General features: G+C 39.1%; 13 protein-coding genes across 14 annotated transcripts; 5 read left to right on the forward strand and 8 right to left on the reverse strand.

Moving 5' to 3' along the window:
* Positions 1-10663: 10663 nt before the first annotated feature.
* LOC128718187 (LIM/homeobox protein Lhx6-like) lies at positions 10664-22785 on the forward strand. The gene is given in 4 exon segments (XM_053811858.1): positions 10664-10730; positions 10733-11111; positions 11186-11327; positions 22387-22785. Coding segments are annotated over 4 exon segments (987 nt in total).
* Positions 22786-25888: 3103 nt separating this feature from the next.
* On the reverse strand, positions 25889-27105 carry LOC128719377 (calumenin-B). The gene is made up of 3 exons (XM_053813001.1): positions 26876-27105; positions 26199-26720; positions 25889-26114 (listed from the first exon to the last, which is right to left on the reverse strand). Exons 1-3 carry the CDS (start codon positions 27103-27105, stop codon positions 25889-25891), a joined length of 978 nt encoding a protein of 325 aa, XP_053668976.1.
* A 2844-nt stretch (positions 27106-29949) lies between these two features.
* LOC128707805 (telomere-associated protein RIF1) lies at positions 29950-36628 on the forward strand. The gene is made up of 4 exons (XM_053802763.1): positions 29950-30782; positions 30853-31210; positions 31288-31466; positions 32038-36628. The coding sequence occupies exons 1-4, from the start codon at positions 29950-29952 to the stop codon at positions 36626-36628; spliced, it is 5961 nt and encodes a 1986-aa protein (XP_053658738.1).
* Positions 36629-40220: 3592 nt separating this feature from the next.
* On the reverse strand, positions 40221-62844 carry LOC128719221 (patched domain-containing protein 3). Of its 2 annotated transcripts, XM_053812844.1 has the most exons (9): positions 62714-62844; positions 61619-61764; positions 59209-59426; positions 58774-59135; positions 58537-58700; positions 54066-54404; positions 41994-42520; positions 40514-41909; positions 40221-40450 (listed from the first exon to the last, which is right to left on the reverse strand). In XM_053812844.1, the coding sequence occupies exons 1-9, from the start codon at positions 62842-62844 to the stop codon at positions 40221-40223; spliced, it is 3513 nt and encodes a 1170-aa protein (XP_053668819.1). The 2 variants fall into 2 exon arrangements, with proteins under 2 accessions (XP_053668819.1, XP_053668818.1); XM_053812843.1 differs by having other exon boundaries at positions 40221-41909.
* Positions 62845-84045: 21201 nt separating this feature from the next.
* LOC128719568 (calpain-C) lies at positions 84046-86776 on the reverse strand. The gene is made up of 8 exons (XM_053813194.1): positions 86313-86776; positions 85946-86213; positions 85381-85864; positions 84936-85302; positions 84629-84740; positions 84365-84555; positions 84166-84298; positions 84046-84072 (listed from the first exon to the last, which is right to left on the reverse strand). Exons 1-8 carry the CDS (start codon positions 86774-86776, stop codon positions 84046-84048), a joined length of 2046 nt encoding a protein of 681 aa, XP_053669169.1.
* Positions 86777-103674: 16898 nt separating this feature from the next.
* On the forward strand, positions 103675-104479 carry LOC128707520 (N-terminal Xaa-Pro-Lys N-methyltransferase 1-A). Its single transcript, XM_053802476.1, has one exon. It carries the CDS (start codon positions 103675-103677, stop codon positions 104476-104478), a length of 804 nt encoding a protein of 267 aa, XP_053658451.1. The 3' UTR covers position 104479.
* A 1929-nt stretch (positions 104480-106408) lies between these two features.
* On the reverse strand, positions 106409-109606 carry LOC128709651 (kinesin-like protein Klp68D). Its single transcript, XM_053804656.1, has 4 exons — positions 109571-109606; positions 108775-108965; positions 107000-108704; positions 106409-106936 (listed from the first exon to the last, which is right to left on the reverse strand). Exons 1-4 carry the CDS (start codon positions 109604-109606, stop codon positions 106409-106411), a joined length of 2460 nt encoding a protein of 819 aa, XP_053660631.1.
* Positions 109607-111621: 2015 nt separating this feature from the next.
* Positions 111622-115072, forward strand: LOC128709652 (senecionine N-oxygenase-like). Its single transcript, XM_053804657.1, has 3 exons — positions 111622-111636; positions 113746-114304; positions 114369-115072. Exons 1-3 carry the CDS (start codon positions 111622-111624, stop codon positions 115070-115072), a joined length of 1278 nt encoding a protein of 425 aa, XP_053660632.1.
* An 827-nt stretch (positions 115073-115899) lies between these two features.
* Positions 115900-117230, reverse strand: LOC128719607 (senecionine N-oxygenase-like). Its single transcript, XM_053813233.1, has 2 exons — positions 116681-117230; positions 115900-116603 (listed from the first exon to the last, which is right to left on the reverse strand). The coding sequence occupies exons 1-2, from the start codon at positions 117228-117230 to the stop codon at positions 115900-115902; spliced, it is 1254 nt and encodes a 417-aa protein (XP_053669208.1).
* A 3243-nt stretch (positions 117231-120473) lies between these two features.
* Positions 120474-122143, forward strand: LOC128718188 (senecionine N-oxygenase-like). The gene is made up of 4 exons (XM_053811859.1): positions 120474-120523; positions 120715-120730; positions 120791-121183; positions 121241-122143. The coding sequence occupies exons 1-4, from the start codon at positions 120474-120476 to the stop codon at positions 122141-122143; spliced, it is 1362 nt and encodes a 453-aa protein (XP_053667834.1).
* A 1437-nt stretch (positions 122144-123580) lies between these two features.
* Positions 123581-125423, reverse strand: LOC128718189 (senecionine N-oxygenase-like). The gene is made up of 2 exons (XM_053811860.1): positions 125358-125423; positions 123581-124903 (listed from the first exon to the last, which is right to left on the reverse strand). Exons 1-2 carry the CDS (start codon positions 125421-125423, stop codon positions 123581-123583), a joined length of 1389 nt encoding a protein of 462 aa, XP_053667835.1.
* A 2240-nt stretch (positions 125424-127663) lies between these two features.
* Positions 127664-129250, reverse strand: LOC128718191 (uncharacterized). Its single transcript, XM_053811861.1, has one exon. It carries the CDS (start codon positions 129248-129250, stop codon positions 127664-127666), a length of 1587 nt encoding a protein of 528 aa, XP_053667836.1.
* A 470-nt stretch (positions 129251-129720) lies between these two features.
* On the reverse strand, positions 129721-130846 carry LOC128707580 (alpha/beta hydrolase domain-containing protein 17B-like). The gene is made up of 3 exons (XM_053802537.1): positions 130569-130846; positions 130020-130394; positions 129721-129937 (listed from the first exon to the last, which is right to left on the reverse strand). Exons 1-3 carry the CDS (start codon positions 130844-130846, stop codon positions 129721-129723), a joined length of 870 nt encoding a protein of 289 aa, XP_053658512.1.
* Positions 130847-144179: the final 13333 nt, after the last annotated feature.

Raw genomic sequence — 144179 nt, forward strand, 5'->3', positions numbered from 1 at the left:
ACAGCAGAACAAAACCAAACGATCAGGCAAAGTGCTTCCTAATGATGTCTGAAGCAAGAAGAATGGATGTCTGTAATTTTAGTGAATGAATGCAATTAAAAGCTTTTCTACTTTTGCTGTCAACTTGCGAGCCCCTTCCTAGCACGAAACGTACCATGGTACAGTCACTGCGTATTTATGAACTTGAGTTTATTTCGACTTCATGTTCTGCACCACATTGTACTGTTTATGTTGCACATGTGGAGAAAAGTTGTAACGAAATGGACAATGTTGCGTTGTGCTGTGTTTAAATCGTAATCATGCTAAAATAAATAAATTTTGTTTTATGATGGTAACGAATAATTTTCATACACAATTTTTTTCACAATAATTCTATCGATTGCAAGTTCCTGAGATCATTACACAAAATGAGTCAATTGTAAGATTGTCAGAAACCATAGTTCCACGATGTGCAGTAAAAGGAAATCCTTTAAATCGTTCCGTTTTCATGCGGTGCAGTGAGGATAACTTTTATCCCGACAATACTGCAGAGTGCTTCCGTTTGCATAGCCAGCTTCTGCTGAGAGATATATGCACGTCCCTCTTCCTTTCAGTGGCTGTTTTACAGTATTGAAATGGGCATTAAATGACATTCGCTGTACGTTCGTTCAGAGCCGGACCCTCTTAACTAAGCCAGCATTCTTATCATTGACCCCAGATCGCATTTGAGGAAACATTCTATTTAGATACAGGTCCTCATGTTCGGTCCACATTGTACACGCTAGAGAACCGACCGGCAAGCTGGATCTGGTTTTCGACATTCAGGCGCAGAAGGGAACAAGTCATCGTCGCCATCACCATCTCTTCGTCAGCATTATTATATAATAACGTAAGGCTTACCTTCAAATTTCAAGACAGTTTTCCCATATAATGGAATTTCAATTTGATATTGTAATTATACGGTTCATTTGCGACGATAAAAATAGCCACACAAAATATACTCTCAGCTTTTGATTGGTTTATACCACTACCCCCGTTTCTCGCCCTTCTGCCAACATCCCATCTAGAGCTGCTGCTGGTTTGTGCTCCCTATAGTGCTCCCTATCTCCGAGCATCCGTACGCTCTTCGTATCCAACAGTTAGGATTTTTCTTTCCATGTTTAACACAGACAATGGTGAATGAACCTCGGCAGAAACAAGCTGTAAGAAAGTCTATTAAGTTTGTACCCATTTATCAAGCACCAGAGATCACATTGGAATAAATTGAAAACTATGGCACGTGGCGTTAGGATCTGCGGAAAGAATTCGACAGGGACGATGGGTGTCGTATCCTTTTACCTTAACGTAAGTGGTATGCGCTGCGTTTGTTTTTTTTTTTTATTAATTTGTTTACCAGTGGAAGCAACAAATACAATATTTTGAAGCTAGTTCACTGCACCATCAAGCAAAATTGTAAGTTTTATTGTGTATGTTGAATTAGTCAAACACATGATAATTCGTATACATTATTTAAATTCATACACGATACATGCTATATTTAACAAAATATTCACATTTTGTTAGACTGTTCAGCATGTGTCAAAACAGGCAAAAAGGTTGTTCTGCTCGTCCACAGTGGATAAGCAACCTAATAGTGCAACTAAATTCCATTCTTTAATCATCTTAAATGTCTCCCTTTCACAGAGCTTTTTGGTGGTTTCTGCTTTAGTGGGGTTACCATAATAAATAGTCATGTCTTATCAGTACCTCAAATCCCAACCAGTCGAGCTTCCTTACGTTCCGCCCATTTCATGTAGGTACGTTAGTTTATTTACAAAAGCTGGCGAAGGACTTACTGTATCCGTTTGCCAAGACACAGTTCTGTTCCTTTTGTGGTTTTTTTCTGCATCTTTCATATCGTAAACTTCACGAGCGATGTGTGAGCCTAACCGGATGTGATTCATTGTTGTATCAAATTAGGAATCCATTAGTTTAATGGGTAATATGTATGCGCCGCTACTTCATCATAAAGTAACTTATTTTACAAATCTAACTAGATAGATTTATGTTATTGTGTTGGGAGTTCTAGGAAGCCGAAAATTGAGGCCCAATAATAGTTTGCAAATATGTGTTCTATTACAACTTCTGTATTGTGTTCAAAAATACATCTTCTATGCTACACAATCTTTGCCTTATGGTTGCACATTTACTTATGCAGTCAAGCTGCCATCGGCTAAATAGGAGTTTTAGTAAAGATTATTTATTTTAAGAGCACATAGAATGCTTAAAACCAAAAACATTTTTGCTCTTTCTTTTCGGACGCTTTCGCACCGTGAGTCCAATGTAGCAACAGTTTTGATCCGTGTTCCCCTCCGTGCGGGATTCGCCAACAAGTTGGCTGAAAAAGAAGTAGCGAAAACTGTCGGTTTTATGTTTCAACTTCCAAACAGCCCCCATCTCTCCATCGGCCATGCATCTTTCGAATAATTCTAGCGCAGGTTTCACGCTGGACCACAGACTAAAGCACTCCCTTCGTTTCTACTATTCGAACACTGTGCGCCATCTAACGCTATGTTTGTGGGTGTGTGTGTGCGTAATTTCAGACCTGGTCAAACAGAAGGAGAACGCAGTTGCGATGGAGTTGGAGTACCGTAATCAAGAAAATTTTCTTAATTAATTTCTTACATACTCCTTTCTTCCGCCTGCCGCTCATTGCCACACACTTTGCGGTCCCTTCGTGTGGACTGCCGGAAAAATCTCGTCCTTTCTCTGGCACCTCACACGAACATAGAGTTTCGTTCATACGCACCCACACCGTATACTCGTTGCCGGCAAGCCCCAGAAATCTAACTTAATTTATGTGCATACTTTGTTTTGGCGTCCTGACAGTTTTTCCTTCCCCTTGCCATGCCAGCTTCAATCAATCTCTCTTGTTCTGATTCTCTCTCTTTCTTTCTTTCTCTCTCTCTCTCTCTCTCTCTCTTATTCTTCCTCCCTTTTTCTTCCGTCTCACTCTCTCTCTCTCTTCCTCTCTTTCTCCCTCTCTCTCTTTCTCTATCTCTCTCTCTCTCTCTCTCTCTTAGACTGTCGTTCGCAATGTTTTCCATTGGGCACATTGTGTGTTCGTCCTTCCGATGTTTGGTCCTTGTTTGACCGAAGAATAACGAAACGTCTTGCACGCATTCCGCTTTATCCAGGATGGTACCCAAAATGGCAAATCTATTGGGGCCAGACCAAACGTGACACGTTCGTGCTATCTAGAAGTGAGAAAAAGCAATTTCACTTCACAAAATTTAGTCAACTCGAAGGTAAAGCAGTTTCGAAGGAGTTGAATACAGTTTGAAGTGTGCTGTCACTCATTCGTCTTCTCGTTTGAAGAAACATAAGGTGTCTAGATAAACCTACTCTGCCTCATTGATTTTCTGCTCGTCTCAAATTAATTTTGAAAATATGTTTAACTGAAAACAATTTTAGGAATGCCTACATGTTAAAAAGTATGTCGGAAGATTAACTAAAAATGGAAATAATTGTATAATTAAATTGCAATTTAGCAATACTAACTCTGCGTGAAATTTCTGCAGTCTTAACCTAAATAACTTAAATAAATCGGATGGCCTAATATTGTATTGCTCGTCGGCCTTCAGACGACAGGACCGGTTCAAAATCCCACCCGCACCAATCTTCCGTACGCAGGACTGACTATTCAACGACGGATGAATAAAGAAAAAAAAATTACAGAAAGCCAGAAAAGGCAGGGCTTGACTTCGTGAGCTTATCGTTTCACAAAAAAAAAAAAATATTTACGAACGACACTGTAACGAACAAACCAATTGTTATGACTTTTGTTTCTTTGCTAATATACCATTGCAACTGCTGGTATATCGAACAAAAACAGTCCGTTTGGTCATCTCGTGTCATGATTTCAATCGAAAACATACGCCATGGTATTACATACCCTAAATGTTTTAATAGGGATTGACTTCCTCCTGGGATGGCAATGTATTTGCAAATTAGCGCTATCATGTGTTAATGAGCATTATGCCCCAAGAGGGATATGAAAGGATTATCTTTAATTAGTGTGATTATCATTTTCCATTGATTACTTTTATTGATTCTTTGAAAGCTTGCGATACCAAAGCATATCATGGATGTGTGAATAGTAGCTTTAGTTCACGATTCAAATCATGCTACATGTGCAATGCAGTTGAATCTCTATCAATAAATTTCTCTACCTGTTTGTTCGTATTTTTTGTAAATATATTTTGTAAACGCTTTTGCGTGAAACGACTGTTACTGACTGTTTTATTTGTTTCCAAAATTAAGCGTATTTCAACAAATGGCCCAAGTGCATGATAATTAGAAGCTGTATAATGCTCATACGAATAACCGAATGGTTACTTACTAATGGTGCTAGTTAACTTTGAAAACTCTTCCCGAAGGGTCAAACTCATTAAAACAAAATACCCTTGGGGCAGCCCGCTGCTGCTGCTGCTGCTATTTGAAAAAAAAAACTGTACACAATTCTAACGAACCCAGCCATGAGTGGTGGATAGAGAGACAGTTGAAGAGTCACGCAAAAGACGCGCCCTGAGCTATCCTTTAACGAAGCATAAAAATAAGAGCTCCATTTTAAGCATCAACTTGCCACGAAGAAGTGCAGTGATTGCTTGGCAGTGCAGTGGAAAAAGAGTCCAAACTCTTTATGTCGACGATGAAGATTATGAAGCGGTCCTTTTTTAACCTTATCTATGTTTTCCAAGCATGAGGCTTGTTTGCAGTAGTGTGCACACGTGAGAGAACCTTTTTAAACAAATAATTTATTTGATAGCACTAATGTATCTTGCGGAAATGAACAGAAATACTCGATGAAATGATGTGATTTTTGTGTACTTATAGACTTACTTGACATGAATACAACTAAATTGTTGGTTACGTTCTTGGTTATGCTCTTTTTTAATGCTAATATGAATTATAAAAATAAATTTCTATGGTCGGTCATAGTCAGTGCAGTAAAGTAGAATAAATGTGTGCTTATTAGTGTGCCCAAAATTTTACCCTTTATCTAGACGAAAAAAACAAACAGGAAAGCTGTAAATATGTCCTTCACATACGGAAGTGGCTTGATCTTTCTCCTGGAGTGCCATGCCAACATCCTTGATCAATGGTATTTATCACTCACACACACACACTGTGTCGCAAATCTCACTTTGGCTAACGTTTTAATGTCATATTCTTTCCGCACAAAGAAAGAAAGATAGACGTAGTGCAACATATGTAGCATTTTCTATTCCAGTGAAATTGAGCATAGTGCAGCGTTTGCTCTGCAAATTGCAACACCACAAACGTTTGCGAACGTAGCACAATACTGCGGTGCAGCCGTTTGATTGGAAAGAGGTCCAGGGAAAGTTTCGCTGTTGTTGCACTTTTCATTTGATACGAGTTTTCGTACCCCGTTCACACACAAACACACCCAATAGCGGTCTACATATACATATACATATATATATTTTTTTTTTGAGACAAAGGAATTGTACCAAAACTTATAGGACACGGTTTTATTTTTGTTCCTCCTGTAAGCTGCATGTTCCAAACAGCCTGCATCATTAGTGAGCAACTTGCAGCAATTGTTGCTTTCACGATCAGCATTATTGTTTTTCGATTGACATTTATATCTTGATTTGTAATGAACACTTTCTTATATATATATTTATATTTCTTGTTGCTAAATGTCGAAAATTAGCTGCAAATTTAATGAATTTTGAATGCAAGGATTAATGAAGAACTCTGACAATGTGTCGAATCTTTACTATCTGGTTTTCTAAATATAACAATCAAATGTAAATACAATACATTCGATTGTTACCACGATTGTCGGTTGTACAAGTAGAGCGATCCGAGGCAATTTAGCAGGAAGTAAATCGCTACGTCATCATTTTTACAAACAATTTGTAGTCAATTAGCAAACTCTATGCACAGCTAATGCAAACACGCCGTGCCGAAACATTTTCACGAGTCTAGCGTTGGCTAACGTCAGCAACAATAATCCCCACTACGACCAAAGTTATCCCAATAATTGCTAACGTTAGCCTAATTAAAATTTATAGAACCGTACCTACCATTTCCACCAGCTTACAGACGATTATGGGGAAGAAAATGCCATCCGGCCAGCTGTGCACCGTTGCTGAAATTATTCCAGAAATATACATAAAGTATACGAAGAAACACAAAGCAAACATCGCTGCTCGAAGAAACTGGAAAGCCAAATTTTACAGCATTCCAACAAACATGAACGCCCCTCCGTATCGTAGCATTGGACATATTTGCAGTACGCATAGACTCGGAGGTCCTTTTGTACCGGTAACAGGAAAAAGATTGGCACAACTCCCACAGCTAATTAATTTCTTTGAGTAACAAATACCAACATATGTAACTGATAAAGAACGTACTTATCGTTCGTTTGACATTTATACATCACTTTTGCGGTATTACTCAACTGTCACTACAAGCCTTTAAATTTTCTTTGCTAAAGAGGGCTTTTGTTCTAATACAAAAATATCACTTGTAATGCCTGTTTATCCTTTAGGATCTTTCAAGTGAATCATCATTATGACTTATTTGACATATTCTACTTAAGCGTAAAATAAATCTTCATTTTGTGTGTATCTTTTTTTAAAGATCCTAATTAAAACGAACACAAAGTTGTGACTTTTGCAAACCGACAGCTTTCCAATCTGTTTTATAAAACTAAACCATGTACTAGCACCGTAGATGAAAAAGCGCGCCCAATGACACTACACAAAAGATAAAATGAAGAACCACCAAAGAGCAACGGGTGAAAAGCCTGAAAATGAATTCTGATCTAAATCCCAAGTCTACACGCATAAAAAAGGGCAAACTTTTGCAGCAACATATAAGATGCTAATTAATGAATACAAAACATCCTCTACCTAATTACATATTCATTGGCCAGGATGCAATTAATGCTAATTACTTTTCTCTTTAATCATTATAAAATCGCGACGTTTTGACATCGGTATGCACTTGACGGGATTTTAATTAAATAATTTCATCTGAAACGGAATCAACTGCATCTTCAGTTTTGGAAAGCAGAGTTTGACCTGCAAATGTAGCTGTGTTGCGGTAAAATGTTTGTTACACAAAACAAACGATACAACTAGTAATTACTTCATTTTAAAGAATGAGTTACATTGTATGAGAGGAGCTTAATGCACTGACAACAGGATGCATCAGTTTTTCAGATGATCGTTTGTGTGCAATTTTACTAATCGTCTAAGTTGGGGCAAACTTGAATTTTATTGCTAAAAACTTGATGTCTAGATATAGTAGACAAAACTAAATGAAGCATATGAAGTATATGGAGACCAGTGGCAAAGGCATTTTTTTATCAAAAGTTGAATGACACATTTAACAGAACGATTGAAAACATTGACATACACACGCATCCTAATGCAACAATGATGGCAAAACCAATAGCTAAAACATAGAGTTAACATACATATGGGAACGAATGCTTGTTTTAGGATGTTCAAATATCCGTTTTCTTGTTACTAATGCTATTTACTTTCTACGGATCGCACTATTGCACTTTGTCTGTGAATCCCACAGTATTATCCCGTATATATGAGTCATCTCAACCTCCATGGATCAAAATCCAGCTCTTCCAGCACATTCGCGGTCAAGTACGGCACAAATATTACGTCCCAGGACCTTAAATAAAACTTCATATAATATTAATTAAACAGAGAGATTGATGAGGCGATGAACGGCTACCACATATTTTAGCAACTTCAACTAGTTTTGTTTTCACCCGTCCTGTCAAAATCTAATTTCTTTTCCTGGGTTTAGTTGTAAATTTATATGAGATTAGACCACACTCTATCTAGACCAAATCAGTGGTATCGAAACTTTTCAGTTCGCGGGCCGCATTAGTTGAAACTACGGTAGCTGGGGACCAAGTACTGATTAACTTGCGGGCCGTTAATATTTGTTTTTTACATAATTTAGACCTTTCAATTTAATTAACAAAAACAATAATTATTATTTGAACGGTTAAAAAATATCACAACTTCGTTTAAAAAAACTAGTTTCATATGTAAGGAATTTTAGCAAGAACGTCGCGAGGAGCACTGTAGGTTCACGAGGGCTGCATGCGGCCCGTAGGCCGTAGCTTGGAGGCTCCCGGTCAAGATTAACAACCTTTCGTCTATTACATTATGGGTTATTACACCTGGCATACAGGGTTTACAGTCCGTTCATAAATTTCAATAGTATTTCTGTGAAAGGCTGTTTCTACATATAATTGATATAAACAACTGAAACAAGGATTATTTTAATAATCAGACTTGTATATCATTTCAAATGGATTGAAATTAAAATTAAATTTTTAAACTTTAATCGATTTTTCTCAATTTGCAGTTTACAAAACTGATCCCTTGTGTCATTCTTTATGTCAAAATGCTATGTCCTTTAAGAATCTGTACAGAATGATACAGCCCGTTACATGGATTATTTGGCAGATACAGGTTTAAAGCATAAGCTTTCTAACTTTTGTTGTGATCTACCTCATTATTATAAAAGTTTAAGCCCAATGTGGCACACATAACACAACTAAACTATTCAAAAACGTAAAAAAAAATGAAAACGAATAATATAAAATTTCGTTTGCCTCAAAATGTGTTACAAAAGATTAATTTACAATTATTTGCACTACCACTGAGACCGGCTGAGTCATCTGTATATGGAATCGAGTACACCATTTAGTGAAATAAACCAGGCGGTTTACGTATCGACGAAAACATAACTTTACAAAGTCTCATACGAGCTTAAGCTGAAGCTTATTTATTCGCGTTTTGTCAAATTTCGACTATGTAATTTTTGGAAAAGAATATTTTCGAGATTCGACCAAAATCATTGGATCATTTTTAATGTTGCATACAATGGACAACGAAAGTTTATTTTTCCACAATGTGACATCAAACTCGATATAATAACTGGACGGAAAAACATTCACTTAAATTGAAATGTTCAATGTGCCCAATCGTTGAAAAATCGATCCCAATAAGTCCAAAGTATTGACAATTTCATCGTTTTCACACTCATACTGTCGTCAACCTGTAAAAACATGCATTCGCAAAGAGCACCATGGTAATGAATCTAAAACATTCCTTCTTATCTCACAAAACCCATGTGTCAGAGAAGAAGTGGTTGAAACTAGCGAGAACACTTTTTAGTTCGTAACATTAATACGGAGTTGCGTGCATGTTGCGTTGTTATCTGTCGATGGCGATTGCAGTGGTCATTTGCTGCTGAATCTACTTGTTACACAAGATATGAGAGGATTATCATTAATTGTTATTTATTTCATTTCATCCATTCGCGAATGTGGCTAGCCAATATCAGATTTTGGCAATTATTATGAGCTTTCTGCATTCGTTTTCATACGTATCATCGAAAACCAGTTCTGTGTGTTATTTTGTGATTTTATGGACATTTCGAGCCCATCAAATAAGATTGCATCGTAAATCCAATACAAAAAAAAGTTTCCGAAGTTATTTCAGTCATGGTGCACGTGAATCCTGTACACCGTTGCAATTATGCGAAAGTTATATCAATTACAAATATGTTTAAATTTACTAAGCTGGCACATTTGCGACAAACGGCAAACAAACAAATATATTTTTAAGTGCCTGAATGTGTCGTCTGAAATGCGTGTATCATTCGTCCCTTCCTTTAATTCTAAAGGCTCTTTTGCTTTTCTCTCCGCAATTTACAATCATCTCATCCTTAAACACAGTCTGATCGGTATAAACAAGTGAAACGAAATAGATCCCTAGAACACATTGCAAAAGGAAACCAGAAAACGGATCAGGTCGTAATAAAAATTGCAATCATATTTCTGCTGATTGAAAAAGTTTATCTACATTTATGAATTTGTGCGCCGAGATGATTGGAAAGCGCCAAACGGAAAAAGGGTGCACACCGTGACCGAATCAAATTCAGGATGCTAGAAATTGATTTTCGGTCCGATACTGGAACCGGATGAACGGGAAAGGATATCGCAATTGTACTGTGATGGTCGTCTCAAAGTGAAATTCTGATTGTATTTGTTAAACGGAGGAGGATGGAAGAGATAAAGATTGTGTGACACACGCACTTAACCTCCATATCCTGCAACAACAGCCGGAACCGGATACGTACGTAACGTCCAGAAGATTGGAAGCTGGCTTGCAATTATTCGCTTGTAAGCATTTTGCTTGACTTGGGATTTCAACCAGTTAAAGTAATGCATGTTTAAATTGAACGGTCTGTAGGTGAACAGAGATTTGCTTACAGGTACAAATGTACAATGATGCTTGTTACAATTGTAGTTTGCCTTTTTTATAAGGGAAAACGGAAAGCGAAACTAAGAAAGTTATTAACTGCTATGTGAACTTACACTGTAACTATTTCAACTGTAATATTTATCACATGCTTCTTTCAATGTGTTACCTGAATACATAATGCACCATGAGATGTATTTCCATTTTTTTGCACCACCTTTGTACTAAACCTACGAAACATATTTATTTCCTGTAATCGTTAACTAATACTCGAAATTAAATTATTGACAAACAATTAAACTTACGTTAATAATGTATGCAACTTTAAATTATTACAGTGGAATCAATCAACGACCACACAATCAATGTACAACCGAATCGGACTCTTCTTTCCGGCAGCGTGTCAGCAACAACCATGGGACACACGACAGTTACACCTACCACACCGGCTACTACGATCCAATCATCGGTCTCTTCCACCCCAAACCTGGTTGCTGCGACCGGTTTAGCCAAGGACTGTGCCGGATGCGGGAAGCGTATAACCGAGCGCTTTCTATTGAAAGCACTAGATATCTTCTGGCACGAAGATTGCCTCAAGTGTGGCTGCTGTGATTGCCGCCTGGGAGAGGTCGGCTCTACGTTGTATACTAAAGCGAATCTAATTCTATGTAAGCGAGACTATCTTAGACTATTCGGCACGACTGGATACTGTGCCGCTTGCAACAAGGTGATACCGGCCTTCGAGATGGTAATGCGCGCCAAAAACAATGTCTATCATCTGGAGTGCTTCGCATGCCAACAGTGCAATCATAGGTAAAGATGATACGAACCATTTCTATTACATCGCCGGTTCCTGATTCTTGGTTTGATCAATTCTTTCTTTCTAGATTCTGTGTTGGCGATCGTTTCTATTTATGTGATAATAAAATCCTATGCGAATATGACTACGAAGAGCGGTTGGTGTTTGCCAGTATGGCCTGCAATCCTTCTAGCTTGGCGCATATTCGGAGGCAAGTTAGTAATTTACAGGTAAAATCAAATACCCCCTCAAATCAATTCCTAGTTTGTTTCAACCTTTCCTATGATTTTGGACACATTTTTATGCAATAGGGCTATATAATTTGCACTTTATGGTTAAGTTTTTCTTTTAAGGCCTCAATGGGACGAAAGAACCCCCCTGATCAATCCACCCAAGCGATTGATAATAAGCAGGATATTAAAAAAATAGATACATTTGAAAATTTGATAAATTTGTCGTCAGATTAACATAACCGACTAGACCAGTGGTATAGAACGGATCGCAAGTTGCATCGACTTTAATTGTGGCTCTTGTACAAATTGGTCCATCTCATACTAAGCTTGCGAAATTGTACCACTAATAGTAACTGCATTTGAACTATACTCAGTATTCATGAGAATAAATTGTGCATAGTGCTGACATATTCGTTGGGAATGATTAGAGGAAAGGAATTATTCCCATTCCCAAGAATTATTCTAATCCATTTGCATCTAATACGTACAGTTGTCCGACACGACACGACATTACGTTCAGTGTACCATTCAGTGTTCATACGTGATTTTCGCTAGCATGCATTGCTCTTGTAACGCGGGAGTTCGTGTAATGACTTTTTTTTTCAAGCAAATCGGCCAAGCCGCATTGCCATTTGTTTTTAATTGAACCCTTTCGAGTATGATGAGCAACATACTCTGAATTTTCAACAAATAATTATACTTTAAGTAGAAAATTTTCTTATTTTAGGTTTTCAAAACTAATTTCTTCGCGTTGAGTATTTTTATGATACAGACAGTCCCCGAGATACGCGGTTCCTCTTATACGCGGATTCGGAGATACGTATTTTGGAAATTTGACAGCTGAGTTGCTGAGCTGTAAAATTGGTCTTTAATAGCTTCCTTTGTCAAATAAAACAGTAAACAGTTTTTAGTTTATTTTAATGTATTCTATCAAAAAGTGGCTTGGTTTGCTGAATAAATTAAGTGTGGAGAACTATCTAACTTTGAAGTCAACTATCTAACTTTGAAGTATAAACGATTTTACTCCCTTTCCTCTACTTTAAATTCAAGATACACGTATTTTTCCCGGGTTATAGCGTTCCACTATAATAGGGTAATTCGGGGACTGCCTGTATTTGGCTATTTGCTCCGTCAAGTTTACCGAACACTGGACTAAACCATATGTGGCACTTGGCCACAACTTGCCGCAGGAGAAATTTGTGAAGTACACGACTATCTTTAGCATATTTGCTTTTTTTATTCAAGATATTATATTAGATATTAGATAGCATGCATTTGCATGCAGTCTATAACATCAAGTCAAGTTACCAGTATTGGCGTTTAAATCTGGCCTTACACACACAGTATACCAACAATATGCAAAAGAAGTTTTACTCCCATCCAAAAGCCTTTTGGGTCTACGTGAATAGCAAACGTAAACGATCCTCTATCTCCGCAAGAATGACTCTTAACGAATATGAAGGATCTACACCAATTGACGTCTGCCAGCTATTTGCCAAAAAGTTTTGTTCTGTGTTCTTAAATAATAACCATGACCTAAATAATATGAGTGATACACTTTCGTCTGTCCCGCTGAATGTGATCGATTTTTCGTTTAATAATCTCTGTATTACACCTGAGACAGTTATAGCAGCTATAAAAAAATTAAAGCCAATTTATAGTGTCGGTCCTGATGGAATCCCATCATCAGTGTTATTAAAATGTGCAAAAGAGTAATGCGTCCCTCTAATGCAGTTACTGCTAAAATCAATGTACCAACGTGAATTTCCGAACGCCTGGAAGTATTCATTTATGACACCGATCCAAAAAGGGTTCTAGAAGTGATGCAAACAATTACAGAGGAATAACATCTCTTTGCGCTGGTGCTAAAGTGTTTGAAGTCTTTGTTCATGATGCGTTACTGTCCTCGTGAAAAAATTATGTATCTGTGAATCAACATGGTTTTGTTCCGAAGCGTTCTGTGTCTACGAATCTTGTGCAATTTCTATCGGAGTGTATCGAAGCTATGAACTTAGGTGGTCAAATGGACACGGTGTACACACCGCAGCTTAAAGCAGCTTTCGACTGCATAAACCATTCGTTACTGATGGACAAACTCGCTCGTATAGGTATATCAGCCGAGGTTATTGGTTATTGGTTAGCATCATGTCTATCGCAGCGTAAATATCGTGTGAAAATAGATAGCACTACTGCGGAAAAATTCTATAGCTCATCGGGCGTCCCACAAGGCAGTAATCTGGGGCCTTTACTGTTCCTTTTCTTCGTAAATGACGTGCAATTTGCTATTCCTGACCAGCCGATCCTTTTATATGTCGACGACATAAAGATCTATAGAGTGATAAACAGTACGAGCGACAGCCAAAAATTGCAAAAAAATCTAAATTTATTCTCCAATTGGTGTGCGTCTAACAAATTAAAGTTATGTGTCCATAAATGTAGCATCGTGAGTTTTAACCGTAAGAAAAACCCAGTATTATATAATTACACTCTTAACAACCACGAACTGGCACGAAAAACTGAAATTCGGGACTTTGGAACTATCCTTGACTGTAAACTAACACTTACTGAACACTATAAAACTGTGATAGATAAGGCAAATCGAATGTTAGGTTTCGTAATCAGAAATGCAAAAGACTTCAGTGACCTTATGTGCCTAAAGGCAGTCTACACTTCGCTAGTTCGCTCAATATTAGAATTTAATTCTGTAACCTGGACGCCACATTTCGCAGTTTGGATTAATAGATTAGAGTCGGTACAGCGCAGGTTTACTAGGCTTGCACTTCGTAATGTTTCGTGGTTTTGTCCTACAAGTCAAGTAAGTTACCTTGACCGCTGCTCACTGTTAGGTTTACAGCCACTTTATCACAGACGACATATAGCTCAAGCAAAGTTTGTAGCAAAGCTCCTTGCCAATGAAATTGACGCCCCATACTTGTTAGAGAAATATATGCACCGGAACGAACGCTTAGATGTAGGGAATTATTAAAAATCCCATTCGCGAACCGAAAGTACACTTATAATGCCCCATTGTTCGCTTTGTGCAAAACTTGTAATGAGTTCTGCAACCAGTATGTCTTTCATATAAGCACAAATGCATTTAAAACTAACGGGTTGCTTACGTGGACGAATAGGATAGGATAGTATTTATTTAAGATTGTTAATGTAAACATAAAATGTAAAATGTAATATGTAATGTTTGTAATCAATGTTCAATTAGACATATGTCCATTGAACAATAATAATTATATGACACAAAAGATTAAAGAGCAAAACTAGCAAGACAGAATCAAACATGTTAATGTTGAATTATAAAATGGAATATTTATTTAAAAGGAATCAAGTAACTAAAACAAATTCATCAATGCCCATATTTTGAATCTGTGGTTAGAGTATGATTTCTTTTCGGATTTATACCGACATAAATGATGGTAAGAGAAAGTTCATGGAATATATTTATATAATATACATCTATTAAAGTGGGTACATATTGGTGAAATGTTAATTTATGTATTGCGTAGTGCGAAAAGTCGCTCTTTAAGCAAGAGCAACCCGACATAAACCTGCATAACAGTAATGAGAATATTAAAATTTACCATCATAAGGATTGTGATATAAATACGATTATCCCGAATTCGAATCATTATGGATCATGCACCTATATCACTGGAACGAAGTACAATATTGACGAGGCAAAAAATAGGAAATAATTGAAAAAAGAATAACATTATACAGAGTGCTTGTGTAATGGATGGAAGTAATTTACGCACGACATCGGCAATGCGCCGTAAAAGTTGGTTACGAGTTTAATATCACGCCTGTGACAATAAATGGAGCATTACAAATAACCGAAGGTATTGTTGGTTGCTCGATTTTTGTGTCATCAAGAAAATATAAGTGACATCTGGTAGTACGGTTATTGTGTCTGCTTCCAAAAGATTGTAAGCAGCAAGCTAAAATGTCTATAAAACGCGATTGAACGTTACCCCGTTGATATTCCATCAACACGTGGTTCCAAAATAAACTGGATTCTTTACTGCCTACTGCAGTTGTATGTTGCAGTGTGCTATCGAGTATCAACTATAACCTACTTACTGCGCATAGCCGGAACGTAAATTTTGATTTGTATTTTTCCTTTATCTTTCTTCCAGTCCGAAGATTTTTTTTTTCGGTTGTTAAGTATGGCGCTCAAAACGAGCATTTTGATTACCATTACTACACTCGTATTTTTCACGCAATGTTTCCGCAAAAACTCTTTTTAATCTCTCTCTCTTTAAAACTCGAATTTAAAATTTGACGGTGATACCAGAGGCTTATTCAAACAAGCTTTTCCTACCATTTTTTGCAGTTTGTGAATTGTTCACTGAACTCTACGTACTTGTTTTTGTGTATTTAAAATGTATCATGCATGAATGATGTGTATATGTCGTGAGCAAATTTGTTGAAATGAGTACAGGTGCCTCTGAAACTTGCGAAAATAGCGATCCAAACAGGATTCGTACAGTCAAAAAAGCACAAACACCATTATAACATTTTTTTACAAGAACCAAAACGGTTTAGTCAAGTTAAGCCTTAGTAAATAGCAATAATTTTCTTACCGCCGCACAACCAACCTTCGCTATCATCTTTCGCCGCAGCAAAGGTGCAGATGATCCGTTTGTAGTTTAAATATCATAATAACTTTCAAAGGTTTTTGAACATGCATACAATTTAATTCATTCCATACGTTTGTTATTAAGCACTGTATAGATTTAGTGCAGTAGCGGATGTTACGGGGGACGGAGAAGTCGGCCGCTTAGGACCTCGTCGTATGAGGGCCCCCCAAAATTTTGCTACAAAAGGGCCTCTGAAAGACTCGAAGGAGGACCCCCCGCTAAGGATTTAATAATTTTGAACGACCCCCCCCTCCCAATCCGTCAGAAGAAATAAGTACATAACCTTCGGCCAACCTGTTAAAATTTAGTTACCGGTTTCTAAAGCCCTAAAGCCTAAATTTCTACCCCTCATCAATGCTAGTAAGCTAGCGAGCATATCGTCCCTCTCGCTCAAACTTTCAAAAAATATTCACCCCAACAATCATTCCCCCCAGGGATTGCAAGAGGATTGATCCGCCACAGTTTTCATGTTCTCCCAACATATATTCCGAACATTCACAATTCATCGATAAGATAGTGATGCTTATTAACTTTCCACTCCCACCCATTGTAAGCAAGGTTTTTTATCCAATCGACTCATGTCTTGGTGGAAAGTGCAAGCAAACCTGAAGCTAGAACAAAACTATAAACATGTATTAGTTAAGAAGATAACATTTTATCAAAATTATACATTCCTTGCAGCGTGTTTTATTATCATGTTGTATCTAAGATGCTTTCCACTCAAAATGCCGTAATCATCGACGTGTCATTTCAATGATTCAATGATGAGTTTACACTTCACTTTCATCGAAACTGAACGTCGAATCAGTTTGGATGGTTTTTCAAATTTTTAGAGATTCGTGAGTGAAAAGTATTGGTGCACATTTTCGCAAGTTGGTATTCAATTCGGTTTTTAATACAATTAAAGGACCATAAAACACCGGAACGAATTTAAATATTTTTTTAAATTAAGGAAATTTCTGATCATTCCACATCTTGTTAAAGAATATTAATTGGATACTAATTTAATCGCAAGGCTTAAATATAGCCAATTTGGTTATGCTCTTTTTCACTTTAAGGTCAAATCATTCTAAAGTACGCGATTTTAAAAGTATACAATCGGATGTTATTTGAAAGGAGTGCATTTAGTTTAATTTGCCTGCCGTACGGTAAGTGGCGAAACATGCACAGTACATAATTTTGATTAAACCACGCTATGGTTCATACCCGACTACGGTGGAACGGCCGAACCTCGGGGAAAAACTATTGATGTCGACACGCGAAACGATCCGTGGTTTTCGGCTGAAGATACATCCTAAGCACCAAAGAGAAGACATAGGGGCAAAAAGAGCAGATGCTTCAAAGTATGAACTATTTTAAAATGTGTAACTGCATTGTTATCTATGATTGAGATCGTGTTATGGCTTTCAACACAAAGCGGTATCACAAACCACTGCAAAATATGACGCAGAACCTCACATGCCCTTAGGACAGTGTGTGTGTGTGTTTTTTTGTTGTTGTTTACTCTTCTCCGGCTCTTCGTAAATTCTCTGTCTTTCAGTCTCAAGCAATTTGACCCGGAGTAGTTTATGACTTGCTTTTTGGTCATGTAGCGGACCTCACCATCATAAACAAGACATTCCCAGCACGATGAGGTCAAATCAAACACCATGCTAGTTGTACGCGTTTTAATTTTGTTTGTTCAATTTATAAGCTTCTAATTAAAAACAAACAACCCAAGTTTTGGTTAATGGATCATTGGCAAATTGTGGCAAGTGTTATATGAGGGTGTCATATGAAGAGAACATTCTTATTTTTTAGTAATGCTGCAAATAAAATAATCTTTTCATGAATAAGAGTGAAGCATTTATGGGAGACAAATATTTACAAGGAAAGTTAAAATTTGTTTATTTATTAATTTAATGATCATCATATACCCAACCTAAGATATTTAGATATACCTGAAATTATAAGGTACATACTTAAATGTTGTCGTCAAGGCGGTTATATAAAGCTATCATGGTTTTTTGTAACGTGTCGTTAAAATTGCATGTTCCTGCAACAAATATACTCTGAGCGAACATGCGTTTATGGTCAAAGGATTCTAATAACATTTAAGAGAGATATACTCTCAGAAGCTCGAAAATAAGGTCATTATTGAGATTTTTAATTTTTAACACCAGGCGACACTTCACCCGCTTCAACCCCAAAACATCTTTCAGGATGGTGTTGACCGAGGCTTTGGAAATCCAAACGAAAACTTTCCGAAAGGTCTCGTATCGTCAACCGACGATTGTTGACCACCAAATCCTTGATTTGGACGACGTGGGCGTCGTCGGTCGAGGTGGATGGTCTCCCCGGACGGTCCTCGTCTTCGACCTTCTCACGCCCATTCTTGAAATCACTGTACCATTTGTACACATTTTTCTTCGACAAAGATTCTTCCGCAAAGACTTTTTGTAACATCTGCAATGTTTCCGCAGCGTTTATTTCATTGCGCAAACTAAATTTGATACATGCGCGCTGCTCCACAAACTTGGACATGGTCAATATGGGCAAAACATCTGGCGCAGCTCCGAATACAAATTGTCACTCCTAGCCGGGTTGATGTTGTCCCTTGAAACGTGGCAGATCTGTCAAAAACATATATATTGACAAACGAAAAATAAAACAAGGGGCTTCTTTTGGCGCGCGAAATTTGACATCCAATGTCAACTTACTTTTCGGAGACAGTAGTATTTGCCCTAAGGAATTTTGAAGTTTTTATCCATTTAATGGTAGTATTAACATCAATAAATGCTAGTGATGTCTTCCTTCCGAACAACAGCTAGAGGTAATTGATTCACTAAACTTTGATATTCACAACCCAAATTTGATAATGCTGATCTTATGTTTGTGTTATGATCACAGGTCACAAGAAAAAAAATTAGTTTTTAAATATTTTGCTAGAAGCTACTAGTCACTTTCAATGTTTAAGTCATCAGGATTTTATGTAGCTCAAGGTTAAACTGAGAAAAGAGGTATTAATTTGTGGGGTCAGTCGAACAGGTTTTTACGGAATTGTTATTTTCAAAAAATGATTATCTTTCGGGGCAAAAGAGTCAAGAGTGTCAGTTGGGGCAAGAGTGTCACCCCTGTTTTTTAAGAAAAGCTTTCAAAAATGTAAATACTGTTGTTGAGCCTACTGTGAAGCAGGATGATTATTTTCTTAGCACGTTATCATCAATCATTAAATCGCTTCAAAACTAATTATTATTGCATTTTTATTGCTTTTTAATACGTGAGAAAACAAATATAAAATGATAACAAAAGTGAGTTCGGTAAGTTTCAAACATGTTATAGAGAGGTAGGGAATGAATTGTTTAAGGTGGCACACTTGCCCCCGCTGCTTTTTCATTTGTTAAATGAGATCTACGTTGTAAAAATTCAAGATTTTTTTATTTCATAGAAATGTGAATCGCCATGGATCTTTGTTTTGAAGCTTTTTTATATTTGTAACATTTACATACACAATTTTAAAACCGATGAAATAGCTTAAGGAATTTTTGGCTTCGTATTTGTGGAAGTGACAGTAAGAGGCCACTACATAGACGTATTGTATGTACGATGAATTCACCATCCTGCAACAAATAGGTATCGCCAAGCTCGGGTGGGTTGGTTATATACATTTTTTACAATAAGACTCCTGAAGGGTAAACCGAGGTGATTAATCCAGTAGAAAAGAATTATGTACTGTAGAAGATTTATACATACTAAGAGATAAAAAAAGAAAAGAAAATAATTAACAATCGCAGCACTAATCACTAATTCTTAACGTCATACAAACAAACAAAAAATCATACATTGGAGTTGAGTAAAAACTTATTGAATTGCCCATTGTGGTGATTTTTTTTTTAAATAATGTAAACGAATCCAAAAACAATCATTCTGATAGGCCTACCGATCAATTATTGCTAGCACACCTTCTAGTAGCGGGTCAAACCCCTTTAAGGTCCTGAGCGGTATGATAGTTATGGCTCCTAATTCTTGAAAGGTTGAGCGTTGAGGACGGAGAGTCATGCTCAAATTTCAAAAATTGGTGCAATTTCTCTTGAGGCCCCCTTGTGGAACATTTCAATGTCCTTCTTAGCATGCGGAAAACGTTAAGGCGTCGCTTTTCGAGCACTTTACTAGCATGTTTTATACACTCTTTGCTACTAAACTTAACCATTTTTGTTCAACCCTGGGCGCCCTACTTCTAGGTCAAACTTAGGTACATTAGACCATGAATCGTGGTGGCGGTCCGAAGAGAATATTGGTAACGGCCCAGTTTTGTAGTTATCCCTTCTAAATTCAACAGGTTGTCTTCCAAACAATTGTAACATTTACAAAATAGTTTAGAGTTTTTTTAATGTTTCAAGTTGAAATGGAGTAGAAATAGCGGATTCTATGGGTAAAATAAGCGCTAAGCTGAAAATGCATGATTGTTTTTATTTATGTGTGTATTGTAGTTTTTTGCGCTATCGTAGGTTCTTCACTTCACCCATTCTCTTCTCGTGTCAAGAATATCCAGAAATGCCATCCTAAAGTTGTAATGATATCAATGAAAATCAGCAACAACAATGAACTATTTTGGAAGGTTAAAATATAGAAAATTAAATTGGTTTACACCTTATGGTATATAAGAGACTTGAAACGCAACCATATACATGACCGCATTAAATAAATAAACACGTCAATTTTAGTAAGCATAAAGCAAATAAACCATACGAAGAATGTTCGGATAGATTCCCACTATCAAACCGAGGTATAAGGGATGGTAGTTAAAAGGGTGTAAATGAAGGATGATAGGGCATGAGAAATGGGAAAATATTTTTAATGAATTTAATTAAAATTTTGTAATAGAGCAGGACCAGCAACAACTTTGCCGTTCTACCACTGATCCTTTGTCTCGCATTCCTATCCTCCTAAATAACGTTCTTTTTTCATGCAATGAATTGGAAGCCATAGCTAGGGATTGAACGAAAAAGTGGTTTGTGGCACATTTTTTGTTTTGTTTTCGAAAAACCATTGACATCCTCATCACTAGGGAAAGGTGTGGTAAAACGGTGTGGGTGTACGTGTCGTCGCAGAATCTCTGTTTTTAAATAGCATTTTTATCATTAATTAAAGAGAATAAACCAGTGTTATAGCAGCACAAGCTTCACAGTTAAACAAAATTAAACGAATACATGCATTACACCGAATGGATTGTTCGCCTAACGAATTACACTGCTGCTTGATTTGTGATATTAGTTAATTTGTGTTAGTTCATTATATTTATCCAACTGCACACCGGCAAACCAATTTTATCAAAAAAAATATTAATCTATTAACATAATGTAATAACATAATGTTGCCGATATTGTAGTACTACGTTGAACTCGCCGCTGTTTCGGGATTAACACTATCAATTTAACATATTTCAACATAAATCCTTAGCCAAGACAGAGTATAAATAATAAAAAATGAACATTAAATGGAAATAAGGAATACAATATTATATGCACAACACTCAACCAAATTATAAACTGATAAACAAAACGACCGTGATGAACATAAACCGAACAGCAGAACAGAAAGAAAGAAGCGTGTACATTAATTCAAAGCGTGTGCCAAAAAGTTGGACACGAAGTAGCTACACAGCATACGGTCTTCACTTTCAAAGGACAAAAGAAAATTAATTATAAAAAGGATAATAACTTTGCTTGTGCATCTTTAATCTTTTCCAGATAATTAAAAATTTATAATTAGAATACACATAAAAACAGATCGTAAGATAAAGGGGACACAATGGTATGCAAAGGCCTGCAGAGGAGAAACTAAATCGTCATAGTGCGACGTGCAATTGAAAAACACCTCAAGTTTCATTTTTCCCTAAATAGTAATCCAAACATAAATGAAGCCCGTGTCAGTATATAATAGAATTTATGTGCTGTTGTTTGTTGTTTACGGTATTCCGGTTGAGGTTATTGTTGTCCAATTAAACATAATTTTTTTAAATATATGCTTTAGGAATTTTATGAATTGCCTTTTTCTATTCTTCTGTTACCGTGTCCCATTTTGAAGCCGTTGTGTTTGAATTTATTTCTTCTTCCACTGTTGAAATATTCGACGCATTATTTTACCTTCCTCATTACGCGGTATGAACGATCTGCGATCTTAATTAAAACGAGTGGTACAAACCTTAACTCTTTTACAGTTTTCCCATGCTTTATTATTCACTTTCCTTCTGTGTAGTATAATCCTTTTCCTCTTCCATCTGCTAGCCAACGCGTTTAATGTATGTTGGTGGCTCTTTAAAAATCAACCAGTGCGAAGTAGTTTAATAATGTTTTCCATAATTAAATGTGTACCATTTCTGTTCTGTTCTCACTTTCTCAATGACAAATCGTGCAAATCTGTAGCCCGCTGGAGAAAATCACCCCGCGAGTGCCGGACGTTTGCCACCAGCCAGTACTAATCGATCTCCATACGTAGCAGAGAAGGTTGGATTGTCCCAGCAACAGCAGCAGCAGCACCACCATCACCAGCAGCAAACCTCTGCACCGGTAGCAACGACATCAGCGGCCACGACAGCTTCGACATCATGCGAAACACATCCATCATGCACCTCAGCTACATCGTCTCCGCAACAGCAGCAGCAGCAACATCAGTCCGGAAGTAGCAATCTACACCTGCAACATTCCAGTCAGCAACATCAGCAACACCATCATCCAAGCAACCCGGGTCCACATCGAGATGATGGTTCCAGCGGGTACGGCAGTCCCGATTCGGAAACCTTCGAAATGCCAAACAACCAATGACGGTTGATGTCGTGAATAACGAAAATGTGCTGATGAGTAGAATAGCATCATAAGCGAGATGATAACGGCAACGGTACGGTTATGGCTATTCTTTTTCTGCATTCGATTGTTTTATATAGGTGGCCAAATCAGTATACCTACCTATTCTTTAGTAAAATTAGACAAACCAAACCAGAGCTGAAGAAACGAATTTTTGTTAAGTTAAAAATCATCGTACGGTTCACATTCTTCATTTCGGTCATTTCATGTTCATAATTTCTATTTCAGCTGAAACGAATTGGTTCCTGGTTTTCTGAACTACTAGCTACAAATACACCATGTAGAATATAATAATAGCTACCTGCCTTACCGCCAAAGTCAAGATACTAAATCATACACACAGTTTAAACGCAAGAAAGAAGCGCGTTACGGCAGATTATACTAATCCGACAAAATGTATGGTCAATATCAAAAATTTACCATAGGCCATTCATTTTCAAAGGCGTAAATGGGTAAAAGGTTTTCTTCATCCGTATTAATCGCCCAGTAAACATTAATCTCGGTCTTCCACAGACTGTTCCGCAATTCTTCAGACACGTGTGTTGCTTTCATTTCTGTTCACTACCATAGTAACATTTCAAACCGGGGCATAACGAGATGAATGACATGCGGTGCTAAATTGGCGTTTAAAAAATATTTATTTAACTTATCAATCAGTAATTGTCTCTTCCGATACTCTAACCCTAAGGCTGACCATGTCACTGTCGTATCATAGTTACTGTTAACATAGTTACTATGCGGGATTGTTTTTACCATATTTTTTTGAACATTTTAGAATTGAAGAGTCGGAACTACACATCAGTACTTAAAAAAGTTTTGCTTTGTGTTAAGAAAGTGTAAACGAAATAACGGTATTAACTTCTCGAATCGATGCCCCACAGTAACGAAAAAGCTGTACCGACCATACAAAGGTAGTTACGCTGTATGGCTGTTGTTCGGTCAGAATGTTGCTTTCTGAATTGCCCTATGATTGTGCTTTTGTTTTCTGCACGTAAAACATATCTCAACTTCTGCATTTGTTTCGTGTATAAAAACTGTAAAAAAATGTTACATTATTGCCTAGGTACGGTAGTAGTCTCAGCTAGTGAACTGTGCTACTGGCGACAGCACAACGACAGTATGGATGTGTTTCGAGCAAAATATTTGCTTGCTATTTGTTCGAAAATGCAAAGGATTAGTAAATGAAACGACCAGGTCAAGTGTACAGTTTGTTCGCCTTCAACATAACTTATAGCACACAGCGAATGAAAACTAAACTATACTTAGAAGGTGGACAGAAAGCCAATGCTTAGTAAATAAATCCAGTGAGACTAAAAGTGGCACGAACGGTTCCAACATACCATACTAATTTGCGTATGCAAGATGTATACTTAACGATACATATTTCTGATCTTAGTCATTACCACACGGTGCAAAAATGTACTTAAGGACGCTAAGTATTATTAAAAGACAAATTCCGGACACAAACAGCTGCAGAAGAAGAGTATACATAGCTGATAGGTGTGGAAGATAATTTTTTGGAAATAAATCGGAAAAATGTACCACATAAGATATAGTGCTCGGATGTAAAAAAAAAACAATATACTTTGAACCTGAGACATAAACTTAACAATAATTCGCACACTTATAGCAAACGAAAGCCAATGTAAATACATCGTTTCGATTTCACTGATAAATACGAACTAAAAGTAACAATAAAATTGTCATCTATGAATGAAACTGTTTGTTTGACGTGAGTATTGTGAAATTTATGATTAGCAGGCACACATTTGCTTGCTCGTGGGAAATATTTTTATTATTTTATAACAAAACAAACCAGCATGAATAACTCCGTGCTGCTCAAGGAACTTTGGGAAAATTTCAACCGCAGTTGTTACATGAGCATATATGGTTTGAAGTTTGAGGTGTTTTCGATCTTCATGACGGTACCATATTTTCAAATCGGAATATTTGTAAACTAGCATACTGTGGGAAGATTTTTCTATAGTTTGTCTAGTTTGACTATGGTTTCGTAGGTTTGGGGTTTGGATTTCAGGGTTATCCAGATTTGTACTACGTGCATTATTGCTGTACGATCGGCCTAAAACAATAAATACAAGCAATTATTAAATACAATTTCTTTACCCATTTCAATGTAACACAGATGTAAGTAGATATGGTCGATCTGATTTATTTTATCTCTTCTACTATCTTAAGAAACCAAAAAGTACCAAGTCGCAGTCTCGATATGGCCAATATGCACAGACCACCGCGATAGCAGACATCGCCGTAAAGTGCAACAGAACTTAAAGATGGAAATCGAAGATAAAGTAATTCCTGCGTTGTTCCTGGAATTTGCAGCACTCGTTCAAACAGTGAAGAAGTTCCTAGAAAAGATGGACTTCGCTTTGTAAAAACCAGTCGCATCTGGCCAGCAAGAAATCGCCCAGGAAAAAATGCTAACATTTTTGCTTTAGGTGGTATTAGCTTAGGTTCCGGCCAGTTGACATGAGCCAATGCGTAATGCTTATTAAAGATAATGCGATTCAAGCGATCTTTATTCCATTCAATTATCTTTGAACGTTTTTTTTTTCATTGACGTTCAAAATTTGTAACTTTTTTCATGCGCACGTTAATAGATCGATAAATATTAATTCACAACATAGATTGTGTTTCGCTTTTAATAGAACATGGTTTATTGGTTTGTAGTTGACGGAATTCACGAAACTTGTAGTTTAACTATGGAAAATAGTTCATGTTTTAATGAATGTCCTGCCAACAAGATCGAGATTAATATCAACACATGATTGCGAAACATTACACTTATACGCAAGTATCATATTATTGCTTAAACTAAATGTTAGAGAGTTAGCACGAGAAATATTATAATAAAAACAGATCTTTATACTACCTAATATTATTTGTTCATTAGTTGTTCCTTTGCTACCCTCGTATGGCAAATGGGAGTATATTAAACTGTTCAGTCACTGCAGCATCGATGCACGTTTGCGGTTTGTGTACAAAAATATACCTCATCTAATAATAACTCCGTAGTTCAAACTAACTTGAGTACCATGAACCTGAATTAGAACTCATCATGCCGCGTTAAAGCCTCACCAAAATCTGTTGCCTGCGAACCGACAAACAAATCATACTTTTCGATAATCTCATCCTTGGTAAGTTTCTCGTCCGCGTCGGAATCTGCCTCATAGATTAGATGACGTGATTCCGCCTCTGCATGGTCGAAGTCAGCTGGAGTAATCCAATCCTTAACCTCCTGATTGTCCATAAATCCATCCTTGTTTTTGTCACTGTAGAATCATTATATCAATTAGAGATTAGAGAGTGGCTTACACACTTAAAATTCGACAGGTAACAACAAAAAAGAAACAAACCGGAAATTGGTAAACGTTTCCCGTTCGTGTTTCACCCAGTCCGGTTCTTCTTCGTCCGGTTCGCCTTGTCGGTACATATCGCCGATGTACTCTTCGACCGACACCTTTCCATCACTATCCTTATCAATGTCTTCGATTGTTTCCGTTACAACGACGTCGCGCATGTGGCTGCTTTCCTCAGGATGTAGAAAATCGGTAAACTCTTCCCGCGTCAACTCATCATCTCCGTCGCGATCCGCAATGCTCCAGCGGCGACGATCGCGCTTCATCATTGCCCGGTAAGAAAAGTGTTCATCGTTAGGATGGTCCGTTTCATGCGACGCAAGCTCGTCCAGGAATCCGTACACATTCTTCCGGTAGGTATCCCAGTGGACTTTCTCCGTATTGTTGGGATTGTGCGTCTTCCACTGCCGGTTGACATCATCGTCGATGTAGCGCCGCTGCGTGTACTGAATCCATGCCTTCAGCTCAGACAGATTAACGAACCCGTCGTTGTCGCCATCAATTTTATCTACGATGAGGCTGGAAAAATAGAAGAAAAAAAAACAGCGAAACACAATTTTAACCAATTAGCGACGCAACATTAGACGGCACACGATCGTGCACTGCAACTGATTGTTAGTCTGTGCCATATCTAAACGAGATGTACACGCTGCATGATCTGTTATACTACTTACCCTAAACGTCTTCTACTTTCGTCCGCTTCGAGTTGATCGAACGTCTTGGCGTCTTCGCCGAGAAATGCTTCATGATCGTACTGTTTGTTATGCTCATCGTTTTGATAATGTTGTGCGTGGCTTAGAGGATCATGATCCAACACCCGTTTTTCCTCCGGTTTAGGAATTGCGGACACGGCATAATTTATCAGCAGGCAGATACTCATTGCAGATACGAACATCATTTTCATACCTATTTGTCGTTCCGGTAGCTCTGTCTATCTGTTGTAACGTTGTAGTCACTATTCGTCTGCAGTGCGCTGTTGTTGCTTTAAACAAAAACTACATATTTTGTTAAAATTATGCGAATCCCGTTTCAATAATTTCATTTGAAATAGTTCAATCATTTTCTGTTTCGCAATTTGATTGCAAAAAAAAGTCCTAACAAAGAGAACAAACAACAAATTGTCTACCGCTGATCAGCTCTTAACGGACATCGTTATGGCTTCCGCTATTTGACTTCATTCTCTTTCCCGTAAAATGATGCTCACTCCTTGTAGTGCAACATTGGTCAGAAAACAGTACAGTCGCATTGTTATTGCAATAAACGACGACCATGGGATAGGAATGGAAACTAATTCTATTGTCACTAAACTATGTAGTAGACAACAGATTGTGTCATAGTTTGCCACGTCATAAGCTAAGAATCACAGCTGTCCAATCACAGTGAGAATCCGGATTAATTTTCGCTACAGCAGATGACTGCTAGATAATTAACACACTTACACCGAACACTGCGCGAATTCTTAACCGCAATAAGAGCTAAGTAAATGAATAACAATTTTACACGAAAAACTAATAGCGTGTTAATCCTTTAACTTGTCAACCTTACACCGACCTGTGGTGTGTGTTGTACGGATGCCAAACTAAAACTAAACTCTTTTGCTCTGCTTCAAATAAACATAAACCACGTTGCGTCGGCGGTCGACGGGAGACGATGTCTGCTTTAAACGATCGTTGGATGGCAGCAACAACGGATGGCAAGGGGAACGGTTAACTGCAACATGGGCAATCTGGAGGAAAGTTCTTGAACGTTTGGTACGGCGATGCATGTATGCTGTAGAACATGACTCTTTGCTTCATGAACGCCTCTGCTGATGTAAGGCAGTTGCTATTTGTGTTGTTATTACAGCATTCCGAGCGATAAGCGTATCTCGTTACACTGGATAGAACGCTTTGAGGAGAAAAAGTTCTATTTTCCCGCTCGGTAACGTATTTTTGTATTAACTCTAATTTTTAGCAAATTACCAAAAAGAACCATGCAGCAACATTAGTTTACAGCTATTATTTACACCGTAAAAAACAGTATGGCCAAAACCTATGTATGTAGCAAAATTAGATGAAAGAAAAAGTAGAGTGCAACATCAGCCATCCTACGAGACCTGGAAGAGCACTGGTTCCGATCCATTACGCTCACAGTGCCAGTCATCAACATGCCCACTGGGGTATACTGTTACATGCGGTGCCGGTTGATGGAAAAATCATGTGTAGTGAACGAACAACACAATGTTGGAATGCGATGGTAGATGTACAAACACGTCATATGCATAACACCCCAAAAACGGCTGATTCGAGATGGTGTCGGCGACGTAAAAATAACACACTTTGCTGCACGAACCATGCAGTAGAATGGTTCCTGCTTCAAAGCCGCCAAATCCTGTACATCACGTTTATCATGGTGCAATACTGGATGGTCTTATTTTGCCATTACCATTCCGACAAAATGAATCTTACAGATGAACAAATACATATTCTTTGGAATATACGTGCTTTCAACGGGATATATAAATACCAATTTTAAAACAGTATTCCGCTCACTTTCCGCCACTGTTTATCCGTAAAAGCTAATGCTGAAGGAATTATTTGTGGACAAAGCGATTTACTCACATATTCACCGGCACAGTCTTGTAAAATTAACTTCCCTTTACCGCTTCGAACATACAACTAATTTGTAAACACATTCAACGCGAAGAGGCGGTGTTCTCCTACTGCTTTGAAATGTCATATTACAAGCATCAAGATACATAGAGACCTAATTGCAGGTATATGGAGAGCAGGTGGTTCAAAACCGCGTAAAAATAAACAGGCAGTCCCGAAGATACGCTATTATAGTGGATCGTTATAACCCGGGAATAACCCGCGTATCTCGAATTTCCGCGCACGTCGAATCCGGGAGTAAAATCGTTTACTGGAATTCTTCAAAGTTCCACAGTTGATTTCTTTCTCTACACAGTATTTATTCAGCAATTCAGGCGGGTACAGCAAAATGGTGAACGTATACTGTATTTAAGAAAGCAAATCACACACTGTTCATATTACCGGGGGTATAACAAATAATGTTTGCTTTACAATATGTTGAACACCTGTTGCGTACTGATCGCGCTTGCTTCAATTTTAAAGTAAACATCGATTCAAATCTTGTTTGGGACCGTCATTTATCGCTGACACTGAAAACCGACACCCGGATGAACGGAGTTTCCCTAGGTATTTTGTTTTTGTCGCTTGGGTATAATCAATCAACATGGGGCAAACGAAGATGCCATGTACGAACCTTCCGTTTGAGTTAACCTTTACGTTTATCGTAGCTGATGCGCGCCAATTATTGTTTACCCGTATGTCGTGTGTTTTGTGGCAGCAGCTTGAGATTTGTAATTTTGTGCTAAATACGTAAAGTTTTAAGTTATTCACCAGTGAATCAGTTTAACCGAAGAACGCCCAATTAAAGAATTTGTCATAGGTAATCGATGCAAGAAGTTTTGATACAGTGTTTGTGATGGAATCTTGTGGATATGCAAAAGTTAGTGTTCAGAAGTGACTGAAAGAGAAAGAGAAGCGCATTGCCTGTTCTTGTCTACGGTGCAAGACTAAAATAGTTGAATAGAGTATTTGAGTTTTATTTTCAGTGTCTTAATGAATTCACCCAGCAAATACGAGTTAGCTACTTCTACAGTGCTATAGGACAGAAAACGCTAATCCGTATTACAATTTTCCTTCACAGCTGGCTGACCTCTCATCCTAAGGATTACCGAAACACGATGAACGCGCGGCCTACTTCGCTACCCGGACGCGAACTTTATGATTCTCTTCGCAAAGCTCTGCAATCGGAATCCTATGAGAAAGTAGATGGCTTGTTGACCGAACTTAAAAAAGTGTGCAGTTCCGTCACAGCGGGAAATGGTACCCTGAATAATGACGCAAAAAGTCCTATCGCAAAGGATGAGCTCAGATTCTGGTTGGTGGATGTCGGTCGTTTGATGTTTGAGGAAAAGTCGTCCAAAACGAAGCAGCTCGCGTTACATGCCCTGGAGTCTGCAGTGAACCACATTAGGGCTACCAATTACCTGGATCACTCTGCATGGGGAGAAATGCGTGAGGTTATTAGCAAGGAGTACACGTCCTTGCTAGATACAGCGCGGAGCGAAAAAAACCCAAACTGGCATCGCATTTGGTCTGTTCTGGTGCGAATTATAAACCGAGATCTTTGCCAGGGTTCGTCGATCATAAACATGTTTTTATCGATCGTTGAAGCCGGATTCAGGTCTCCGGAGCTCTTGATCCGAGAACAGTCCTTTGATTGCTGGCGGCTGTTGGTCGAGATCTTTGCCAACAACAAGCAGATTAACATTCCCAAACGAGTGAAATTGATATGTATTCCGCTGAAAAGCTCAAAGTCAAAAACGGAAACTATTGCATTGAAAAAGTTTGACATATGGTGGTTCCTTTTGTGTCAATTACGTTCGCAATTGGATACTATGTCAGATACAATATTTGAACCATTCATATATTTCTGTTTTGGGCCTTCGTTCAAGGCGCCCTTGTGCTATTACTTTGACACGTCCTACCAAGAGCTAGGCGCACCGGGAAAAATGTAAGTAAATCAAATTGTAAATTAATCAAAGTGCACTGGATCTCATACATGCTTATTCCATCCATTTTAGGTACCAATCAATCAAACAATTGTCAGTCATCGCTTTGATACATCTTCTCGGACCATCACCGGATATTGCAAAAACTTTGCTCACGTGCTCTGACAGTTGCGGTACCCAATTGCCCTTCGATTTTCCCGTAACCGGAATGGCCATATCCGACACCCTGTTTTCTTCCAAAGCGAGATTGATTATCGATTCGTGTATTGAGTGTACGGTACTATTAGCACAGATGCAACATCTAGACTATTTGCAGATTAATAGATGCGTTTGGAACAATTTGATAAGCCGCATATGCGCTGAAACAACGATTCCTAAAACAGACATGTTAAAGTGGATTAAAGAGGACATGAACGCGCTGTTGCAATTGGTAAGCATATTTCATTCAATGAGTGTGGTCCATATATGCATTCCGCATGTTCAATTATGTTTATTACTATCTTGCAGTGTTTACTCCATGAAAATGATCAGGTGCTTCGTGATATGTTATATGATACCCTGCTGACTATAACGCAAAGCGATCTGCTTAAGGTTAATATTGGTTTTGATTCTCCGGAGCAACTGGTTTTTAACTACAAAACTATAATGTCACTCCTATTACATGCTCAGCTTCCTTGTCCACCAAAGTAAGTACATTTTTTCCACAAACATATGTGTTATGTATATAAACAAATGCATGTCTAGATGGAACTGGTTTTGTTTTTGGCATGTAATATACAGGCTTTGAATGACTATATCTTCAGCTGGCGAATGTGTAAAATATTGTATCAAGTTAGAGTCAAGTTTTTAAAAAAAATAATTGTCAATACTAATACTCCGGACGTACTGGATAACTTGATACTTGATAACCCGGGCGTAATATGCATTGATTATTTAGTAGATTTGTATTAAAATCTGTAGATTTGTTGTATGGAGCGAGCCATTGATGTAGTTAGTGACAGTGCCGGTCTTCACACGGCAGGGACAATATTCCATCCGGACCAATAGGCTGAGGTTGTTGTGCTGGTAAGGAGGAATAGGAGGAGGAAGAATTGTTTTATTCAAAAAATGAAAAAGGTTACTAGTTTATCTGGTGGTTGAAATAATTAAGGGAAATTATCCTTACATGATTCTTTTCTCAGCCGTAAAAATGTATTATAATTTTTTGTACAAGTAATATTTCCTTAGACTAATCAAATCTTTTTTTTCGTGTTACAGAAAATCGGAACCAATAGTGAAGTCCTTATTCGAATTGAAAAAGCACGCTGGTCAAAATGCGGTATGGGATATTTTACAAAAAACTATTCAATACCTATACCATACGGATGAACACAGCTTCAACAATAGCTCCGACTTTCGTTCAATACGAACCCAAATCTACATACATCTGGGAGGCTATCTTACAGCACAAATGCAAAACGATATGGAAGGCTGTTTGCAGCGTCAAAACACGGTGATGAGTTTCTTGCTATATCCGCTAGAATACGATCAGCTGCTTTTAATTGAAAGCGTGAAAGACCTTTGGTTGCAGGTATACGAGCCAATAGCAAAACAGGAAACTAAAACATGTGAATTTGTAAACGCTTTCTGTGCAATGATCAAAGCTATGACCATTGCAAAGCATGGTTACAGCACCGCCGTAGTAGCTGACTCCCTATGCTATATAATGCAATCGCTATCGGTACATTTCGAACCTGCCAGCTCCCCTGTGAAAGTGTTGGAACTGTTTAAAGATGTGGCAAGGAAAGGTCTTGCCTATAAATCGAATCTGGATCGAATCGAGGCGATGGTGCGCTGCTTCGCAGAATTGCTGGAAAAACTAAGTGTTAAACATATATTGATTTTGATTTTGCCGGTAAGGAATGCAATCAATGAACTAGTATCCAGTGAAGACGCGTTAAAGATGAATGAGGTTAGAAAAATGCTGAAGGTATTATCCAACAAAATGGTCACACCACAAATGTCGAAAGAGCTGTCTAACCAGTCTAGCGATGTCAAATGGAACTTAAAAATGTTGCTGAAAACCACATTGAGCTTACCAGAGGATGTGAAGAAGGGTTGGAAAACTACAGAGTTGGTAAAGCTGATAAAAAGTTGCTATGATAAGACCGGAAACAATAAAACCCCAACACGTAAAACTCAAACAGAAGAGTTCGTAGTGATAGATAAGGTGTGGAAATTTAAGCCGGAATCTCTCACTGAGCATCAGCGTGAAAAAATGATGGAAAAGCGTGCAGATATTCCTGCGTTGTACAATGATATGAGCCAATCCCAGGACAGCTTTGTTATAAAACCATGGACACCGAGCAAAGGCGTAGCTCCTTTAAAGCAGGATCGTACTAACGCTACAGTTACAGATACTGTTGTGGATAGTGCAATATCACATAACGAAGATAACAACACCGTATCAAAAGAAACCAGCGAAACATCGAATGTACAAAACGAAGGAACCATTTCGACAACGAAATCTCCCAGTGAATCTGATACAAATCGTTTGGATAAGGAAAACAACAATGGAAATGTTTTAAGTGATGAAACTGTAACAACAAACGAACAGCAAGAACAAAGTGATTCTGATAAAGAAAAAACAGGGAAACAACAAAATCGTAGAAGATACGCATCAATTCTTAATAATCTGCGTATAGATACGGTTGAAGGCAAGAGTCTGGATGTTATGAATTTGTCACGTACGAGGCGTTCGGATGTATCGGAAAAGAGATCTACTCGACAAAAAAGAACCTCGAGTCAGGAAACTGAAAGCGAGAAAAAACGCCATTCTTTATCGAGGGCAAAGTTGGAACAAAGAAGTGCGTCTACCTCCAAGATAGCAACACACCAAAGTTCTCAACGGAAAGAAAGGCAAACTTCTAGGAAGACATTGAATTTTGATAAAAAAATGTATAGTACTTCCTCATCAGAATGCGAAGAAAAAATTCAATCCCACAAGAAAGCCGATGTTTCCGATGATGTCATTGAATCTTCGCAATCAGACTCGTCAGAATCTACAAACAGAAGATTATCTATCGCTAGATCAAGAACAACAACATTTACAGAAAAATCGAAAGCTCAGTCGGAAATATGCTCAACAACAGTGCTCAACAACAGTAACGCAGTGCAGGAAAGCAACGTAGACATAATGACGCCCGATGTAACATCAACCAAACGAAAGAATTTGGATGATGTGGTTCCTGAAGCTACAGCTGTACAGAACAATGATAACGTAGATGTCGGTGAATCTTCGGAGCAGGACCAACGGGAAGAAGTAGCGTCAAATGTAGTGCAAAAGTCGCCACAATTATCAAATCATGAGAACAGTCCTCCCTACACGAAACACGAATCGACACAATCTGGGCTCACACAAAAAACCTCTACCATTGTCTTATCACCTAGCAGGCGCTCTGCTCGGTTGTCACTAGATGATAGCAGTAAAATCGGTATTAAAATGGGAATTCTCTCGCCAAAAAAGATGACTGAAAAAACATTGGTGGCCAAATGCTTATACAGTTCCTCTAAATCCATTAATAAGCTGGAATTGAATGAAAAAGGAACACCATCGAAAAAAACAAATGCATCCTGTAACAACGCTATGCGGGAAGCGCTAAAATTTGTTGGTACATCAGCAAGTCATACAAACGAGGAAGAAGATTGTGGTGTTGTTGAAAATCATAGCGGTTTATCCAGTCCTAAGGTTGCACGTTTCAGCCCATTAGTTGTATTGGAACCAATAAAAAATCTTGCTAAGACATTGCAGGACGCTGACGAACATCATACCGAAGTGGTCTCTCACCCCGTCAGCTTGAAGATGGAATCCAAGGAACAAGACGAGAACCTTTCTGCGAGCAGTACACAACAAACTGCAAAATCCGTTAATCATCATCTACCACTTGTAGATCTATCCACAAATGTAGTAGAAGCAGTCGGTGATAAGACGAAAGAATCCTTGAGCGAACCTATGCTATCTGAACCATTAGTGCCTAACATGGACCAGCTCTCTCCAGCAAAAAATTTGGACGAAGAAATGGAACCTCTAAATAAATCTCTTAATCGCAGTATTGTATCTTCGCCTAATCTTGCCGGCGAAGAGGAGAGGAACGCAGATTTGCTTAACAATACTGTGAACATTTCTCCCATATCTGAGGAAAAAAGTTCGGCCGGGAAGATTGTGGATCCCGGAGAGCTAGCGGGCAGTGCGATAGGCGATAGACGATCATCTAATAGAATTGGTGGCAAAGAACGAGATAATATGCTAAACACTACCAACACCCCAGTATCCACTGTTATGACCCGGCGTTCCAAGGCTAGTCCAACACCGCAGACGCCATCTGGATCAAATAGTGTATTTAAATCCCGCACTCAGCAACAGTCCTCTTTACCGCACAGTCCTAGAACTAATATGCTTGGCTTAGGAGGACGCGGTGCACAGCTGATTAATTTGATCCGCAACCAGCACAACGACCAATCTCCGAAACCGAACACTCCTCCACAAAATGCCTCGACACCAAAGGGGGGCCTTGGATCGGCATCCGCAAATCGTTTGATGATGCGTAAAAAAGCCATAGTCGGTAATGCCACGTCATGTGCAGCCGAAGGAGCAAATGCGGAGCAAATGATGCTAAGTGAAGAAAATTGCCGAGAGAAATCTTCGCAGTACCTGTTCTTTTCTAAAACATTGCCTTCGCCGCTAGCATCACCAGCTAGCAGCATACTGAAACGTAAGCACAACCAGGACGAGAGTGGTGATGATATCGAATCGCCGATCAATAAGCGTAAACGCGTCAGTTTTCATGACCCTCCTGTTTCTCTAACGAAGGAATACATTCGACAAGCGGAAGAGTGTCGTCCCGTATCGGTTAGCCGTAGCTTGCAGTTGTCCAGTAACATAACTTCCTCGGCCGATAGAACAAAGTTTATGATGCGGCGAAAAAGCAAGTCGGATAGCATTTCTGAACTGCAATGTTTTACCATCTCGCAGGCACATACGTCAAATGTAGGAGAATCAACTACCATTCCTAATCGAGCCATTGACGAGGATATGGAAGAAGTGGAACTAACGTCTTCGCCAGAATCTCTGGACGAGGATGAATTTATGATGCATGATGCTACAGATAATATGACCGCTTTACAGGTAACTTCTGATTGTATGGACTTAGGCAAGAATGATCCTGCTTTGGCAACTCAATCTGAACTTGCTCTTGGAGAAGAACAGCAACACGTAGTTGTTGCGCTAGAAAAATCAATCGATTCGTCGAATAAAATATCATTTTCTTCAGAGGAGGCTCTTATGGAGCACGTTCTAAACCGTTACACACTGGACGACATATTTGAGCGCTACATTTCTGCTGGAAGATCGTTGGAAAAACCTAAAAGTGTTCGATCCTTAACGAAAGAGCTGTCGACAAAAATGTCCGAAGATCCAAAGATTCGTGACGTGGTGCTCGATGAACTATCGGAGCGACATTCGGAAGAATTTCTGGATCATGCCATACAAGAAAATTCTAATGCTAAAGTTTGCGAACGCTTGTCAGCGATGACCATGATAGATCACGTATTCAAACAACTACACGCGGCATACAATACGCACCGACCAGTTGATCAAGCTTTTGGCGTTGCACAAAACGGAAAAGATGAAACAATGCGTGTGGTCGAAAACATATTTGAAAATGTACTAAGCTTACCAAGCACGGAAACAGATGGCCAAAAATTAGCAGACCTTCGCGAACAATTACTCCGAAAAGAACTAGCGCGTAAAAGTCGTTTAGAGATCATGTCCTTACTGGAAAACTATTTCAAGACATCTAGCACGTTGTGATCGTAGCAGAGTTGCTGAAGCATCTTTAAAATTATATTATTATAACTTTAATGCTTGTTGAGGGACAGTAGCATGTAGTTGCTTTCGCTATACAATTATTGTTTTTTTTAGTATACCTCCATGTAATTGATGTCAAATGTATATTGTACTACTTCCGTTTTAACGCTAAATTTGTAGATGTTAGTTATTTTGATTGACGAAATATTTAACGTCATGAGTGTAATGTACAAATGTATAGTAAAGAGTAATGATGAAATGATTTAATTTAAACATTATGAACGATAGCCCATGTCATGCTATGAAGTAAATGAACATGAAATATTAGTTAGTTAATAAATGTGTGCTATTGATTTTTTGATTTTTGATGCGTCGTAAAATTTATGCTACAATTCTAAAACCCACTTCTTACGTGTTTCATGGTCTAAAAACGGATTATGCCTTAGTTTATTTATAAGAGAGTTGATAAGTTTTTTTTTCGAATGTTTAGAGTTGACACAACAATTTCTTAAAATCTGGCAGGTCATAGAAGACTGGCAATTGGATATTCAACTAACACATTTATGACATGTTTAGCAATTACCCTATGCTCGAACGATGTACAACGGTTAAAATAGTTTAAGTTGTAACAATCCAAATTGGAACTTGTGTTCCATTTGTAAATCGAAATTGCAAATAAATGAATGAATTGTAATAATCATAGTCCCATAAAGATTACAATGAATTAATTAATCAACAACTTCCACTTCGTTAAATGACACCTACTTCGTTAAATGACGCCGGGTATTCCGACTCAGAATTCATATTTAGAGTTTTCTAAAAAAAAAGAAAGACCTTTTTAAATATTCTGTTGGTTTCACATATATTTTTAAAATTCTTATATAATTAATTACTAGTTACTTTAATCAATTTAAGTTAAATATTTACCGTGTATACAAATTTGGTTTCTACAGAGACAGCAATTGTGGCTCCAACTTCGATTCCGAATAGGAGTATAGAGGACTCGGAGTAGTTCACTGCACCAAAAACCAAATATGGGTATTGCAGTGGATGCCGAAATGGGTGGAGTTAGGGGTATAAGATTGTGCCGAACTGGGAAATGGGGAGGTTGAAGCCAAAATGTTAATGATCCCTGTTCATTTGGGAACATGCCATGCCAGGAATAACCAGAGATCATTCTAGCTGAAAATCAAATGGATCTCTGTCTGAAAATCTGTCACAAAATCGACGAGAAGTAATATAAAGGGGTGATGAAGAAAGAAGAGACGGAACGTCGAGTTCAGGGAAAAGGATATAGGCGATGAAATAGAACCGGGCTTGCGAAAGGCGGGATTCAATGTCGATTAAACTGAATTTTCGCCAACAGAGTGAATATGAGGGCACAGAGACGGAATATCCTAGAAGAAATCTACGGTCTACGAGCCGCGTAAACTGCCTCCGTATTCTCTCTAGTCTATGCATAGCAGTTACTCCAGGTGGAGTCCAAACGACGCTTACATTATCCAGAACGGAACGAATCCAGCATCAATACTTTATCAATAGACCTAACATTTAGGAGGACAGGGCACAAACCCATTACTTAGCCCATTACCCATTACCAACCCATTAAAAGAGCAGTCGCCCAAAGAACGATAGTGAGATTGACAGTCGGAAGACGAGGATACGGGAAGAAATATTTTTATATCATCAGCGAAAAGAAGGTGTCTGTCAGTCGGAAGAACATTGATTTCGTTAAACATTGTTGCCGTTAATGAAGAGGACATAAAGGATGGGACTAGTGCATCTAGTGTGGACGCTCGACTGGAGTGTGGACCCTCGACTGGAGTGTGGACGCTCGCCGCTGGACCAGGACGGCGATTGTAATCCCGGAAAATTCAATTTTCTACAGTAACATTAGAATCTCTACCTAGAATTAGTTTGATAGTTGTATTTGTAGATTTGTGGCACATGCTAACTACTCCTACACATGTTCAATATTTTGAATTTCGGATCAAGTAGAATCAGCCATAGCGGAAGATATGAAGTCATTTTTTCTCCTTTTATTTCAAACCATGCTTTCTACGCACATTGTCTAGGTGTTGGATTTGGACTATATTGCCAAATCAATCGAAAATGTTTCACATACAACCAGCAACCAAGCTATCAACGATAGACCTGCGATACAATTTGTTTTTCGTTTATGTTTTGTTGTTTCTCCAACATTTTTTTTATCATAAAGCGCCATTTTGTATTTCTTAAGCCTAGTGAAAAAGTCGCACCTCTTAGAACAAAAACAAAATTGAAGAACGGTAAAAAAACTCGTGAGTGAGAGATAATTTGAGTAACTAAGCGCAACCCTGCGTCATAGGGAAAGGAAGACCGTAAAATTATTGTTTATACACAAACTTACATGTTAGCATCAAGTCAATCAGCAGCGGGCAACGTTTTAGCGGTTTTCCGTAACGTTGCTCTAATAATAGTAGCAGTCTAAGCTGAAGGGGCGTTCAGTAGACAATATTAGCCAGTATACTTCCACCGAACTCTTCTATACAGGTGACACGCATCGGTCAATAGGTCATAAACATAAACTGTGCGTAACTGTTACATGCTACATCAACTCGGGAATCACGTTGTTCGCTCTAGCTGTCCACTATCTAATCGAATAACATTATCTTCATCCGTTATAATTTCTGATGCGTTTTTGCGAAAGAAACAGTTTTCTTACCAAAGGCAACCGGCACCTTAAATAAACCCGAGCCCAAATCTAGCCTGTTTCATTTGAAAACGAAATGTACTAGGCCACACATCGTTTTGGGTAAAGCAACCCTCTGTTACCGTATCCATAGCAACTCCCTTGCGGAGTCAATGTAAGATTTTGTGCTAAACAGTAAATACAGGCAGTCGCCGAGATACGCTATTATAGCGGACCGCTATAACCCGGGAAAAATCCGCATATCTCCAATTTCCGCGTAAGTCAAATCTGGGAGTAAAATCGTTGACTTCCTTCTCTGTACTTAATTTATTCAGCAAACAAGGCGACTTTTTCATACAATACATTAAAATAAACTAAACACAAATGTGTGATATGACAGAGGAAGCTATTTTAGACCAATTTTATACCTTTTTGCTTAGATTTTCTGCTATAAACTAACTCAGTTGTCAAATTTGCAAAAACCGCGTATCTCCGAATCCGCGTATAAGAGGAACTCGTATCTCGGGAACTGCCTGTACACATTAATGAAAGGCTGAGCTAGAGCGTTACAGCCACGTGACGGCGTTACGCTACTACACTGGCGTCCGTCGTACAATCGATGAGGGTGAGTCACGCGAGCTTAAATCAGGAATCGTGCTTTGATGGACATTTGTTACATTTTTTAAAAACTACTACTATTCTGCGATTAAGAACATTCATTCCATGATATTTTCCTATGTAATATGTGCTTTCTCTCTGCCATTCACACCAACAACACACATTCAAACACACATACTAAAACACGCACACACATGGACAATTCGTTTGACGCTTACGTACACAGTTTACAATGAGTCAGTTCATCCATTAATGGTTGAGTGGTGAAATATGGGAAATGGATGATTGGGGGAAATTGGAGGGTGGTTAAGGAAATCTCATGTCGCCCATATGGCGCAGCTGGTGCAGACTGCTTTGGGAGGCCGTCCGCTGCGGTGGCTGCCGAGGATAGTACAGATTATGTTGCGACGATGAGCGATGCGGGTTCTGCTTGTATATGCCTTCCGGTGGGGAAAACTTTCGTGGGCGACGTTCGTCACTGTGACGTCGGCGTTTGTCGCTTTCGTCGGAAAACTTTCTACGTGTTGTACTGGGCGCTGTTTGGTGATCGTTCGCCGTGGCGCCACTGTTGCCGTGACTCATATGGTGCAGACTGGCACCGGCAGGATTGTTGTTGGTAGTGCTATTACCCGCCGCTCCACTGTCATTCGAAAGGCGCTTCACGTGGCTGGTGTCGTACACGTAGTAGCGATTGGTATGCTGATAATCAGTATCGTCCATCATTTCATCGTCCACAAACGTCCGGTTATCTTCGTACCGGGACTTGTATCGTTCGTCATCCGATTTCCTGCGATCACGCCGATCTTCTGTTGTTCGGTCCAGTTCAAAGTCTGCCGAACGTGGCTGTTTAACCGTAGTTTGTCCTTGGGTCACATTGAGCAGCATGTCATCGTACCCGTAACGGCCGTTTGCTATTTTCAACGGACCTTTGCCGGTTGTTTTGGTCCACAGCGCCTCCTGTCCGTAAAGATCCAGCATGGGCTGAAATTGGCTCTGGCCGGTAAGATTATGCGTCGAGCGTCTCCAGCCTTCTTCGTAACGGCGGCGTGTGTTTTCATCCTCGATTGCCTGCCGCCGCTGGGACTTACTGCTAGAGCTTTCACTCGAATCTTCACCGGAAGTTCCGATGCCTAGATCCTTATCCTCACCGTATGCTTTGTACGGTGCGCCGAGGAAATTTTTACTACCGAACGCACCCGTCAACGCTAGCTGGGGATGCGAAATGCAGTACGGATGCGGATAGGTCTTTTCTACCGGTGACAGTTTGTGATCATCATCCGGATGGTAACTGGACGTGCATGACCCAGGCCCGAAAAGGGACAGCAAAACAGGCAACAGGAAAAGACCATGCATCGCACCGAAGAATATCACCAAAAATACCATCTTGAAGAACACCAGGAAGATGTAGCTATCCGCTAGCAATAGCGCCACCACGCCAAGTATCGTACTCATACTACCCTGCACAATTGGCATGCCCAAGCTGTACAGTGCCTCCCGGACGCGTTCGTCCGGTGTACGTGCCTTGGACGACATGTAGGTGTAACAGATGTGAGCCGTAAAGTCCACCGAGAAACCAATGCACATGATCAGATTGATCATAGAGATCGAGTCGAGATTCACGTCCCATAGCGCCATATAGCCGGCAACGCCCAGCTCAATCGAAATGATTGAGAAGGCAACCCACAGTGAGCAGAGGAAGTTCGGTATAAAGATGAACGAAATCAACATCATGATCAGTGCACCGACAATCATCGACTGTATGGAGGTGGGTCGTACCAGCTCGAACTGATCGAAGAACACAAAGTAAGGATGAAACACGGTTGCGTTCAGCGATGAATCTTTACATATTTGTCTCAAATCTTTTACCATAACCTTTTCATGGTTCGTATCCGTAATGTTGACCGCTTGTATCATAAAACGCGAGGCAAGTATTTTAGTGCCTTTTTCGTTGAATTTCACATCCAGCGAGAATGGGTTCGCCGGGAAGAGCCAAATCTAAAAAGAGAAAATGAAAATGGTAAAATATTGTCACAATGCAATGCACTGGTTCACGAACGGAACCACTATGATTCAGCTTACCTCGCGCAGTGCATCTATAAACGCTTGCTCACTGTCCAGCGTTAGGTTAAGATAGTCATTGTTTCGATCGACATACGAGATGAACGATCGCAGCCAAGATTCACTGTAGAGTGGTGAGGTAACGTACGAGGTGTTCTCGAGCGATTGCATCAATTCTTCTATCTGCATTTGCGTGTGTGGATCCGAGTAGTTGAGATCGCCCGTCACGATCACCTGTATGCGATACGGAAACTCTCGATAGTACTCGTCCTCCAGGTCAAAGAACTTCACCGAGTAGGAATCCGCTTTAGACAGCTTACGACGTTCCAAGCCTTCCTTGATCTTGGTCAAACCGAAGCAGGCCCCTCCTAAATAGCCTGCAAATATTACCAGAATGATGGTTTTCGTCCAGCCCTTGTTCAGAATGCGTGCCATAGTCTCGCGGAAGAATGCCATCAGTACATGTTCCCGGTTGTCGATAGGATTATCCGGATCATCTCGGTTAATTCCACCCGTGTTCAACTTCCGATACAGCCATGATCGTTTTTCTGCAAAAATGTACGAACGGTAGAAATTGTTTAAAAATGTTTATTGTTGAATTGTCATATTTTAATTGTTATTTATTTATTTAATATAATTATAATGGCTCTTAGCCGTATTATCAGTCATATATTGACTGCGGATAGTACAAATTCTTATAGGCATTTTCTCCTTGTCTATTGCCTTATCTCGGGCATACAGGGTTGATATTTTAATTGTTATAGCCTAAAAAATGTGTAGTTTCATTGTTAAATTCTCTCTAACTCTTGTCCACTACCAAATCCCTAACAAGCTGGCAATGGTAGAAACGAAATAGGTACTAGCTAAAATTTATGTGTATTTGCCGTGTATTTTGCGATCGCTTTTACCCAACATTGGAATGTCTCGCACGCTGTTTCGCAGGGTGTCCCTCGAAAGTGTCCACAGTTTTCGTCTCGTTCGTCGTTTTCTCCATCACTTTTTCCTCCCCGTTCGGTGCGAATATATTCAAAAGGAACCTGCGCTAGAGAAGTGGCAAAGAAAACGGTTGTGATGGGGTTGGCGCGTGTTTTGAAAAGCGAAAATCATCACTCGCCCACCACCGTGTTGCTATTGACCGGCGCGTCCTCGTCCGGTGCACGTAACGTGTCTCCGACGCACTCCGGGAACCTCCGCCAGCTGACATGACACACTTTCGTATAGCATTGCATTGCGCGTGTATTTGTGTCGTAAAACAGTGTCCGCGCATGTAACGGGCGGTAAAAGTGGTTTTTGCCACATTCAAACTGACGGGGAATTTTTGGCTGAAAATCCAAAACATACTATCACCTGAGGCATCTCGCTGGATCTCTTCGATGTGTATGCCGGAGTTTGCAGCAACTGTAAGGTCAGTGTAAAGCTTTTCGCCTTTCTTACTACACAGACTTCAAATATCACGATCGCACAAGATGATCAAAAGAAGCCTGATGGCACGTGAGAGCCGTTAAGTGCGCCTGTCAAATTTTCACTGCCTAATTGCCCTGTGATAGGTTCCAATGTGTCTTGAATGATACAAAATACAGCATGAAGAGACATCCGCTACTTGTTTTTACTTTCATGTTTCACCCAGTTAGTTTTTGATGGAACGGTCATTTTTCTATGCCCAGCCCAGTATAGTTCAGATTGTGATTAATCATAGATTCATAAATTGGTCGTAAGTTTTACAGTGCACTGCATACTGTGGATTTTTCCCTGTTTTAAACCTCACTTTTACGATAATAACATATTTCATAGCGATACGAGTCAATGCACCGAACGTCGGTTCCGGTCGCTTTTACTAGCCCGGAAGTGGAACACACTCCACCTTACATATTCGCGGAAAGTGTGCGGCTTCTCACGATTTCGAAAATCAAACCATAACTAACTTTACGAACCATCACAACCGCAGCTAAGATTGCGCGCTTAAAGAAATCGTATCGATGTCGTGCCAAATATGCCATCCTATTCGCATAATAATCATCATCCTCATCAACAACATCAGCGGCAGCAACGATCCATAACACATCGACTCACGGTCTGCTTAGAGCTGGCATACGTCTGGGTATAGCGATAGCGTACAATTGCACTCGAACTACCGGTACCATTTTTGAGGCATGTTGACAATTTCCTGCATGGTTTACTACATGTAGTCATCTGTAAAGAAACGGTATTTAGCACGCATCGGACATAGTCGAACAGCGAGCGGACCAACACGGTATCTAGGAAGGTAACGACGGAATCGTATTGTGATTCCGATTGCGCATGAATGAATGTGCGATCGTTGCAATACCCCGTTCGTCAATGAAATATCACCGAGAGCTTTATGTACCATCCTCACGGGCAGGAGAAATGTAGCGAGGAACTGGTTCGCCGTATGGTTGACCATTATTAGGACCGAACACCGGGAGCACTGCAAATACATCATCCGGCATCCGTCAATGGCATCCGGGGTGGATATAGACCGATTCCGGTTGGACGTTTGATGGTAAACACGCATCCAGTCGGATGGTGGTATATGTAGCTAAACGTGGATATGTTTTGCAATTGATCAATGATCCCGTCCATACTCGCCTGCAAACGGTTATTGACCGGGGTATTTACGTGTAGACATCCTTCCTTACTGCTGGCCTAATAGGTGTTGGCACCGAAAGGTCACCCACTTGCTCGGTCGTAGAAAGTTGATCATTAATATTTCATGCGTCTGGTCACAGTTGTGCACAAAACTTTCACGCCGCAACGATGATGATAGGCAAGACGGCACAGGTTATCTTTTTTATTGACCTCGAACAGGCATAGTGCTGAGAATGCCTCTGATGAAGCTGGTTTGAAAACAGGCAAGTCAATGCAAGTGCTTTTCACTTAATATTTTTTTTTTTGAAATTTTCTTTACACGGCCGTTGAACCATCCCTCCTGGTGACATTTGCGAAATGATCCATTTTGTTAATTATGTTAAACCCTTATTAGTACGTTTGCTTCAGCTCGTCGATCCGTTTGTATGATTATTCAATCCGAAATGTCAGAAGAAAGAAACAAAATTGATCGTACGCAATCGGGTTTTAAAATTGGGATCGGAAGTGATCGGTTCCTCCCTAAAACGCTAGTTAGGGCTAGTTAGTCAAAGTTTTACATAACATATTTAAGTTGCTTAATGTGATTGTGAGAGATTACAGACTTTTATTAGATCACAGGGTACGAGATTTTCATCGTGGTAAATGCTCCATCAGAAAAGAATCGCTGGTTGGACCAAACGTCCCAAACAGTTATTTCGCTCGTTTAGCTTGAAGGTGGAGCACTTTAAGGATAATTAGTGTCTGTTACCAGCACCACCACTGTATACTACGGAGTGCCGCAATAAAAACCTGACCGTGTGGCCTCGACCAATGCTGCCAGCGGTGACAGTTTATATTTGCGAAAGCATGAATACACCCAACATGCGCAGGCTGCCGTTACCGAGCATGATCCGATGTTGAAATGGCACGTGTTGGCCGGTGACTTCCACACCGGAGGTACTCCGGCAAAGAAGGTTATCGGCCATCCGAATTATGTTCATCCGTTCGCAAAATGAGTGTGTTCTAGTGCTTGGAGGTACTCGCTGTTGTCGCGACACTGTGTCATAAACCGTAAACGATGGCCCAAGCGCTACGGTTTCTGAGGGACATACAGACAGCGTGTTGTCGATGCTCATGACAATTTGCACTCGCAGTACCACCACTGCACATTGCGCACCTGTTCGTGCTTACGGCCTAGGCGCTGCCTAACTCTGCCGAACGCCATTACGCGTAGTCGGTTAGTTTATCACCCTTACGGCCAAAGTAGCTGAAGACTAGTTAGCTGGAACTACTGAAAATGATCGTCCGCGTGAGTGGTGTTTGCTGGTGGAAACAAGACAAGATATCCACCTTGCGCAGAATGCTAGAATGATGTAATGAGCCTTCTGCATTCGTGCAATGATCGTTTCGTATCGGTCGGTCAACAGCCAGCCCAAAAAGGCGATTCTACTCGAATTAGTTGTAATTGTAACCGATTTGGAGATTCATTTTTGAGTGGATAAGAATGTTATGTAAACGTTGTTGACGTTACGGATATTTTGAACAGATGTTCCTTTAAGGAGCTGTTTTAGAGACATGACGAATCTGGAAACTTCTAGTGAAAGATATCGCAGAATTGATTGTTTGCCTGCTCTCCGAGCATCCAATCAGGTTCGACTCGAAGAGAGAATACGTTTTTACTGAATGATATAACGATTTTCTTTGGTGGAACGGATTATGATCCAACCCATTATTTTCATTGTTTTTTGTGTACTTTAAAATAAATAGTGGGGTTGGGTTTGAGTTTTTTTCCATTATTGTTTTGTGTTTATTTTCAAATTTGTGTGCACTGTACATGGTAGCCTCATTAGCAGTTTATTTTCCATTATGCGTAAAAAAAAAAACAAACCAAATCAAATGATACACATTTGACAGCTCTCTTTACAATGCATTTTCGTTTACGACAATAATGAACAACCGGCAAATCGAGCGTTAAAGCGACTACCAACTTGCATTTCGTACCGCACTGTGTGATGACCCGGTGTATTGGCTTTTTTCTTTTCAACCTGCTCGCCTTGCCCGTTTAGCTAGGGATTGGATTGGGGCGCATAATCATGCCGCGGTGTGGTAATTGCATTGAGTAAGATTGTTCCAGCGAATTTAGTGAACGATTCGATTAATTTACAACTTCTGTTATACAAGCGCACTGAGCCGAAAGTTAAGTAACGTAACTCATGCCAAGATCCAGAGCACAACGTATACAAAGGACGAAAGGAAAGGAATATCATGTTTGCTGTCTCGGCCATTGAGAGCAGTAAGCACCCGGGAAAGTAATGAAGATCCTACCATGGCACCAATGACGCTTTGTGTGCATGTCCGAAGGTTCACCCAAAACCCAAATCTTCATACTTGACCCACTGGTCGAGTAACGAGTAACCGAGTAAGATCCTGATGAAGCTGTTCCATTGTTGAATTGGGATTTACCCGTCGCGGTTACATCTTCACGTGGTGTCAAATAGTGTGACATAACACGTTGTTTCATCAGCGACTAAGCGTTCCCGTGGCGATATGCACACACACAGCTGCACCGTTGGGATAGGTAAACAACAAGAGACCCACCGGCCACTCGTCTCGGCGCAAAACATCGAAAAGTTCAGGTCAGTAACGCAAAGTAACGCTGAACTTCATCAGCAATTATTATTGAAATTTCTGTTAGTTTTTTGTTTGGTGCTGTGCCACAGTCATCTTTGCGCATTGATTACACGATGCTGCCTTGTGAAAGCTCCCCTGGGTGTGTGTTTAAGTGTGGCGGTTTTGTTCCATCCAGCAGGAGATGGGGACTCGTTAGGGATTGAAACTATGTCTGCTCTTTCTGTGATTTGGTTCGATTATGAATGGGGAAATACCGCTGATTACTCGCTGGATGGGGAAATACAACGAAAGTGAGCAAAAACACACATTCATGAAACACGGGTACACTTCGAAACGTAAGCCCTCATGTTTGATTTCGTAACAACAAAACTGTCACTTATTGATTTGCTCATTTGTGACTAAAACTTTGACAATAATCTCTTTTTGTCTACCTTTTGCATATATGCTAATAAGATGATATGATAAGTCTCACCTTTTACCTTGACAGTTGCTTAAGATAACTGTATATATGTCTGATGTATTGAAAATCATGGAATTGAACAATATATTCAACCTAATTAGTTGTTCGTCATGCATTTAGGAATCAATTTTTAATGGCTCTTAAGAACAACGTTGATATTTGTTTGATGTACCGTGTTAGGCTAATAAAATCTCCGCTCAGCTGTCCCATGTCAAAGAATCCCTCTGAGGAGTAACTCGTTTGATGTATTTTTTTTACAAAAATAAATATCTATTGTTCAATTCTTTACAATAGAACCAAATTCACTACGCCAATTTCAACACAGCAACAATTTGGCTTAGATTGGGCTGACGATGACAAAGTATTCCATGATATCCCGTGTGTTTCTTATACCGCTAGTATGAGACTTTTAATTTTAATTCTTTTCCATGAAGTTTGTTTAAGAGAAAATAAACTAAAACAGAAGAATGTCTTATTACCGTAATCAAAAAACACTATGAAGATAGTACGGCGTGACTAGTGGAATGGAAAACAACATTGCTAAACGTGTCTCATATTTATCTACCACTTCTTCTCGATGTAATTCATACAAGACTTTGTAAAGTGTTATGTTGATAGCACTGCTAAGCATCCTAAGGCACATTTGGAAACCTTTAATCATTTCACTTATCCTTGCAAGTGCAGATGCAAGTTTTGGATGCCCAGTTGATGTAAAACGCGTGCTGTGGGTATTAATCTCATTACCCTTGTACGCTACTTGGCAGTTATCCATGAAGTATATATTTTATAGATAACAAGACTGGATAGGCAACAGGAATGTAAGAACAGAAAAATTACGACTTCCTAATTACCTTCCTAATCTTAACTAGGAAGTATTTAGCTCGCGGCTTTCTCTTCTTTCCAGGAACTCGCAGAATCGTATCGCAAGCTTCATTGGCAACATATCTCATGCGTATGATGTGAGTGACTATTCTGCCATAATGTTTGCCACGTCAGGTTATGCTTATCACTGGGCAGATCATGTGTCGGCGATTACTCGTTTAAACTAATTATCATGTTTATTGGATTATTACATGTTGCGCATTGAAGCGGCCGAGCGGATTGTATCGTTTCAAGACAGTGTTTTAAGCAGCAGTGGTCAGCCATTCCTTACAACGGTATCGTCTCCAATTCGAGCACAGCATCACTCCGATGAATCAACCGTAAATTAGAATGTGTATACATACTGCATGCGCATATAGACTCGCAATGGTATAAGTTCTTCATTCGTTTCCAGCGGCTTCTGGTTGTATGGACGAGTGGAAATGTGCTAGACTGAGTTAGTCGCGATGTCGCCGCGACGTATCGTAAATAATCTGATTTATTCACCTAAATGATTCGCTTCCGTTTGCTCGAAACATGTGTCTCGCTTACTGTCCGACCGCTGATCACCGGCAAGTGATGATCGCCGTACGGCGTGGTTGGTCCCGCGTTGGTTGTGCAGTCAAGTAAAGTCATCTTGTTCTCGATTGTACACATTTCGTCCCTTTGGTTCGTTCTCGCTAGTGTCGTACAGGTTTCTCGTCGTTTCTCGTGATCAACACCGGCTGATTACTGAACCGAGCGCGTATTGCTTTCGTTCGGTTGTGTTATGCCTTGGAGCCGTTTGAACCTTGCTCGATTCTACTTCAGATTCTGCTATCAGCAGTGATTAGACGCATGTACCGGCATTTGAGTGTCGTATGGTTTACTTTAATCCGCTTCCGGAATGAACACTGCGTATGGTATAACAGCAGCGACAAGGTTCACCAAACACACTTGCCTAGACAATGCTAGACGCTGTAGTGTTGGTACCGCTTTTCACCAAGCTTGATTTCCTTCGTAGGGCCACATTTCCTTGACTACGACCTTTTGCATCAAATAATAGGCGATACCTGCATCTCTCGGAGCGATACTGGTATGATAGACGCACGTTGCACACTGGGCATATCATGCTCTACGTCCACGATACCTGCCACTGTTTTCAAACACAAGGACGCTGTACGTGTCTGCGACAGATTGCATGCTGGAGCACATTGTGGCATGCAGCAGTGAAACGACGGGAGCACAGTTTACTGACCCCAAATTGGTGCACACGCACATGCATGTTCGCAATAGTCAGCTGCGATGGGCCATCACCATTCGATCATCGATCCGTGGCGAATGGACAGCGAACTGTGTGGCGTGAAATCGAGGGCAGTGGAGTGAGTGCACAAGCTTCGGCACAGTATTTTTACAACATTAAGCCCATAACCTACACGTGTATCCCTTCCTCCTACAATCTAACGGACCGGGTACTTATGAAGGTGAAGGATCCCTATCATATGATGTTATGAATTGATAAACTGTTAATAATTTATGGGATTTCTCTTATAGCTTACTTTTTAAACGACGCTGTAGGAAAAGTTGGAGTCAAGGATGATTGCTCTTTTAACGTCATGTAATGAGTAGTTGCTTAATTTACTTAGTTTCATATTTAATTCAGTTGATTATTTCATAGTTTTAGAAACATATATGCCGTTGTAAAAAGTTATCCATTTACACCATCTAGTGACCATAAGGTCCTTGGCCTTTGGTATGGTGCAAAATAAATAAAAAACACCATCCAGTTTAAAAGGCATTTCAACCCTTTTTTATCATAGCAGCTCACTACAGTGCGTAACAAAGTTGTACTTTCTTCATTTTTTGTACATCCTAGACACTCGATGAAAACTTGCGAGTATTTAGTTTTTTTTGTGCAATGTGAGGGAATATAAAATCTACTACTGCTCCATGACGACAAACAGTAATTCTTATACTTTTCACTCAACATCGTCATTTCTTTTTTGAAGTTTTTCTTTTACAATTTAAAAAACAGGAGATTGTATAGCTATGATACGTACTGTAAGAATAAAGTAATGAAATGATCGCAGTTTATACTTATCATGCAAATTCATCAATTCAAAGATTGTAATACATCATTAAAAAAAAATGGGTATTTTTTATTTCATCAGCAAATTAGCCACGGCTAATTTTCAATTTTCCATTTCCATTGTCACGAGCAAGGCCTTCCTTATATCAAAGCGATTCCTAGGTGAAACATGAATCGGTCACAGCATGGAAGGACTTAATTGAATGCTCCTCACACACAGTGGTCCGCTTGATGAACTTCGTTCCGAGGCCAATGATGATGTGCGGAGACTTGGCGGCCGTTTCTTGGGAATTTCCTATTGGGCAACGTGTAGGATCGTGCATCGATGGAAGGGAATCGATCAACTGCTTCTTATTAGCGTACGCAAAAAAAAACAGGCCGGTTCAAAAGTGTTACATAACAGTGGCCTCAAAAAGAGCGAAATACAACAGTGCACAATGCAGCTCAACAGATCTTATTGTTCTTTCGAGGCTCACTTGCTTCAGGGAGAGAAAAATTGACCTACTGTCCAACTTTCCCTACTTTTTGTAAACTTACAATTACGCCCCAGTTTATCCACTTAGGTTGGTTTATGTGTGGATCAAATTTGCATGTGTAATGTCCGATGGTTGGCCGCTCTTCAGTGATGGAGTCATTGAGTGGATTGTTTATCAAAATGCTCGTGATTCCTTGTAGGTCTAATTTAGACATTTTCTTTATTCAATTATGCCTGTTTTACTATGCGCTGTGATAGTGTGAAGGTGGCTCTTAGCTTGCTCATTCCTACATACTGCTATTATCGTAGAATGTTCGGTAATATTGATTTCTTGCTAATCAACTGCCGCATTGGATTTTATCTGAAACTTTCCCAAAATGTATCCTCAATATTCAACATTCAATACAATATTCGAAAATTTTTGGGTAGAATTTATAAAAGTTTACATTAAAAAAAATAACAAACACAAAACATTCCATTACAGCTACACCATTGACATTATCTCGTAGTCTATGTAATGGTATGGCTAAATACTGCATGTATGTTAAATTTCTTTACCAACTTTTGCCGAATACAATGAGGTGTACCTATTTTATTAATGTCACACTTAACCAAGCGCCGTCGATAGCCAACGGTAAATGGATGCATGCTATCAATCGCTTCAATTCAAAGTTGCGCATTCCGTCAACTGCACGCTACTCCGTTTGGCTGAAGATGATCATGAACGCGAGTCCAACTATTGAAATCCCTGCAGTTGTTGCAACATAGAGTTGCAGTCCTATATAGTCGGCGCACCCGCCTGATAGAGCTTGGTTTGCATCTATCGGGAGCACTTTTTTTCTTTTTTTTTTGCACACTCACTCTGGTTTTGACGCTTAACCAGAGTTGAGAAGCAGTGGCAGTTGGCATACAAATCTTCCCTTCAATCGGAAACGATCGGCAGCTCCTAAGGTGGTGTTTAAAATAGTTGTGGGACGCTTTCTTCCACGAGATGCTTATCGCGCTTTCAAGCGTCACTCCCCGACGCTCGTTATCCTACCCTGGACCATAACCGGATCATTAACCGGTCATCTAATTGATCCAGACATGGTTTGTCTAATAGAACTCGTCGCCCAATCGTTACCGCCTTCCACATAGCGTCGGCTGATTTCTCGTTAATTCTAATGCCTTTCAAGCCCTCGAAAACTCCCCCATCGTCAAACGTACACTCGCGCAGAAGTTGGAAGGTGCAAGCTGTCTTTCAAAGCGATCGCTTTAAAGCAACCCTTAGGTACCGACAAAAACACCGCCAAGGAGCGCAAATGGCCATTGAGGATTGATTCATTGTTTAGGATGCATTGGAACATTCGGTTTAAACATTGAGCAGTGCGAGGAGGCAAAAAGCCCGCTACGTCTCGGTGAGCCATAAATTGTTATGGAGTAGATTGATAAAAAAGAAATTTTGCGTGGGCTAAGCAGATTTTTCGAGACCGTTCTTGCCGACGTTCGTTATACCGTTCGACGGTAGGTGTTCGATATATCGCGGTGTTCTGTGTTCGACGAAAGGTTCGACCAGTCCTGTGCCATCTGTTTACCGTTAGATAGCTGATGCACTGGCGGCCATGTGCATGTGCATAGCTCGGTTAATGCAGCGACATGAAATGGGGTAAACTTTCTACCGACGAGGGCCACAGGAACGTGTGAGAAATCTAGCATGATTCAAGCGATATTAAATGCACACACTTAATTTTCTAGCTATCGCTAACAAATTTCATCTCGCCACGCTTGGAAGCATAACCGTTAGGCTGCAGTTTACAGGCCACCATGGGATATTTTGAACCATGGGAACATCACATTGATGCCAACCATCGAAATCAAACTAAATCAACAAATATTGTGTTGGTAGAATGAATGTTACTGCTTCACGATTTAGAGCAACATCAAAACAGGCTCAGAATGCATTTAGTCATGTTTTCAATCGACCTAGCGCATCCGAGTTAAATCTGAGTTTCGATCTCCAGACCGGGTCGCGTGTATATTTGCGTATCGATTATAAAACGCACACCGTAATCGTTCACTGAGATAATGGCTTACGATTTAAGCAACTGGAAGCGAGGGAAGAATGAAGTAGTAAAACTAAGTATTAATGCCCTTTTGAAGCGCGTTAAGGAAGCGGTATCGTCGAGGGTTATTTCTCCTCTCATGATACTTTATCAGGCGTAAATAAGCCAACGTTTGCGCTATTCAATTAGCCCGGAATCCAGTGTGCGAATGTAATATTACATTATTCGTAATTCGCATTATCACACAACGCACCATGAGAAGCTGCCATGGTTTTAAACTACGGCTCAATTCACTGGCCTGTGGTTAAATTGTGCAAGCTGCATGTGGGGCGAACTTGAGAATTACAATTTATTTTGATTACGTTCAGAAAAAAATGGGAATACGTAAAAAGAAAATAAAAAATATAAAGAAAGGAAAATAAATGTTGTGAAATGTTTGACAACTTTTAGTAGTAGTTTAGTAAGTAAGTTTTGGTAAACTTTTAGTTTTAGTAGCAAAACTCGACACATTTTTATCATAAATGGATTCGCTAGGAAGCAGTCTCAGAAAAAATACATTCAGAATGTATGCATATAGAACTTGAAAAAGAATACATGCATATAGAACAAAGCCTTCAATCAATGTACAGCAAGTCTGACATATTTATAAGGATCAATAAGCGTCAATTATGTAACTATTTTTACAAATACAATTTTTAGGTCAATGTGAACGACCGTATTGTTTTTTAAAAAATACTATTATTGGTCAAAAACTAAACATTGGTCACCAGAGGTCCCGTATGGTAACCCTTATGAGGCCTCTGATTATGTTAATCCGCCACTGAGTGATGCAGCTGAATGTTTTCGTAATTTTGAACCCATTTTGGCGTACTTACAATATTCTTTCGCGAGCATCTAGCACTATGCGTGAGCGGTTAACGGATTTCATATATAACTTATACGATTTGTTTACGATTACGGATTCACCTACCTTTTATAGCAACCGATTCCGGCAGAACCTTGTATCCGAAGATGGCATGCAGATTTTTGAACTCGCAGTGTCCAGATACGGCCATGCAACCGGCAAAGAATGTTATGTGCCAGAGGTAGGTAAAGCAAACGGCAAATCCGCTATACGCGCAGAAGATCTGCACGGACGGGAACGGGCTGAGGATACCAATCCAGAAGGAGATCATATCGGTGAGCGAGGTGATAGTGATAGAGACGGCTGCTTCCGACATCATGTGACCCATACGTTCTGGGACGGACAGTTTCACGGACGTTCGGCGCCAGGCAGCTAACATGACGAACGTGTCATCGATTCCGATACCTGAAATGGTGTAATGTTATTATTAGAATGTTTAGATGCATATTTCTCACCGCATACGTTTCATTTTTCATTCAAAATTATATTCAAGTCATATTTTGATTCGAGATTTAGTTTGTGACGCGTTTGAAAGATGATACGATCATGTGTATTTGCTAAAAGCACTACGTGTTGCAGACATGCATAACTATGTTGGTGCAGCTTTGGGGTGGATAATTACAACCCACACGCACCACTCTCCCGTACCACAAGCGTTTTATTCGCAATGACATAATCATGCGTTCATGTATAACCGACGATGGTCGTTTTGTGTACAACGATGGCCCGACTGATACGTTCACAAAACTTCATTTGCCGATAGGCAATAACCGATAGCCAGCGGTAAATGATCTATAGCTACTCGCCGAAAAAGAATCGTTAGCAGAAACTTCGCCGTTTGAAACGTACCACGAAATAGAACTTGGGTTTCTGCTTTAAGGCATCGCGCATTTAGGCATCGCTCCACTCGAGCTTCTTATATAGTGTGCAATGGTAGTTCAATGCAATGCTGTCGTGGAGGGCTGAACCGTTATTTCACCATTCTAGGTAGTAGTGCAATTTACTGCTTGTGACACCTAATCACTTACCCACGGCCAAATTTACCTGTCAATAAGCTTAAGTGGTATGAGACACGTACTTTTTGGATGAAACTTTTTAGAGGTAGCAAATGCCCACTAAGGCAAACTAAATTTAATTTGTAGTGTATATGACTTTAAAGTATTGTTTATAATTATTAGGCTATCGTGGGTTTGCGAAAGGTATCCATTAACAGTAGATTAGAAGTAGGTATAGTGGTATCGGTGCATACTATTACAAGACAGGATCGGTACCAAAACTCTTCGAGTCTCGAGTCGAGTTAGCCTCCCCATACGAAGTGCTAGCTGTTCAGTATGAATTTAAGTCAAGGGAATAAAAAAAGATAGGTCTCACAAGGTCTAGACAGTATAGAAAAAAAAGAACTATTAGCACCAACTGTGATAATATAAATTATAGATTTTTTGACAAAATATTTGCTGACCTCAACGTTCCTCACATATATAAAAAATATATGCCCTTGCATCAAGAACCCATCGTTTAGGGTTATGTGCAAAGTCTACGTTGATTTAGCTTCCGGTATACGGAAGCTTATCAGACCAAGGTGTGTAACGTATAACGTAGTGGTACAAGGGACGGCAATTTGAATGCGTACGTGTGGACTAACAGCTTCAACAACCTTAGGTAGAGTCTGTGATGGTATTGCTCAGCTATCAGTAGTAGTTTATAGCAAAACTAACATGCTACAAGACGGCATGGTTGCGCCACAGGTGCTGGTACAAGAATTTGAAGGTTTGGGTAATTAACCAAAGACGTTTGCGCATCCAATACATAGAACTGTGTACGTTTGGGTCGACCTTGAAAGAATTAGTTCAATCTCCTGTATCATGTTTTACTCGTTTACGCTTCATTTGGTTCGAGGAGTTATTTCCGGAGTGCAACAGATACATTTTACCAAGATCATACTAACGTGTAAATCAAAGTAACAAAGAGCTTTGTAACCAATGCAAGGTATACTATTCTTTATTGTTAGTGCTAAAAATATTTTCCTAATATTGGTGGTGTAAGGTTCGGTGAAATCTTCGTTTGTAGTAGTTTTTCCTCTGTTCTGTCACAATAAATCATTTGTTGGCCTAGATCTGGCTAAAAAAGACACACAATAATGCGACCAACAATAACCCCAACGATGGACGACACCCGATTGATTGTGGCAAATTCGACTGCCAGTTCTTTAAGGAACACAATCTCAACTATCTCACCGTTTTGTTAAGCTTGCAGAGATTGCAGTGACTATATATGCACAAAGGCGGCAACAACCCTTTGCCTTAATTTGGAACACCATTCACTATCAATTGCAGCTCGAAATAGACTTTAGCAAATTGTGTCGGGCATTAAATTCATGTTAAGCAAGAGGTGCTGCGGTTATCAGGGCTGATGTTTTATGACACTGATGCTGCGGTTTGAAGATGTGCATTACCAATCCGACACATTTTACAATCAATCGATACGAGGAAGCGCTTGCTATAGTGTTTTGTAAAATGGTTGCCTCACTGTTTCGGAATGCCTGCTGACTTTAATGTGCGTGTTTTTTTTTTCATCGTAATTCTTTAATGAAGTCATGTGTTTGAGCGCGTGCTGCTTTAACGCAGGTGACATTTTTGAATAATTCACGCAAGATACGCATTATCTGCGCTTCTATTCCTTTGTGAGTTAACATGCTCATGTGATTATTTTGCACCAAAATATTTCATCCTCTAACCAAAAGACCATGGGACCGTCAGATAATGGTGATCTATTTTTCCATTACATTATATTACCCCGGAGAGTACCCAACGGTGAGGGAGTTGTTCGTAAATGCACTTATGGCTGCAACCGTCGTTTGCGGCGCACCTTTGGTGGACGTAAATTGCTGGCAATTGAGTGCATCGGTCATGCTGATTGTTGAATTCTCCAATACGCTCGCACCCGCTACTCGCAAGCCAAAGCAACCCGGCGCAGGCGTGCGTTAGTGTAAGACGCACGTATGGCTTTTCTTTTCACCAGCGCTCAGCTCACTGGTACTTATCTTTTGGCATCATTGGCAAATACCATATAGTTTGGAAATTGTACACATATCTCTTTTCCAAGCGGCACTTGTTACGTAACTGCCTTTTGTGTGCTACGTATCTTGTGCACCGCGAAATGGGGAGTGTGGGTTTTTTTCACATGTTTAATTGGCATGCTGACTGCTTGATTTCTTTTCGGTTCATTGCATTGCACCGTGTCCCCCATGCCCCTTTTATCATTCGTACCAGTTGTTTTTATGTATATTTTCTTCTAGCGGAACAGTTGCATGGGCAAGATGAGCAAAATAATTCGAAAATGTTCAGCTCAACACCGACGCGGTATTACGGTAATAGTAAACATTTATAAAATTGGTACTGTTTCCTTTGTGAATTGAAATGATAGCGAAATGCAAGCACGAAAAAGAACAGACAACAGAGAAGGAAATGATGCGCAGAAAGCTTCCGGACAGTTTCCGATGCGAAGTGCAGGAAAAGCGTGATAGCAAAGTTGATTGATGTGATTTGAAAACGCCGTGAAAATCTGTTTGTTATGAGACGCTGATTACCCAATCCACATATGATTTTGAGGTCATAATGCAAAACTGGTGAACGGTATGTTGAACCAGGAAAAGGATGTAACCAATAACCAGACAACACACCACCGATGTAAAAGGCATGCAATATATCAGAATCGGAAATACAATTTGAGTGCGGCGTCACACCAACACAATCTGAGCACTGAATTAGCTACAAGAAAATGATCGGTGCTTTGCGTAATCTAACATACATTTTATACTTCATGGCAGCGGGTGACCATTAATTTGTTTATTGATAAAAAATACCCACCATGTGTGATTGCTACTATGCACCTTGTGATCGGTTACTTGCCTACTTAAACGCTAATTAGTATTCTACTCATGGACTATGAGAATCGTCGTGCTGATTCACGAATGCAGCACAGTACACTTTGTCTTGGCAAGCATTGTAAGCATGACAGAGAGAAAACTTTGACCGTCTGGGGTGACATTGTTTTGGGGAAGGTTTTTATAGGTGGTCCAATGTCGCCCTAAAGATGATGCTATTGGTAGTAGTCATGGTCGTGGTGCCATAATCACATTTTATACAATGGAACGATGGCTATCCGCAACAGAGAAGTTTATTCAATTGTTCTGGTTTGCACCATTAAAATTAAACAGAAATGTTCCAACGAGCATCACTTTTATGAAATAGCTACTGCCCAGTATTAAGACATATTCATACGTACGTTTCGGGTTAAAATAAAGCACTCAACGCAGCTTACATCACTCACATCGGATGGCATCCATTGCAAGAGATCAATTTTGTCGACAACAGGTGTTAGGACACTGAGCCATCCAATAGGGTATGTTAAGTGAGCAGCAAAAGCTTGTTGGATCTCATCATGTACGTGACGCGTGAATGGATTACGGTTTCGGGTCGATCGTTTTCCGCCATCGTACTGTGCGACGATGCAATTAGAGCAATGTGGCAAGACTTACCAATCATAAGAAACGGTGCCGCCAAATTGATTCCGATGAACTCGATGCCCAGATACATGGCCAGTCCGAACGCGGCAGAGGTTGCCATCACAGCCGAGACGTTACCCATCAGACCGAGCCAGGGTTTGGATCGTACCACGTCACCCATCATGCAGGTTACCACGCTGAGAAGGTAGTTGTGAAAAAGTATGGATAAATGCCGAAAAGGTTTAACAAGTTGGTTGCTATTAACCTTACCTGAACGCTATCATCAGGATGAAAGTTGAGCTGAAGTACGGCACCACAGTTCGCGTGTTCCGCTCCAGCTCGTGGTCGAGTGTGCGCGAAGCGAAACGTGCAACAGAAATGTATTTAAATACTCCATTATCTTCCGCGTAGCCAACGGCCTCAAGAAACGCTTCCTCCCAGGCAGCACCACGCGCATCCTGGCGTTTGGAATCAGCCGTAACAAAGTAAACTAACTGCAGCGATGGCACCGAAATGATCAGATTATCTTCCGATACTTGCGTTCCACCAAAGAATACCGGAAAGACGTGCGCATCCCACGTCACGGGATTGAACATTACTGGGAAAGTCAAATTTAAGTCACCTGCTTCAACCTGACGAATAAAACAAAATCGATGTTTACATTATTGCACTTACTCCAATGAATCCTAGAAGCTAACTACTTACCTCATCGATGATTTTATCCAAGTTAAGAATGTCGTTCGTAAAGCATTCATTTTCCCATCGAGCGCAAGCTTCACGGTAAGTGAATGTTTCTCCATCGTACTGGACCGTGGCGTTCTGTATAATTCCATCGAGTAGTCGCAGCTCCTGCCAAACCTCACTTCGCAAGAGATTTTTGTTATGTTCGTCCTTCGAAATAACAATTACTCGACCGAACCGTCCTGTGAGGTAAAATTGAATGAATGACAATTTTCCGCTCTATTTATACGATTGAAGCAAGGTTTTGCTATCGATATTTAGGTTTTAATTCCCATAGTCAAGGACAATATTTGATTGAGTTTTTGCGAAAGATATTCCTTTTCGATATTCTGAAATGGCTGCATTTAATTTCGTTTTCCCTTTCTGTTTATGGATTTGATTTGTGTAGGAATGGTAGGCAATAATACCTTATATCCGATATTTGTGTAAGTAATTTAAGTTTGTAATTTTGTTATCAAACTAGAAATGCTCAATGCGTCCATTGAGCAGACAGTCTTTTGTTGAGCTACTGTGCCAGAAAAGATTGCTTGCAAGCTTCAACTAATTGTTGCGGTGTAAAAGGCTGACACTACATGTACCAGTTTCCTCGCACGATAATCGGCGATCGGAATCAGTAACGGAATCTACATATATCAGTTGCACGCGCACTCAATCAGGCTAGTACTAATTAGCACCAGTGCCTGCTATCAAATTAGAAACGTTAAAGAAGGTAGTGGGGTCTACTAGTAGCAATAATAATGAAGTAGTAGTAATGAAGGACATTTGATGTTACTTGTCTATAACAGTATTTTATGTGTTGGAAACTGTGATTTAATATTTACAAGTTTCGTTTGTGCGTAACGCAGAAGAAAAGAATTAGAGTAGAAAAAAAAATTAATATAATTTAAAACAAACGTATGTTTATAAAAAAAACGCAATAAATACACAGTTTATGAGTCAAGGTAAATGATTTGGTAACCCAAAGACGCAAACGGCGCCCACTGTAGCTTCCAGTTTTCTTAAACGATTTCTGGTAGCACAATATTGCTGGACATTATCAAGCATCTCATCATCATTCATCTAGTATATTTTCATGACTGGCGAGATATCAACAGATCTATTTATTTACCTCCCTCGTGTACCAGAAAAAAATTGCACGTGACGACGAATCAGTTTGCTAGACATAAAATTATCCTAAATTCGATCAATAATTAATTGCTCTCGGTTGTAAAACAATGGTAGTAATTTCTCCTCACAAAAGCGTTCGAACTGATCTATCGGTTTCTGTAAGCTACGGATTGAATACACTTTACGATTAGCTTAGTAAGAAAACAAAACAACCCGTGGGATTTATCGTCGGGATAAATCATGGTTTACACCTGTGCAATTTACGTCATTCACGAACACTTTTATGACACGTGCCGTATGTTAGATTTTTTTCAGTTATGGTGCATTTTGCATTCAGTTGAATTATGTACATAAGCATTAACATGCAATCGAATTATAGGTAAACAAGAATATGTACTCCTCATTTATTAAAAAAAATTCAAGTAACGATGCACGAAAAAATAGACTTAAAAGTAATTCGATGTATTTATCTTGTTTTTGGTAGTATTCTTGATTGCTAAACTGTGGTTAGAAATGAATACAAAAGACTTGAGCATATCAATTTTAAGCGACGAACCTTTGTGTTTTAAGAACTTTTGTTTCGATGTTGTACATCAATGAATCCGTCATGCATTCAGGCTAGTTGACTATTAAAGCATAAAATTTAAACATAAACTCTTTCTGGATTAGGTTTAAATCACAGTTTAATGTTCAGCTATGGATAATTCCAGTCACAGATAATCCAACATTGGACAAGGGAAATTTAATACAGACAGGGGTTGTAAAGGCAAATACCAATTAGGACAATTTGTTATGCATTTAAACTAAACTTACGCGACTACATTCGCTAAATTTACATGCATACGTTACGTAAATTGTGAAGAACTTGTATGAAGTTGTGGTACTAACAGTGCTCCTTTTGTATTGTGCATATGATTTTATCTCAGCACATGGGATAACTCTCTGTTGATTGTTCTCTCAGCGAACTTATGTCGTTCAAATGCAAATTATAACGCATGTTATATGCGTCTTACCTACGAAAGTGACGGATAGACGGTGCAAAGAGCACGCTCTCATTCTCTTCACCATAACTTCACACCAGTTTTATATACCCGTTAGTTTATCGGTTAGAAATGAAAGTAGTCAAGAAACGACCTGACGCTGACAATCTATTGCTGAAGAGTGGAACTACCTCAGAGGACAGCATTTATAACCGGTATAATTGCACTACATCCTGCACTACTATGTTCCCTGCATACAGCGCAATTCCACTTGTTCGCATCCTTACCCGGCCGAGTAATTCTTCCAACGTTGAAACGGTGCGTATAGTTGACCTTGAAGTAGCTCTCAACGATGGCACGTTCCGATTTGCCCTCACCGCGGATAGGCGAGAACAAATACTCTGGGTCGATTTCGTATTTGATTTGTTGAAAGCTGAAATAGATAAAATGAACACAGGTAACGATGATATAGGAAACCAATCAAGTCCAGAATCTAAGTACAGATATTAATGTTCATAGTTATTGCGTTTAGCGTGACACTGCCCTTCAAAAGCTGTGCCGTTATCAAAGAAAACAACATCTCCGGGCCATACATCGTAACAGCAAATGCTCGTAAAGAAAAAGATATCACATAGAACGTGTCTGAAGTTAATGAAACCCCATCAAGATAAATGGTTTAGACATCATAAAACCACAATATGCGATAATTGAGCGGTTCGTAAAAATTCAACCTTTTCCTGTAATTTAAAGTACGTGCGGCGATTAGTCAATACAGCAATGTGAAATACAAGTTTAATCATGATTTCAATCATGATGAATATAGTGTCATCTTTTGCATAAGCAATGGTTTGTTATTTAAAAATTTCCTCAATAATTTGTTTATAAAATCTCAAATAGGTTTTTAAAAACATATTAAATATTAAAAAAACGTATAAGAAAGAATGATGATACGCTTACAATAGTTGATTTATGAAACGTTTAACATTGAAAGCAGCTTTTGCTGTCCTGACGCATATTTACAACATTTTTTTACTATCAAAACAAACTTTTTACTTTACAACTTTTACTTACTTTTACAAACTTTGACTTCCAATTTACTGCTTTTTAATGCTTTGTTTTGATTTTTATGTTTGATGATTGAAATCTAAATTTCAATCCAGTGATTTTTTTATGATTCACAAACATCGCAAGTCTATAATGCATTTCATGCCAAATACTTTCGCTTTGCGTTTTTCCTGTTTTTATTCACTAATGAAGCGTTGCAATTTAGTGAAACCAACAAGACTTCGAGACCGTTTTCCGTTACCGTTACTGAGATACGCCAACCCATAGATTAGTTACTACGCTTAACAGTTTTCACATCCACTACTACAACTACTTACCCGGTCATACATAGAAGAGCCAATAAGACAGGTACTATCAGAAAGTAGCCCGGGTGCCTCCCGATAAAGAGACCCAGCTTGAAGAAGGATTTGTTTAGTGCATTGTCCACACAAGAAATGCCGCAAGTCATCTGAAAAGAAAAAAGAAAATTTTTGTTTAATAGATAAAAAACGGAGCATTGTACAACGCACATACATTAGCTAAAAAGGTAATTGAACTCATCAATCTTTTCAGCTAATGATGGATTAAAGACATCATGACGCACTAAGTTTAAGTGTCTTAATGCGTCGATACGATTATGTTCAGAGCTAAAGCAACTTTACATATGCTAGTTGAAATAAAACGAGTGCACGCCACATTGAAAGTACCCCAAAGGTAAGCTGGTTTGTATACCGTTGGTGCTGAAAGCCTGGACGAACATAAACATTGTGAAAAGATTTGATTTTCTCGTTTGATTATGCCGAGCGTATACCACCATGCCGGGTAATTGTACAGCATAGACGCCCAACGTGTACAACAAAACTTTCCATTTCTATGGCGTGGTTCAAACCGACCGCGCTGAAGTTCTTTGACTGTGAACGAAAGGGAAAATCTCAAGCAAGTTAATTTCCCACTATTTGCACGATTTGAATAGTTATGTTAGGGCCATGGTCGACTGTAGGCACTGCAAGATAAGGTTATTGAGATCATGCATGCTTGGTTTGACCTCCGACAACCAAACGCAATGGTTTACGAGCTGAAGAAAAAATAAACTTACCAGCGAGGGAAACAAATGTGACGAAGTGTTTGAGGATTCACAATGATACACTGGGCAGTAATGTTTTAACAAGTGCTAATCATCATGTTTTGCAACTCATTTCAAACTGCATACAACCTACGCTCTTAGCGTTTATAGTTAACGTGGTTTAAGTTTTACGATGCTAAATAATTCAAAAGAATGCACAAGATTTCTATGTTCCCAAAGAAAGCTCATTCACTGAGATAAATGAAACATAATTTAACGTAAAAAAGCTCATTTTTGTTATGGCTTCTTTTAATGCCACTTTTGTAACCTTTGACGTGATTAAATTGCTTGAATCTATGAATCATGTCAAAACATTGTCGGTGTTTACTTTGAAAGTGGCCAATACATGTTTGAAAACACCAACAAAAAATATATCACTCTCTTTACCTTTATCTGTTATATCTTGTGCTATTAACCGTCGCACATTGCGCAGTATTGCATAAAGTTACCCAAACCATTGGGTAGCAAACAATAGTGCACACAATCACGCAAAAAAAACATGCCACATCCGACATTGACCCACTTTACTTGACGATAATCTAATGGGAAACCTAAATGTCATGTGACTGATCCAAGTGTAATGCAAGCTGCGTTAATTACGTGCGACAAACGGACGACTATGTTTTAAACATCCGTTTTTTTTGTAACTGAGGTGAGAAATTTTGGCGTGGTGGTTTTGCTGCGTGAGATAGTTTGATACCAATTATGATTCCATTTCCAGCTGGTTGTCGGCTATATGTAATGATAGTTTTGCAATGCTTCGTATCCTAAGACTCCTGTGAGCTCAATGTTACTGTTCCATCAGCATATCCGTTTCACTTTCTATCAACCGAACAGGAAATCTAAAGGTGGAGATATTTCTTGCGGTGTATCCCGCATCGCAAACAAGTTTGCTAGAGATGCAAAACAGTGAAACGGTTTGCAAAGGTCGACAATCTGTGGTCACTGCAAGAAATAATGCTGTTGCCACGAATGCGCTCGCGATGGCGATGGGCAGTGTTTTCTCTTGTACTGTGCTTATCGGTGATATGTGTAGTACTGTGTATGATATGTTTCGATACTGCCCGTTACAATTGATAGTTGCATTAATAAACAATCCAATACGGATAATAAACAGTAGCAGCTGTGGCGAGATTTGCTCATTTGATGCGAGGTTTATGGGGTTATTTTTGTTTGTTTCTGTTTTGTAATTTGAACCTCGAATTTATTATCTTTGGGTAACAATGTAGAATGTAGTACTCTGATTTTAACTAATTGATGGTTGATTATTTACCGTAGTGATTGAATTTAGTGGATGTTTGTTGGTTATGTTCATTCCATTCCACTTTCTCAGTTGTTTAGTTTTAATTTATAATGATTTTTTTTTAGTTTTAATTTATAATGATTTAGTATAGCATTTTCTTACAGTTATATAAAGCATGAGAACACTTTACAGCAATGTTTTGATCAATTATTCAACTGTGTTTTGTTTCGTAATTAATTTTATTTATATTCTATTTTAATTTTTTTATAATTGCTCTTGGGACAATTATATTATATCCTGGTCGGTGGTGTATTTGGTAGCGAAAACTGTCTTCACAAGGCAAGACCGGTACAAAATCCCATAAGCAGCAATTCCCTGTACGCAGGACTGACTATCTAGCTACGGGTTAATTCTAAAGAAGAAGAAGAGTGTTTAAATCGGACTAGTTAGATAAAAATACATAAGATCCCGTTTTTAAAATAATAATAAACCAACTAAAATTCAATGCTGTAAAGTTTGATGCCATGAATCTCAAACTGTGGTTTGGTGGCCAATAGTGGTTTGATGAGAAATAACGGTAGGTGTCGCGAGGGTATTCATACAACTAATATTATTAGCATCTATATTCCACTTCAGCAGTTTCGAGCAATGAAGCACCATGCTTTGCGAGATCTATTAAGCTCATACATTAACACGCTATCGCAGTATTAGGGCGTGATGCTGTGTGCAAGTGCAATTCACCTGTTTTCTTCACGTTACTCTAAAATACGGTGTGCTTCTATCTTCCGCTGGGCATGGCAGCTAAGTGCCGATGAATGATACTGCAACCGGCCCACGAACGAAGGTCGACCTATTTTCAACTGGCCTGAAGAGATCCAGAGTTTGTTGAGTGATCTTAATGTTGGCCTGAAAAGGGGAAACAACGCCTTTCTCCGGTTCATATTTCACGTCTAGATCAGCCACGTTACAAACATGTAAAAAGCATAGCAGATTGTGACATGTTTCAGAAATCCTTGTTCATATAACTAAAGATTTGTGTACATTTTATTATTATAACGAAAAATAACTTCTCTTTCCAAGAAAAGCAATTATCTCTGCTAGTATAAACTAGCAAGAATGCATTCAAAACCTACAAGTAGAATGTCGCACATGATTACTGTTGTTGTATCTCCACAAAGCGTTATTTTATGTACAAGTCCGTACGAATTAGAATAATTCTATTTTTAAGTTATGTTCACAAGTTTTAGCGTTTTTCGTTCTCATTTATTTTAAATTAATGTTTTACTTCATTAGAGGCGCAATTAACCCAGGTATTCAAGTTCGTTGGTGAAATGACGGATGAGTTCATTAGGAGTAACACCTAATGGAATGTTATTGTTTTCAACGTCTAGAAAAATATTGTTGATCGATGATCTGCGTAATAATTTTGGCAGAAGCACTAAGTATGTGGTAACTCATTTTTAATGACACCACATTAGCTACAACCTGCGTCAAATCGTTTGTTCCAAATTGTCTAATTCAATCGAAACCATCCCTCTGTCATAAGTTCCGATGTTGTTAAAATGTTTTCTTTTTCTTCTTTTTTATCGGCACCACAACCTCAAGAGGTCTTGGCCTGCCGTTTCTGGCTTTCTGTGACTTTATCTACCCGTAGCTGGATAGTCAGTCCTGCGTACGGGGGATTAGTCTATTTGGGATTTTGGTCCAGCTTGTTCGTGTGAAAACCGGAGCCGCTACCATCATGCCACCCGGCCGCCCCAAAAGTTTTCTCAATGTATTAAAACCGGAAGGTGTATGACAGCAGACCATGTATTGCGGAGGGATAAAAGCCCAATTATATCTGATGGTGCGGTTTGAAAATACTTCTCTTGAAGGAATGTTGAAATCGGCAATTAACCATTAAAGTCCCAGGAGAATATAAATATAAAAATTTTTACTGTAGGAAGGTGAGTGCAAGAAACAGAGAAAAAATTAATAATTTAAAGCTATCACAATTTGTATGATTTCACATCGTTAACCTTGCACTATTTTCTCCCTACCAGTGCAATAGAAAAGATTCAATGTAGTTGATTGTTATATTTCATCCGTTTTCTCCCTGAACTCTTTTCATCGTATGCTATCCGAAAAGAGTTATCAGCAACAATAGCAATTTTGGTAGCAGAGCGTTTCATTTCTTTTTTTATTTCCTTACTACTAGTTTACTGTTGATGCCGGCCAGATAGCGAAAATGGTCACTCAAGCACCGATATTTGGCACAGATTGCTGTCATTGAGCAGCGTTAATTGCAGATAATATAAAGTGAACGGATGGCTGCTGTTGTAGGTACTCAGAATATATTACAACTGATCTACTTTACGGTGTTTGCACTGAGATTAATACGGCGCTTTCACTTTTTGATGAGAGTTAACGGATACCTAAGAAACCGGATATTTGTTTACATCAAACATCTAATTTTCCGATTGTGCATATTATTGGTTTTGGTACACGATTACTTCTACCTACTGCTTTGAGCTGACAAACTGTAATGACTGGAAATGAAAGCAATTCACTGAGCTGAATGTTTGTTTTATCCAACGGTAGCGTTGAATAACTCGCGAGCAACTGAATCTGTAGGCCTCGCGAGACCTTGGTGTAATGAGACAGCAGATCTCGTTATTTCTTCCCCTTAGTAAAGCTAGCCTTAAGGTCAACATATTTACATAACAGTCCATCAAATCTGCTTGTGTAGTGGTAATTGTTAAACACAGTTACAAAGTACATTTTTCAATCAAGTTCTAACAATCCGCTTAACAAATAATGACAAAGGGAGAAGAAGGTTCCAGCAAACAAACGTTATCAACTTCAAACAGTTAGAAATTGAAAGATTTCATAATTTGATGGTTAAACGAAAGACTTGAATGCAACCAACCTTCAAAGAGTAAAATAGGCTCAAATCTAAGCTACGTATTTCAGCACCTTTTAACCATTATACGACACCTATTTTACTCTTTTGGAGTGTGTATTGAAACCGTACTGAAAACAAACGACACGAATACTATTTTGACGTAAATGATTGAATTTTTTCTACTTGGCATCAATCACGGAGTATCAAGAGCTTTTTTTTCCTTTCGTACGTGCAAGCAATGTAATGGCTGGTGTAAAAGAAACGAGCGTGTTTTAGGTGCTTACCGTGATGCTTGACTAACTGGTTGTTGGTTGTATAACAAAACTGGTATACCAGTTTGAGTAACCGAAATGACCAAGCAAAGGGAGACAGAACAAGAGTTTACCACATTGAGATGTTCCATCGACGCATGTTCGATTAAATGGGTTATTATATTGTAGCAAAGCCGAGATTCAATTACTGCAATCAACTCTGTAAACTCAAGCGAAGCAAATGTTATTGGTGCTAAGATGATAAACTGGAAAAGTACCATTTCATTAACCATGACGTAATATTTATAGTGTCAACAAATATTCTTCTATAAGATTGTTTCTGTGTTGTAACCGAGTGTGATAAAATGTTAGGATTTGTAGGCAGAATAAATGACTTTACAGACATTCAATATATTTATTTCCATTGCAAAGTGAATTACAATTTTAAATAAATTTTAAATTTATTTAAATGATATAAATTTATTTAAAATGTATTCCTTGAAATTGCTTAAACATGCTTAATGGTAACCCAATAATACTGGTAGATCAAACCTTTCTAAATCAGACAAATCACTCCATATGGAAACTTTTTTATTTCTTTAATGAAGATAGTATATTCTCCTTTGCTATCTAGTTTTATTACCTACATAACAAAGAAATGCAGCAAATCCTTGCCGTGAAATGTTTATTGACTTTATTGGAATGCTGCGTTACCATTCCTCAATATCACAAGAATACTCAAAACAAACTTTAATGATAGGTTGATTATGATGTTACGGAAATCCCTTTGATGCTAAGATTAATCCAAGTGCCCAGCTGTACAGAAAATGAATTAATAACCCTTTCGAGAAGCCGTTATCATAATCTGGTACGAAACTGCAAGGGTGTGCAAGAGAATTACTACTTTCGTTCATAAGCTTCCGGTCAAATGTTCCAGCAAGCATTTAACACCACAGCGGATTGTTCCCGGGAAGAGAGCATACTTAACACCGGTTGTTTTTGTTCGGTATAGTTTTTCTACCGGAATGTAAAAAATATAGCTCGACAAGACTGATGAATGCGAGATTCGCAACGGAAGTGTTTTCGTGCGGATGGTAATGTGTAATTTGCAGTAATGCTAAGGTTTTGCCAATGAGCTATCAAAAGCCTTATGGGCAGTTCACTTGTGTCTGCAACATCTGATCGTTTAGGCGACATAATTTCCACATTTTTTTTTCAAATCGTGCTTTTGATTAAACCCTTTGATCCTGCTGTAACCGACAATTTGGTGTATGAAAGGTTTACGTTTCTACAGTCATAATTTGATTCCCATTATATTCAGCTATCTTACCACGTTGAGCAGAGTGGGTGTCATAGGGCGATGGTAACGCTGAAGTTGATCTCGTAAGTCACAGTGCGATAGCCAGTTAACCAAGTTGATAATTATTTTAAAATTTCTCAGTAGCCACTCAGTGAAGCCAGTACAGTAAAAGCAGAACTATTTTGTGCAACTAAAAAACTTAAATACCATCGACTAACAGATTAGAAAACACCACGTTGGGGTGTTTGGTGCAAAATTGATTTAGCACTTAATTTTTACAGTTTTTAAAACTACAGCATGTAGCCAAATTACCTCATTCATAGCGCTGCCGCTAACGAAGAATGCGTTAGATAACCTCCGGCATCGGTTGCCAATAGTTGACGCTGCATGTGTATCAAAACATGGAACATATTGCGCCAGTAAAACAAAATTTTGCAGAGTTTGGTGGAATAATTAAAACTATACTTGTTACTTGTTAGATAACTCATCTGTAAATACCGAATAACGAAAGAGAGAAAGAGAAAATCATTCGTTGGAGAAGAGGTAATGAGAGCAATGAAGCATGGATTCGTTTCTTGGTTGTTTATGGCGAATGTTGAAACTGGATTTCTCACTCATTGCATGTATATTCCCTCGTTTGTAAGGTAGTCTTTGGCAATGGTTGCTTCTGAGACGTAGTTGCTGTACCGTTTGGCAATATCAGTGCCAGTGTAGTACTGCTAGTATGCAGCATGAAGACCGTGGAACTCAGCTGTTTTCATTTTATGCCATGCGGTATGTTTATTAAAGTTTGTTTATTTTGAATTTGAACATTAACTGATTTTCATGATAGTTTCGCTCAATGATTCGCTAAAAGTCATATAACGGCTGACATAAATAAAAAAAACCTGCGCAACAGGGAAAATTTAATAAAACAAGCTTGCTATTTATTGCAAGATGCAACATAAAAAAAACGTTGAACAACGTCGTTATACTTTTGAAGGTCATACATGAAAAGTTGTGTAAATATGTTTTTAGCCAAAAAAGAGGAACTTTCAACTAAATGAAACCGTAACTGCGGAAGGAAGGAAATGTATGTGGAGAAAGGTTTTACAGTGCGGATGTAGTCCGAACTCTCAGTGCGGAAATAATGACCCGCGGACGGGAGATTGAAGCGAAAAATAATCAGTCCGTGTTCGATTCGTTTCATTAGCCGAGCAAATAGTACCGGACATAGCCGACATCGGACGAAAAAGCAAATTAAGCACAAATGCCTCTTTTTTAATCTTTTCAATACCTTCAGTCTTTAGTTTGAGCAAACGATACACAAGATGTGTTTTGTGTATCAAATTAGTCGTTTAGAAAGATTGCAGAAAAATAGTCAATAAAATTTCCATTTGACGTTCGTTCTTCAAAACTAGGAAACCTAATTTGACAACACATTGATTGGTTTTCACAATTCTTAAGAAGTTTTCAAATCAACTGTTTACATTCAATAGGTTTAGGAATTTGCATAAAGCTCATCCAATATTTGAATAATGGCAGCGATTATCTGTTTGTTTGTGAAATGTTTGTACTGCTAAACAAATCAATCTGCAGTGGCTTCATTATCTTACAGATCTACATCCCAATAGCTTTTGTTCTTTAAATTATCTTTCCACTCTCTTCCAGTTTGTGCTTACGAGGGAAAAGGCGCGTGGATGTATGAGTGCAGCCTGAACTTCTAGTTGGGAAGTGGTGCAGAACCGTAATGTTTGAACATAAGCGTGTTAAAATCACCTGCATGCAATCTTTTCCCATGTTTTAGCATTGTGTGTTCGAGAGGAATTTTACCGGCTTCAATTCCTGTTATTCGACCAGCGCTCGAAAGTACGAAATATCTCTAGCCACAAAACGAAGGCAAAGGCACCCTTAGGAAAGCTCTCAAATGGAGAGCACCTTTTCCCATAGGATAGATTATTAAGCAAATTGTGTGATGTACCAAGTTTATGTACCAATCTATAGAAACCGTTCCCGGGAGAAGCAATGGAAGGTGTTACCAAATATGCTACCAGTACGGTTAATGCTGAGAATGCATTGATTCATCAGTGGTATGGTTGAAAAAAAAAGATTTGCATGCTGGCTATCATTCTCATCGGCAACGATGAGTGCCTTTTGATGTGTTTGTTAGATACTTAGGTCTATTACTGTATGTTGGATTAACCCGTTTTACTATGTCAACGTTTAGCAAAAAGAAATCCAAACAAGGAATGTTTTTTTATACTCCAATTACTGATATCCAATAAAAATGCCTGTCATCAAAGATAATGCAAAATACAGCAATCAGTGTGAGCCGTCATATTTGAGAAGATGTAAAACGATATCGAAATAAAGCTACCTGGCTGCAGTTTTCAAGCTTCTAATTTGTTTAAATTTAACTGAAAATAATGTCTAACTAACGACCAACGACGCTACGAAAAGTGAAAAACTATTGTAATGTACACCTTTTAGTCATAACCTCATAACAGTCAAGCAGTAGATGGTTAAATTAATTTTGGCAACGAAACATGCTTAAAATACTGATCATAATCCGAAGATTTACAATTAAACCAAAATGATGTACTGTTATGCTAGTGATGTTTGTGGACTTGTGCGCTTATGGTAAAAAATCGCCTTCACAAACTTGAAGCAGATGAAAAAGTTTGCAGTGTTAACATGGTTGACCATGTGCATAACTATCATTCTCCACAATCAGTTTGCTTGACATCTACATTCTAGACATTATCACAATGGCATGATCTTCACAATATCAGAGAAGGCATTTTGCGGTAGGTCTCTCTCGTTAGTTAAATGCGAAAAATAGCCGGGACTGGCAAATCGATCGATGTAGTCGAGGAAAATCAATGCTATGTTTATTTATGCGCTCAATGAGGCATGAGCTGATATCATTGCTCGCAAATGGGATGTTTTTGCGCGCTTGGCTTCCGTGGTTCTCGACATTTACACAAGCATCCGTTTAAGGCAAATGCTGTTCCATGCTACAGTACGGAAGGAATGATCAAACTGAATGTTTCAGAGATGGGGGACTTCATGGGACAGAAAAAAATACGTCGAACAAGTTATCAGCGAAAATCCGTTAGGTTTGATGCGCTTTTCTGTTTGTACATAGTGTTGTTTTTCTGATTCATGATGATGTGAATGCATCAGTTTGACGGCAAAACTTTTAACGTAAAATTAAAATGTGCATTCAAGCAAGATGTAACGTTTCCACGAACTTTTGTAAATTATAAAAATTAATTAATTTGACAACACATTGATTGGTTTTCACAATTCTTAAGAAGTTTTCAAATCAACTGTTTACATTCAATAGGTTTAGGAATTTGCATAAAGCTCATCCAATATTTGAATAATGGCAGCGATTATCTGTTTGTTTGTGAAATGTTTGTACTGCTAAACAAATCAATCTGCAGTGGCTTCATTATCTTACAGATCTACATCCCAATAGCTTTTGTTCTTTAAATTATCTTTCCACTCTCTTCCAGTTTGTGCTTACGAGGGAAAAGGCGCGTGGATGTATGAGTGCAGCCTGAACTTCTAGTTGGGAAGTGGTGCAGAACCGTAATGTTTGAACATAAGCGTGTTAAAATCACCTGCATGCAATCTTTTCCCATGTTTTAGCATTGTGTGTTCGAGAGGAATTTTACCGGCTTCAATTCCTGTTATTCGACCAGCGCTCGAAAGTACGAAATATCTCTAGCCACAAAACGAAGGCAAAGGCACCCTTAGGAAAGCTCTCAAATGGAGAGCACCTTTTCCCATAGGATAGATTATTAAGCAAATTGTGTGATGTACCAAGTTTATGTACCAATCTATAGAAACCGTTCCCGGGAGAAGCAATGGAAGGTGTTACCAAATATGCTACCAGTACGGTTAATGCTGAGAATGCATTGATTCATCAGTGGTATGGTTGAAAAAAAAAGATTTGCATGCTGGCTATCATTCTCATCGGCAACGATGAGTGCCTTTTGATGTGTTTGTTAGATACTTAGGTCTATTACTGTATGTTGGATTAACCCGTTTTACTATGTCAACGTTTAGCAAAAAGAAATCCAAACAAGGAATGTTTTTTTATACTCCAATTACTGATATCCAATAAAAATGCCTGTCATCAAAGATAATGCAAAATACAGCAATCAGTGTGAGCCGTCATATTTGAGAAGATGTAAAACGATATCGAAATAAAGCTACCTGGCTGCAGTTTTCAAGCTTCTAATTTGTTTAAATTTAACTGAAAATAATGTCTAACTAACGACCAACGACGCTACGAAAAGTGAAAAACTATTGTAATGTACACCTTTTAGTCATAACCTCATAACAGTCAAGCAGTAGATGGTTAAATTAATTTTGGCAACGAAACATGCTTAAAATACTGATCATAATCCGAAGATTTACAATTAAACCAAAATGATGTACTGTTATGCTAGTGATGTTTGTGGACTTGTGCGCTTATGGTAAAAAATCGCCTTCACAAACTTGAAGCAGATGAAAAAGTTTGCAGTGTTAACATGGTTGACCATGTGCATAACTATCATTCTCCACAATCAGTTTGCTTGACATCTACATTCTAGACATTATCACAATGGCATGATCTTCACAATATCAGAGAAGGCATTTTGCGGTAGGTCTCTCTCGTTAGTTAAATGCGAAAAATAGCCGGGACTGGCAAATCGATCGATGTAGTCGAGGAAAATCAATGCTATGTTTATTTATGCGCTCAATGAGGCATGAGCTGATATCATTGCTCGCAAATGGGATGTTTTTGCGCGCTTGGCTTCCGTGGTTCTCGACATTTACACAAGCATCCGTTTAAGGCAAATGCTGTTCCATGCTACAGTACGGAAGGAATGATCAAACTGAATGTTTCAGAGATGGGGGACTTCATGGGACAGAAAAAAATACGTCGAACAAGTTATCAGCGAAAATCCGTTAGGTTTGATGCGCTTTTCTGTTTGTACATAGTGTTGTTTTTCTGATTCATGATGATGTGAATGCATCAGTTTGACGGCAAAACTTTTAACGTAAAATTAAAATGTGCATTCAAGCAAGATGTAACGTTTCCACGAACTTTTGTAAATTATAGTTACCATTGAAATTTTTTAAAGCTGATGTACTTGTTTATGCTGAGAAATAGGCTAAAATTACAAATATTTCAATTTCCTTGACAAAAATTCATGATTTTAAGCTATCCTAACAGGACTCATCGTTAGCTTTTGAAAGGTACAACTACGCCAAGTTCTATGCTTATATACAAATTGAAATACTGCTTTTGTGTACATGTTTATCCAAGGAGATGATAAACCACTGCCTTAATCTGTGTTGGAATATTTCCCTTAAATAACTGTATCCCGTATAAACTGCTGAAATGCAAATCACTAAAGAAGGTGATACAAATATTGGTGTCACCTAACCAATCAGACCGGACAACGGAATGTGTGCCGAATGAATTCATTCGATTTTTACGCAGCAACGTTATGTTTGTACCCACACCATTATAAAACTTTTTAATGTAGTCAAATCCTACACATGATTATAATGATCGGTGCCGAGCAGTGACCGGAATGTTGGATAGGCAAGATGAACAAATCAGCTTAAGCCAAGTGGATGTGGATCATGCACAGCTGACAGAGCAGCACGGTCGGCAACCCTTGTTCCGAGAATGGTCAGGAATGATCTCGTAGTCACTAGCCACAACGAGCATCGCCGCCAAATCTCATGAGGTCAAACTGTACACAGCCGTGGAGAAAGTGAATTCGTTCCCGGTTAACCTGTCATACCCGAAAAGGGGGCTAACAGGTTTTATCAAACCGCTTCTCATTTTCCCGCATTCGGTCTCGCTCTGTTCGGTCACTCTGTCACTCGCATACTGGCGGTGCTGTTTTCCAGTCTACCCTTTATTAACGACACACATTTTGACGGACCGGGTCATAATGATTCGAGCGAATGCCGAGGGATTCCGGAATCCCCGGCGGGAAGCGAAAAACGAGAAAGGAAAAACAAAAGAAGGGAGAATACAAAAACGCACCATGCTCACTGACCTGTACCACCCTGGAAAGAAGGTCGGAAGGTGTAAAAGTGAATTATTCTCAAAATGTTTCCAAAAGGTACCTGTTTTTGTTTGGTACTCTAGCAGCGGTTTATCACAAATCGCTCGACTACGTCATGGCCAAAGAAGCAAAGCCGAAAGGAAGTTGCTCACACATTCCACCTGGCACTAGCTGCAGAGTGACCCTTTTTGGGAAATTTTTCCATTCTCGGTCTGCCTTTTCCTAGTTCTGACGCATACACTGTGACTCTATTGACTGCAGCCGAACCATGACAGGATTTTGTCAATGGTTTAATTACCATACACGTCGGACCCAAGAATTCACCGAAGGTCAATTATCCGCATCGCCCCGTACTGGATAGTATGTAGAAATTTTCATTACACTTGAGACCTGCGTTTTCAACAGCGATGACATGTTGACGTGTAACTTCTAGCCCTTACCTTGATTAATTTTCGGGTTTCCTAAAGAAGATCTTCGGAATGGTACGCAAGCACAGTGACACAGTAACGGTGTTGGTGGTGGTACGTTGCAAGGCACCTTTCACAAGTAATTTTACGTTTCTTTCGTCTCGTTTCGTTACACAGCGTTTGCAAGAGATACCTTGTGGGTAGTTTGCGAAAGACACAAAACCATCGACTATTGCACCGAGGCTGACATACTATTCCCACGTGAGGCAACTACACTTGCACGCCTGCAATGGATATCAACCGCTCGGTGCGTGCCCGCGATCGTGCGTGCTTGATCATACGTTTGTTCATATGTGTGAATTGCACTTGGATAGATTCGATTAACTACACCGCCACGATCATAAACACCGAACAAAGTAAGTTGTATTATCGAGCGTTAAGTGGCCCGTACGAATGATTATGTTGGGGATAAGGGTTGAAACAAAAACAATAACCAAAAAACGCACACGTCGAAACACTTCACCAACACACTTTTGAGGTACACCAAAACTTGCCTTAACTATTTTCCTTCGCCTTTAGGGCCGGAATCAAATTGGACGTTTACAGCACACACACACGATTTTTTTTAGCCGATCACACACGAACGAATTGGTTGTCTGAAGAGTAGGGAGAGGGCGGCACCGAAAAAATGCTACGCAACTGACCATCAGACTGAAATTGCCGTTTCGCACGGTGCATTTGCCCCACTTGATGGGTAGTCGGTGCTGTTGCTGGTGTTTGCCTTTCAAGCGATTGCAATAAAATGGCTAAATAATAATAAAAAACAATCGAGGCAACCCCTGGCGAGGGACTCCAAAATATATCCAACTGCTAAATTGACGGCTGTGCAGTTACAATCACACTTGCACTTCAACAGCATTAAATAACCGAATGAAGTTGGGTGGGTATGTCAATGAAAGTTCACAAGACGAATTATGAAACCGGCTGCTAGCATGTACACTGGATTTGGCAGCATCAAAGAAGAAACTGTTATCTAGCCCTCCGTAGATTCTCTACACGCGTGCACGTGTAAAGAAAACTGCAACAACCACTCTTCCAACGACCATTTTGGGAGATATCTTTCGATTGTATCTGCTCGGATTTAGACGTCCGGCACTGCTACTCCAACGATAACGATCCACACGCTATATGCGCGAACGAGCACCAAAATTCACCTTTCAAACCGATCTACGCGGGAACCACTCTGCACACGCGTGCGCACTCTCAAACCGTTGAATCGAAACTCAAAACATGTTCAGCTCGCATCTCACAACGACGCGTAGTGTGGTATCGTGGAAGAAATGCAGGGTTCGTAGGAACCTGTGCAGGGTTAATACAGGATTATTAATGCATTATTATTGTATTAACTGGTGGGCTACACTGTGTTATAATTTATTCAAAATCTGATTCATTATTATTGTTAATTTCAATCGTTTCAACGTTCAAAGAATTCTGAACAAAATTGGTTTGTGCACATGTAAGATAAAATAGTAAATTAATCTAATGAAAGCCTGTACCAGTAGTATTTTACGAAAGTTCATGTCCAGGATTAAATAAAAAATAAAACTTAAAAACAATAATTCTCTAAATTTGAAAAATGTTAGAATAATACTTTTTATTTGTTATATGCAGATATATTAGAAATATTAATTAAAATTCACTTAACATTTAAACTTGCGCCCTGTTACCTTTTGCATTGAATATTGGATCATTTGAATTTTATAAATAAATTTTTATCCGAAATTTACACCCCTATCCGGAATACCCCATACCATCACCAACAGTTTTAAAAGAAGAGTGTTATTATGACACACGTGCATGTCCAGTAATACGGCCTGGCCGTTCATGATGAAATACATAATATATAAATTTAAAAAAAGTTTATGTCCAACGATTAATGCTGCTGCCTCAAAGTGCAATATTCCTTGAAGATGTAGTAAGAGTGAGTGTGATAGACAGAGGGACAGAAAGAGAGAGGGAGAGAAAGAGAGACTCTGATGAACTTGCATACATTGCTTCTCTCTCGTAGATTGTCTGGTTCATTGTGTAAGTGAGTGCAGTTGCAACAAACGGCATTCATTCATTTTACTTTTCGGAAGAGCTCCAGGGCTGTACAACATCCTTTATGTTTATTTATCTTTGTTGATTTTATTTTTATAAAACATGCTACTGAATATTTTTAAATTTTCAGTACATAAAAATCACACTTTATTGTGATTTTTTAATTTAGTTGTGCACTTTTTGTTCTTTCTCCAAGTTCATCCATGTCTTGCTAATCCAAAATGACCGATTGAAATATACCGAAAATCCAAATACGATTTGTTTTTATTTAATATCCTTAAGATCACATGACAGGGAACGCGATACATTTAAGAATAAGAAAATATTCAAAAATATGCATACAATATTTTCGGCGTGAGTTGAAATATATTTTTAAAGTGTGATTTGGGACATATGTTTAAAGTGTGATGCAGGGTTACTGTATAGATAGGTGACCAATTAATCAAAGCGATCCAAAATTTCACCTCTCTTTGACTCTCTCTTGAGGTTAGTATCGATAAAACACTAATGTATAATTAACGTTGCTGTACGCGCCCGGTGCTGGTCGCCATTCGGTGGTTTTACAACCTGAGGACAAATTCTCCATTCGAAACACGTGTTGCAAGGATAGCTGCTTGAACTATATAGAACCTATATATTTTTTCAGTACTAATCTTCAGATCTATCTTCTATCCTCAAAGAGATATATAAAAGATCGCAGTTTAACAGTGATGTATCGCTTTTGGCCGCTTTAGGGAGGAAGATACCCAGAAGAGTTTTTGGAGCACTACGAATTCACTATCGTACAACAAATTTTCTCGATAGGCTCCGTCAGGCTATCGTCAGAATGGCACGGCACCTCTAAGATTTTTTAGGTTGTCTATATATACAGAGTAGATATGGTATCAATTTGGACGAATTGAAATGAAATGATGGCGTTTATGCATCTCCTAGGAAAGCACTGGCTAATGATGCGTTCGACCATAACCTTTGAAGAACATTTCTGAAGTAGTCCAAACCACTAAACAATTGTAGAGCCATAAAAGCAGATAAGTAAAATGAGTAAATCTATCGAAAAATAATCGTTAGTGATCGTATAGTATAATAATAATCGATATAAACATTGCTACTGGAAGGAAAAAAACGACTAGGGAAAAATATTCATGTGTTACTGAAAGTATGCCAGTGCACTAGTGAATGTTACGGATTGTATAAAGTTACAATAAGTTCATTCTTCAAATTTTAACAAACTTTGCTTGATAAACAGACAAAATATATAATCTGTTTGTTCATTATTGTGAATCATCCTTCAACAAAATACATTACACGACTTTTAAGCAAAACGACTTTTTAGTTACTGGATTATTGAATGTAATTTATCAAAATTACATTGTTTTATGTAAAAGAATATTTACATAATATTTACAAGAATATTTGTAGAACAAAATACAAAACCGAATCAAATTCAACATCATCCCCACTTTACACTTCAAATGTAACATTACAATTTGTATTGATTTGCGTTGCTCTCACGGTATGAGTTCGATGATTTCTCCCGACTAACTGGTTTCGATTTCACTGATCGAAGTGCAGTGTTTTCACTTTCTTTCTTTGTGTCTAAAATGTAAGTAATTGCAAATAAGCGAGCATTTTCATAGCATATGTGCCGATATGTTGTGAGTTCTGTTGCTTAATGAAGCAGTTAAATGCAGCATTAAATGAACATGCCAATTGTTGAGTTGAATGATTCATGAACAACGCGTGAGATGATCAATTGATAAGTTCGATTAGTTTATCGAGTACCCCACGTCTATCGCACACCTCATTCAAACTTAACAACTCCACTTGATTGGAGTACATTTAGTACTGATATGGGGTTGGCATAGCGAGATGTATGTTAAATCATTTTGTTCAGGTTTTAATTTAGCAGTAGTATATGTATGTGAGTACTAAGATCTATTAAATTCTTGATCAATTCTGTATTCTTTTCTAAAACAAATATCATTTGAATCATTTAAATATGGTAGTGTAACAAAATGTAATTAAAAAATAATCAAACAATACTGCTACAAATAAAATTAACATACCCTGGGGGTTTGTGTAGCCCTAATAGATATGTATCCTGTAAAAGTACCGGCGATGAGTTATTTTCACAATGAAGCATAGACAAATGTCAAATAGACCTAGTAATAATTTAAAAAACCAATCGTTAAATAGTATAATATTACAGACAAGGAGCATCCTGCTTCGGAGAGATATTATTTTCTTTGTTTAATTATTATTCTTTTCTTGCATGGTAATGATAAAGTAATAAGAATTGTAATAGAAGACTGTGATCAAATGTAATTTTTTAAGGCTAATTTTGTAATTATGCAATTTTTTTATTTTATTATGACGTCATATGCCGTATTTTCTACATCGCTTACGTTGAGTTTTGTACAATCGTTACAAGGCAGTTTTCCGTTGTAATTTGCCTTATCCTGGGTATACTCGGCTGGATAATTACACTATTATCAATAGCTAGTTATACAAAACATCAATTTTTAATGTTTGTTATTATACATAAACATTAAGGCGCCTCTTTACGGTTTGGGTAAGAAAATGTCTTAAAACCAATGGGAATTTTATTTTTATTATAATCTGTAGTTAGTACAATATGGTTAGGCCTTCCTAATTAAATAAATGGATGTAAATAATCAGTTGGAAGGTAATGTAATTTTATTGGAGCACACACAGTTCTGCAATTTCACGTCGCTTTAGCATGTTTCCGCTTATCACCCAAAAGATGTCAATGCTTAACGTCATGTATTCGACGAAGGTAACATCTAGCGCATCTCGAATTCCTGAGACAAGATCATAAACTACGATAAGTTTCACTTGCTGCCCGCAGATTTCATTAATGTGGCCATGAGTTTTCATCTTATACGAGTGACATCGTAAGTGCTGAGACTACGAGGGTCGCCAACGAGGTAAAATCTGTCTAGCGTATGAGGTGCTGACCTTGAAGTGTATAGAGCAAAAGTATCGAGATGATTGCGGCGGTTAACAAAACTAATCTCTATACACTACTCTCTCTGATCTAGTTCTGTGGCGAGAGCAAAGTTTGACCTATCGTGTAATGTTGTACACCACGAAACCCTGAAAGTCATTCTTTACTCGGAGTTTATGGTTCATTCGTGTTAATTGAGTTCAGAAGTATTTCTTTAAAAAAAACATTTTGCTAGCTTAATGGGTAAAAACATGACAAAATTCTATTTATATGATAAGCATTGTGTTAACAATCGTAACAAAAAATATATATGCAAAAATAATATTTTTGAAAAAGCTGCAATCATGAAACTAAAGTATTCAACTTGAATGATACCAGATGAAAGTTTAACAGTGGCTTTGATAATCGAATATGTTATGATTTGTAGTATTTAAAGTTACGATACAATCGAGTTAAAAATTACGATTCCAAAATGTAAAAATTAAGCATTGTAAAGGAATCGATATTGTTTTAATTAATGATGTAACTATAAAAGACAACTAAAAGAATTAGTTTTAGCACATATTACAAAGAAATGACGAAAAAGCCAAACTTTATACAGAGCGACTAAGCTTTTATGCATAAGATATTTCGATTTCTGAAGATAGTCAAATAAAAATTATGTTGCCCATTTTGGGTCATTCCTAAATGGATTACAAAACTTCAAGTCGTTTAGATTAAGATGTTGTACGCATGGGATGTAATTATGAAATGAAATATGTATGAAGTTATTAGTGACATTCTTAGGTAGCGTTTTAAAGAGATTATGCCAGGCTTTAGATGCTAATCATCAACGCATGCTAAGTCCTTTTTTCTTCTTCTTTTACATTATATGATAATGTAAATTTGTTTATCGACGCCAAATATTTCTCATTCTAATAAATTAGTTTTCATTTTTCACAGACCACCGATCAACCGGACACCGATTTTCATCTTCTAGGCATCCCGTTCTAACCATTTCGACCATAGAAGATTAGGCACAGTGCATTTTTCTTCATAAGATTCCTTCCATAATTTCGGGAATTATTGACACCCCGTACAACAAAATAATTTCCTAGCTACAGGTAGACCGGTCAAAACGTACCAAGTCCACATTAACCACATTGAGTTTTCTGATGATCCTTATATTATAATTAGTTGTTATATTATTATGAGGTATTGCAGTTTGTCAAATTTGGTTAAACGATGCCAACGATTACCATCATCCGTTATTAGCCAATATTGTATAAATTAAAAGCCAGTTGTACGGTTTATGATATTTATCTCGAAAAAGTCATATCACTTCAAACTAATATAATATATAATAATTTATAATAAATTATATATAATTACTTTCAATGAAATATTCAATAATCAATAATAGCGTAATCCAGTCAATTAAGTCTGTTTAGTCAATTGAAATGTGCAATCCACGATAGAAATAAATCATTTTCATTTGCGTTGAAATCTTGCAGAACTATGCTGCTGCTTACGCTGATTAGTATGCAATCCGCAGCACACTGCACGATTGTTGCACGCATTGCTTTTAGAGTAACTAAACATGCAGTACACATGGTCATTACTCATGCTATGTTATGCGGGAAAGCATGAAAAATATACTGTAATTCTGAATTTAATGCCGATGAAGCTGTTAGTTAATAGCAATCTTTTGCTAATTTCGTTCCTTGAGTCTTCAATATTTCATCACGCGCATTTAAGATTTACATTAATGGAAATTTTAGTTGCACTAAGAAAAATTTTCATACATTCCACGTTTAAACTTACTTAGAGCAGCAGCACACATCTCAAATGTGTGTTTGACATTTAAATCTTAATTTGCGTTCGTTTAAAAAAAAACAGGTGAATTTGAGCGGATAACTTTAATTTTATATAGATAATAGATACCAAAATAAATTAGCCGTAAATTATCTTTTGTTGGACATGCAACTCCATGTAACATTTATGCATTATAACGAGAGACAGTCAGTGTTATGTCCTTTTGGATATGAATTCTTTCTGTCCTAGGAGCAGTTGACACGTGAAGGCTTATTGAAGTGGAAGATATATTTCAAGCTTTACTACAATACACGTGCGCGGGGTCCTGAATACGGGTATTGATTACGGTGACTGAAAAGAGTGTTTTCCTTCCACTCTCTCGTTTTTCAGACTACTGCTGGTCCCGCGCTTTGCTCCCGTATTATGTCTTCCCTATTCTCGCCCGTTTCCGAAGTCTACTTCGTATTTTTAAGGAACATTTTAATGAATAGGCGCTTTGTTGCAACAGTCAGTTTTGCTCAATTTTTTAGTTATAGAATACAAGTGTACTGCAATGTTTAGAGCATAATCTTCCACTTACTTTCGTAGCGTAGCAACCTACCTAATTATAGATTAACGACCTACCATCTCTAGCTTATTAGTCTTATTTTTAACACATAATCACAATCTAAACACACCGAAGAAAGGTATGTAAAAATGATCGCGTTATGACACAATGCATAAATGCGATAAAAAAGGAACGGTAATTCAACTCCTCTCACCTCTCATTGCACCGTGTTCCGAAACTGTACAAGAAGGCTGTGAGAATAGGTTCCCCAATAAATGCAAAACCACCCACACACCCACTTGACCATCACTAGTGCTGGGGTCAGATAAGATTTGGAACCAGTGTGTCGTGTGAGCGACCAGTACCAGTAGCTACCCCACCGTTCCACTACAAATATATCTCAAATAGTATAAATGAAAATTTGCTAGTTTTTTTACTGGGACGAATCTAACAATAAAAATTACGATTTCGGATTCCTTTAGTACTCCAAGATTCACACACACAACACTACTCCGAGTCAATTGATTTACTTTATTTACATTCCCGGTTCAAAACATCAATTATACGATTTTGAGCATTACACTGTTTGGTGAAAATTAACTGCTACGTGTTGAGCTATGAGCTCATTTTCCACCAACTGCGGGCTACATTCGTACCATAACAACAACTAAATATAAATTATGGGTACGATTTTGCATATTGGACAATTCCTTAGCTAAGAAAAATGTTTTACTACAAAAACTATATTATACAATGGATTATGTTAAACATGTCAGCAGAGTTTTCTTTTTGATTGCACTTAGAGTTACAGAACTTATGTTGGTATGCTATATAGAGGATTAAATGTTAGAACCGGTTCGGATGATCACTTTGCACAACACCATTTGAATGCTGTTCGAGATAATGCTACTCGTAGTGTCTGCTCCTCGGTATTGAAATGACTGCATATTACATATGATGTGCTGGCACTTAGCTGCTTTTCGTGTTTGATTTAGCACATAAAAACGGATTTAATCCACTAAAAAAACGAATCGGAACGATGTATTATGGTGGCTCGTGATCGAATGCACTAGTATATCATAAAATAAAGCGATCAATTTCGTATAATTACCTCAGTCATTCCCATGCTAATGATACCATCCTGATTCGTATCCTTTGCTTTAAACAACTCAAAAGCCATAGTTAGATGCAGGATGGCAGAAATGAAGTCAGCCAGTCGAAGCGTTCCATCCCTTCGCATGTATCTGGAGATAAAAAAAAACTGAGCATGAGTCTGCTCTGAAAGTCGCACGCTTTTTTGAAAACAATACCGTAAAATAAGGATGGAAATATTATCCGTACTGAGCTGGAATCCGACATCGAACAGTGCGTCCCGCAATCGTTCTGCCTTTAATATGCCCGATTTTTCTTTCGTATGCATTTTGAACACTCCCCACCAGGTTTTCAGGTTGATCATGAACTTGTTGAAATCATTGAAATTTATACGACCACGATTCGTTTTCTGTCGATGAATGTTAAAAGTGTATGATTGAAAAAGTGCATGTTGCACAAAACCTATTATTGGAAATACGTACATCCATCAAACAAACCACCTGCCGACAAACGTCTATACTGGCACAGCTTCGAATATAGTCATTGGGAAGGCACGCTTCGAGCAGTTCCTGGAGATCAAAGCAATTTAACGTCCTGAAACAAAACATTTGTATGACAATTATAATTCGTCTACTTTTTTCTATCAGCAATCATTCTGACATGATCATTCATGGTCATTCTTCACGCAGAAAGTACGAATGGCATTTGGTTTAATTTTTAACGTATATAGAAGCGCGCTCACATAATTATAATTCTTGTCCATCTATTGAACGACAACGTCCAACCTACCTTTGATCGTCAGCAAGCTGCATAAACACTGGTTCGTACTGTGCCGTACTGCATGCGATACCATTGTTGTTGTTATTGTTATTAGAAGAATCGATCGTGATCTTTGTGTTGGAATTGAGTAGCGGGAAAGGATCTAGCAAAAGCATGGTCTGTGTTTCAAGAAGCGCCAACCGAATGGTGCTACCAAGCACCCTCACACTAAAAGACGCTTCTTCAGCCGGTTCGAATGTGGTAGCCATAATGAGGTAACGCCCAGGATCAAGTGAACATCGATGACTAATTTGTCGCGAATTGGTGTATTGAGAGTTGACTAAGCTTTTATGCTTTTTGAAAAAATTCTTCGAGAGACATCCATTGATATTTTGCACTAGTTTGAAAAAGGAGACACGATGAAATAGATCAATTAAATTCCCCAACCCTATTCCACGTCCATTGACATACGTACCACTGTTTAGGTTATATACGGTAAAACCGATTACTTTCGGTTCCAGCACACTGTGTTGATTGACTGAGATGATGACATCTTCCTTTTCGCTAAGAAATAACTGCAGCTGTGGGTTGATATGGAATGAGTCCGGATTATTGCGGCACCCGCCTGCCGTAACTCCTCGCTTCCATGACCCTTGGTACAGTCGCATAAGCCAACGGCGACTCTTATCCGCCAGTTGAGGTTCATCCCTAGCTGTATCCGAGTCGAGATGGACGCACTCAAGATGCGTGAAAGTTTGCGTCATATCGAAAAACGACATCCAGAACTCGCCTGGTTCGAGCTGCTCGATCAGACGATTCCGTTCGTTCATCGGAACGCGCTCCCAGGAACTGGAAAATGACGACCAGTCGCCGTTAAAGCTTGAAGATTTGCTGAGCGTCTGAGCTAAGGGGTTTCGTAGCCGTACTAACTGAACTGTGTCGCCCATGATAGTTTCGGCCTGTAAAATATTCATGAAATTGAAAATATAAAATCATGTGTTCAATATTGCCGCTGCATCTCAACATCGCTGCACCCATACCTTATCCATCGAACAAAGACGATAATTAATTCCAACGTGGATGCCGTTCGGCAAAGCTTCAGTTTGGTTACGAATCTGTGTCATGGTACCATTGTTGATCGTGCAGGTGATGATGCTTGTCGTATCTAGCAGGTTATGCAGTAGTGGAGGCCGTATGAGGATGTTGCTGTCCATCTTGATGGATATCGATTCAGTGATGCCCCCGGTGAGGTCGGCTAATCCGTCCAGCAGCGTACCGTACTTCAACGCCTCGTACGATCCATGCAATCTGGAATGAAAGAAGGCAACATATATAAATATCATGCAATCTTTCAATAACGCAACCCCTTGCGGAATCAGCCAATGCATCCAATCATTCGTCACTTACTTTGCGTACGCTTTCTCCAGCAAACCGGGCCAGAATGAGTTGGTGTTCTGTGCTTGAAGGAAGGCCAGCTTGCCGTTTATTGTAGGTAATCGATCATCGACCAGTACTTCCAACCATTCTCCGCACCACCAAAGCCGAAAGCGAAACACACCATAGTACGGTTTGTCGAAGTTCTGATCGGCCGGTACAACGCGGTAAAACAAACCCTTTGATAGGTATAGTACACCCAAACACGACACCAGCCACCGATCACCCATCTTACCGGGAACGATATCGAACTGTGCGGAGGCATCGTTCACGAATACCGGATTAGAAACGATCTCGTGCGGTCTTTTCCATTGGAAGGTGAAGGGTGGCGTTTGGTGGTAAAAGACGGACGACTGTGTGGCCGGGAAATCTTCGTCCTCCCATAGTACGCCCTTCTGTTTGCATTCTGATTTGATACGTTCGTAAGACGAAGTCATTTTGTAGCTTTTCAACTGTTCCAGCCGAGAGGGAGTGCCGTTTATGTGTCAACAAGAATGAATAGATGGGTGTTGTTCCTTCCTTATGGAGTTTGGAATAATTTCTTCTGTTGAGTATACACCGATATACACTCGCTCATCAAATGATGAAAATCACTCATTTCATGGTTTCGGTATTGCAATTCTGGAAAGAAACAAGGAAAACAGATATTTGAGCAAGAGCAACCAAAGAAACCAAAATGTTACTATTTATTTAATTTCCAGTATGACGGCAAAAAAACCAAAATGTAATGTCTATAAATAATACATAAAACTATTTGAATGAATCTTGCACGGCATTCAAACATGAATTGCAGGTTATTAAACTCACTGCTTTAATGCTTCATACTCTTCTATTCAATGTAAAGTTTGCATGGTTGGGCAATCAAATCTTTTCACTTAGACCTACATTTATAGAATCGGTTTAGATTTATGTAACCGCAACCAAATAGAGACACTCAATTAAATCCACTATCTACACATCTACCGCATTATTTACCATTGTGTTAAAGCAAACGCATATTATAATCAGTGAAGCGTCTCCGTAAAATCCTCTTTTCCCTCTTTCGTTTGTTATCAGCAGTGGACGCATCTTTTGCAAGTGTCAACGTTCGATGCAAACTTTAAAGTAGAAAGGAACCATGGTTACTAATGCACTTTTGCGTGATCGTTTCTCATGGTAAAGCAATCCAACGAAAGTGCTTGCATTGTTTGCTATAGGTATGGTTGAAAGTGGGATGGGCTTATTATGTTATTTTGTCTACAGCAAAGCGTGACGAATGAACAGCAACAAGCTCACCACGATGCCTCTATCACTTTACGTTTACGCTAACATTTCATTCATTACTGTGGTACTGATTGAAACACCTGAAATAAGAAAGCTAAGAAAAACTGTTGCCTGGGCATCTGTGGAGAATAATAGGTTAAAGTTTGATAATTTCTATCTTCTGTAACGTTAACCGTTTCGTTACAGACTTTGCAACTGTAGCCAAGCCAAATTTAAAATATAAAGTATTGAAAAAACTACACAAGTTATTGCTTTTGCTGAATGTTAAATTTTAATAAACCCATACGACTAGCAAAATATTTTAATTACTCTTATTTTAAATACTAATACTAAACACAGCTAATACTGACAACTTCTCTAGAAACTCTAAAGCACGCTGCCATGCTGACTAATTTAGTTGATCGTTTGTCGTACATCGTTTGGCCATTTGGTCACACTTTAGGAAAAGCTAACGTAATCATAACCGAAACATAATTTATGATTTAACCAACCGCCCTTAACCAACTCCCCATTCACAAGCCGTGCTCAATTAACCATTCCATGTTGCACAACGGCAAACCACGGACAGCTAACTGCGGAAGAAATCAAACTCACTGTAGCTAAAAATGAAAAGTGTATCAGATTCGTTCCTTGACAAGCCGTTGGTTGGTAAACAAATAACAAATCATTATTCTTAACCAAAGATAGTCAAAAGCAATTATTAATTACATTTCCACCGTGCACATTACAGCGTTTCCAATGGACGAACAGAAGATATTTAAAATTAATAAATGTAAATATGTAATTTTAAATTATTGCTTTATAACCATAGAATGAATTATGGACATTTATTACCAACTACTGTAATAGCATTATTGCTTAGTAAAGATTATGCTTAATCGAAAACGAATATACATATTGAAACTAAATCAACATTTATAAGGCACATTATCCTAACGGAACCCAGAGGATCAGTGGAGATGCACATAAGCGTACGTAAAATCATTATACTTTGATGAATTGCAATCAAGCAAATTTGATAAACCTAATTTTGAATTTGATAGCAGATTAAGGCTAATACTGCTACATAAAGCAACGGTCATATGGAGAAGCATTAAGCAAGGCTTACAAAAAAACATAGGAGCTCATTTGGTTGGAGAATAAATATTTGTTTTGTTTGTTTGTGTTGGTTTGTTGTTGTGGTTTGTTTGTTAATGCATTTGCTTGAATGTTTTAATATTATTTAACATAATTCTGATCGCAAAAAATCACTTAATCAACTTAATATCTAATCATTTGTAAATTGATTCAATCGTGAATAGAGTCAACAATTCCATGTTTTTTTTTTTGTTTTAAAACCATTACAATGCAATAATTTTTTACTTGAATTACTTTTTACTTGAATACACAACAATAATCTATCGTTTTTTTGCGATATGGTACAATTCGAGTCATAAAAATATGGTAGTTCCCACCTAAACATGAAGCCAAACGAAACGATTAACCCCAATATTATTTATTACACTCTGGAAGGTATCGTAACGGCACATACGCGGCGGGAACTATGCTCCCATTCGACATTATGTGATTGACAATTGTTTTATAACATTAGACATGCGTACAATGCTTTAGCGATCGCGGTCACATGCTGAGACGAGTCAGGGAAATATAGGTCTTCAAGGGAGCGGAGGTGGAAAAGGAGAAAGAAATTAAAGCTCTTGAAGGGGGCAGAAAGAAAAAAAACTCTTCTGTTTTATAACAGCTAATTGCTTTATTTACATTTTCCATCGCTAGGTCGGATCGGTGGTGCGTGGTGGGGAACTATTGGAAACTGTTCCTACTATGCGTTCGACCATTCATGTATAGCGCCTGCGTGCTATGAGATCCAGGAAACGAACAAACGGAATTCAAATGCCTCTGGGTGAAGGAGCGAACTCTCAATTGTGTAAGGCCATAGGGCATAATCATGTCTGGAAGAAATCGATCATTAACAATCGTAACACAAGGTAGTACTAGGAGCTAATAGATTAACTGGCCGCTCTGCAATATACTATTAGACTCAAATCCATTTCAGTACGCAAATAATGGTGATAGTGTTTGTCCAAGCTACTTCACGCCAGTGTGAGTCGGAACCGATCGGAACGTTATATGATGTGTGTGTTCAGCAAACGTCCCTGAAGCACCAACCAATTCTATCAATCAACAAAATTCCCCGCAAGTTATTAATAATGAAATGAAATGAAAATTTATTTCACATATATATTACTTATATATTACTTTTTGTAAATCATAATCAAAAAGACGTGTTTATGACAAAACAAACATTATCCCTACACTCAAATTACAATCTCTCAAGAGCAGTGCAAACATTTTAACTTTCACTTCATTCCTACTTCATATGTCTTACTTTTGGTAGTAGTATGAGCTACCCAAATCTATATTATGTTCGAATATCAGCAAGACTCTATTGATAAATAGATACCTAATGACAGCACATGAAAACGAGATAAATATAGGCATTGGCCAAATATTGACCTTTTTGTATTGTCTGAGGGTTGCGTTTATTATGTAATTTATGGGAATACGTGTTGTGTTGTTGCATTTCACAATCGTCAAACACAGGTTATGCCAATAAACATTGATCATGTCAAAATACGATGTTTAACTGTACTGTATGCAATAAGTAAACAGTAATCATTTAGTTAAACAACGATATTCCTCTAAACCCTCATCGCACATTTTCATCGCCATCGCATAGCCGATTACGTGGGAAACAGTGGCGAGCTGTTTAAAGAAGTGAACATAAGTGACGTCTAAATGAGATACGTAACAACAAACAAAAGATGATTCTATAACAGTTCACCAATGTTTAACGAGATTTGTACAGACAATTAAATCTACATTATCGATTTTTAACAAAATCAATTACATGTAGCTCTTTAAAATGATGTTAACATCGGATAATTGAAAATTGTTTCATAAACTTAATAAGTAGAATATTATAAATAAGACCCAATAATACTGTTCTAAGCTGTCAGTGGAAACAACACCATCAACCGTGAGTGTCGGCTCTATTACGATCCACTCCAGTGCGCCAATGGCTAACTATTCATTTATGTCAATACACCAGCAATCAAAGTATTAGAATTAAGATTAATGTTAACAACAATTTTAATGTAACAATTGTCAATTGTATGAAATGAGCCAAAATATCATTGATTTTTAAACCTATCCTACGCAAAAATCGAAATCCAGTAGTCAGCAATATGGTATGTTTTCGACACGTTACTATTTAAACGCCTTATCCAAAAACGATGCTGCAATAAACTCGCATGCCCATGCGAGCATCCATTGAAGATGGAGGTGAAAGTGAAATCTTGATGTGATCAACTTTTCCAGCCCCGTCCCAGGGTTGTTCCTGATTCGTAAAGCACAAGACAGAGAGATACTGCCATAGTAATCGTTATTTGATTTTTCTTATCCGAATGCCAGTGACGAAATGTGTAGCGTTTAGCTGTTTGACTAGGTTCAAAGTATGCGATAGTCTCTGCTGTGCCGATTTCTCTTAGCATCCTCCCGGCATTGGCATCTCAGCAAGATTTAGCTTTCGCTTTCGGCCCAATCCGCACTATCCTGGCACGCCTTTCAGCCTGTAAGTGCAAGAGGTTGTGAAAGTTTTGTGGAACTTGATTCAAACCTGTGACTTGATCGAAATGAAATATACTTTGGTAAGCTTTTCTCAAAATGACCCTACATTGTTGCGAGTATTGCAATTATAAACGAGTATTATAACCAGCGCCCGATAGTTAATTCAGTATTCTACAGTGAATAAGATCATCGATGCGCTTACAGATCAAACGCGTGATCTGTATAACGCGTTACGCGTTTGTTGAGTTTATTCCAAAAAAGAACAGAAAAGAAGAACGGATGATTGAATTAGTAGGAGACAAGCAATAACTAAAATTGTAAACTGTTCTGTTTTATGATCTTGCCCTCTTAGTTTTTGCTCACTAATACAGAATCACTTTGATGCACAGATACATGAGAGCGTAGACATGGAAACTGTTAAAGCTATGTGTTATCTTCATGCTTCCGCAAGCTTTTCTGTTTCAGCTGTAGACCGTCTGCTTACCGAGACGGTTAGCTATTTTAATCGTCACTGCCGTATGGCAAGCAAACCAGGTGAACAAGGTACGATTGTTTATGTGTGTAAAAACCAGCATCCCCGAAGGAAATGGGACGGGAAATATCGGGAACAAGTGGTATATTATAACTGTTTTCCTTTTTGCTACATCACTGCCTTCGAGCGGAATGCTCTTGCATGAAACAGACACACAGAGCAACGTATTCGTTCTTATGACGATCATTCGCTCGGTGGAAGTACTTCGAAACATCTCACAAGTCAGAGATGCTTGGTTTATATTGGGTTTGCTATCATATTTTCTTCTTATTATTCCCCTCCCAACTAAGCGCTTTTACTACATAGGCCTTGTACTTTTCTATCATCATGAGCGAAGGGATGTTTTCTTATTTCTAAACCATTGCTGGAATAAAAAAGTACAACCTGTAACAGATGACTACAGAACACTGGCGTGGAACAACGCTTTTATTGTGCAAGCATGTGCAAAGGGAGAAACAAAGCATTAATTAAGCTGATAACTAAAAACAATATTAACACAATCCAATAAACTCAATTTTCTCCAGAACAGTTGTTATTTTTCCTACATATGCATAAGCTAATAGGTTGCTTTATAAAACGAAAATATTGTTTCATTTTGCCAAGAAAACAATTTTTACATACATTATTTTCATCAAAGAAAATCACTTCTTATATGTTTTCCCATTTAGAATGATAAGTTGAATCTTATTAACTGTTATATGCAACCAAATTTTGAACGTGGTTGGTTATCAACCTTTTATTTATTATGATTATGATGGTTCTTCGCTATAGTATCGCTCAAAATTTTATATTTAATTTTCGTTTTATTTCCAATTTGTATTTTTGCTACATGAGCCTGTTCTTGGGCATACATCGAGTACATTGATGTACCAAATAGGTTAACTTTTGAAAAAATCTCAGTAAGATCCCAACTATTTATTTATAAGTGTAAATTGGGATATTTGGTTCCAGGTATGATTGCAAACCCAGAAATAGTATACAAATATCACAGATGTAACATTGTAAACACAATCCCACTCCGGACAATTAAATTTTCATCTAAATTCAGTTTCAAAATATTTTTCATAAAACCCTTGAAAATTCCATGACCATCCCTAATTTGAAATAAGTTATTAAATTAGTTTTTCTGTTGAATAATCAGTCCTGTGTAAAGTGGAACAATTGCGCTAGAATTTGGTATCGCTCCTTTCGAATGAGAATCCATAGCCCGTAATTGTGCACCTAATTTTTTTTTGTTATAATAATGGAAATCATGTAGTTACACAAAAGCAGTAAACCATATTGCAGATTTGTTTTTCTTAAAGAACCAACAAAACGATGCTTATATTTTTTTATATCTCAATGAATTTTGAAAATCAAAATTTTAAAATTTAAATCTGATTATAAACTCTATAACTAATTAACTAATATCTCAACTCCGACGCATGTTGATAAAATTTCATAAACTGTAGTTAGATGTATCAGATATGTTAAACTTTAATGCAGTAAAGAGAATGAAACACCAAACTTCGTCAATATCCTGTTCGTTCACATTCACATTCAAAACATTCTACACAAGTAACTATTTCCCTCAAGTGCTTCAATTCTTTATTCTTCCCGCAGTTTTACAAGAGCACATTTCGAATTTCGAGCACATTTCAAAAAATTTAACACCACGCAGTATCATTGGAATTTCAGTTAAGGTTCATAAAGTATAATGTAAACAGATGAATTATAGTTGTTGGTGGATCGTAGCGATCGACGGTGAAATTTTAGGAAGTAGAGCTAATTGATAATTCAATTAATGTACTGTGTAACTAATATTATATTTATCCTTTAAATGAATTTATTATGCAAAAATCATTTTAAGAAACTCACATAAATTTACGTTTTATTCCATTTCAGCTCAACTGTTAGAATGATTGTTTGGGCAAACGTTCATGAAAGAATGTAACATTTGTACAAATCTACTATCGTTAGAGAAGGCATATTAATGTTATAATTCCTGCAGCGAATATTAATGTGCGTCGTTGTGGGTGATCTTCATGTATGTTCAATGTAGCAATCAATCACGAACATAAATTTTATCAAAATTTTCCAGCATACCCATTAGATAACTGAAGTTTTATGCTAAAACAACTGTTTTCTTAACTAGTACATAATTTAACATTTTCTGGCTCGTGTGTTAATAACAATTAAGGAAATTTCTTCTTTGAATTTGTTTAAGAGTACTTCCATAACTCTAGGCATGAATTTGGTAGTATGGGCCAGACTTGACCGGTGATGTATTTAGCAGTGGTGCCGATACCATGCCCACACGACATGATTGAGACAAACACCCATCCGGACCGTTCACCCGTAGCAGAGACAGACTGTCCGGCTACGTGGGCCAATAAGTGTAGTAAGTCAGAAATGGCAGACCAAACTTATTAGTAAGTTGTTATGCCAAGTGCAATAAGACATACATTTTTCATATATTATCCACTTCTGCTGTAATAAAAGAAGCACGCGTAAATCAATCCCCTATTATCACTTAGTAATTAAACACTTTTAATCAATTTGTTGCATTTCGATTCAGACATCTTCCTATTGCAAGAGCACATGTGGTTTAATGAACAATCATAACAATCATAAGTAAAATAATTTAAAACTGCATCGTATCAAAATGCATGAAGATAGTGCTTTTGTGCATAAAATCGTGTTGAATATCATTCAATCTACTTAAAGTACTATTTCCCAAACAAACTTTTCCTAACACGCACGAAGCGCCTACGAACACAATTAATAAATAACTTGTCCCGACACAATTTACTCCCTAGTCACTTGGCACTATAAACTAGGAAACACACGATGGAAAAAAGAAAGCCAAATGCACAAAAGGAAACAAAAAAACGACGTACAATGGCATATGACATTCGAAGTTTATGGTCAGCTTAAAACATTAATATGCGACAAGATCATGCGCTCGTGTGAGGGAGAAATCTATCGTTGCCACTCCTCCTATCTTGGCGTTCATTTAATGCTGTGCGAGAAGTGAAAATACATTTGGAAACCTAAAAAAAGAAAAAGTGACCTTCCGAAATAAAATACGAGGACGGGGAAGATTCATTATAGTCCACTCTGAAATGCGTGGTAAGGTAAATGATTGTGTGGAACTGCAATGTTAGTGAAAGCCACACTGCAACGATGACGAGTTTCAAGGTTGTGAACATCATAGTATCGATTAGTTGCGTTTGGGAAGTGCACGATTTAATAATTCCAAAGAGGTTGCAAGTACGCGAAAATTTTCTTAGCCGTTAGTTTGTAGTACTGCCGACTGTTATGGATTGAACTTCCGAAAAACCGATACCAAGTTTTATTTCGTTGGAACCGGACTTCTCATTCACTCAAGTCCTACCAATTGATGTTTTGAAACCAAAAGGTTATAAAAATATTCAACTGTTTTTAAAAATATAACCCGTCAAATGTATTGTAAAAACTAAATCAATACAAAATAAATCCAGCTGTAGGTACCACAACCGTTCGACAACAGAATCGCATAAGATATCGAAAACACGTTTCGAAAGGTGAGTAATTCCACCATACGACCGCTTACCATGTAAGGAACGTTTGATCGCGTTACTAGTTGACCGGTGCACAGAATTGAAGCATGTAGGTGTTTAGGATTGTACTTGATCCGTCGGTCACATTTTTGAGTGGCACCAGACTGGTTTGCCCACTCGCTACCTTGCGGCTGCTGCACCTGGTACTTTTGCATCTGCGACTGCCGATTGTACGTCTACGCATTGTACTATTGGAAGTTGACGTAATATCCCTAGTGCCGTGGGAGTCTACAAGTTGTGCACGAGTGTGTACGTAAAGAACGCTCATTAATTGCAAATTTTTCAGTGATCCAACGGATGTTGAGCAATGTAACGTGCAAAGAAATTTACATAAACCGAATCATCTTAGAACGGCAGTCTGAGTTGTGGCTGAACTGATGCTCGTTTAATATGTTTCACATTTTCGGGCACTGTTGAACATTATTATTATGCTACCCCAATGTTTAAAATTAATGGTTTTCAAGCGTATTGCGTTATGGCTCTCTAACCATGGGATCTTCTCGTTCAGATGCCGTTGGACAAACAAACGCCCTGTTACCAAACGTGGCCTGTTTTTGCATTCCACCGTAGGTTATTTCATCGTTTGCTTTTATGGACATTGGAGGAATTCTCAAATGAGCTACGACGGTTGCATAAAATACGCCGACCAACCTTCCACGCCTTCACAAACCTTTGTATCGCAAATGAAAACAATGCAACGAAGCGTATGATGATACCACCCAGTACCACTGTCACAAGGAAAAGAGCCACCGGTAAACGATCAGTGTACTGAAAAACCTCTAGCTGTGAAATTAAGTAGCTTAAATTATGGTCACCGTTTTGATAAAAAATTACGCTCTGGTTGCATGGTTATCATTTTTTACCAAATCTTGCCAGCTTGGGCAATATCTCAGCGAGTAATTGCACACAATTCAAAACAACGACCAGCACCAGTTTTTATGTATGTTTTTATGCTATGCGTCAAGCGTATCTCTCTAAATTGTGAAAGATTTCAATGAAGGTAAACGAAACAAACACAAGCCAAATATGCTGTTATAATATTTTTGGATTTTATTTGCACATCATGTTTATTCGTATAGCACCCAATGGAATATCCAAATCATGTACTAATGCTTTTTTGTTTACGCATACGATAATACCAGTATTTTCAGCAGCTCATTTAAATATATTCAATTTTAGAATCTGTAAATCGCAACGCTGGAAGATCAACGACATCCTTCGCAATGTCGAATTGTTTTAACGATGGTCGGCGCATGGTGATTCGTAAGCATATATGCTTCATGGCCAGGTATTGGACTGGCGTGGGGAGATTGCCGGTTCTTTGGACATGTTGACGTAGACGGTAGTTTTACATTTTGTTCTGTGCTTTTCGATCGAACATATTTTTCTCCTTTTCGCGTACGTTGCTCGCGTCACTCAATTCCCATCTGTGTGTTTCTTTTCTATGATTATTTTTTTAAAACATGTTTGCGTACGAAGAATAAACATAAACTTTTTGTTTGTCCACTTCACAACTCTCATTTGTTAAGCGAGAATTTCGTAGCTTATTTTGCTGTATCGTTTATGCAAATAGCAAATTTGAAGAAAAAAATCATTAGTTAGTGAGATAGTTCACATAGTTGTTTTAACATCGAATAAGAAACATTCTCAAGCAGGATATCTGAGCGTTATTTTTGATAGTTTAAATCATGTGTCACATTTACAGTACCAATCACAGTATCGGTTGGAATTCGCTTCACACCACCAAATGTGAACTATCCATTATAAACTATCCCCTAAAAGGTATTAAATTCGACAGTTTTCAACAGTTCAACATTCGACAGTTCAGTTCGACAGTTTGTGACGCAACGAAGGCCACTCATTGCCAACTACTTTGCAGCGGTTTTTACCTCGCTAGCAATTTACCTATTTTACCGATCGCTTTTTGAACCTCCAAGCTCACTGAAAGGCTTTGCATGATCTCATGGTTACACTGTACAACGATCATAATTAACTGTTACCTTTTGTGCATCGGCTACACTGCTGCACATGTGGTACAAGAATGTCTAATGAGACTGTTTGAAACCACAAAAAAACAAATTCTCACTGGTTGCGCACATGGCAAAAGAAGAAGGATGGCTCAAGAAACCATAACTCGTGCTTGGTATGGATTGGAAAGTTGTGTAGATTGTCACATATCCTGAGCATCCACCACAGAAATAAATAGTCCATCATTTATAAAATTGGTTTTATGATTTATTATCATTTATCTGTTATTATAATATTTTTATTGCATACATAATATGATGCGTAGCTCTTTCTTAAATTGCCACCAATGATTTCTAGTTGAACATACATAATTGACAACTTCCTCGTATTTAATTATCTCAATGGTTAACGACGTTAGGCCTGCGTCATAAATCTAATGTATCACACACTTTAAAGACTGTACGATGAATCCAAGAAGCACACTTAATGAACAGATAGCATAAAACCATCTATACAACTTTTAAGTTACATATCAAAACGTAAGATCGGGCGAGATACATCTTAAATAATTTATCCGTTAGCTGCTCAGAAAAAAACGGTAAAATTCCTGAGCTGCATTATGTTGCTGCACTCTCTCACACGCACACACTTACAAACAAGTCTGCATTGAGCACATGTAGCCGTGTAACGATAAACAAAGTTCTTTACGATATTAGAAACACCATCCCTTCAATTTTCACGATAAACTCACAAAAGTATACAATAAAATGCATTTTAACGAGCATGCAATGAACTAAATATCTATATCTTGGTTGTTCTCGACGATCCAGCTTACCTTAAAAGCCGCATGACCGCGCGAAATAAGGGAAAATCATGCTATACAATCCAAAAACCACAATCACACAACATGACCTTTAAAAATTAATAAATATTAACTGTTTTCAATAGCACTCTCGCTCAGTGTGTCACTATTTTCCAAACAACTAGTAGTTGATGAATGAGAACTTTATCTTGAACATGCGCATACACTTGTATCATACACATACACACTCATTCATACATGTATACACGTTACACTTTTCCGCTATTGCCAGGGTAACCTTTCCGCTGCTCACAAGACGTTCGAAAGCCGGCAACCTAAATGCAGGACGGCACCCAAAATATGCTATGAAATATTAATGTGTGATTTCCAATCTGCTGCGAAGAGCGACCAGAAAGGTAACGACCCACAAAGCGTGAAAGTATGCGCGATGCACGTTGAGCTGAATTTCACTTCACCTCAGGCCAACGATGACTTTAAGAGGAAAGTAGTCGAAATATGAATATATCACTATATGCACACTGTGGTTTGTAAACACGCACTTGATATTCTACTATCAATTATAAGCACTCTGTGATGCACAAAACACCAGTGGTTGCAATGTAGATTTTTCGTTGCCCTCAAACTTTATACACAGAAGGTTTCACATGACGTTTTACTATAATTTGTTGTTAGCGATCATATTGCAGATTAACATGTTACTTGAACAAACACTAGCAACTACAACACAATATTTTAAGTAGCCTCTGACATGGCCAACGTTACAGAAACGCACATTTCACGGGAGTATCTCTTACCGCAAGAGGGTTCGTGTCTTGCGTTCGTCACAACTCTTTCAGTCGCGAACTGGTTTCAAGTGAAAATATCTTCCATTTGAGCGGCACATACGAGTTCACGTCGGTACCGAGAATTTGCGATCTTCACTCCATTTATGCGCAAGGGCACTTGCGGGACTTTTAATTACACTGACTAAAACGTACGAACCTTAACCGCTCAACACAAGCTTAACGTTACGCCTAACGATGTCTACGATTAATGCTGCTTCGATTCGTTACCTTGCGCGCAGTACCTACTTTGCATGGAATTGCTGTTGATGTGATGTTCGTAAAATTCTTTCACCATTAAATCGGACGACTTTTAAGGAGGGAAATAATTAAGAATACGGAAGCATTCCGCACTACCACCACAGGGTGGGGAAGAAATGTATATTGAACGCACCAAAACGACGTGAACGATCGCGACTACGCCCGACAAGGAATTTCGATGAACTGGTCGTTCCCTCGCGCATACCACTACCATGGCGAAACAAGCATACGCAATCGAATATTCGCCCTCTCTCTGTTGCTTTGTTTGGCCCCTTCATCATACGTCTGTTGTGTGGATGTGCTCCACAGAGAAACTTTGTAGGAACTTCACCGCTTGTTATTGTGTGATATAGAGAAAAGGTATCGAAATTTTCACTTCGCAATACAACAGGTACACAACATGATCACGGGTGTAAACGAGATGATGTGTTCTCTTAGTAGATGAGGATTGAACCTTAAAAAAAAATATTCTTTGTATTTTACAATCCACATTTAGAGAGATATTTTCATTTGAAATATTGAAAAAATCGGTGGCAATGTTAATTTTTTTGTTAAATGAAGCGCGATCACTTGTATTTCTAAATATGTTGTTGTTGTTTATTGTTTTTATAGAGATTTTGAGCTGGGCAGCTTCATTCGCCTCTATTTCTAAATATTATTATTTATCTTCAGAGTAAAAGATCAATAGTAATTTAAAGTTGTCTTTCAAAATTGTTTTCTTTTGCTTTGCAAAGGTATTGCCACTGTACCACACAGGAGCATTCAGCGTCCAGGGACTTCTCGTCACTCCGTCGTTGTGGATTTTCATGTTTAATTTCTGCCAACTGATACTCGTAACCAGATAAGGTTGATATTTCACATGTTTTCTTGCCATATCAAATATTATATCTCGTTTTTCTTTTTGCATTTATAGGTTCTACTAGGATATGCTTACCAATAGTCAATAAATGATTTGTTTTTAGTAATTTCTACAACAGTGCTTTACTAAGACTTATTATAGTGCTTTAGGGGGATAAGTTGATTGTACCAACTCTCTCTGCTATGCTGTGCTCCATTGTATTTTTAGTATGCTGTATATCAGAGAGAGGTCTCCATCAAGTTCTCTTTTTAATCCGTACGCTCTTGTGATAGTTTTTTTTATTGTCTTCCTGCTGTGTAGTGCTTGTAGGTTTAGACTAAGTCCGATATGCTTTCCTGCTTCTGTTTTTTTGAAAGCCGTGAAATTATGAAACTGTACAGAAGTTTTCTTGCATTAAAAATCTATGTACTTATTTGGGGACAAATTTAATAATAAGATAAACTAAAAATATATTGTAATACTTCATGGACTCTGTGAGCTCAAAGCTTTTTAAAAATGCAGGTGAACAGGTGAATGGTTAAATTAAACAACACTATTGGATGCAAAGGTACAGCGAGTTGTGCGGTTTCATATTTACACTCATGAGCATGCCACACTGAAATGGCCTTAGGCAACTTTCATATCTTGCTGGGGAGCGCAATACAGTACTCGGCGTAGGGATGCGTTGTTCATGTGTGCGTTCATGCTGCAGTTCGTTTGTGGATGTGTGGATTTATAGCGGAATTTTTGTACGCTTCTTGGTGTTTATTTGCGCCGCCAACTTCGATTGAGGCTTGACCGCAACGAGCAAAGCTCCAGGGAATGGAAGCTCTCATCGCGAGTTGCAATATTTTTTTTATTTTGTTTTCTTTTTTCTTCTGGTCAGTTATTTTGAATCTGAGCTGTCCACACGCATTCTTTTAAACTCTTTTTCAACACCTGTCTTTCTGGTATCTTCAGTACTCAATATTTCCTAGTCGATTTCGACTAAAAGTAGAAATACCGGTATGGTGATGATATAGTCGGAAAAAATACTCGTGAAAGCATACCTTTGACAGTGCCTTTAACAGCATCAACTATTATCGTCGTCCCAGTTTCTTTCTACTGGTTACATGTAAGAGCCTACATCAAGGCCAATGTTAAAGTAGTTACGGATCGTCAACTATTAATTGATCAATAGTATTTTACTCGTCATTAGAATCGTTGTTTCAAATAGCCATGTCTCCTTTTACAGTGGTAAAATCTTATTTAAAAAAAAAAAACTGTAAAGTAAAATTGTATCGTATCTCGAGTACTACCTGTATACAGTTTTTAAGAATTTAAATATTAATGCTTTTCCTGGCTTATTAGATTTATTACAGATTAGATTTTACCACATTGTCGGATACTCAGTCCCTGCTACGGACGATTGGTCCGAAAAGAATTTTGGACCGGTCTTGTCGTGTGAAGACTGTACTTATTTTTTTTTTAAATTTGATATTCATTTAGTTTTAATTCCAATATGAAGATATTTTCTGTATTTCCAACTCAGCTTGAGTTGATTTTCGCACATTTCGTACAAGGCATTTCTTCCTCAGGCCAGTACCAGGCATTCACAGTTGACATACATATTGAACAAACAAATAAAACGAATTCAGCCTACGACTTTTTTAGTAAATGGTTTTACATGTTAGTACAATAAATTCTTAAACTGTATCACTATCTTTCTTCACTAGCCGGCATATTTGTTCCAATCCAGAGAGACTGAAAGTAGCGAAACCTTTCCTCTTTTCTTGTGTTTTAGGGTCTCATTTAGTGAAATGCTGACACAGCAATTGGAAATGGAATACGTCTTCGTTTCATATTTTTCAATTGATTTCATTTCCATATAAACGAAATAATAAACCAAAAAAAACACGCCCAGATAATGCGAAAACTCATCACTGGAACATGTATGTATGCATATAAAATTAGTCACTGGTTGTCCCGTCACCACACGCAACGAAATAAGAAAAATGTGCCCGTTTATGGAAGAAGATCGATGGGGCAGCCCTTGAAAGACAGATGGAAGTTAACCGACAGGTGTACATGGGAGGAAAACAATGGTCATTTTGGAAGAATGTGATTGATACGCGGTGTCCATTGAAAGGGAAGCGTATCAGTGATTGTTAAATCCTGTTTTATTGGTAGGCTTTCAGGAATGTCGAAAATGAAAGTTTTTCTTTCACACATTTAAATGACCTCGAAACTTTCTAAAAATCATATACAAAGCTTTTGGTAAATGTGAGAAAAAATAATATGTATTTGTTGCTGATAAAGCAGCATTTTCTTAAATTAATTTTCATAGCCAAATAAGGGTCATATTTGTCTTCGTTCAGCTTTATGGTTAATCTAATTGAAATGCTATTTTTGTATAAAATGTTTTAAAAACTACTAATACATAAAGAATCACATTTATGTACATTACTTTTCCTAATAAGTTAGACGATCTATTTTGTACGGCAAATTTTCGAATCACTTTCACATTATACGTTAACAACAAGTCATATTAAACATTTGGAGTTTAAGTTGGAGTTGGAGTTAAGTTTAAAAATATATCACCATTACACTAATCCAGTATCAGTGCTAAACACAACTGAACAAACAGTTGGAACGAAACAAAGGAAACAATTACAAAACAGCACCTGATGTTAATAAGAAGACAATTACTAGTGTTTCATTTGCTCTACTATACTTGTTATTTGGGAGATGATTGAAACCGAAACACTACTTTTAGCACATCCAACTATACTAGACACCTAAAGTTTTATAAAAAGAATATGTTAAATGAAATAAATCAAACAAATGGGATAAAAATTTAAACCAATAGTGGCAAACTGAAAACACCTGTATGGAATTAATTAATGGAGAGTTGAAATGTCACCAATATCGTGTTCTGGTTACGGAATAAAATTTGGTAAAAATCGGTAAAAATCAATTGTCAAACAAGATAGCTAATCGCGTAAAAACGTGTAAAAAGTACCAGGTATGCGCTATGAACAACCCATGACAATGCTTAGCACTGGTGAGAGGGAACCAGATGTTAAATTGATTCAAACTTGTTGGCGATTACAGTTATTCACAAGGCGCACACTCAATTCAGTAAATTCAAAAGGCCAATAATGCTGAAGACATATAATTGGAGCCAGTGGATTGCATAAGCTTAACATGGGGATAAACGTACCAACGACAGAAGAACATATTTACACCTCACCAATCATCTATAAACATTCATCCTTATAGTCTTATGAATTACCTCATACGAATAAATTAACTAATCTCTAAACCTAACCAACAAACCATGTGATTTTATCAACGTACGTTTCAATCAGTAAAAAATCAATTCAAATTTTAGAACACACGTCAATGCTGCATGCTGTCATCAAATAGACTTGTTTATAGCAGAGTTGAGTTGAGCTTCACCTCGTGAAGTATGCTTGAAGATGCGAAAAGTGGCGAACAAACAAACCGTATTTTTACATTCAACAACAAAACAACCCGCCATCTACCTCGTGTTCATATGATTACACAGAAAAAAGCAACCCGCCGATCGTAATTAAATTGTATTCCAAATTCAACAAGTGTTCCTTATATCAATATCCAATGGCATCGAATATTGCTAACCATGAGGGTAGCGCTACAGGTATTCCCATCGATACGCATTCATCTGTAGAACCTGAGACCAACAACGATCAAAGCGAAAGTGATTCCGAATGCTACGCACCTAATGATTTACTTTCGGACAGTAAGAGTTATTACAACAATGCAAAAAACTATTGGTCGAACGTGTCTCCCACAGTGGATGGGATGCTTGGCGGGTTTGGCAGCATATCTTTCATCGACATCCGCGGATCAGAACTGTTCCTGAAGCATCTGTATAAGCAAAAACCGGCCCCGGGACGCAGTAGAGCCTTAGATTGCGGTGCGGGAATCGGGAGAATCAGTAAGAATCTGCTTTTGCCATTGTTCGACCATGTGGACCTGGTAGAGCAGGACGAACATTTTTGCCAAACAGCTCGCATTGAACTGGCAGATTACGGCACCAAACTGGGTACAGTATTTAACGAAGGTTTGCAAGATTTTGTCCCCGAGGAAGGGCGTTACGATATTATTTGGGCCCAGTGGGTGCTAGGCCATTTGACGGATGAGGATACGGTACAATTTTTCCACCGTTGTACGAATGCACTTGCCCGTGGAGGGATGATAGTGATAAAAGAAAACTTTACCACAAGCAATGTGGTAGACGTCGATAGAACCGATTCGTCGGTAACTAGACCGTTGTTACAGATGAAACTATTACTAAAGCAAGCCAACATGCGCGTCGTTAAGGAGCAACGTCAAACGAGCTTCCCCAAAGAACTGTATCCCGTGTACATGTTGGCACTTCGACCTACGATAAAGAAATAAAATTGCACTCTAATGGAACAAATGGTTTCGCATAATTTTGTACGGTTTTCTTTATATTTTGAATACGTCCATCGTTTCTTCTACATCATCCTTAAACCAATAACTAGTTTATCGCTTACTCCAACATTTGTGTACTAACACTCAACCGGAGAAAACGGTAGACCAAGCTATACATCACACATTGCATCTATCAATCCTCATCTCCGAACTTTCCCCACTGACGATCGTAATCATCCTTTCTTCAATTGTCTTTTCCATAACGTCACGTACGGTGTGGTCGACCGACAATATATGTTGCATAAGCAAGAGAGTATCATTTGTACGATAGCATTACTACTCCGCTAGAAAAGTAGACTAAGGTGCTGCATATAGTAATAAGTCCAAAGTATGTGTACTCCGCATTAAACTAAAGTTTGGGTGCATTTCTATTTAGAAAAAGGTAAGAGTGAGTGATCCGATGTAGTGATAAATTATGGTTTTGGGATACTAAATCATCACATTGTTTCATATAAAGGTAACGTGCGATCTATTGTATTCTGTTCTCCAAAGACATTAGGGGGGCACCTACCCAAAATGCCGTCCCTTTCCAGTCACACTTTTGTTGAAGTATATACGGACCTTTAATCTGACAATATGAATGTGACAAATTTTAAAAGATATATACGTATCGATCGAATATTTTAAACATGATCTGCACTACACATACCAGCTTATCTCCAAACGTGTTTGTGAGTAAAAACGTGAACCCATCATAAAAACACTCAACAGCAGCAGTACCGGTGAACACTTTGTACCAATTGAGCGTGTTATTGGGCTAACTCTCTGAGCTCTGATCTGGATTTGAAGGTAGTACCATTCTGCCGGAATATACTGGCCACAACTCAATAATTAGTATAATAAACTCAACCATACACAAATAAAAAACAAAAATAAAGAACATTTCGGTTGGACAAACAAACGAAAACAAAAATAACTAGCTTCCTTTTTCTCTTGAAAATTATTACCCTTTTCACCGTAAACTTAATTTTCAAAAGCATATTTACAATCAAACATCAGCCTCGTATCAAATGCAATAACATGGTTAAACTCATAGCACACAAAACAAAACTATACATAACATAATAACGTTGCAGTAAATTTAACATAAAAAGCGCGCTAAGTGACGCATAATCAGGAAACAGTTTGTCCTATAACTTGCTGTGGAATGAAATCAACTGCAACGTACGCGAATTGTAACAAAATATAAGTAGTGAACATAAATATTTGTATCAAAGGACTTATCAAAATATAAGCTACAAAGTTAAAGTGTTAGAGAAAAATAACGTAAAAAAATTATATACCTAGGCACAGCTTTTGTTAATACCTTCCGAGCATCTCGTTGTCGTGTTCTGTAATCTTAAATTTCCAAACGCTTACGATGTCCTTTTTCATTTTGATTATTTTAAGTGTCTCATGAAGGTTCTATCCCTTTTGTCCGTTCTGGCTCTTTTCGCATTTCTCTTTTTGTGTTCCATCTTTCGGTTGCCTCTTACTATTTGTCGTCTAGCGACAGTGTCTGTGTTTCTACAAATGTTCATTCCGTTCCACTTTCGAGTATTTTCAAACCGCTCTGTTTTCCTTCGTATTGTGTGTTTATGATAAAAGCGCGCGCGTGAGTGAAACTTTTCCTACAATCGTCCTCCATTCATCGAGTCGTGCAAACTAAAACAATGTAAAGGTGGAGACATGTGCGTCAATACTCCAAATAGGAGTACGTTCCAACACAGCAATGCCACTTTAAGCACTAAGCACAGCGAAGCGAGATCATCAATCATAGTCTTGAATGGGCGATTAAACGATGATTCGTTCGGTTGTTGTGATGATGATGGTGATGGTACGATAACGATGATGACATTTAGATGAGTACTTCAGTTTCACCGTGGCGCAGGCTCTACTTGGGTATGAGACCACGCGCTTTTGGGAACATGTTGCCTGTAGCCGGCCCGGTGCCTCCGTGGCTGCTCGACATAAGCGCCGATGTGGACACTTTCTTTACCGGTGCTGCTGAATGTGCTCCGAATGCAGGCGCGGCCGATTTTCCTCGGCTGTACACCGAAGATCGTGCCCGACTGGTGCTGGTTCCAACATTGCCCAATAAACCACTACCGGTAGCACTGCTACTCGAATTAGTCGCACCTGACACACCACCGCTAACACCGACACTTGCAGTTCCACTTGCCATTGCACTGCTTGTCGAAGAGTTTGACGCTGCGTGTTCCTGCACGTTGCGCTTGGTGATCTGATCGAGGCGCATTTTCATCATGCTGGCATAGTTTGACTGATCGGTGATATCGATATCGTCCTCAGTTTGCATGGCCTCCGCCAAGACTGCTTGTAACGAGGCCGACACTTTCGGGTTCGAGTATTCGTACGTCGTTCTGAGCGGCATATCTAGCTCGTAATCGAGTATGTTTTCACCCTGCAATGGTACAGAAAGAGATCCGATTAATATTTTCCCATTTACTCACCACTTTCTACCAACCTTGAAGCGGATGGCTTCGCTAGACTTCGTTTTAATCATTTGCAGTGCATATTCGCTCATCGGTCGCCGGCGGTTCGGATCTGCGACCGGACGGGTCAGCATTTGGTGGTTGCTCAGCATTATACTACCGTTAAGGAACCATTCTTCCGCTTCATCGTCATACTTGGCCTGGGTATACAGTCGCGATTTTACCTCAGCCGGTACAAAGTTGTCAATTATTAGCAACAATCGCTTCAGTTCCTTAATCAGTTCATTCTGTGTCATTTCCAATTCGCGCCGGTCACGATTATGCTCATCACGCGTATCCTGCAGCTCTTGCTTCAGGGCCATACACTTGGCGTAACATTTCTTCAGCTTGCGAGTCTTCAGTTCTACCTCCTGCTGCAGCGAGGTGAATGTTTCGCGAATTTCCATCGTAGATTCTTCTTGCAGCTCCAGCTGCTGTTGCATTTCGATTTCACGCTTCTTTCGTTCAGCTATTTCTGATAGCTTCTTCTCCAGCTCAAACTGGCGCTCGGTGTACGTGTCGAGAATATTCTTGCCACCTTTGACTAGCTGTCCTTCAAGCTCCTGAAGCTTTGCGGCCAGTGCGACCGTCGCTTCCCGTTCCTTCATCAACTCTTCTTTGGCTTTCGTGTCCAGCTCATTGAAGTCCTGCTCATTTTCCTTCTCGCAGTCTTCTTCCTCTTCCACCTCGGAATCTGACTTTTCATCCGATTGCGTAAGGCTTGGTTCACGCTTTACACGAGAGGCCTTCTTTTTGGCCTTCTTTTCCCGATGCACCGTACGCTCCCGCTTCTGCCGTTCGCTAATGAGTTTGCGCAGTTCCGCTATCTCATTTTGATATTCGCGCAGCTTCGTATCCTGCGGATCCTCGTTCTTTACCGGTTTGTTTTCGATCGTCTTTGCGCGATGCGCGTACCGGAGGGTGGTAAGCGTTTCATTGTAATTGAACTCGGAGGGACCAATGTTTGCAATCATGATAGTCTTCGAATTCCCACCTAGCGAATCCTGCAGTAAGCGTGTCAATTTCGAGTCACGGTAAGGAACGTGGGGTGATTTTTCTGCCAAGGCCGAAATTACGTTACCCAGCGACGAAAGCGCCCGGTTGATTTTGCTTGCTTCCTTAAGCCGCTCGGCAGTGGCACCCGTTTTCGACTGTCTTTCACTACCGGCCAGATCGATCAGATTCAGCTTGCCGACCTTAACCAGGGTGGATCCAGCTTCGCACATTTCAATCTTAATTAGAAATATCGCATGTGAACGTGAACTGTGCTCATTCATGTTCGTGAACCCGACCGTACGATTCTTGTTGCCTTGATGCATCACGTTCAGCATGTCTTCGACGCTTTTGCACAGTACGGAATGCAAGTTCGGTACCACAATGCCACCGTCTCGTTCGCGCAGCTCCAGCGAACAGGTCGAATTTGGTTTCAGCAGATCGCGCAGTTCCTCCATGTAAATTTCTAAATACGAAACCGCCACCAGGAAGTTCATGTTTTGCGCTCGGTTTATGTGTGCCCAGATCTGCTCGAACGCCCGCGGTATGATGCCCTTCTGCTCCGCATCATTCTTGATACCTTCCATCGTGTGCGTTTTACCCGTTCCAGTTTGACCGTACGCGAAGACGCACCCATTGAACCCTTCCATTACGGACGATACCAATGGACGTACCACTTCATCGTAGATCGTTTGCTGTGTGGAGCTGAAATAGGTGCAGCAATTAAACTGTCACAAGCACTGCCAACAATTGCAACGCAATCGACCATACTTACAGACAATCATACACCGCATCGTACGTAAACATCTTTTTGTTTTCCCTCGAAGCTTCATTGCAGTTCAGGATTTCGATCACGCCTCGACTGGGAAAAACATCGACCACCTTTTGGAAGTTTCCGGTTAACTCCTTATTATTAAGCGGCCGACAGCGAACAACCACCTGGACACATTCATTTTTGATAGTGTTCTGCGAAAATAAGGAACACAACATTATTAGTAAGTGAATTTACAGTTCCGCGTCATTCGCGTGCATGAAAACGGCAGTTCTGCGAGTGCATGCAGCGAGTGAAATGGTATCATCGGTTACGTTACTCCATCGCCAATAGGGGCAAATTTAGCTGCTGATGCGTCTCGCATCATCATTTCGACACTTTCGATTTTAATAGCTTTTAGTCACAGTTGGTTGGCACCACGAGCATGGTACCGTCGGGAGTGCCGCACACGATCTGGCCCCCAAGGTAGTGGGTTCGATTTGATTCCACACCCTCTGCGTGAACGAGGCGTGCATTATTACGCTGGCCCACCTGTAGTAGATGGTTCAATAAACAGTTTGAAGTTGTGCAATTGATTCGCATTTAATTCTTGCAGAGCATTGAAACACGGCACAAAAGTAGATAACCCGAAGCAAAATATGAAATTTTAGAAATACACGACAGTGTGCCGTGCAACTCCAACAACGCAGTGGTCTCCAAATGTAAACGATGATGCCATCGCACCCCTTTCAAGGAAACATGGAAGGTTCAAGGAAAACCGTCCACTTTCACGAACCCGTCCTGATAGTTTTCAACGTACCGAAAGGTTGTTTCTTGATTTCATATTACGATCCATGACTGTATCTTTTGTTTTTCACCCAATTTCCAACGGCAGCACCACGATTTTCCTAGCACAGAACTGTTTTTTCACATCGAACGGTCCATTCTGTGTAGGAACAGATTTGTTTGCGTTATCGATTAGCAATGAAAAGTTATTTGCCTCTGCCCATCTTACGTTCATACGCACACTCGCACACCCGTGAACACAACACAAAACACACACACACCCACACAACTCACAAAGTGCGACAGCTGTCAGAAATGGGACTGCCTCTTCGGCTTCCTTCGTGTTGGTATAAACGTTATACCACTTCAAAACTGCAATAAAAACCGTTACGATCATGAATTGGAATTTATTTTCGTTTGTTCTTATGTATGTTACAGCTCTCATGCAGCTACAGACCTGCCATTTTTTACAATTAACATACAAAGAGAGTTTTATCATAAGCAGCAAGCTTTGTTTGGACAGTTTGTCTATTTGTTTGAATCTCAATTATATATTGAAGACCCGCTAGTACGTATCGGCAGTGCATTGGAGCCTACTTACAATGATTTACGTAGGCTTTGTGCTTCAACGAGGAGAATATAGTTGTACGACAAAATCTGCATGAATAATCCCTTGTTGATGACACATTATGTGGGAAAAACACCAATTTAATGAATGTTTTTTTAATTACTATTTTGATATTTGTTAGTTATTAATTATCAACATCTCCCCCTTGAAGCGGAACAACATTACATACACAACATTTGTCGATTTGTCACGTTCAGTCATTAGTCAGTTTAACACGTAGTACGTAAGGCCGCACGGCACGAATACAGTATTTACAGTCAGTTATTTCCTTTTATCCTTTTTTAATGATTTCATTTTTTTTATATTAATTTATATTTAATCTGTACGTATGTGGTTCTCATATTTTTGGGCGGCTCGGTGCTGTATTGGTAGCGGCACCCTTCTTTTGTGTCGACACGACCGTTTCAACATCCCTTCCGGGCCGATCCCCCAAGACGCAGGACTGACTATTTAGCTACGAGTAAAAGAAGTCCAAGAAAGCCAGAAATTGCAGGTTTAGACCCCTTGATGTTGTGTCGATAAAAAAGAAGGTTATCATGTTTACTGCCTTAACTTTATCCGCAAACTACATTTTAAAATAATAACTTAAAACTAATTAAACTCGAACTGATCAGTAGCTTTCAACAAACAGAAATTTACGGATTTTTTGCAATGGTTATTGCAAACATTAGGTAAAAACGGATATCGTTATAATAAAGATCACGATCTTTCGTGAGATTTTCTTTTCCGAAATCCATTATACTAACTATCAAATCAGACAAACAATTCCTTCGTTCTGAAACATTCTTACATTATTCATCAAAGTATCAATAAAGAATATAGATTAACATGAAGTATAATGTATTCTACTACGTTTCGTAAACGACGTCTTTTCAAAATATTGAAAAGAACCTATACACAATTATTGATTGGACAAATGCACTGGAGTTTTGGCATCTTGATGGAAATTTCGAATGACGATCTACATTACAAAATTACGTTTCGTTACTAGTTCCCTTGCGTTTGGAAATTCCGTAACGAGATGACAAATCAGCCGCAGCTAGTGCATGTTGCAATTGTCGCAAACATATCAATCACCTAGAATGCATTCCTTCATTCCGACGTATGTGTGTAGAAAAAGTGCGACCCAACGGGTTGTACTGCCGTATCACTGGGATGTACATGTGAGGTAAGTTGTGAGCGTAAAACATACTACTGCAACGGATCAGTTCCGAAGCCTCACAGATACGGATGGTAAGTCGACGCTGCCCGGTAGCATAATATAAATAAATAAGGCCCTCTGTAAGGACGGTAGTACAGTTGCGGTAGTGTAACGGTAAAGAACGATCTGATATTTTTTTGTTTGAAACTCAACGCGTAACAGTGCATCTGCTGGTGGTGTTTGGTGTGAAACTTTTGTTATTTTCAACTAAGAACGTAATAATTTAGTTAGTGCCAGGGCAATAGCAGCAACAACCATGGTGAATGAAAAGGTAAGCTGGCGTTGATGCAGTATGATAAACGTGATGGATATTCTTTGTGGTGAATTACCTAGCCGCATGCCATCAACGATCGGTAACGGTTCAAAGGAGTAAATCGGTCTCTTTGCTGTGACCTCGATCGGGGAACGGAGTGCAATCAATTTCGACATCCGGTTCGGGGTGCTACATAATCGATCGAAAGCCAAGTTTCATCATTCGATCATTAGAAGATGTGGCAATCTGTGATTCATATTTTACAGGGGACGTGGTTCGTGGCGTCGTGTTACGATTACTCCTACCGGCAAAATGTTTAATACATGTAACAAACGTGCGTGCATGTGTGTGTGAGTGTATATGCATTTTCTGTTTATATAGTTTTGCAAAATAAAACCAACGACATTAGTTAGTTTGTACGCTCTGGAGAAAGGTTTAACAACATTATGCTAATGTGTTTCGATTTCGAGTAATCAGTTATCTCGGCACCTACCCTTATCATAACAGAGTTTCGTTAATTTAAAAGTATGCTTCCGATTACATTCCAACTATGAATGAACCACAAATTACATCAATTAAAAAATAGCATTTTTAAATTTCCAATAATCCATCACAAGTGAATTGCCTATGTAAAATGGAAAATTTTGAAAAGCACATATCAGATCGTTTCAATTAGTATAAAATAAAACGGGCGCAATACCTTTGCCGGCAAAACCAGGATACGCGTTGGCAATGTGACGATTGACGTGTGTAGCTAATTATGTAATTGCAATTCGATTGCAAGTTCACGGTATCACCGTGAGCAAATCCATTGTTAATGCGTTCGGCGTCACCGTTCCTTCCGGAAGATACCTGGGCTTGTAAAGAAGAGGATGAGACACACGCGTTATCTATTCTTACGATTTTTTCCAAAGTCAGAGCCTAAAGCGTTTGAATTCCCTTTTCAGTTTGAATTTCATTAGCAAAGGATAAGCTTTTGGATTGTTTTGGGAGTAGATAAGGAAACCCCTTTTTGTCTCTACCCTCAGGGGGTACGGGTGCATTTAATGATTTTCTTTTGCGGATAAACATCTTTATCATATGATAATACGGCAAACGCCGTCATCATATAATAAATAAAATCTGTATCATGCGTGTCGTTTTCATTGCGTCTGGATGATGTATTGTCGTTCCGGAAAGATGGTAGAGATTTTGTAGCGCACCACAAGCTGCTTATCAGCAAACGCGGTTATGCTACCTGATACATAGCAACAGTGGCGATGGCATAATCTCTACCCGCTGGATTATTAGCCGCGAACCGATAACCTAACAAGCAGCGGTTAATAAGTGATCGGTTAATATTTTTTGGTGAACATTGCCCTGTGAGTTGTTACTATCCATTGATGGAGATTCTGCCCCGGCTCGTTTCCGTTCTCGTGCTGCGTGACTGCCTCTCTTCCTTCCAGGCTAGGTACACATCACAGAGCTTTCACTTATCAGCTTCTTTTGACGTGCTACTAACCGAACGAAGAAGGAAGTGGGTTGCACGCATTGCGCCTTACAATGTGGGCAGACAGCATGTAGGCTAATAGCTGCCGCACTCTGAACCATGCTTCTGTCGTGCTTGGACCTTGAAAAATGAGTAACACGGAACAAAGCCGGTGGATTATGCTTTAGAGAAATGCAATCTGGCAGACAGTTTGCGCGATTGGCGTGTGGTGAAAATTGAAGATTAGCGTTACAGTGATGTGGTGGCGTGTAAGGAATGACCACCGAATAATACGTGGCAAACATAACAACATAAAATGAAAAATCATCACTGCGAATGGGTTGGTTGCATCCAAAGCTCTAGCAAATCCAGGAGAAGAAACAGAAATAGGAAATTCCTACCCAAACAAACCGGATAGAACCATGTTCAGAGATGATCGATTATGTTATCAATGGGCAATAAACCTCTCTAGACCTTTTAGACGTGATTTCGTAATCGGATGGCACGAATTCGACGGTGCTTAAAATTACTTCAAATTGCTCATGCTTTGTAGAAGTTATTTCTTAGTTTAATTCTTTAATGAAAATGCATTCTCTCTCTCTCTCTCTCTCTCTCTCTCTCTCTCTCTTTCTCTCTCTTTATTTCTTTATTGCATTTAGGTTAAACAAACCTACTGTGTGATAGGAGCCGGTACGGCAGGTCTTTGTGCTGCGCGTCACGCACTACAAGCAGACGGGCTCGTAACCGTGTTCGAGATGGGCAAACAGCTTGGCGGCACTTGGGTGTTTAGCGAAGAGACAGGCAAGAATGAATACGGCATCGATGTACACTCGAGTATGTACAAAGGGCTGAAGACGAATCTGCCCAAGGAAATCATGGGCTATCCTGACTTCCCCATACCGGAACAGGAAAGCTCGTACATCCCGGCGGAGGAAATGCTACATTTCTTCCAACAGTTTGCCGAATCATTCGGTATCTTGGAGCACATTCGCTTCAGCCACTACGTGGTACGGGTGAAGCCAACCATCGACGAGAAAGGATGGGAAGTGATTGTGCGAGATTGCCCGAATGATCGGTTGGTGACGTACACGTTTGACTATGTGCTCATTTGCAACGGACACTACCATACGCCGAACTTGCCCAAGTATCCCGGTATGAATGGTTTCCGCGGAAAGCAGATGCACAGTCACGACTACCGAAGCAATGAAACATTCGAAGGTACATGATGGGATGAAGAGGAATAGTGCAATCGTACTTAAATGAACCTTTATGTGCATTACAGGGGAAACAGTGCTTGTCATCGGGGCAGGCCCGTCTGGAATGGATATGGCATATGAGATCTCCAAGAAAGCAGTTCGCGTTACTCTAAGCCACCATCTGAAGGATAAGCCCCAAACGGTGTTCCCGGACAACGTTACACTGAAACCAGACGTAGTGCGTATTACCGAAACTGGTGTACAATATGCGGACGGTACCAGCCAAGACTTCAGTGTCATTTGTTACAGCACCGGTTACAAGTACACCTTCCCGTTTCTGAGTGTCGATTGCGGGATCACGGTTGAAGACAACTACGTGCAGCCGCTGTACAAACACTGCATCAACATTCGCTATCCCACGATGGCTTTCATCGGACTTCCGTTCTATGTGTGTGCGGCTCAGATGATGGATCTGCAGGCACGATTTTGCCTAAAGTTCTTTAGCGGCGGAAAAGCGTTACCAACGCGGGAGGAGATGAGTGCCGATACGATGGCTGAGATGGAGGAACGTTGGAAGCGTGGTTTGAAGAAACGGCAAGCACACATGATGGGTCCGGTGGAGGATCGCTATTACGATGATCTGGCACAGACGGCGGACATTGAACCAATCAAACCGGTGATCAAGAAGCTGCATAAGATCAGTGCAATGCGCTTCTCGGAAGATTTGGTAAATTTTCGAAACGATAAGTTCCGGATAGTGGACGATGAAACGTTCGTGAAGATTAACTAGGGTGCTTTCTGAGCATACAACATGGGTCCCTTACGTTTGTACGCAGCACTAGAGGGTATGTGATTTCATATACGGTAAGATAAATGCGCAATTTAGTACAACTATGGTAGAGTGGTAGAATGCGTAATATGTAATCGAAATATATACATATAATGTACATATAACAAGTGAACCAAATAAATTCAACAAAAATACTCGTGTGGGTTGTTAAAGGAACAAATGTTACAATGGCTATCCGAAGCAATGGGTGAGCAATTCAAATTCCTTTTTTTTCTTCCTGCTGACGCTGACGTCAAACTGAGTTGCGTACACTGGCAAAATATTTTCATTTACTGTATGAAGTATTTAATGCAGCCTTGCAATTTATTTGCTTCATTTAAGCTGATAATCTCAGCACCACATCAAGATGCTGATAAAAACTCCTGGTTCAATTCTATCAGTCATACAGTTTGTTGTGTTTGTTATGTTGTTTACAGCGCTTTGTTGCTCCAACTCCATCTCTTGCGAGATAAAGAAGGGCTTCAAACATGTTTTTAGTTCTACATAAACAATTGTAAACGATTTGCGTAAGTTGTTTGTTATTATTCTGTCAAATGCGAGCAAGAATAATCGAATCCGTGATCGCGAGCTTCCGGCAACATAAAGTGCAGATCAAGTGTACTCCTGCGTGTAAGCGGTGAACACGTATGTTTCATTTGTTCTCTATTGTTTACTTAATTATTTTCTTTCAGTTTCAATACCCCATAAGGTCCAGAAGAAGAACAACCATTCCTAACATTAAAATAAAACCAATCATAAAATTGTCTACCCTCACAGAGCAACATCATTTATTGTTTCACATATTCAAAATGTTCATCGTCAACAATCTTAAAAACATCCTCTCGAAAGTGTATTAAATCGTCAACAAAACGTTGACTACTCTCGTTGTGTAGCTTTGTCATAACCGGAGCAACGGATTCAATGTCTGCCGTGCCGGCTAGATCATCATAATACCGTCCCTGTTCCGGGCCCATCATGTGTGCATGGCGTCTCTTAAAACCTCGGCGAAAACGCTCTTCGATTTCCTGCACCATATCCTTCAGCATGGTAGTTGGTGGAGGTAAACGCTGTTTGCCGGTAAAATATTGCAAACAAAATCGAACCTGAAGGTCCATCATTTGTGCGGCACACACATAAAACGGTAGCCCAATGAAGGCCATCGTTGGATGGTTAATGTTAATGCAATGCTTGTAGAGCGGTTGCACATGATTATCCTGCACCTGGACGCCACAATCGTCACCAAGAAATGGGAAGCTGTATCTAAATCCTGTACAGTACAGGATAACGTCAAAAGATTCCTCCTCACCGTTGGTGAACTTTGCGCCGGTTTCGGTAAGTAGAGCGACATCCATTTGCTGGGACAGGTTGGAAGGGAACGGAAAGGTTAGACGCTCCATATGATGACTGATCGTTACACGGCGTGCTGTTTTCGCGAGTTCTAGCGCTATGTCCATACCGGAAGGACCTGCTCCTATGACGAGTACTGCTTTGTCTACAAATACCATGAATAAAGCAACGTTCATCTAAGTTCAACGATTTACTTTGTTCATGTTCTGAAACATTACTCACCTTTGTAATGCTCTGTGCTGCGATAATCATGGCTGTGCAGTTGCTGACCATGGAAGCAATCTCTACCCTGCACATCCGGCATGTTTGGAGTGTGATAATGACCATTGCAAATGAACAGGAAATCGAAGATATGCTGCTGCTTTTGTTGCGTTGTTAAGTTTTCTACTTCCACCATCCAGCGGTCACCCACAATGGGATGGATTTGTACTACTAGATGTTGGAACTTAATATGACGTTCGATATTGTACCGATCAGCGTACAGGCGTAAAAAGGATAAAATATCTTCTGACACAATGTACGAAGCGCGTTGTGTTGGTATCGGGAAGTCAGGATATCCCATCACTTCCTTAGGCAGGTTTGTACGCAATCCCCGGTACATGCTCGTATGGACAGGCAGTCCGAAACGATCGATTCCAACCTCATCGGTGTACACCCATGTACCACCGATTTGATCCATACGCTCGAAAACGGTAACCTCTCCACCGACCTCAAGCACACGCCTTGCGGCTGCCAACCCAGCCATGCCAGCGCCTATGATGCAGTAGCTCATGATCGCTTGCGTAATTCTCGTGATAGACACTAAACGTACGTGTAGAATTCAAAACTTCAAACGCGTGCAACACGACAACGTTACAGACGACTGCGGTTGAGCGCTGCCTGTTCAACACATTTATAATGCACCGTTCTGTCGCTTCCTGCTACCGTACGCATGTGTGGAGAAGATGCATTCGCACATAGACAGCATCAGTTGGTGCAAACATCAACACGAATAAGATCAGATAATAACAGGGGAACAGCGTCGTCTGCTGATACCGTCTAGCTAGGTTGTTGTCTATTGCTAACTCGGTCAACGCACAAACCGTAAAGTCGTACGTAAAGGGGTCTCGGGTAAAGGGTAAGGCCAAAAGGCGAATGACCGCACTCATACCTCGCACCTAAATATAAATAGTTTACATGGTTTTCTATGTTGATCAGATTCATTGTAAATATACCAGCGTACGTCAATAAAACATACCTGCGCTTGCAATACTCATAAGGTTGTTGCTCTTTCTAATTGGCCATATTATGGAGATGCTCGATTGTTTTACTATTATATGTCAAACGATATTTTTACAGCGTAGTTTCTACCGAGCCGATACTACAATCAAACACTAAAAGTGGTTTGTGTATACTATTCGGATACGTCTGCTTTATAATGGTTTACTATATGCTATATAATGGCTACGGTTTTTTTTACTCTCACAAAAACAAACAATCAAGATGGAACAAACAATCAAAACAAACATCCAAATTAAATCTCATCTGGAACAACTGGAACAACAAATAAAGTTAATACGAATTAACATGATAGGTCAAGTTATCGTAAGTTTGTAGTATCAAATCAAAGTTGAATAAACTGAACTCCATGCAACGGTGCCGTGAGACCGCACCTTCCCGACCGATAGGTTAATCAACACACATCAACAATCTACGCACTCAATAACCGTTCAAAGCATTGCCTACCTGGTGTAATTTCACATGAGTTTTGATAACACCTTTATCCAAATATCTAGGGTAAGTATTCTATCCAGGGAATTTTACGAAGACGAACTATTTAATGCAAAATGCATTTCATGCAAATATTGAATAGCCAGTATTTTCACGAGAAAGTATAAAATTCAAGAGCACTTAAAAAGAAATTATCTGAAAGCACAACAGTTGAAATTGTTTTATAACAAAACGACATATGTTTAAAGCTAAACATTTAAATTTAAATATCAGTGTTTGCCTAGGAATTTACAAAAATCGTCCTAAAACTAAAGCCTCTTGTCAAATAGTAAAGAACTGCTGATGATATTATTAAGTTGTGGCGACCAGAGCACCCTCGAGCAACCAGAGCGCTACCTAGGTAGAAACAGATGAAGCATAAAACATGTTGATCGTACTGGAAGCACTAAAACAATAGTACCCTTACTGGGTGTAGAGAATAGAGCATTAAAGAAAAAATGAGAGGAAGTTGTAGAGAATAGAACAGTAATAAGAGAGTATGTACATGAGAAATTAAAGAAACCTCAAGAATAAGAAAAAAAAGAGAATTCGTCTTGAGCGCTCATGTGCAAAGGGATTACAAATGAGCACAAGAGAGGATCTGTGGGAGAACGACAGATCCTTTCGAAGAGAGGACTGAGTAATGATTAGGAAGAGAGTAAAAAAAAACAGGCAGTTTTTGGACAGACGTTTTAGGCGATGGTTCAATGATAGCAGCGTAGGATTAAAAGTAATAGAAAAGAAGTAAAAAAAAGTAATAAATCGGAAAATTGACGAGTTTTTGAAAGTGTTTAAAGTTGTAGAAAGTAATAGTGGAGAAAGAATGGACGAAGGTCACGACACTGGGGTACCTGGATAAGAAGCAAAAGTAACTTGAAAAATCTAAGGACAGTGGCCATTAAACAGAACAGTCAGATCAACACTGTTCAACACTGTATCTATATCGAAAACAGTAACAAAAAAGTCCAAAAATAGGAAGGATCGAGAAACGGCCAAATGCACTTATAGAGCGGTGGCATGTCCGTACCATGAACGTACGGAGTTTTCCAGTATTGTTGAAACTCTGACGTGGAGTTCAGTTGTGAATGGCATACCAGTAAGAGGAAGGGTCAATCAAAGTTGGATGGAACTCCGGCTGAGACCCCTAGAAAGTTAAACTGTTAATTTTTTCAGATTTCGGTTTTGTTGAATTCTAACCAAACCGTTACTTAAAGAAACATTATTTACATTTATTACATTTATTATTTATTTTAACAAAAAAACACTCCCACGAAAATGACCATATGTATCGATTTGCCATATGTGCAAGGAATACATGTTGTTGTTGTGTTGGCTTGTAGAGAAGCAAGTAATTGATTAATCCTCGAAGAAGCGATTGAATATTAGTTGAATTCTTCGCATTGACAGACTCAATGCCGGATAAATCCCCTTGGAGCCCCTGAGCGGAATGATGGTTGCGGCCCCGTATTCTAACACGGTTGGGCGGTAGGGGGAGATCAAATCTCAAATTATTAACGGCTAATTATGTTGGTGGTGAAGAGGGGGGGGGCGTTCATTATCCTTTAATGAGACGTCGTTGTATGGGGCCCCTGACTTGTCTCACTTTGAACAGGTTGAGGGGAGCGGGGGTTTTGCCTGTTGATACATATTTAACAACAGATGACCACAGGATGGGAAGTGTTGTCGCATACCAATTTCTCTCGACGTCGCCTTGTAGTAGGCCCCCTCCAAAAGATGGACTGACTTGACTTGAAAGCCAGAAAGAGAAATAGCAACTCAACATTTCGATATTTTTAGACATCGCGAACGCTACAAAAACACTAACGTTATACTTTGCTTACTTAAGCTTGCTTGAGCTTTATATCCTTCATGGACTGGTATGTGACTTCCTATATGCATGATTCAAGTCACACATGAAGGCAGGTGAAATATAGGGCCAAGTAAACGAATAAGACGATCGGAGTAGAGTTGTAGAGTTTCATATAGTTTTGTATGTGTGGAGATGTGTAGATTTTGTATGTACGCCTTGTGATGTGTTCCAGTGAGTGGTATTTACTAACAAACGGTACTAAGGATAACTTAACCAATTATGTATGTGACAAAATGAGTGCCATGTGCGGCTTGAGGGAGATTTTGTTGTTAAAAAAAAAAAATAAAAAAAAAACATTTTAATTACATAACAACTACCAATTATTCGCTTGTTCGAAATCCATCAGAAACGTTTGATTAATATCGCAGTTGTAAGACTCGGTAAAGTCTCTAGATCATGTCTTTTCAAAAAGTGAATGTCGACAAGTGGGTAAAAAAGCATCACAAGTATAATCTTTCCAACAAAAATTGTTTATTTATTTTAATAGTACTTAATTTTTGAAGAACTACAAAACACATTGGCAATGCGCACCTAAGGGTAATCAGTGAGTGCCACTGAAGCACTCCTCTTATCATGCATATTTCGACTGTGCGCCAGTCTCAACGTAGATACCGTTCGTTTTACACGCGTTGCGCAGAGTTTTCCATCTTATGGTAAGTTATTATGCTTTCAATAGCATGAATCCAATTGTAATTAAATGTTTAACCATTTAGGCTCCCTCTACTACTTATTGCATTATCGGTGCTGGGCCTTCCGGTTTATGCACCGCTAAACACGCATTGACCTTTGATCATAACGCCACGGTGAAAGTGTTCGAGCAGTCTCAAAAAATCGGTGGCCTTTGGGCGTATTCTGAGAAAACCGGAAAGGATGTGAACGGTTTGGACATAACGTGTATGTATGCGAACCTTCGCACCAACCTCATTAAACACGGCATGGGATATCCGGACTACCCAATCGACGAACAAGCTGGAACGTTCGTGACTATCAGCGATGTGATAAAGCAGCTGGAGGGCTACGTTGATAAATTTCAATTGAAAAAATATATTTATTTCCAACATCAGGTTGTGCGTGTGGTTAGAAATTTTGAATCCAGTCAGTGGAACGTAAGTAGAGGATCAGTACGTACATTCAATATAGGTTAATTTTTTTGTCCGTTCTAGGTATTGGTAAAAGACTTGGCTAGCGATCAGTTCACTATGCACCAATTCGATTTCGTTCTGGTGTGCAATGGCCACTACAGTTCTCCGATTGTACCATCTTTTCCCGGACGGAGTATATTTCGTGGACGGCAGCTACATAGCAAAGATTACCGGCGCGGAGAAAATTATAGAGGTGAGCGCGTCCTGGTAATTGGTGGAGGTCACAGTGGAATGGATATTGCGCCCGACATTGCAGTGTACGCTGATAAAGTTGTCCTGAGTCATCGTTGTAAAGTTCCGGTTCATACCGGCGATCATGTAGTACAGAAGCCCGAAGTTGCGCGCCTAACGCTAACCGGTGCTGAGTTTGTGGATGGCACAGAGGAGCATTTCGACACAATCATCTACTGCACGGGGTATCGCTATTCGACACCATTTCTCTCCGTAGATTGCGGAGTATCGCTCCACGACAATGCCATCAGTCCCTTGTATTATCACTGTATTAACATCAATCAACCGACTATGGCCTTTATCGGGTTGCCATTCAATGCATGTCTAATGCTAATGATGGATCTACAAGCCAGATTTTGCATGACCTTCTTCAGTGGTCAGAAACCGTTGCCGAGCAAGCAAGAAATGCTGGACGCATGGCAACAGGATCAAGACGAACGAAAGGTGCGTGGATTAACCGGTAAACTAACGCATATGCTGGCTGGCGATTTACAGCAACGATACTACGATGATGTCGCACACATTGCCGGTATCGAATCTCTTAAACCGGTGCTAGCCAAAATGCATGCTGATTGCATCAACAGTAAAAATGAGGATGTTAATTTTCGCAACTTTGACTATCATATCATTGATGACGAAAACTTTATAAAAGTAAAGATACCCCCGAAATCGGTATCCTCAAGTATTGCTTAGGAAAACTACAGTTGTTTGAGTTGAAAACTACAAAATTGTTTGAAGATTGTAAAAATGTATGGTTCAGCGATATTTTACAAAACCTATCTTGAATAAAATTTGTTTTGATGATATTTAGCATTATGTTTACATTCATCGCAAAATTGCTTGACAAAACAAAGTTGCAGATGGTTGGCTGGGTTCAATAGTTTTGAAATGTATTTTGACTCGATTTTATCTCATTTCACTTTAAATTCATTCGGATGTAATAGTAGCTACCGAAAGATAGTCTAAATTTTTTTATATTGCCTTATAAGCGACGAACGTTAGAGTTTTAAGATCGATTGCAAATTTGTTTGTTGTTTGTGCATTTTTTTTTTAGATTTTTGACCTTTCGGATCACGTATCACGTAAAAGTATAGACATATAAAGAAACTCACACAATTTGTTAACATAATTAACTGGTCTGGTTAACGAGAAGCACTTGCAATCGATCTATCATCTCTGATCTATACTATACTTTTGATATATTTGCATACTACTAGGAAGCACATATTACGGTAAAACAGCAAATTACACGTGGTAGTACATATTTCTAGAATGATGTTTACGGAAACTTTGTTTAACATACTATATTTATTGTTAAATATTATATCTTTCTTAATCATTCATGCCTCACTCTTTTCGATGGAAATGGAATGAGTTCAAAGGAGTCAAAATATAAAATTTGGCACTAAAATTCAATATTGGGCGGCGACATCAGCGACATCGGCGATTTACATCACAGTACATCATACTGTACATGTAAAGATGTTCACAAAATCAGTAACCGAGACAACCGAGTGGAACGGATACCGACAAATTCAAAGTTCTCAATGTTCTCAGGGCAATTTGTACAATATTTAGGATTTATTCGAATATTTTTATAAAGCAGCAATAAGATTCTAATTTAGCTACATTATTTGGTAAAACTTTAGCAAGCTTTGGGATGGGATGGATCATCTTCGACAAAGACCCATTGTGAAAGTGTCAAACAGCCGCATGTGGCTCGCGATACGAACTTAGCAGACCACTCCATTATGATGTGTTACTATTTTCTTATAGATACAGATTTATGGATGTATATAGACAATTTGTTGAAGGTTTATACAGTACATATACTGTGTTAGAAGACAACAATTTCTAATAGAATGACCGTGGGGCAGTCGTTATGATTCTTCTTAACTTCGTTATGATCGTATTTAAGCATATCGGGATGTTTCGCTCGATTGAGGATATGATATCATGGTTTCATTGCACTTTCCATACCAATTACCACAAAGGATACAATGTAATGGAAAAATATAATGGAAGAAAGAAAAGATTCTGTGCACCTAAAAAAGGACCGTACACCAATTCAATAGAAAATTAGAATAATGTTCCAAATAGTGCTGCTCCTTATATACACATAGCTCCAGATTATTTTACATTAAATTTTATCTCCCTCCTCTGATGTAATTCAGAAATGTCACACTTCACAAAAGTGTTGTTATCCACAATGCGGTACACATCGTTGCGATAGTGTTGTAAATCTTCCTTCTTTCGCCTTGAACTATCAATATGCATATCCGTCATGACCTTTGGTATAGATTCGATCCGTGCACGGTCCGCCAGAGATTGATAGTACTGTCCTTGATATTGCGCACCCATCATATGAGCCTGCCTTTTCTTCAATCCATTACTCCACCGCTCGTTCATTTCTTGCTCATGATCGAGCATCATTTCTTCCTTGCTGGGCATCGGTATTCGTCCACTATAAAATTGTACACAAAATCGAGTCTGCAATTCGAACATACGTGTTGCGCAAACATAAAACGGTAGCCCAATGAATGCCATCGTGGGATGATTAATATTCAGCACATGTTTATAAAGCGGTCGAACCCAGTTATCATCCACCTGCATATCACAGTCAGAATGCAGAAAAGGAAAACTGTATCGGTAACCGGTACAGTAGAAGATTACCGTTACGGGATGCTGCGATCCATCCACAAATTCAACACTATCCTTCAGGATCCGCAATACGTCCGGCACTTGCAACACATTCGCAGGAAAGATTAGCTGCTTCAACTTTTCTGGTACGTGGTGACTGAAGTATACGGTGTTTGCCATCTTGGCTGCCTCCAATGTTAAATCCGTTCCACTAGGTCCAGCACCAATTACCAGCACTAGCTGATCTTTGAAAATGTCTGACCTACGATAGTCGTGACTGTGCAGCTGCTTGCCTTGGAAACACTCAGCGCCTGGATATGGTGGAACGATTGGTGTGTGATAGTGCCCATTGCAAACCAACACGAAATCAAACGTTTCTGTCGATATTTTCCCACTAGTCAAATGTCGTACAGTAACATTCCAACCATCGGTACATTGGGGTGCTGGTTTTACCTCTTCGACCAAATGTTCAAACGCGATCCATTTGGTAACACCATAATGATCAGAATAGTCTCGAATGAATTGCAGCACCTCGTCCCAGCGAACATATGACGCATCTTGACTAGACATTTCGAAGCCTGGAAAACCCATTACTTCCTTCGGTAGATTTGTTTTAAGGGTTTCGTACATGCTGGAATGCATTGGTAGTCCATAACGATCGGTTCCGACTTCGTCCGTGTACACCCATGTGCCACCGATTTGGTCGGATCGCTCGTATATAGTTACGTAGCCTCCCGTATCTAAAATCGTTTTAGCCGCGCAAACACCCGAACTTCCAGCGCCAATCACACAGTAGCGTTTTTGCTGCTCATTCTACGCAACGTTCAATTGTAGACACAGGGAGCATGTTAAAGACAAAACGATTAGCTTTATTGTACAGTATCTTGATCAAATAAAAAAAACAACTTACCATTTCGCCGATAGATTATAGTTTACCAAGCGTATTTTTGAATGCACTACTCAGAAACACACTTTTTCAAGCAGACTTCCCGTACTGGTACTAATATGTGCACAGTACTTTCGGCAATCACTATTGGATTATCATACGGACACGGTGGATCACTGGTGGGCTCGATTTGACAATAGCGTCAAGAGGGCAAGAGATCAGCTGATTTCGAGGTTTAATCTTGTGCACGACTGTCACTATGGGCCAATGAAGCATATACTGGCCAAATAAATCCACAACCATTTCAAACTAGATCGTAAAAACCACCACGGCAAAAGAGCCAATCGTTATATTTATCTATTATATCCAATTCTTCATTACCCGATCCAGTTCGATATGATTCGAATTCAAACAAATATCTAACAGACATGTCTCCACTTTACGCATGTTTGTTCGTATGTCGTATCTATAAATCTCTTGTTCTGTTTTATTACTTCAACCCTCGTTTGGGTTGTATTTTCGTAGTTGACAATTCTATAACAATAGTTTTACAGCATATCAAACGCATTAATGGAACACATTGTGCAAAACCCAACATTTGCATGTAAACTGTATAAATCATCAAAGTAATCGGCCAAACTATAAAAAAACATGTTTTATCTCTCTAGCTAACAATACAGACACACACAGACCTAAATATTGCTGCAAACAAATGTTAGTTGTATTGTGTACGAATGAACTTATATTTATCACAATAGTTATCGATGTCGAATAGTTTATCCATAAACACATTAAAACGAAAGTATTTGTCTCAGTTTGTTGAGCCGTCGTTAGTCTTTGGGTGCCTTCTTCGCCATTAGCTATTGTTCGCGGATAGCTTAGACAATGCCTAACCTGTGACATATGTAAGATTTACTATACAGGAAGTCTTTTGATAATAAATGACGTTTTAACTTAAGCTTTTGCCCTAATTATGTGAAACAGAGATAGTAGAAATTATGCTCAGTAAATCATAAAGCTAACATTTTTAAAGTAATCATGTGTATTGCGGAATCCTGTGCAAAGTTGGTAAACCCGACACGAAGTGGAAGTTGCTCGGAGGGAATGGATAATATTAAAATAGTGATCTGTACGAAGGTATACAATGCAGCTGGTAAACTCGTCGTTTATCTTAACAGAGTTACACTATGTACTATCTACAGATAATGTGATCTCCGGGTGTATATTTGCGTAATACAACTTAGTCGTCTGTCTGATGATAACATTATTCTTTTGTTTTACTTTGTTTTTCTGTTTTTTTGTGTTTCTAATGCTCGCTTTATAGTATGCCAATTAGTATGTAGAAACAAAGATAAAATATAGAAGGAAATAAAAAAAAGCTACTGTAACAGTACAGCACAACTGCGGGAAAAATTTGATTATTACAACAACAACAAAAATCACATAATACTAATACATTTGCTTTTATGCCTTCTCTACTTGCAGTGTAACTGTTGTACATAGTCCTTAGCAAAAAAATCTTTGGATATCACGCAGATACCGCTTATTCCGAACGAAGTAAAGGTTCTCCATTATACCCTAGCTGGCCTTAATTATCTTCGATTTAGATGAAATTCAATAAAAGTTCGACATTATAAATTGCATGCTGTTGCCGACAATCTTTTCAGTGCTGTAACAGCATTTGAGCGCAGGAAATGTTCACAAATGCAACAAACAATGGAAGGACGGTTTTTGGTGTGCATGCGATTCATATCAGATCTGAAAATAAGGATTTGAAAAAGAATATCCGTGTCAGGCTACGTGAAAGAGTAGCGGGTGCAGCTTACAAATCGATTTTGTGTACATTCAGTTAACATTTTTAGAATTTAGTAAATCCGCCATGTGCGTAGAAAATGTACGAATTAGTGTGTACGAAGCTGTGTGCGTGGATGGTACGTAAGTTTTGGATTGATTATTTCTTCCTCTGCCATGTGCTATGACACTGTTCGTATCATAGTTCATGTTTGTGAAAACATTCCGCTTATTGCTGTATAATATTGTTTTTCGAATGCTTAGTTTACTTCTTATATCAATTTACTATACATGAGACAAGTAAGTTGCAAAATGTGACTCTTTCATATTCAGTCGATACTATCAGTCCCATACCACTGGATTAATGGATTGATTGTGTTGTGTAATAAATTATAGAATATGCTCAGTATGTGTACATATATGCGTATTTTGTTAAAAAATCAATGTAGTGATAGCATATAGTGTTCCATGAATTGCACTATTATCATTAACATATTGTTTGCCTATTAGCATCGCAACCTGAGAGTTGAATAAGATTTTAGACAGTATCCCAAACAAGTTTATGAAAAAATGAACCAAATTTGTTGCAGTCACGAGACGAGTATTACGATAGATGTTTTTTTTATATAAATTGTAAAATATAAACAATTTGCATATTCTGTGCGATTGGCTCAACTCAACTAAACAACAACAGTTATAATTGCTTGCACATCTCATTTGAAATTTGAGCAATGACATCGAACACATATAAATGGAAGATTCACAGACATGTTTAACAAACTTAATCGATCTACTCCATCGTACGTAAACTATACACATTTTAATGCACTTAATGCGTTGCACTCTAAGGAAGTGGAAATATTAAAGATTCTTATATTGCGCCACGTCTTTCAAGCTTATTCGATCGATGCCTCGGCAAACAGCTGTCCAATGTCTTTATTTTCAAGCGTCTCTGGCGAGAACGGTTCCTCATACGTGAGAAAACTATTCGAGTTGGAGATTGTTGTTTTGCGACGGACATTTTTCGCTTTTGTACCAGGTGACGCTGCCACCGGTATGGTTGCGGATTTTACAATCCGTCCTTCGGTGCTAACGGGTCGACCAGCGTTGGTAAGCCTTTTCTGTTCGGTGCTGTGACCTTCTACACCAGCCACTGATAGAGTTTTGGTCGGTTTCTTGCGTCTGCTACTTTCGCGTCTACGATCAGCCGCATTTTGGACGATGATAACGTCCGAACTAGATTTGGACTTTCGCTTGACAAACTCGTCCGAAATAAATATCAGTTCCACATCGTCGCTAGCAGGTTCGGAAGATTTGGGATGGGCGGACAGCTCATCACCTTTTCCTGAGGGCCCGAGCGACATATCATCGACAGATTTTGATATTGATTTCGAAGTGCTGCTTTCCCTGGTTTCAGTCGTATTGACCACTATTGTTAGCATCTCATCGGCTGGATCTAAACCGTGTACGGTACTAGGCAGTTGAAAGCTTCTTATTGCCACTGGCCGAAGAGAAAGTGACAGTGGATGGCGTTTGTCAATGCTTTCCATCGATTTGGAAATTTTCTTCGGACTTTTCTGCACCCGGATTGACTGTTGATCACGCAGCGATTGTCTTCTGAATTCATCGGAAATTATGATGATTTCCTCTGCCTGCGGTATACTTTTCCCGTGCGTACGCAATAATGGAGTTTTTTTGCGATGGTGTCTCGAGGCATGCTGGATTCCGATCGAGCGTCGTTCAACTGTTTCACTATGGCGCCGTTCGAGTGGACCTATTACTGGCACAGGGGAGTTCGGCGAAGGGAGCGGAGAGGCCGAGCTTCCGATCAACGAATCATCAGCACGCAGCCCCATCATGGAATCGTCGATTGTGAGCGGAAGTGCTGAACGGCGAGAACAAGAATCATCTGCTCCAGGCGAACGAGAGCAACCGATGCCGTCACACTCAACTGTGTCCTTTTTCGTCTTTATGTTAACGAGCTGCTTTAAAATATGCTTGACGTCTAATGATAATCTACACTTTGTACAAGATGAGGATGGGCTGTCCGTGGAATCGTTCAATTTACACATTAACCTATTCAAATTGCCCTTATTAATGGCTAGCATTTTTTTACTTTTACCTTCTTTCCTAAAAACTCCGCTGCCCGGACCAACAATCGCGGTACCGACAGTACTACTATCGGCATTGGTTGATTCCGCTGCACCTGTTGGACTGGTTCGTTGCATCTGTTGTAAGTTTTCTTTGGAGATGTTGATGATGTTCTCGTTGCAGGCGCATTTGCGAAACTTTAGATTTAGCTCAATCATGCTGCTATCAGAGGAATACGAAATGAACCCCTGTATGTCGTTATTCTGGCATTGAGATCGTCGATCCTCATCTACGTCCGAATTCTGATGAAAATGATCCACCGCCACACCATTTATGTGTACAGCAGCTTTCGCGCTTCCTAAGACGTTTGCATTGTCGGCACTGTTTTGCATCTGGTTATCTTTTAGCTGACCACTGACAGAATCCAGAGGACTAGATGGCGGTGGTTGCTGTTCTTCCGCAGTATCTCTACCGTCACCTTCGGAACGTGCGAGCGATAAACTGACTGCAGGCGGTATCGGGACGGATGAGGCAATATCAAATCCACTCCCTCCACCGGGCTCCTGATGCTAGAGCAGCTTTTCTATTGCCGATGCATCATTGGTAGAATTTGAGCTTAGTGTAATTGATGCATTTAATATTTCATCATCTGCAAAGAGAATCCACAACGATATGTTCGTATGGTATTGTATTTTCATTACTTACAACCTTCTTCCCACCGACAACACATACCTGTATTTAAATCTTCATCCTCATCTTCTTCCTTATCATCCTCATCATTCACTGCATTCTTTTGACCGTCACCATCACCTTTGGTACGCTTGCCACTGCCAATGCCGCTGGAGCGTTTGTTCTCCTTTTGTCAGTTAACCAACTCAACCGACACGAATTGCTTCAGCCGCTCCAAATATTGGCTATACATTTCTACATCATTGTGGCCGGCTCCTTCGACCCAAAGCGGTTCTACAGCTCGGGGACACTTTTCATAGATTGTCATGCCGTGAGAAAAATCGATCACTTCATCTTCGGTGCCATGTATTACCAATACTGGGGAAGTGACCTTTGGAACTTTGTCAATACTGTGGAGAATCGGAAAGATAAATATAGTATAGCACAGTAGTTATAATGACATTGTGTATACTCTGTGCTTGTGTTATGTACCTTGGAAAAGCGTCGAAAAACCATGTACGCTTCGTTGCCGGAAAAGCTACACGCATACCTGACATCAGTGGCGAATGCAAAATGACCGCACCGACCTCATACCGACTGGCCAAATCTACCGTTGGAACCGTACCGATGCTTTGTCCGTAAAGAATGATATTTTCTGGGCTGATGCCGTACCGCGTTCGCAAAGCATGCCATGCTGCATCGATGTCAGCATAAAGATTCTTCTCAGTGGGTTTTCCAGAGCTTTGCCCATAGCCGGAATAATCATAGCTAAAAATGTTACAGTTAATCCGTTGGCCTAAACCGATGAAAAATGTTGTCATCTGCCCGAGATCGACAGCATTGCCGTGAGAAAAAAGGAGTGTAAACCTTAAACAAAAAGAAATAGACATTTCTTAATTCCTGGTTGAGGAAAGTTGAAGGGCTGGAGGACTATTAATTATAATTGGATTCGATGGAAACAGAGATATTAACATAAATAATTAGTAGTACAATAGAAGAACTTGTTCTAATCTTAGAGGCTTTACAAAACATTATACTCACCGAGCGTTAGCACTGCATTTTACGAATAAACAGGCGATTCTGTTGCCCCTAGAAGACCGTGCGTAAAATACTTCGAAACATTCTTTCTCGCGGTCAGTGTATTGCCAGTCGGCCTTATCGTGTAGCGTCAGGGTAAACTTGCTGTTTGTACTGTCAGCTTCCGGTTTCAGATCGTAGCTGGCTTCGGGCGGAAGAAAGGCCAACTTCGATGCAATCCGCCCAGGACAAGGAGGGCAACAAAACAAACAACAAAGCTCACTGAAGCTTAAACCGTTCATCTTTTTTTTGTCGACGTTCGTTACGCTCGTATCCGTTGTCGTCGACGCCTCAACTACCTCCGCAGTGCCACTTACGGCTCTCGCTAAGGTTGAGGAACTACTTTTGTTAGTTTGAGCTTTCCTTTCTCGTTCCAGCTTGGCGTTGATATTTGACGATCTTAGAAATGAGCCCAAGTGCAAACTCCAAAATGGAATAATGTTTAGCTATCCCGAACAATGTAGTGTTTCACCCAATTTTCTCACACACAGCATACACGAACGGAGGAGAAAATGCTTTAGAGGGCATGAACCCTTGTACTCTTTTTAAAGACACACTACGTTAACGCAACAACGAAATGCCTGTTGGCCTAGGCCATACAATTTGTACAGTTACATGCGCTGCAGCTCACCGATATTTGCATTAAAAGTGAATTTCAAATGTTTTTTATTGCTATCGAATACAATTTCTTACTGACTAACCGATGTGAAGCAAAAACGATACGAACAAGCAATCAAAACTTCTTTTGTTTTTTTTAAATTGATTTTCGTTTTCTTTTCATGCGGCTGACAGCTGTCATATTTCCGACAAGTTCGACATTATGTACCGACAATATGGGACTCTACAGACGAAACTATTCGATTGTTGGTGAGTTTTACAACAAAAAAAAAATACAGCCAATACCCTCGTTACGCGGTTCTGGATTTACGCGGATTCGGAGATACGTGGATTTTTAAAATCCCCAAGATACGCGGTATTTGTAAATTTGGGCAAAAGATTTTTGTGGTCCCCCGCTATAGGGTTTGAAGCTACCCTGGACAAAAATTTGACATACCACTATGGGCTGAACGTAGTCATGAACGAAAAAACACAATAAAAATGAAAGTTTTTTTATTTTTTGGTTCTCGTTGCAGTGGTGGTTTTAAACGGTGATTTAAGGGAAGTAAGTTAAGAAAAAAAAATGAATACATGTATTTTATTATTAGTCAAAAGCATTACTGCTTAAAGATTTTACTCCCGTGAAGCATGAAATATTTATTATAATTTGTCTAAAGATGTAGTAAACATTTATGCAAGGGAATATTCCTAATAAATTTAGCAAAGTTAAATAAATTTATGTTTCAAAAAAGTTTTTTTCATTAAAGATATTAAGTCAAGCTTCAAACCCTATAGGGGGGACTACAAAAATCTTTTACCAAAAATGTAATTGGGTAGCAGTCATAGAGCAAACACCTCACATCATATTGCATTCACCTTGATTTCCAGCTGTCAAATCTTGAAAAAACCGGCCAATGTGATCGCGTTCCGCACGAATCCAACGTTATACGAATCTTTCTATTGTATTCATTTCTACCTATAAGTACGTTCATAAGAAACGTGCGCGTTTTTAGAGGAGTAAATGACCAAGAAAACAAGCAGTTAAGCGTTTTGCAAATGAAACAACGTAATTAATATTGAAACGTATCGAACAATGGGTGTTCTATTGTGAACATAAAGTGAAAGTGATTCCTACGAAAATAGGTTCCATTATGCATCAAAGTGCGTTAATCAAGCAGTAAGAAGTATCTACAAATGAGCGATTTATTGTGAACATAAAGTGCTGTATAGTGTATAGTGTTTATTTGTATGATATGATATGCGAAAAGCTTCCACAAAACATTGCATGGATGATCCAGGAGACTAGGTAAGTGGAGGAGGTAAGTTTTTTTTACGTAATTTAATCTTAGGTACAATTCATATTCGTTTTGGTAACATTTCCTTCTCCTAACAATGAAAGGGCACCTTATCCCGGTGTATCCAGCACGAAATGTTGAAATACCTAGAAAAAAAACTCTTTCTTAACACTTTGTTGACGGGTGCTTATACCACAATATTTGATGCTATGCATGAAACAAGCTATTAGAATAATTTTCATGTAAGCTAGCACCGTTTGTGTGTGTGTGTGTGTGTGTGTGTTTTTTTTATTTTTATTTTACAAGGAGTTGCAAATCTTCTAAAAGTTGTGGGATTTTTACCACAAAAAACTCTCCTTGGACCCTAATGCACCCTCCCACGAATTCACCTTGCGGAATCACCTGTAAGGAAGGGTCAGTGCTGTGGCACTCAATCTGGCTTTGGGTACGCGCTAGCAACATTTACACTCTAGTACACTGCACAACACTGCAAATTAAATCACTGTACACTGGACGCACACACACACTCAACCACTGCCTAACAGTTGATCATGCCGCCACTGCCGCTGGAGTTTTGTTAAGATCAACCGCATCGCCGACGAAACCGCTTCCCAGAAGTCAGCTCTCTGCATCATCACCTGCACTATGTTCGACTTGTTCACCCTCACACTGCACTTAGTGTTTAGTTCCTGTCGCTTCCTGTCGAATCTGGGACAGTGAAATAGGACGTGTTCCGGATGTGTCATCTTCGTTCACACATAGTGTACACCGTGGTGAAGAAGCATGTCGGAATCTGTGCAGATAACTCCTGAAGCAACCGTGGCCGGAGAGAAACTGTGTGACGAAGAAGTTCACCTCACCATGTTCCCTTAGTAGCCACGTTTCTACATCGGGGATCAATGAATATGTCCATAGCCCCCTCATCCACCCATCAACCCTACTGACTGCATCAGTGGCTAGCATCTCGATTTCCTCGATTGTCGCTCCAGTTACAGTCAGGGCGATGTCGTCTGCGAAGCCAATGAGTTCCGCTCCTAGAGGCAGTGTGAGCGTCAGTACCCCGTCATACATGACATTCCACAGAGTAGATCCAAGAACTGATCCCTGTGGAACGCCTGCCGTTATGTTAGCTGACTTGACTCCTTCCTCCGTGTCGAATTGTAGTACGCGTCCGTGGAGATAGCTCCTTACTAGCCTGCACAGATACGGGGGAACTTTCATACGGGTACGGGGGATACGGGGGAAGGCGTTTCTGACGTCGATTGTTATCAGCGCGCAGTAGCGAGCTCCACACCTTTTCCGTTGGAACGCAGCAATAGCCTTTGTTTAAAATGACTACTATCGCGTCGACAGTTGAACGCTTCTTCCGGAAGCCAAACTGTTGATTCGAAAGGCCGTGTGGACCTTCCGTGTGTACTGTCAGTCTATCCAGAATTGGCATTTCCTGTACCTTTTCAAGGGAGTCAGTGAGCCCCAAGGGCCGTAGAGCTGATGGGTCGCCCGGTTAACTGGCTTCGGTATCAGAACTAGCTTCTGCCGCTTCCACATTGGCGGAAGATGACCCGATGTGAGCGCATCTTGGAGTATGTTTTGGAACACTGCCGGGTATGCTTTCATTGCTGCTTGCACTGTTTCATTTGGGATACCATCTGGACTAGGCGCTTTCCCAAGTTTAGGGCGATTGGCAATCCTCAAGATCTCATCTTCTGTTATTGGGTCAGGCTCCGTTTCTGTAGTACCGAGAAGGCTCAGCTCTGGTGGATAATGAGTAGGGAACAGACCCTCTATGATCTTTTTGAGCCTCAACTTTTGACATCGCTCAACGGGTTCGTGACGAGATTTCACTTTCTGCATCACCGTCCTGTAGGCAAATCCCCAGGGCTTTCGGGCGATTTCATCGCAGAGCTCCCCAAAGCATCTCCTTTTGCTGTCCCTTTTTTCTCGCTTCAAATCAGATCTGACTTTAATATACCTGTAAGATGGACACATTTCGCGCTGTAACTTGCGACGCACAGCAATGCACTCGATCCGATGTCATGCGGCATGCTGGCATAGCAGGCTCCTGACAGAATTGTCACCAACTCTGGTACGTTGTGGACGTCCCCAAACCCTCCAAACTCCAATGCCTTTCAAACATCTCCTCGTCAGAAAACTTGGTTTTCTACCTTAGTGTTCCTTTCGGGGACGATGTTACCGACACCAGTCCGCTTTCTTTGGTAATCGTGTATCGTATCACTCTGTGGTCGCTGAGGGTGAACGCTTCACTCACACGCCATTTCAGTCGTCGCATTTCAGAAAGATCAGAGTCATGTATTTTACATCCCTGCCAACCAAAACATCTCGTATCGGTGTATCCGGGATTCTACCGCTGGATGCTGGATGGACTGCTCTTATCAAGGAAGGTCTGGCGGTTTCGAATTCCACGCAGTACCATAAAAGATGGTCCATATCACGGAATCCGACCCCACAGCCACACACTTTTGTCTCTGCCAGATTGATACGCTGTAGATGTGCATCCAATGCGAAATGATTCGACATGAGTCGGGACATCATCCGAATGAGCGCATGATCTACAGGGAGCCCACCGAACCAAGGCCGCAGGGACACTTGCGGAGAGACCGAGAAAAGGAATCCCCCGAGTTCATCCGCCTCCCACATGCTCTGCCAACGAGACAGGAAAAGTTGCTGTGGAGTGCGTAAGAATTCGTGGAAAGAGACGGATCGGTCGTAAAAAATGCCTTCTCTGACGCCTGTTTTGGCCAGTGAATCTGCCTTCTCATTGCCGAAAATTCCACAGTGAGAAGGGACCCACATTAGCGATATTATGAACGCCTTGTTAAACATTGAGCCGAGCAATTCAACAATTTTTACTACAAAATAGTCTTGGCTCTTAACAGCCCTTGGAGTTTTCAGTGCTTCAATAGCACTAAGGCTATCTGTAAATATGAAGTACTGATCCGGGGGACTCGCTGCTATTAACAATAGTGCGCAAAAAATTGCGGCAAGCTCCACCGTGAACACGGAACATGATGATGGCTGCCTCAGTTTGAAGAAGGCTTCGGTGTTCTCACTATACACACCCAAGCCAATGCCCTTCTCAGAGGATGAACCATCAGTGTAAATCTGGTTCATTTTGTCAATATGGCCGTACTTGTTCACAAAAATGACTGGTTCGACTCTCGGACGAAGATCATGAGGAAAGATCTTGATCACCTCACGCAACGAGGAGTCTGTACTAACAATGGAACTGTAGCACTCAGGAAGGGCAGCACGGTTTACTGCTTGTGGGGCGCTAGGATTGACTTGTAGAGCAACAAAATCATTATAATTTTTAATGAATTTGCTCTTAGAATCTGTCTCTATACGCGCTTTAAAATTTTCTGTGATCAAGGGTTTGATACTGAAGAACGAACTAGAAGGCGAAGCGACAGCATTTCAAAACGTAATCTCAGCGGCATCACTCCGGCCATCACTTTCAGGGACATATTGTGAGTAGATTTCATGCTCCCTAGTGCGATTCTAAGACTACGATACTGTAATCTTTCCAACTTAAGGAGCTGCGTATTGGATGCCCAATGGAAGCATATGCTTCCATTTTCCAATACGGAGAGTACCGTAGTCTTATACAGACACAGGACATCTGAAATATGAAATATGAAATACAGACACAGGACATCTGGCGCACACCCAGCGCCCCACCAAAACCCTGTGACTGTCCTTAGAAAGTCGATTCTTTTTGTACAATTTTTAAACAGCTGGGTGATATGCATGCTCCAGTTTAGCCTGGAATTGAACCAAACACCAAGGTATCGAAAATTGTTGGTGATTGATAACTTTTCCCCATATAAAAAGACATCAATGGGGTAGATCATCCCAAAAGTTAGAAAGCTTAAGCTTTAAGCCTGTATCTGCCAAATAATCCAGGTACCGGGCTGTATCATTCTGTACAGATTCGTAAAGGACATAGCATTTTGACATAAAGAATGACACAAGGGATCATTTTTGTAAACTACAATTTGAGGAAAATCGATTTAAGCTTAGTAATTTAATTTTAATTTCAATGCAATGAAATAATATACAAGTCTGATTATTAAAATAATCTTTTTTAAGTTGTTTTCGTAAAAAAAAAAATTGTTTGCCTTTTTTGCACACGGGAAACTTGGCCTAACCTGGCTCAGACCAGCTAGCAAAATTCTTTGTTTTGACATTTGTCGAGTTTGGGTTTTGGGTACTTGGGTACTTTCATTGAGAAACCAATCTAATCCTTCTTTCCTAGGCTTAACTTGGCTTGCCATTTGTATGGCGACGCATACAAAAAACTGGCTTAGAGCGTGATCTACCCCATTGTCCGAGAGAGGAAGTGGTCCTTCTATATCGATATGTATATGATCGAATCTACCCGATGGAATGTCAAACTGAGACAAAGCTGTGTGAGTGTGCCTGTTGATTTTAGCTTTCTTTCAATTAGCGCAAGCTTTAGTCCAATTGTTTATGTATTTGTTCATACTAGACCAAAAATATTTTGATGAAATGAGCTTTTTGGTCGCTCTGATTCCGGGGTGAGAGATATGGTGTTGTTCCTTGAACAGTGAAAATCTGTATGGTTCCGGAATGTAAGGGCCAATGACTCCTGTAAACGTTTCGAAATACAGTACTGAGTACTCACAATCGGACACTTGAAACTCAGTCACTTTTTACATTTTGCGATGCATGTAGAAGTTTCCCAGAATTACCAATCGTCGCGAAAACTGTGCAGTGGGCTTCTCCCAGCTCCCCCCTACACGAATATGCGAAAAAAAAATACCAACAATGCATGTGTTACGACAATCACAGGAAACAAACGAAAAAAGACTTTATATCGCCCTGGGCATTCAAAGTCGGACACCTTGAATGAAATAACTTCAATATAGGTTTATTAATATTTAGTAGCATTGCCGTTAGCATCTATTACAGTCTGCGATCTTTTGGCATGCTTTGGGCTAATTTTAAACATAAGTTTGCATCTAATTTTTGCCATTTCTCGCTTACCATTGATTCCAATAATCTTGAATTGGAAGGTTTTCGTTTAGCAACATTTTTTTAATTGGTACCAAATATGCTCGATAATATTCAAGTCTGGTGACTGGGGAGAGTAGCTAGTAGTTGGGGGAGTAGCTAATACGGTTGGGCAGTTGTATAGCAACCACATTTGTGTCATCCATGCCTTATGCTTCGGGTCGTTGTCCTGGTAGAATGCATAATTGTTTGCTATACCCAACTGTTCAGCAATTGGAAACATGTTCCTTCAATAAGTTAATGTAGTACTTAGCATCTATATTTCCACGTATGACATGCATTTTTCCAACACCTTGCGCTGCTATACAACCCCATAACATGATGGAACCTCCCCCATGTTTAACTGTTTTGATAGTGAACTTTCCACTATACTCTTCACCAGGTTTTCTCCACACGTAACGGCGGCCATCATATCCAAAAAGGTTAATTTTTGTCTCGTCCGTGAACAAAATCTGTTAAAAACAATCACAACACATATAATTACATGACAAATTATGCGTACTATGAAAACAATCTGCCTTCGTCCAAAACTCTATATCTTTATCGATATGCTTTTTGGCAAACTCGAGCCGAAGCACTCTATTTTTTTCCGATATAACTGCAATAAAAATATTGCAACTCTATCGAGCAAATTGTGTTTTCTCAGATAACGGCTAACTGTAGAAGCATCTATATCAACACCCCGGATATCTTTAAGATTGTCTTTCAGCTCAGCAGAGGTCAAAAAAGGATTGGAACGAATTTGTGGCAGAATGTGTCGTCCATCTCTATCATTAATTATTCGTTTTAACTCGTTTCTATTCTTCTTGTTTTCAATTCTACCGTCTGTTTTATATCGTTTGATATATTCCTGTTCCTGTTTGATTAGTGATTTCACTGATTTCTCTAACACTTTTTCCCTGTGTTATATTGAAAACCACAATTTTTCTAACTTCAACAGATGTTTGCTTTGGCATTTTCAAACAAGCTTGTTTTGATGCTCATCAATCCTCTACTAAAAGCAGTGGTATATTTTAGTTTGTACCTAACCAAAATTTGTCCATAGCAGACGAAAATTCCTAGTAAATCGAAGTGTCAGACTTTGCATGCCCAGCGCGATATGAAGTCTTTTTTTATTTGTTCCCTCTGATTGTCGTAACACATGAATTCTTGGTACTCTTTTTTGCATATTCGTGTAGGGGGGAGCTGGGAGATGGGCTTTTTCGAACCTAATCGACAGCCGAGCGTCGATCGATGACCCTTTTGTCGAACCTAATTCTGCTTCTAGCGTCACCTAGTGTGCGGCCCTCTAAACAAATTCGCTATCAACAACACTAGGTGACAACTGTTTCGCTCGATAAGACGTTGTTTTCATCAACTGATATCTCGGTTGTTTTCATAAATCGCGTGGTTAGCAAATCGTGTCAACAACGATATTTGTGGCAGTTGTGTAACGTATTAATGCTTATTTTATTTCCATAATTCGTAAAACATAGAACTTATTTTCACATATCGCATAATAATTCGAAGAAAGTAATTCAAATAACATGATTCATGAATAATAATTTCTAACAAACAAATATTTAACAACTAGTCACAAATTTATAAATTCTGAATAACAATTAAAAACTTCATAGTAAAAAATTATAAACAAACTTCAATATAGGTCTATAGAATACTTAATTATTCTAATGACAACTATGCATATAATTTTAGAAAAAAGATTTTATAAATCGTTATATATGCTAAACGAACAATATTTCCTTCATTTTTTTGGCAACAATCAAGAGCGTTTCTGGTTATACATTTGACCTGCTTTAGAAAATAATCTTTCAAACGGGACCAATGTACCAGGTATGCATAAAATTTTACTTGCTAGCGAAAATAACGATGGAAATTTAACATGATTTTGTTTCCACCATTGAAGCGAATCCTGAGACATGTTGTTTAAATTAAGATACATTTCTAATTCATGTGTCGCTAACTGTTTTGGAGTTTTGTTTTGCTGATTTGTATTGGTAGAAAATAGTTGCTTGTAAAATGAATCTGTATCTTTCTTTGTTTTTTTTTTGTATTTCAAAAGATGTGACATTAATGATAGGAGCTTGCAGTGGAATGAGATCTATTATAATATTATCATAAGCTTCTTGGTAACTTGATAAGTTATTTTGGAATCCTATCTTTTTCATTCAGGGATTCGGTAACATTGCTTTTGAAACTATGTCGCTACTGCGGTAAACATCAAGCCTCTCCTTTATGCCTCCATTATTTGTTAATGTTTGTGCTTCAGGAAGCATGTCTGCATTATTCGATAGATCTGTCATTTCCTCCAAAAGAATAGTACAAATTAGACCTACATGGGAAATAGTCACGTGTTTTTCGCCAGATACTATTTTTCTAGCAGTGTAAAAAATTTCAAGAACGGATAAAAAATGTTCTATTAAGATCCAGTCTTGACTTTGCAGAGAAGTTTTAATCTTAAGGGTATTAAAGCAATTGAGCAATGATATTTTATTTAAAAAAATCTATTTAGCATATCGAAGATTGCACGGATTTGCGGATTTCGGATTATTTTCTTTCTTAGTAATATTTACCGGACTCGTAGTAGATGTAGCGTAGAAAAAAAGAGAAAAAGAGTTTAATTTCATTGCACCCGTATTTATAATAATTATTTTTGAGTGCTGGCACTCACCCAAGGGAGCAAACTCCGGAGTTTGGGAACTATTTTCAACCGAGTTTGGTCCTCCGAAATGTGGTCCCGAATAGTTCCGGACTGCAGCAGTTTGGGCCATCGAGGAACCCAAATTTTATGGACTCATGAGTTGAGTGAGCAGAATTTGGGACTTATCACTCAAATTTACGACGAATCTCTCCTTCGTTTGGACTTTGGAGCGCTTTTCCCCTGCGCAGGGAGAGAGAACAAAAAATATGTGTTTCTCTGCTCTACTTTCCCCTACCTATCTTACACTTCTCTACACTACTGTTGTACACTACCGCAGTACTGTTCTATAGCTATAGGCAGTATGCTTAACCTGCGCGCCATTTTCGACACCTCTTCCGTACTATTTTGTCTTGTAGGAGAAGATAGTGTGCATTGCTCTATTCTGCATGTGTGAATGGTTGGATGGTTTTGCGTTCGGAAATGGAAGTGCGTGCATAGTGAAGGGGAGTGTGACAGATATTTTTGTATTCGTATGATTGCACGGATCAGCTGTTGAAAGAACGAGAACAGAACTTTTGTATTATACCATTTGATACCAATTTACCTCGACGGCGAATCGATGCGGCCACGGAGTCCCAGTCTAAGGGTAAGCAAACGCGTCGGGTTTTGTTGTATGATCAGCGCGTCGATCGATGCGTCGATATGCAACATTGGTTTGAGTGCATTTTGGTCATTCGAGATGCACCAACCGAACCATACCATCCTTGGGGTAGATCACGGGATAAGCCAGTTTTTTGTATGCGTTTTGATGTTTCCAGGCTTATAAGCTTACAGCTTCCCATACAAACTGCCAAGCCAGATAAACCTGGGAATCGATGGTTAGATTGTTTTGCTTATGAAAGTGCTCGACAGCTGCTCGACAAATATCAAAACAAAGCATTTTTCTAGCAGGTTTAAAATAGGTTAGGCCATATTTCCCATAGGCTTAGGATGTTAAAAAAGGAAAAAAAAATACATAAATACGCATAATTAATAAGTTTTTTTTTAATTTCTGGTGTTCTGGAGTTTAACAACAATTATTTTTATAAAAAAATCAGTTAAAAAAAACAGATGAACATACCGTTTGTTGTTGCGTTGTGATGCGCAAGCTCATTTAATTTAGCTCACCCTCGTAGCTTCTATCCTTTTAAAAAATATGGTGATGTATTACTTTCTACTTCATGGAACTGTTTCGTGCATTTATACATTTTACCGTTTGATGTCAAACTTCAACAACACGGAACCCAAACTAAGCGATCTAGAGTAACTAACATTTTGTAGTCCTTTACTTTAATTAAACCCGGTGCAATTTACCGTTGTACATGGAATTTTATATAAAAGACCCTGGCATTCTGTTAGATTCGAGATTCACCGACTGCTTTAAAATTGAGCATGTGCTGTTAAGAATAAACAGAGATCTTAATTACCTGCAACATTTGGAATGTCAGTTTTGAAAAATGGGATGCTTGAGAGTGCTATACAATTTCTTTGGCTGAAGTATGCTTCTATGATTGGTGTCCTTCCTTAATACGGCTATAGCACGAGGGGAATGATTCGAAGAAGTTTTCACACGACAGCGCAAGGTGTATGGAAATACATGTTCAACGAAACCTCCGTACTCTAAGCGTTGCCAGTTAGTTCGTTATAGTTCTTCTCTTCAAAGCCATGAACGTCCGTTCCTTATACTTCTCGATCTCTGGCTTACTCATGGTACAGCAATCATCGCTCGTAATGAGAACGTCATAACCATACTGACGGGAAGCCAGCAAATAATTCGTTCAGCTCTTATCAATCTATCAGCATTATAGGCTGCTTCGATGGTCAATCACTGTTTAAAAAAGTTTTTTTAGTGCCGCACCATGACCGTCATGATCTGGATTATATTCTTCGAGTCCGGCCGTATCAGTGTCTTCCACTTGCTATGTTCTTCATCGTTGATACAGTAAAATGCTTCGGATATATTCGCAACGTCGTTCTAAGGATCATGCTTCAAACTCGAACGTTTGTCAGTTAACACACTAAACACTCGAAAATGCGACATGCATGTGATTTCTCCTTTTATTTATACACCAGATTTAGCTACATACGGATCGCATACCAACTACACCGCCTACTTTGAACACAACTTTACTATAGAACGTTGCGTTCGCTTGCTATGTTTTACACGTTCAGCACCGCATCACTCGATTAAAGGTGATGCCAATGGTTAACGCCTGTATCACCGCCATCGCTATACAAATTGTAGTTAGTAGTATCGTAACGCCGTAACGTTTCCATGGTAACATCGTTTTTCGGTACACTCTTCGATCATTTTCTGTGTGGTGCATTCACCATTTCACATTTTTGCTGCAAAACTTACCCTTTCAATGCCTGCTACGTGATTCCAGCGCTAACAATGCAGTTTTCGATGAGAACTGTTGTTTTATCATTGGAAGTTATTTTGTATGTATCCAAACTTTTTACCGCGCGCGATTCGAGAGTGTTTTTAACTGTTTTTCTTGGGTATCAGTTGCCACGCGGTCCTCAACAGTTTTCAACCGGTATTTTAAAGAGATTTTCAAAATTAATTTCCTTTCCCTCGGTGATATAGTGAAAACGATACCAAATACAGAAACAATGACCTATGACGGCAAAAATTTCAAAGTCGAAAAACAAATAAATTTTAATTACAATAGTTTCAACGTACCGGACATAAAATATTGTTTTGCTTTCCGTTATCCATTCCTCAGCACTTTTAATGGAGGCCCTTGCTGATTCAATTCAACAGCAAGCTGTTGCCAGAATGCTTTTTGGTTACCCTTAACAAAGCCCTTGGCAATATCTGGCCGCTGTTCCATTAAATCAACCAGTTTACTGAACTGCGCTTTATTCGTTATTGGTCTAGGATTCCTAGAGTAAAGAATGTATCAATTATCGAAAATTTCAAATCTATGCTTAACACGTTAGTTGCCGGGTATTTTCTTCAAAGTCAGTTATTTGATTTACATATAACTTATATACTTTTGGCTATCAAACATAATAGCCATGGCTACCAACGTGTTTAACAATACATTAACAACCTAATTGCTTTTACTTACATGTTGTCGCTAGGATCACAAAAAGGATGTTTCTTTAAACACAGTATTTAAACGAATGAGAACGAAAGAGCGAATGAGATATAATCCTTTGATTTTTTTTAACATGTGGCGTGACGGGTGCCGGGTTAGTTGTCAGCATCGGATTGAATTCTTGAGTTCTTCGCTCGACTCAACAATTGATAATTTTTTAAGTTGAATGTTTTTTTTTTTAATGTTGAAATAAAGGAATTTCATCCTTTATAAATCACATAAAATTGTTTTTGACTCACGATACTTGAGGAAATTTCTTAGCTTGTATTTACGTATTCCCATAAGTATGAGTATAAAAAACGGTTTGAACATGCTTGAACCAATCTTTTGAAAGACATGTAAATACCGAGTAGGATTAATATGCTCATAAAGGTTTTTGAACCGGCTTTTCTTGTTGAGACGGCTCAATTGACTGAGATATAAATAAAGTTAATTATTATAAGTATCTATGTATATAAAAAATGTAGATACAATTTTAAACTAAAATAAAAAAATTAATATCCTGAAATTCTCGGTACAGAATACCTAATGTCATTCTTTATGTCAAAAATCTATGTCCATATGTGATTGATGCAACCCGTTACCGATTCGCCGCTCGAAATCTGCTCGATTATTTGACACATACCGGCTTAAGCTTAAGCTTTCTAACTTTTGGGATGATCTACCTCCTTATTGGGTTCAAAATGCAAAGGAAAAATACTTAGTCCGATGCCTATTATGGCAGGTGCTGTTGTATGCATTCATGTAGCAACTAACATTAACGCACAGCTGATTGGAGCATGTATAAGATCGTACTTTGGGAGTAAAAGTAGTAAGCCAATTGACTTGCATCAGGTGATGC

Source organism: Anopheles marshallii, chromosome 2 (genome assembly GCF_943734725.1).
Source record: "Anopheles marshallii chromosome 2, idAnoMarsDA_429_01, whole genome shotgun sequence".
NCBI lineage: Eukaryota > Metazoa > Arthropoda > Insecta > Diptera > Culicidae > Anopheles > Anopheles marshallii.

Excerpts from the sequence above, each read along its gene's own strand:
- LOC128709651 (XM_053804656.1), bottom strand. The coding sequence starts at position 109,606 with ATGGATCGTAATATGAAATCAAGAAACAACCTTTCG. Across the intron at positions 108,705-108,774 it reads GATGCGGTGTATGATTGTCT|CTCCACACAGCAAACGATCT; the intron begins GTAAGTATGGTC and ends CACCTATTTCAG. Across the intron at positions 106,937-106,999 it reads GCGAAGCCATCCGCTTCAAG|GGTGAAAACATACTCGATTA; the intron begins GTTGGTAGAAAG and ends GTACCATTGCAG.
- LOC128719221 (XM_053812843.1), bottom strand. The coding sequence starts at position 62,844 with ATGACTTGCGGCATTTCTTGTGTGGACAATGCACTAAACAAATCCTTC. Across the intron at positions 54,405-58,536 it reads GGCACCGTTTCTTATGATTG|GTATCGGAATCGATGACACG; the intron begins GTAAGTCTTGCC and ends ACACCATTTCAG. Across the intron at positions 41,910-41,993 it reads TTATAGATGCACTGCGCGAG|ATTTGGCTCTTCCCGGCGAA; the intron begins GTAAGCTGAATC and ends TTCTCTTTTTAG.
- LOC128718189 (XM_053811860.1), bottom strand. The coding sequence starts at position 125,423 with ATGCGTAAAGTGGAGACATGTCTGTTAGATATTTGTTTGAATTCGAAT. Across the intron at positions 124,904-125,357 it reads ATCATATCGAACTGGATCGG|AATGAGCAGCAAAAACGCTA; the intron begins GTAATGAAGAAT and ends AACGTTGCGTAG.
- LOC128707805 (XM_053802763.1), top strand. The coding sequence starts at position 29,950 with ATGAACGCGCGGCCTACTTCGCTACCCGGACGCGAACTTTATGATTCT. Across the intron at positions 31,211-31,287 it reads TGAACGCGCTGTTGCAATTG|TGTTTACTCCATGAAAATGA; the intron begins GTAAGCATATTT and ends ACTATCTTGCAG. Across the intron at positions 31,467-32,037 it reads CAGCTTCCTTGTCCACCAAA|AAAATCGGAACCAATAGTGA; the intron begins GTAAGTACATTT and ends TTCGTGTTACAG.
- LOC128719607 (XM_053813233.1), bottom strand. The coding sequence starts at position 117,230 with ATGAGCTACTGCATCATAGGCGCTGGCATGGCTGGGTTGGCAGCCGCA. Across the intron at positions 116,604-116,680 it reads CAGCACAGAGCATTACAAAG|ACAAAGCAGTACTCGTCATA; the intron begins GTGAGTAATGTT and ends TGGTATTTGTAG.
- LOC128707580 (XM_053802537.1), bottom strand. The coding sequence starts at position 130,846 with ATGAACGGTTTAAGCTTCAGTGAGCTTTGTTGTTTGTTTTGTTGCCCT. Across the intron at positions 130,395-130,568 it reads AAATGCAGTGCTAACGCTCG|GTTTACACTCCTTTTTTCTC; the intron begins GTGAGTATAATG and ends TTTTTGTTTAAG. Across the intron at positions 129,938-130,019 it reads TTTTTCGACGCTTTTCCAAG|TATTGACAAAGTTCCAAAGG; the intron begins GTACATAACACA and ends GATTCTCCACAG.
- LOC128709652 (XM_053804657.1), top strand. Across the intron at positions 114,305-114,368 it reads AAGCAATGAAACATTCGAAG|GGGAAACAGTGCTTGTCATC; the intron begins GTACATGATGGG and ends TGTGCATTACAG.
- LOC128719568 (XM_053813194.1), bottom strand. The coding sequence starts at position 86,776 with ATGACTTCGTCTTACGAACGTATCAAATCAGAATGCAAACAGAAGGGC. Across the intron at positions 85,865-85,945 it reads GTCTTTGTTCGATGGATAAG|GCCGAAACTATCATGGGCGA; the intron begins GTATGGGTGCAG and ends AATATTTTACAG. Across the intron at positions 85,303-85,380 it reads CGTATATAACCTAAACAGTG|TGCAAAATATCAATGGATGT; the intron begins GTACGTATGTCA and ends TTTTCAAACTAG.
- LOC128719377 (XM_053813001.1), bottom strand. The coding sequence starts at position 27,105 with ATGAAAATGATGTTCGTATCTGCAATGAGTATCTGCCTGCTGATAAAT. Across the intron at positions 26,721-26,875 it reads GAAAGTAGAAGACGTTTAGG|CCTCATCGTAGATAAAATTG; the intron begins GTAAGTAGTATA and ends CTATTTTTCCAG. Across the intron at positions 26,115-26,198 it reads GAAACGTTTACCAATTTCCG|TGACAAAAACAAGGATGGAT; the intron begins GTTTGTTTCTTT and ends ATGATTCTACAG.
- LOC128707520 (XM_053802476.1), top strand. The coding sequence starts at position 103,675 with ATGGCATCGAATATTGCTAACCATGAGGGTAGCGCTACAGGTATTCCC.
- LOC128718188 (XM_053811859.1), top strand. The coding sequence starts at position 120,474 with ATGTCTTTTCAAAAAGTGAATGTCGACAAGTGGGTAAAAAAGCATCAC. Across the intron at positions 121,184-121,240 it reads TTGAATCCAGTCAGTGGAAC|GTATTGGTAAAAGACTTGGC; the intron begins GTAAGTAGAGGA and ends TGTCCGTTCTAG.
- LOC128718191 (XM_053811861.1), bottom strand. The coding sequence starts at position 129,250 with ATGCAAAACAGTGCCGACAATGCAAACGTCTTAGGAAGCGCGAAAGCT.